The sequence below is a fragment of the Callospermophilus lateralis genome, chromosome X (assembly GCF_048772815.1).
Source record: "Callospermophilus lateralis isolate mCalLat2 chromosome X, mCalLat2.hap1, whole genome shotgun sequence".
In the NCBI taxonomy this organism is placed as follows: domain Eukaryota; kingdom Metazoa; phylum Chordata; class Mammalia; order Rodentia; family Sciuridae; genus Callospermophilus; species Callospermophilus lateralis.
Window position 1 is genome coordinate 15,033,585 of NC_135325.1, and position 144,179 is coordinate 15,177,763.

The window sequence follows — 144,179 nt, forward strand, 5'->3', positions numbered from 1 at the left end:
AAACCTCAAGAAACCCAGGAAGAAAAGCTTAAATACGACATGTATTCAAGGTAGACATAAAAGATATATCTTGTATCAAATGGTAATGGAGAAAGGCCCAGCATAAAAAAGAAGAGACCTTGAAGGTTTTTGAAGCACAATTACATGACCAGCTCATTATTTATTGTTCAATTAATGGTTACGAAAATTTAAGCAAGTGTCAACGGCAGAAGTTTACTTAGCATAAAATGAAAAGGGTGAAAGAAACCCATCAGAGCACCCCACACAAATAATACAGTTGTTTTCAGTGGTAATGAAAAATCCTAGCTAAAAGTAGAAAAATAAATTTTTAAAAAATCCAAGATTTTCACAAAACCAGTTTATCAAAGCTAAAATTAATGAATTGATTATAAAGTCTCTTAACATTCTGATCCTCTTCTTTTAGGCACATTTAGGATGGCATTACCCTGAAACTTTTAAAGTTGGGTATGGCTATATGACTTCCATAATCCATTTAAACATTGGGGAAAGAGATATACCTCTATTATAATTGGAATCTTTATAAGCCAAAGCATGATTCACTACAATTCCTCACTCTGAGAGATCAGGGAAACATTTAAATTTGAAGATTCTACCATCCTATGTCTTTGAGTGACTATGATGTCCAGAGCTCCTGTTGTATAAGTACGTATGACTCATACAGTATTTAGAAATATAACTTTAGCTATGTTGAGCCTCTGGGATTCTAGTTTTACATCCTGATTTAAAGTGAATACTGTCAGTGGGTAACATCATGTGTTGTTTACCTAATGAACTATTCTTGTCATGAAAAAAACTATTTTTACAAAAGTTTACCTTGCTTTTTTAACAATAGTACTGACATGATTTGACAAATCAGTTTACATTTTGTGGTGATTTTCACTTATGTGTTGAACATTAATTAACTACTACACAAAATTTTCAAAACTGGATAGTTTCATTACTAGTTGAATAGAAAAATTCTTATTATAGATAAGAAATATGTTTAAAGACCTGATTCCAATCTTTTTTGATTCCTTTAATATATTAATTACAAACATTAATATGAAGAAAAAATGTATCCTTCTTTATTTTGTCCTTGAATTTGTGTGAATGTAGTACATGAGGTAGTATGAGGGAAGAAAATATTCAAAATGGATGAAAAGAAAATTATGATTATATGTATATGTATATATATGTAATATATTTTAATATCTTTAGATTTTCAACATATAACCAATTCATCCTGATAACTAAATAATTCCTTTTTATCTTGCTTAGAAAGAAAAAGCTCAATTATGTATTCTTTTCAAAAAGCAATTTACAGCATTTCAAGTATGTGGGATGCTTTCTAATTTTCTTTAATTTGTAAGAAGAATTAGCATGTAAATAGGTAATTAAGAAAAGGCATAAAAGACTGAGATAAAATTAATACATTTAGAGTAAGAATAAAAGTCTATTTCCCTATTTCTTGCAGCATACAGAAATGAATAGGACTGAACATTTATATATCTGAGAAATAAATCTTGAGGCTGTGTATCTCCTAAGTTGTATTTCCTTGTAATTTATAATTTTACTTTTAAACATAGTTAAAAAATTAAATGAGCTGGATGCAGTGGTACATGCCTGTAATCCCAGCAACTTGGAGGCTGAGGCAGGTGAATTACAAATTCCAGGCCAGCCTCAGCAACTTAGCAAGAACTTTTTTCAAAATAAAAAGGGCTGAGGATGTAGCTCAGTGATAAACACCACTGGGTTCAATCCTCAGTCCAAAAAAGAAAAAGTGATCTCTTAAAAATTTTAGTGATATTGATTGTATATTTGATATGTAGCATGTCATTACATTGATAGTCATTATATTGAAAATCAGATGGATGTGCCTGGCTATGGCTATACTCATTAACTCACTCCCTGTGGGACTTGATTTGGCTTGTTCATCCAGATATTCTTATTTTGTGGCTGGGATTGTGGCTCAGTGGTAGAGCACTGGCCTAGCATGGGCGGGACCCAGGTTCCATCCTTAGCACCACATTAAAAAAAAAAATAATAAAGGCATTGTGTTGTGTCCATCTGCACCTAAAAAATAAATAAATAAATATATTTTTAAAAGAAGATTTTTATTTTGTTGTGTGTGTGTGTGTGTGTATGATGTACAACATGGTATTTATACATATATACATTATATATTTAATGAGATAATGACTATAGTCAAGCAAATTATCATATTTCATAGTTACATTTTTATGTATAGTAGAACTACCTAAATTTTCTTTATTAGCAATTTTTTAACATAAAATACAAAATAATACTTGTATTCTTCATGCTATACATTAGCTCTTGCCATTTGTGATAACATACATCAAGCTAAAGAATAATATGCCAAATGAAAGAATCTATATGAAAAAAGATAAATATTGCATGATCTCACTTATGTGTGAAATATAAAATGAGTACATCAGAATATTTCTATATTTTTCTTTAAAAACATGCATATAATTGATTTCATCAAGAAAAGTCTTTGATGCCAAATAAATTTGAAACATTTAGAGGCAGGTGTTCTTTAGGGTTAGTGACCATTTTATAAAATCACTATGAAAGCAAAATATTAAGCAGATCCTAACCACTGACTGTCATTCAGAATAAATTCATTTGGTAAGTATTAGGATTACTGCAAGGATTATTAAAAGATAATTACTAAAAAAAAGTTACATTTGTAAATTAAGTCTCAAAATGTATTAGGATTATTTAGATTGAAACACATTTTAAAGTATCAGCATCATGCTGATCTTTGGAATACAAATTAAGGATGTATCTGTTCCTAATTCTGAACATGTAATATGTGTGTTCATCATACTGTATTCACACATTTTGTGCCATATTGCTGCAGTCCTAAAAAGTATTATTATCATTCAACTTGGGTTTTCAGTTATTTCAGGTAGAATTTCAAAAAACATTAGTTTTGACCTTCTTCATTCCAGTCTCTAAAAACGGAAATGTTTCATCTGGTGATTTTAAGCTGTTGATCCTCTTTCAAAAATCCCAAAAGAAACATATGGCAAAATTACATCGTACAAGCTTTCCACTTCATCACCTCATCAGAAATTGAAACAGAACATTAGGAATTCAGCCAAGAGTTGCCATCCAAAGGCCACACTTTCTGTATGCTGACTCAACTTCGGCATTAATTATGGGAGCATATGATGGTTACTGATATATCTTTGGAACATCCAGAAATTGCTTGGGAAAATATAGTAAATTATCCTTGTCAAATTTAGTACAGGTACGCAAATCTTTTTGAAAGAGAAAATGAAAGTGAATTATGGGGAAACATCCTCTAATCATAGTTGGACTTAACTTTCAAATATGTAGGGCAGCTAAATACTTTAAAAATTAATTTTGAGGGCTGGAGTTGTGGCTCAGTGGTGGAGTGTTTGCCTTGCATGTGTGAGGCACTGGGTTCGATCCTCAGCACCACATAAATTAAATAAAGGTATTGTTAAAAATTATTTTGAATAATGATTGTTTTGTTTCATTGGAACTTTAACAAGTACATATTGTATTTTATATAAGAAATGTTTAATAGTCAAAATTAGTTGAGTTCTTTTAACTCCATCAGTTAATTTTATTAGGGGTGGCATGTGTTTGAATAGCCTCCAGTAAAGAAGAATATTAATATATAGTTTAAATAGTAGTTTATTTAAATATGATGCCCGGTAAAGGAGATATTAGTAGCTGAGAATTAGCTATAATTATTTTCTTTTGCTGACCAATCAAGAACAAATGGACTAAGGATATATAGGATGAATGCAGCCACAGCCATAATAACCAGATGTTTGATAATGTAACTTCCAAGTCTTTCCCCACTTTTTTTTCTCTCTTCAAGTTTCTATTTCTCTCTGCATTACATCCATGTCTCTTTTAATTCCTTAAGCGTGATTATAATGACTTTTAAATTATTTGTTAATTGTGCCATCTCTATCAATTCTGGATCTTTTAAACTTGTTTTTCCTGGTTAAGAGTCATAATTTTCTGCTATGTGAATGTTTGATAATTCTTGATTGAATGCTTGTCAATTGTGAATGTTAATGTCAATCTTGATTTTGGTGTTTTCCTCAAAAGAATACTGAGCTCTTTCTGGGCATCTTATGTACTTGCCTATCAACATTTCCTTCTTGAGATTTTATTCTAAGCCTTTTATAGGATGGGTCAAGTTTAGCTTTACTCTAGGGCTAGCATAGCTTCCTCTTATAATGTGGCCTTTCTAGAGTTGCTACTGAATTATCAGGGTGATTGATAAGGCCACATTCCTTAGTTATTCCCCAGCTGCAAGTGAATTTGGGGAATTTTTCAGTTTATAGCTCCCTAATAGATCTTGTCTGACCTTGTGTAGTCTCAGTTTATGCATGTGACATTTATTCAGCAAGACATTCAAGAGGACCCCAATTCAGATATATGAGCCACATTAAGTGAAGAACACCCTCAGCTTTGTTACTCTGCCCCACAAATTCCAGCCACCTCAGCTTTCCAAACTTTTATCTCTGACTCTTAAATCTTGAAAGTCCATTTTTCTCAGTTTGGGGTCACCCTCCTTCTGCCAGAGCCTGGTAAGTGCCTCTAGGCAAAAATCTGGGGCTATTGTAGGGCTCATTTGTTCTTTCCCTTCTCCTAAAAATCCAACTGCACTGCTAGTTGCCCAAGTTGGAAGAGAGTTTTTTCACATATTTTGTACGTTTTTCTAATTGTCATGGCAGGGGGTTAATTTTATTATTAGTTATTCTGCTGTAGTACATAAGTGGAGGTACTTCATCTGTGATTCTTAAACTCTCTAGAGAATTCAAATGTGCATTCTAAGTACCTATGTTATTTAACATTTTATCAACTTAATAGGAGTCATCTGAATGAATCCATCCTTATAGAATACATAATGATCTTAAAATAGATCTGCAAATTATCTATAACTTCATATAAGTAGTTCTTCATTTGAAACTCCACTATTCCTTAGTTCAATATGTCCTATATTCAATTAGTTTTTTACTAAATACATAGGTAACATAGTTTTTATTATAATGTACATCAATTTTTAGTCATAAACATTTAATTTTCATATATCACTGAGTAACTTGTAAATAAATATTATATAAAATTTTGTTCTGATTTCATGCCAGAGAAATTTTCTTTGAAAATATGGGCATGGGAATCCACTATCTAAGTCAAAGGCTGACAAATTACAACCCTCAAACAATATCAGACCCATTGCTTATTGCTGAAAGAGCAAGTTTGTGTGGAAGGGGGCCACACACTTTTGCTTATATATGATCTGACTGTTCTAATGCTAGAACATGGTCCCCAAAGTCTAAAATGTTTATTATCTAGTATTTTACAGAAAAAATAGCTAACCCCTGCTTTAAACTCATATTTGAGGATCATTCCTGTTCAATAGATTGTTAGTTAATGATCTTACCAAAATCATATTCTCGCTATATATTATTTAGGACACAATAGCACAGTAAATGTGGGAGGGATGTTTTTGGCCCAGTTTCCCTTGTCTCCATAAGTTTCATGGAAACACTCTGAAAGTGGGATACAAGTGTGAAAGGACATAAAAAATAATAATAAAACACATTGCATGTTAGGAGCAATCATTCAGCTTTTTCCAATATTCCTTCTATAAACTACTTCCTCATCTGTGGTGCACAACTAACATTTATCAAGTTAACCAGTCTTCTTTATATACATATATATTTAATAATTTTATATATTATATATATATTTATATATTTAAAAGAACACACACATCATATCACATTATATTACATCATGTTTATAAATAATTCTTGTAAAATATGTTAAAGTTAAGCAAAATACTCATACTAATAAAAAAAAATAATGATTGCTGGGTATGGTGGCACACTCCTGTAATCCCAGTGGTTTAGCAGGCTGAGGTAAGAGGATTGCAAGTTCTAGACCAGCCTCAACAATTTAGTGAGACCCTAAGCTACTTAGTGAGATCCTTTCTCAAAATAAAAGTAAAAATAAAAAGGGGCTGGGGATGTGCCTTAGTGGTTAAGCACCCCTGGGTTCCATTTTCAGTACCAAAAAAAAAAAAAGCAATGCTCAAGTTTAAAATGATAAAGTATAATCCGATTACTCATCTACTGGTTACAAGTAGTGTTTGACTTAAATATGAAAGAGCTTCTGCAATTTGCTAATACTACATAATTCTGACTAGAAATCTGATTTGAGGATTCTAAGCAATGCCACAAATATAAAAAACACTAATTACCTACATGTGTACTGTAATATCAAAGCACAATTTTAATTTTTACTGTGTTACCCTTCAAGAAAAAAATTAAAACAATATATATTTTAATTGAGTTTAAAATAAAACCCAATTCTGTAGGGAATTTAAAAATTTCCAATAAATTTTGTTTTCTCTTTCTGTTGGCATTTTAAAAAATTAGGTTTCTATGATCAGTAGTTTAAAAAGAAAACATGTCTGACAGCAAATTAAATCATATAATAACAAGCTTTCAAGTATCCTTCTGATAATAAGCTTAATGAAATAACCAGGTCACTGCTATGAATCTGAAGGCATAATTTATATAAATAAATTGCAAATATATATTAATCATATGTTTACATTTTAATGCAGTTAGTTATTATTATAGTCTTAATTTACTTGAGTGAGTAAATATACCAGGTACTGCACTATGCTCTTTCTAGGAGTGGTCTTATAATGATTCATTATCCATCATTGATATGTAGTTTTTTTTAAGGTCTCAGAGAAGTTGTTGTGAACATACCCAACTTGGTGTTTTGATAGAATCTACTGTGCACCTGGCAATGAGGTCTGTGATGGATATATAGCAGTCATCATGACATATGTGTTGCCTAATCTAATAGACCTCAGAGTCTAAAGTTTTGTTGATCTCAAGACAGTAGAGACTTCCATGCTGACTCTTTACCACAATTTCCAGAAATCCTGGTAGGAGAGCAAGTGGAGATGGTAATATTGAGTGCTCTTCTACTTTGTCATCATCATACTTTGTAAGTCTCCCCTTATTGCCACTGATGTTATAGTGTAGAAGTGAAAATTGGTTAAGTTTAACAAAAGTTTTAGATTCCTCTTATTAAGTAAAAGGAAAATTAGCTTTACACCTCTCTGCCTTAATTATAATTTCTAATCTACAAAGCAAAATGTGGGAAAATGCAATATGTTCTTTATCATGATAACATGAGCTGTTTGGAAAACTTAAGGTAACATTTATGACACACTGACCTCTGTCTTTCAGGGAAATTATATAGAAATGACAACAAGGAACCAATAATAACAATTTCTCAGTCCCAGAATATTATGTCCTAGAAAAACATATCTTAATTACAATTTCTAAAACTTTTCTACATTTAAATGAAGGGATGGTCCAGTTCTAAAAATCAGTGTCTCTCTAGCAAGCCTATCAAATATAGAAAAATGCAATGGGGGGGTGTCTCAAGAAATAATCAGTACATTTTATATTACAATTAAATATATTTTTACTATATAGGAAGACTATTTCTTGGAAAATTCCTTTTGATCCTTGAATTTCCCATTATAAAATTCCTACAAATATGCATTTTTTCTATTGACATTATTTCTCTTAAATTACAATTCACAAAATTCTGAGAAAGAAAAATATTAGATTGAAAATTAAAATTACACAACTGTTAACTTCAACTAAAGGCAAGGTACTTTAGCACAATTCGTGCTGAAAGATTCACTAGTGACCTAGAAAATATTGGTATAACCATTACTTGGATGATTTCCTCTATTTTAGAAAAATAGAATTTCAGCCTTTATTATCAGTTGTCAATTAATGACTTCTTCTGAAAGCCTTTCCACTGTATATTCTTCCAAGGTAAGGACACTTGAAAAAAAAGATTATAAATTTTAAAAATCAAGTGCAGACCCAGAGTTTTACTCTACTGCAGTGGATTCAAACGCAACTTTCTAGTTACATATGTAAGTAGTTGAAAGTTTTCCTAAAGTACAACATATTTTATTTTGAACAATCTATCATAATGGGCTGTATTTCACTGGACACAAATAGCAAATTAATTTATAGTATGTTACTTATTTTGATGAAAATTTATTAATATAATTCATGAAGGAGTTAGGATTATATTTGTTGAAATATTACAACAGGAAAAAGGAAATGAAATTATTAGGTTATTTTTTAAAAATTTAGTATAATTCTGTAAGGAATTTTTATATGACTAAATGTGATGCTACAATTATAAATATTGTTGTAAAATTATATTTCACATGAATTTTAAATTCATTAAACTGGCCTGATGTTACTACTCGTCCAAAAGTGGATAATCCAGTTTACACTCTCTTCTACCACATCCCTGGTAGAATAATTATGTAAAATGAATTTCATTCATTGAACACTGTTTATTGCTTTACTTTTCTTCACACTTAAATTCTTTCTGACTTTAGAATCTACATTGATGATGTTTTGAAATTTTAAGTTTGTTTTTTAAACAATACCTTTATTTATTTTTATGTGGTGCTGAGGATCAAACCCAGTGCCTCACATGTGCTTCACATGTGCTAGGCAAATGCTGTACCTTGATGCTTGATGAACATATTTATGATAATTATGATAATTTCAAATGTCATTAACTTTATAAATTTTTTAAATGTATTATTTATATAAATACATGAGGAATTGAGGTTTTATGTTTTAGCCCTACATCTGCTACTGACTTGTAGCAAATTTCTATATTGCATTATAATGTAGTGCTATACTTATTATTCTGTCACATTACCAAATGAAAAATTAATGTTTTATACATTACTTAAGATCATGATGTAAAATATTTATTTCCTCAATGAATGGAGAGAGTATCTAGTTGGATATAAACAAAAGACCAAAATATAGTGCTTGGTCTTCTCAAACATAGTTTAGAGGAAAAATTTTGGCTTTTTAAATCTGGTATGCTAAAATAACACTTCACCCAAAAGAAAGAGAATAAGAGAAAGGGCATTCTTTCAGTTAAATATATTCTGGACAAATAAATTCTGGAAATATCTTCTATTTATATTTACATTACTACAGGAAATGTAAGATCACTTACTTCTTGCAACTTTTATTGTGATATAAAAATTGTTGATGTTTTTTATTAGTTTAATACACTTCTTTATTTAGAAACCAAGGAAATTGTCAAGATAAAAAGATAAACATCTACTTCTTTTTACAAGTTCTGCATGCTAATTTTTATTCATTCCAGTATAGTGACTTGAGGAACAAGATAATAAAATAGATTTAAAATAGATTCCATAAAATCAAACAAAAGCTTTCTAAGAAACATGATTAGAAAAAATATCTCTTGACCCTATCCCTATTGTGTGTATAAAAATACATACATACTATCCATTCAATATCATAATTAAAATCATGCATGCTAAGCATTACAAGAATCAAAAGTAAGTCTGGTTTCAGATGTGAATAAACATATTCTAATTACATGAAAATCTGTACTCTTTAGACATCCATTCAATTCTCCTAATATTCATTTATTCAACCAACCAACCAACCAATATATCTGAGCATCTACTATGTGCTAAGAGCAGTAAAAGTTGCAAGAAAAACACCAATACATAAGAAATTATATGTCTGAATCTAATAGGTCTAAAATAATAGGTCTAATCTAATAATCTAATAGCTGAATCTAATAGGTCTCAAAATGTTTATGGTATTTACAAATGATAAAACACACAAAATGGGCAGGTAAAAGCTCAATTCTATCTTGAGTTATTAAGAAAGTCTTCATTTAAATGACATTCTGGACTTGACTTCACCCTTGAAAGTGCAAAGATATGGGCCAAGTGGGAAAATAAGAAAGCCTGCTGTATTTACGAAGTTTGTGTAATGACATGGTTGTATGAAAAACAATGCCACCAAAACTAAACAAAGGCTATACAGTTGGCTCAGTCCATAAATTGATCATGGAAGAACTGATCAAGGCAACAGAAGCCATGCTATGGTTTGATATTTGTACGCTGTAATTCATGTGTTAGAAATGTAATCCCTAAAGTCATACATTGAAGATATATGGAAGTGGGCTGGACACGGTGATGCAGGCCTGTAATCCCAGCAGCATAGCAGCCTGAGGCAGAAGGATCTCCAGTTCAAAGCCAGCCTCAATAAAAGTGAAGCACTAAGCAACTCAGTGACTCTGTCTCTAAATAAAATACAAAATAGGGTTGGGGGGTGTGGCTCAGTACCCTGAGTTCAATCCCTGGTATCCCCAACCCCCCCAAAAAAAATGGAAGTGGGAATTTTGAGCTGTGTTTGGGTCATAAGGCCCTCTTGTTGAGAGTCATGGGCTGTGTGTGGATTGTGTTGAGAGTTGTGGCCTAATGAGGGGATAGGTCTGGCATTGGGAACTTCCTGTGGCACCCTCACAGGGACAGACTACCTGATGAAGGTGAACTTCCCTCTCAGCTCTGCCAAAGATTCTGCACAGCACCTGAGATAGGTGTGACCTGCCAAGATGCCAAACAACCTGCTGACTGCAAGACATCAGAAAGCAAGACTCTGCCCTTGAAACCTTATCCCTGCCTTTTATGTATCCCCCTTAAAAAAACCACCGGAGCCATCTTTCCTTTGTATATTTAGTTCCAGTTCTTGTGTAGACTGGATGTATCAGGGGCTTCACTTTTGTAAATATATTTCTGACTATTTGCCTTTTGTTCTTTACTAATTATCTTAGACTTTGATTCTCAGGTGGCTTCCACCCTCCTCCGCAGGAAGAACAACATCCCTATGAGACTCTGGCCGTCACCATTACCCCCATTAGGTTCTACCATTGTAAGTAGATTAATCCATTTATGGATTAATGGATTCATGGGTTAATGAGGGAGTGGCTTTGATAGAATAGTGAGCTCTCTCTCATATACTTACTCTGTTTTACCATGAAATACCCTGAACTATCTTGGAACTTTATATAATAGAGTCCTCACCAGCAAAAAGGCCACCATAAAATGTACTCCCTCAACTTTGGGCCTCCCTGCCTCCCAAACCATTATCTAAATAAACCCTTATTCTTTATAAATTCCTTGATCTATGTTATTCATTTTAACAACATAGAATGAACAATGACAACTCACAAATGGATTTTAAGTTAGAAGTACCATGACAGACATTTTTTTTTCAAAAACTTGGTAGTGTGATTATAGATGATAAATCTTAAGGATTTGAGTTTGGAGGCATTGTGACAAGTCTGAAGCCACTAAAATATTCTATGTTAATGTGGATGAAACAGTCACAATCTGGTGACAGTGGTGACACTGGTGAGATGCATATACATGAAAAATGCTTAGGGAAATAAAAGGAATTATTCACTGACTCAGTGTGAAAGGGAGCAATTGAGAAATACTCTTAGTTTCAATTTTCCAAACTAGCACTTTGTATAATTACCTCTAAAAAAATCAGAATTGACTTTTTTGTTGATTTTTTAAAAAGTATTTATTTATTTACTGTGTTGGGGTTGAGTTCAGGGCCTTGCACATAATAGGCAACCACGCTACAACTGAGCTACATTCCCAGCCCCTTTTAATTTATTTTGAGAGAGGATCTCTCTAAGTTTCCCAGGCTGGCCTTGAACTCCTGCCTCAATCTCATGAGTATCTGGGACTACAGTTATATGCCACCATGTGTAGCACCTGGAACTGACTCTTTAAGTTCTGGGCCAATTCATTTTATACAAATTTCTGCCAAAATAATTACTATTATATGGTAGTACTATTTGTCAAAAATATGTGCACTGCAATTCCACAATTCCTTAGAAATATAAAATATGGCAATATGTTCTATGGTGAGTTTTATTAATCACAGATCCCATTGTTGCTCTAACTTCCTTTCATCATGCCCCTATACAGAGTATTGGAAGGATTTCAGGGATGATCAAGGAAAATAATAAGACCTTAGTAAGATAGTACACACAAGCTTGATTTGAATGATGCTTTGATAGGTTTGCATGTGGGGGACGTCTCTCACTGCATGAGACTACCCAGAGGCCTCTGTGGTATGGAGGGCATCCTCTAGAGATGAGGAGGGCAAGGGAATGCCTGGAAGGAAGAGGGATCAGAGAGTGGGCATACATATCTAGGTGATGTCTCTCAGTTATAAGGTAAAGATGTGTATGCATCAGATATCTTCAAAGGACAACATCAACTTTGAGTATCATATGCCTGGGGTCTATCTTATCTATGGCTAACAAATGCTGATAAATACCACAAGGTATGTAAAGCAGATTAACAATAATTGACTAAAAATCTTATTTAGCCTGTGTTTGGAACAATTGCATGCACATAAATTTGAGTTTGACCCTGACGGCCTTTTGAAATAATTTGGCTCAGCCTACTGTTCAAAAAGTAAAAACAAAACAAAACAAAACAGCAGCTACACAGCAAAAACCCTAGGGGCTAACACTCAGAAAAATACACAGAGACAATTTTTAGTTAATTTTTACAACATGCTGAATATCTGCTAATATGATTTTTTTTCAAAAGGTTATAGTGAGTGGATGTATGAGTATTCTAGTTGAGACCCCTTTACATTCGACTAAGCACTTTCTGTGCTCCATCTATACCCTTCAGGAATATATCTGGACATCACATTTTAATATATATGCATGCATAAAAATATTACTGAATTAGGGGCTGGGGCTGGGGCTGGGGCTCAGCAGTAGAGTGTTCGACTAGCATGTGCGAGGCCCTGGGTTTGATCCTCAGCACCACATAAAAATAAATAAATAAAATAAAGGCATTATGTCCAACTACAAATAAAAAATAAATATTAAAAATTAATTAATTAAAATATATGTTTATGCATATATTAAATATTATATATGTTGCATATGTTAAATATATATATGTATGTATGTATATATATATATATATATATGCATGCATATGTAACAGGGTCACTGGCAGGGATTAAGAGAACTACCTAAGGGGCTACTCTAGAGGTATCATCTGAGATGAACGTTGATGAGATACCACTTAGCTTGAGAAAAGAAAATGATCAAAAGTAGCAAGATACGAGAGATTTTTATGTACTGTATCAATTCATTTATAAGATATTTAGCATTGGTGCATTAAGTGAATTATAGACAGTTCAAGGGATTGAGCAGCAGCTGTTGAAGGCTATAAACACAAGGGTAGTATGTTTGGGGAGAACAATTCTAACTTTCATTGCCTTTAAGCCTGGCTCCTTATAGTGAGGACTAACTGAAAAGGTCAACAATACTTTGAGATAAAAGGATTCAGCCTTATGGCTGGGACACAATGCTAGCTTGTAAGATAAATATGAAGCATTACTTCATAGACCTGATAGGACAATCACATTTTTTCCAGGACTGGAGATAGACATGAACAAATATTGAATTACGGTGATAGTTCACCATGTGCTGTAGGAGGTGAACACAATGAAAGCAATACTTGGAATATCCAGTCAATGATTTCTTAGTAAGTAACCTTCACTGCAGTCAACTTGGGGGACTACATAGCAGGGCATTACAGGCGAGGGTATAATATGTCTGAGAAGAAAGGCATTCCTCATAGATTGAGAAAATGAGCATTCCCTCAGGCCATAAGGAAAAAATAGTGAAGCATCACTATATCAGTTATTCTTCTCAGGACAGGTGATGTACATTACCTCGATAAGGTTGTGGTCATTGTCCAGCCAATGCTGAATAATTTTATCAAATAGCAAGTGACTATGGGGAAGAAAAATTCCATTGTATTTGCATTGCATATACATTGAAGTGAAAATAACTTCACTGCCATAAAGTTGGATAGAAAAAAGAAAGGATTATATTAAAGGTTGCCACAATTTTGAGCAGAAAGATTTTGGCCTCACTATTTTGATGATGCTTTGGATTTCACAGGAATACCTATATCTAACACATCTAATTGATAGACCACCAATTCTTCCAGGTCTATCCCTGAACTTAGGGCCAAGTTAGCATTATTCAGCACATGCTGTAGGATGTGAACACAGAAAGTGATGCATGGGATGATCAATGTAATGAATTATAAATTGCCCTTTTCACTGCCATCCAACCAGGCTGTATGCAGTGAAGTATTTAACAAGACAGATGTCAAAATCTGAATAGAAGGGATTCAAATCCATGTGCATAAAACTTTATGCCTTGTGAGAAGCAATAGAAATAGCATTACAATAACGTGATTTACTGTCTATTCTTTTTTTTTAAGAGAGAGTGAGAGAGGAGAGTGAGAGAGGAGAGAGAGAGAGAGAGAGAGAGAGAGAGAGAGAGAGAGAGAGAGAATTTTTTGATATTTTTATTTTTTAGTTATCGGTGGACACAACATCCTTGTTTGTACGTGGTACTGAGAATCGAACCCGGGCCGCACACATGCCAGGCGAGCGCGCTACCACTTGAGCCACATCCCCAGTCCTACTGTCTATTCTTCCTAGTAGTATTGGTGAAGTATATCCAGTGAGTGTAACAAGTCAGATGTCAAACATCTGAACAGAAGAGTATCAGATTTGTGGACATATCAACTTTATGGGATATGAGAAAAAATACAAATAGCACTACTTTGATTGTATAGACAGTCCATTCTTTAGGAAATATCAAGCAAGTGCTAAAGGAGGTGAATGTGGGAAAATGACACTTCGGAAGAACAAACCAAAGGATTACAAACCAAATACATTCACTGTCATCAAGCTGGGACAGGACTTTACAGGGAAGACATCAAGCATTTTCAATAGAATGCATACTTATTCTTATCCATGACATTGCTTCAGATCTGTGAGGAGCACCTGGTAGATCAATCATTTTGCTGGTACTACTTTTTTGGGAGCCGTTCTGGAAATAACACACCCTTAAGTCCTGAGCAAGAGATACTGAACAATTATTGCACCCTGCAATATAACTTGTGCTTGACCGCTGCTGGGATAATTAGGCATGGCTCCAGGTGTAGGCATCACCCAGTGGGGTTGAGTTACACTCACCTGTCCCTTTGTAATCCTACCCCTTTGCCCTTTTTTGGGATAGAATGTTCCATAGAACTTCCCCTTGTGTGTCCCTATATAAGAATAAAGGATTCCAGTGGCTTTCTCTCTTTCCACAAACCTCTAAGGTCAGAGAGCCGTCCCGGATTTTGAAAAGGTACTTCTCTGTGTTTGTACACTTTCTTTGCCATTTTCTTAAGTTATTGGAATAGTCAGATTTGTGAACCCAGCATAGGTCGCCAGCTAGGACAGATGGCGATACTACTTAATATATTAACTTAAAGCTGGTGTATTTATTATCTAACAGTTGTTGAAGAATGTATAAAGAAGTTAAAGAATGCTTTATATGACCAATTAATAATCACCCCAGAGCTGATAAAATAAATGAATTCAGAGACATTTGTGATCATTTTTAAAAAGGTAAGGAAGGAGGCCCAGGACAGCCCCACCAACATGCACGGAGCTCCTTACTGGCTCTGGAGACAGCCGACAGCCACAGTGCTGCATGCCACAGAGCTGTATCTCTGAACACATCACCCAACTCAAGCTCCAAACCCACCCCCACCATCCCCACACACAACACCCCATCCAAGAAAGGTAAGGAAGCTGGTAAATGAAGGACAAATTATGCATTGAAAGAAAGATCCAATGCTTTATAAGATAGGCACTTTCACTGCCTTTAAGATTATCAGCTTGAGGTAGGATATTGGTAGGAACCCTAAGAAGCTGAATGCTGTGGGAGTTATTTAAGAGAAGCCATTTGGCACTGCATTGCCACAGCAGAACTTTCACTATAATAACACCATGAATTTCTTCTTGAGTGTGTGTGTGTATATCTCATATTACTGCTGGACAATAGCAGAAAGCAGATATAAGTGGAGTGAACTTGGGCAAGTAATTCTGGAGTAAAGCAATTCCCTGAAAATCAAGATTGAAAGCATAATGCCAACAAGCCTGAAGCATCCAAGGAGAGGTAAGTATGCAGGAATGGTATTGCCAGACAAAAACTACAAGTGATCTTGAAGGGGTGAACTTTGGGGATGCCAATAACTGACATAATAAAATGAAAATTCATTGCCTTCATTCCTTGTATGGAGGTTTCACACAGGAACATTCAGGAGAGGTCATCACATACTATTACATAAAGGGATCTAACTCTTGGACGTAGGAAATTTTCTTACCAGAATCTAATTTGTTAAAGTATATCAACCCTGACTTGATATATCAAACCAGCTTCTCAGGGCTAGTCAAATATATGAACTCAATACTGACTGTGGCCAAATGCAGCCTAAAATGAAGGAGGTAAACACATAGGAGATCTGGGGAAAATATTATTCATCCCGTATTGCATAGCACCTTCATTTTCCTGACAAAAGAAATATCTTTAATGATATGTCTTCATATCCTGCATTACACGCTGTACAATGACCACAAATGGTTATGAATGGGGGGTGAATACAGGATGAGGCATTCAGGTAGAAATGAATCCGCTGAATTGTAAGACAAGCTAACTAAGTGCTACCCAATAAAGGAGCAGATAATGAGGGTACAGAAGAGACATTATCAAGCATTTTGAGACTCTTGTACCCTGAGCATAATATTATGTTGGGAGGTCTGGGTTGTGGCTCAGTGGTAGAGCACTCACCTAGCACGTGCGAGAACCTGGATTCGATCCTCAGCACCACATAAAAATAAAATAAATAAAATAAAGGTATTGTGTCCAACTACAACTAAAAAAATAATTTAAAAAAAAGATTATGTTGGGAACCTGAAAAAACCTGAAGGAACAATACACTGATTATAGACCATAAGCTATTTTTAGCCTGGAAAGCAAGTGTATTAAGACACATATAACACAAAGTTCTCCAGAAACTAAATGTAGTGAACTCAGAGAATTAGTCTGAGAAAAACCAAAACATTGTCTTCTATAATTACTCCATATTATCCTCAGCAACGGGCATCTACTTTGTCTTCTGTTTATATTTTATATCACACATTATAGAATGACCCTGGCTATATTGAGTAGAGTAAATACAGGAACATATCATAATGGGCTTAACAAATAATCTCTATTATAAGACTGGCACCATTATTTTCTTCAAATATGTGTTATCCAGTGACAGCTTTGTTCACATGACTTGCTGGAAATTCTGTACACTGTCACTGATATTAGTGAACACAGAAAAAAATCTTGGAACATATGGCTTCCAATGCTAAACCTGACCACTTACTGACATCAAGATGTGTGGCATCAACTGAGAAAGTGTTCATTCCCTACAGCATAGACTGACAATGGAACAAACAGCTCCGAGTAGGTAAATATAAGCAGATTAATTTTCAGTAAGAATTATCCAATGAATTTGACCATACTCATTAATTTCCATCACACTACACACAAGGAATGAAAATTTAAAGCAAGTTCAAATAAAACTCTCCAGAAAGAAGGGAATCATCTCCATTTACCACTAGTAGCTGTCAGAAATAAGTAACTACTGAGAAAACATGTACTGAACTGGTAGACAAAACAATGATCTCTAGCCTGGTAAGTACTGTGAGTACTGGTGAGTATTCTTGCAGAAACTTACCCATATTTTCCTAACTGAGCTACTTTAATTACATTTCAAAGACACATGTTGCTAGGGAATATCCATGAGAATTCATCTCATAGTATTAGAAGTATACAAACAGTTTCATGGGAATAACGAAATTTTAGATTGAAAACCAGTTGCTATAGTTTGGATTGGAAATGTCCCTGAAAGGAACATGTGTTAAATGTTTCTTCTGAAGCCATTTGTGCTATAGGAAGGTGATCAAACTTTTAAGATATCCTCATAGATAGCCTCAAAGACTAGTGGGAGGTTTCAGGTCACTGGAGTACATGCTCTTGAAGGGGATCATGAGACCCTGATCTCTTCCACTCTCTTTTTGCTTCCCAGCCACCATGACTTGAGCAGATTTGTTCTACCAGAAGTGCCCCTACTAGAGAACCAAAAGCAAGGGAACCAATCAATCATGGACTGAAATTTCCCAAATTGTAAGCAAAATAAATATTTTCTATTATAATTTGACTATCTCAGGTATTTTGTCACAATAACAGAAAGCTAACATACCAACCCATCAAGTATTCAAACCTTGATCAGAAATAGTTTTTGTTTCTGTATATTTTCTGGCTAATGATGAAACTGAGGTCAATCAGTTCAGCTAAAGTAGAAAGAGGTCAAGACAGAATAAGTGGATCAGAAAAATGATTGCCCAGCATTCATAAAATGGCAAATTCATAATTCTTCTGCAGAAAATATGCTATTAGGTGCATATTCACCTAACATGCTAAAAAATATGGCAAAGGACTGAGAGTGAGGGAACACAGTTCAAATCATTATGTGTAAACAAATCAAATGGCTTTTAAGCCCAACATATTAATTGTTATACACCTATATGGCATGCAAAGGGGATTTAGATATGATCATGAGGCACCATAAAGAGAGAAGTAGGAGTTGCCTGCAGATATAACACGTAGGATATCCCTGAACTAGCAATTCACTGACTCAAATACAAACCATTATTCACAAACTAAAAACTATTGGGATCCTTGAGGTATAGTGCAATGTTCAAAAGAAACACAAGATGGTAAAAATAGAAAAGTATCTTTCAGGAAACCATCACTTATCCTTAAGACACTGACCTTTTTACTTTCCTAATATGAGGTATATTGTGCTGGCTTAACACATCCAACATGACATGCTGCATAATGACTGCAAATGACACAGAATTGGGGGAAATGAGAAAAGTAATTCAAGTGGAAAAAATTCAAAGTATGGCCCATAAAAAAATCCATGAAGAAAAGGGCCAGGCAATGAGGACCAAGAGGAGAGGTCATTAAGCAATGTGCTTAGAAGAGAAGGATTATCATTAAAATAATATACTTGTGGCAACTGAGAAACTCCCAAGGCAAAAATATGCTGAGGGTCAAAAGACAATTATGTTCAACCAGAAAAACACTATAAAAGTGATATGTGGTGAAGCATCCACCAAAAAGTTAAGGCAATGAACTCAAGAGAGTGATCTGAGTTACATGGATCTATTGTAATATACATGAGGTACAAAATTACCCTTCAAAGTGAACATCAAACTTGTTCAGTCCTCAAACTCTAAAAATAGGCTAAGAATTTACTATCAAAACTGTACATGAAGTAAATGTATGGTAATAGGACAGTGGTTCAGAAATTACCAGACAGATGAAGATATACCTAGAGATACAAAAACAATTGGAATCAACACCATGTAGGAGTAACTTCGGGAGAAACAGAAGTTAGTGAAAACAGGGAGTGGTGATGAGGTGAACACTGTTCAGCCTTCAAAGAAGGCAACTTTCTCTTCCTTGTATGGGTATATCTTGCTAAAATGAGACAATATCATGCATTGTTTGGTGCAAAGCTTATTAGTAGCCCTGTGAAAGGAGATAGAAGACCCAAACACATGTGCTGAAGAAAATCATCATTTTCAGTATGAATGGGTCATATAGAGGTATCTGAGTTAAAAACTTCAATTGCTCACTTAAAAATATTGCTACACTGACCCAACATGATATGGTGTAAATACAAGGCAAAATATTGTGTAAAATACAATATCACTGTTAATGAGCCTGTTTCTTCCCTAGTGTGCCCTGAACATTAAATATATAACTACTACATACGCTTTGCTTTACCCTAGAGAGTAAACTAAATAACTCTGTGAAGCCCATGACTGACATGGTAAACCAGGAGCTTCTTTGACCAAGCAATGTGGTGATTCCTGGGCCTAAATTCATATAAAGAAATAAAAAACAGCATGGAGACTACCAGCTCTGTGATGGAAACATACTCTGAGTCATTCTCATGTCTTTAAGAGCATATGGTGCATTGGATTCAGACACCTTCATTTCCTTGAAGTTGGGGACAAATAAAGGAGACCTAACAGGAGTACAAAGAAGGCATGTTGACAGGAAAAAAAAATCCCCTGCCTGATTGCAGGCTTTTTTTTAGTGAAGCAAGAAACTCCTGAAATACCAATATGTTTAAGTGAACAACAAGAGTCTTACAAAGCCTATGTTCTTGGGGAACCCATGATGAAAACATATAGCAGGAATGTGTATCTGTAATTCAAACCACAGCAAACTCAGTACCTGTCAGTAAGATGTCACACCATGGGAACATATAGGAGAGCTTGTGAACATTACAAAATGAGAACAATTAGACACACAAGTACAACATTATTTTTAACAACAGTACAAGGAATGTGCTCATAGCTGATACTTGACCAAAACTTCCATAACTTGGAACACAGAGTTAAAGAAATAAAAAATCCATGTGATTATGGGCAAGTCCAGAGAAAACAAAAGTATTCAAAGCAGGGCAAGTGACTCTCATGGAAACAATGTTGTGTGTTCATAAAATGGCATGCTTCTCTTGTTAACATAAGTATACCTTGGCAAAAGTTTTCCACATCAGGAAAACTTGGAAGAAATGATTGTTAATGGCCCTAGCAGGCCGACAAAAGACCCAACATTCAGTACTGGATAAAACCAAATAGATTAGGCAATTACTGTAAGTTAATTTTTTCAGCAAAGGGGAGGCCTTGAGGGTACTGTAAGAGGACATCAAGCGTTCAAAGGAAAGGACCAGGAAGGAGTCAATTGTGGATACTACTTCATCATGCTCTGGAGCAACACCATTCCCTCTTTCATGTGACTGGCACCACATTTATAAGCCTACCTGTATCTTTCAAAGAGACTTGTGTTCAAAATCCCCAACACTTAACTAAACAATTGTTATGCTGACAGTTAGGGGGTCCACAGTAGTCTTGAAAACCAAAAAAAGCTTTGCTGAGATAAGCCCCTCTATTGTGAATCAGTCTTACTGCAGTGATGGGCACTGCATCCTTTATGATCACATTGAAGGACAAGGGCCACAAGAAGTTCCTTTGTAGAAGAAGCCTAAGTAATATTCAGGGACAACCATGACAGTGCAGTTGAAAGAAACTCCATAATTTCCTTTGAGTTGCAGAGGAGGAAAACATTTTAAATGAGTAAACACAAAGGACTTAGAAAAGGAATCACCTCTAAGACAATCACCCATTCATAAGAAATCGAGGACCTCCTATACAGATGGCAAAAGTGTGATAGGCAGCAGTACCTATCTCCTCACAACACAAAAAGGATGCAGCTTTAAGGCTGATATTACATCATCTGAGACCTGGAGAGACTGGAAGATAGGCCACCAGAGTAAAAAACAAAGGCAGGGTTCCCTAATCCTCCCCCAACTCAAAACTGCGATGAGAAGGGAGGACAAGCATCAGAGAGTGTCGGGGAGTGAAAATTCTCTCAAGCTCACCCATTTAAAAACAGTTGGAAAGACAAAACTTAATGTGTAATGGTAACAGAAAGCTCTGTAAAACAACAAAAACAGCTTAAAATAAAATTGTGTAAAGAAAGCTGAGCCGGGGTTCCACAGCTACCTTTTGGGGCTCTCAGCCCACAGGTCACCTTCTTAAATTGGCACAGCATCTTTGTACACACAGAAATCTGCAAACTAAACCAGAGGGAAGTCCCTCTGGTTTAGTTAAAAATTGTTAAAATTGGAACAATTGTGACAATTGTTAAAAATCCAGCCAGAAAGAACTTCTATAAGGACCACTACTAGCACTAAATCACTGAAACTGTTTTCATTCTCACCTCTCACAATGCAAAAGAGGAATGGAGCAGCCTGGAGGGGACCAGTGCCTGAGAAGTGCAGCAAGCCCCTCTGAGCCTCTGTGAACCCAGAAAAGGCAAGGGCAAGGGCAAAAGTTCTGTGCAACATCTGCTTTCTCCCTGGACACAGACAGAGGAAACAAAGAAACAGATTTGGCCCTGAACAAAGGAAGGCAGATTCACCAGGCCCTCAATCACTGACAGAGGAGAAACCAGAAGACTAGGGGCAGTAATCAGGATCAAGATAGGAGGGCCTGGATCACAGGACCGACCATAGAAAAGATGCCTAAATATCCAGTGGCAAAGAGACAAAACAGCATATAGAGTCTGACAGCAACCTTAATAGGTACACAGCCAGAATTATGATTATAACTGGTAACTGGCAGAGCCCTGTATGGATAAATGTATAACATTGCATTGGGAATCAAAAGGCAAAACTCACAATCTGGACCAATAGAATCTAAATACTCCTTTCCAGAGTGATATACTAGATTATGTTATGCCATGGAGATATACAGGAGAGCTCATGAAGAGTGATACAGGAGAACAATCTACTTCATGGACAGAAAAGACCACACCCTATGTAAACTGTCCTGTACTAGCCCTGGGACTTCACAAATGAAATCCACACCAATTATGGAAAACTCCCACAGAAACCAAAAAACTTCAAAGCAGAGTGAGTGGGTCTCAGAGAAACACTATAATGCCTTCACAGAAATGGAGCTTTCTCACACAGGTATATGATGGTACCTGTGTGTTCCCGTAACAGAGGATGTGAGCAAAAATGCCTCTTAATGGCCCTGCTTGGGCTTAAAGGCCCATCTGTTGTGGGGAAGAAAAGCAATTGTATTTCAAGGTCATTCTCAGTTTCACTCAGTGACAGGGAGGCCTTTGGGACACATGCAAGTATTCATCAACCATTCCAACAAGATGAGAAGGATGGCCTTTTGTCAAACATCCATTCACATTTGGCCAAAACGCCTGAAACAGGAAAACTATACATGTAAGAGTGACTACCAATTCTTTCCAACTTGGGAAGAATTCTAACAGTGGGGAGAGTGAGGGTGGGTCTACTGGCTTCCAGAATCTGCAAATTTATAACACACTTAGTAACCTTTGGGATATTCAACCCACTGGTTTCCATGAACACTACACCTCTCGTTAATACTCAGGAAACAAGCAACAGTTCCTCCCTTCATATCCTACAGACCATGTCAGGAAGGGACTCCTAAGAGTACTGAGCCCTGTAAGAAATGAGGAAGTCATTGTTGTTTAAAACCATTTCCAATTTGTGCGACTGGCCCCCCACTTTGCGAGCCTGTCTGCATCATTCAGGAGGATTTGTGTTCCACTCACCAAACACCTGGGGGACAACCTGTCACTGCTCTTAGAAACCAGAAACTGCTTTGTTGAGGCCAGTCCCTTGACTACCAACCAGTCTTAGGGCAGTGAAATAGCCAGTGCACCCTCAAAGAGCACATGGCAGAAAAAAGACCACAAGTGGTTCCAAGATGAAAAGAGCCACTAGTTAGTGTGGTTGAAACCAATTCCCTGAATTCCTCTGAGCCACAGAAGGCATCAAATGTGAAATGAGTGGATAGAAATAACATTGAGAGGGATGGACGCTCTCTCTGCCTCCAAGGCAAAGACTTCCATCTACTCATGAGAGGAAAAGAGGAAGCAAGGAACCAGGAGCCAACAATGCTCTGCTGATTCACCGCACAGTCATGTCTGGCATGGGAAATAGGCAGACACTTATTGAAACCTTCCAGTAACAATCAAGAACTATGTAATGTTTTGAACAACCAACAATAAAAATTTTAAAAAAATAAAATAAAAAAAATAATAAAATGATGAATTTCATTTAAAAAAAACATTCTATGAATGCTGCCCTCAGCAAGGTGTCGCCTGTTGCGCAAAGGCTACACCCTTGAGACAGCATGAAGCCATAAAAAAATATTGTTGATGAGCCTTTGGGGCTTATCTTCTTCATCTGGCCATCACAGAATGGCACCTTCACTCCCCACAAGTTAAACCCAGGGACAGTGTGGTGGTACGTGTTCCCACCTTATGTTTCAAATGGTGATGGTTATGAAATCCCTCCAGATCCTAATCGTGTTAGGTATAATGTGCCTCATGGGCATAATAATATTTTACATTATCTCCTGGTTCAATTCCACATTTGAATGTCATCTGAGAAATATGTGTTTTCTACTGAGTCAGAATAATATGTTGTTCAGATCCTGGGCATTTTCAATAGCATGCATATGTTGAATCTAGTGTTATTGATTTGGGGAAATATATTTCCTGGATTCCATAGAACTGTCATTGTTCCTTCCTTATATGAGTAATATATATTTTTAAGTGAATGTTCAAGTTTTTCACATTATGGATCAAAATCACTCACACCTATGGGAATGTTTACAGAAGACAAGTCGTTCCAAGAGAAACCTATTAGATTTTGTCTGAATATGGACAATTAATTTCCCTTCATGTAAGAGGGGGGAACATGAAGCCACAGAGGAGTCAACATCCCCTACCTGAAGTAGAATTGAAGTCTCCCATGAATAATATTTTATGCATCAGGAAAAACTGTGAAGTATCAACATGCTGAATGTATAACAACAATTACTTGGAAATTATAATTAAACTGAATAAGTATTCTGTGATTCAATGGACTGCATTAAATGAAGCTATTGAACCAAGGGAATCATTATTAGTAAACCCAATACACAGCATTTTATAGTCTATACTATATAATCCTCATCTAGTGAGCAGCTATCTGGTCCTTTCTTCCTTTACTACAGGAAATGCTGTAATATGACTACAAATGATCTTGAGTTGAGTAAATTCTGAGTTAGAAATTATTTTGTGAAATAATATCATATAATCTAATACTTGCACTAATAAACTTTGTTTTCAGGAGGAGCTGTGCTCATAGCTTTTAAAACACATGCTAGAGAATTGCCCCAGTGGCCCTCTTTAAGGTCAAAAAGGAAAACATTAGTTGGGAAGTCAATGACTCAGTAATCCTGGCATCTTTACTGTTATCTTGTCATTTGTCAATCTCTTGGCACATGTTCACCTACTACAGTAATACTGGGCAACGACAAAAATAATTTCTGAGTGGGTATATGCCAATTAAATTCTTTTCAAAATCAATCAATAAACTTGAGCCAGATCCTTAACTTGCATCATCTTAGCAGTAGGTGATGAAATTTTAATTTCTGTAAATTAAAGATATGAAAAGAGAAAATCACCTCTTTTTTATGACATACATTCAAAGAGTAAAAAAAATCACTGAGTCACTAATATCTTGAACTCATATACAAGGCAGTCTTGTCTATGTGGTAGTGTTTAGGATTCATTGTGAAAGCTCCTAAAAGGATCCTGTGCATAATATTCTAAGGAAGTCCAATTTATTACCATGAAGCATGTGCCATGAAATAGAACTTTCACAAGAGTTCACAAATAGATTTAAAAGAAGACGATCTATCTCATGATAATATCTTTTTTTATATCAGAAACCAATTTGTGTAGCATATATAACTTGACCTGATACACCAAGTTGTTTTTCCCCACAGGAAGTGAAGAAAATGAATTTAATGGTAATTATAGTCAAGTTCTACAAAAACTGAAAATGGTCATCAGAGTCAGCAGTTCAGGGAACCATGCTGCCTAGTCTTTCAGACTTAATACTATTATGTTTTAGATATGAGGTATCCCCCAAACCCTCCTATGTGAAACAAAACTAGTATGTTTAGAGATGAAATGAATGGGTTATCAGTTTGTCCAGTGACAGGGATTAATTGGGTGATAACTGTAGACAGGTAGGATGTAGTTGAAGGAGGTGTGTCATTGATGGCCTGTCTTTGAGGTATATATTTTGTCTCTGGTAAGTGGAACTCTCTCTATATATACTTTCTGGTGGCCATGTTCGGACCTGTTTTTCTCCTCCATGTCCTTCTACCTTGCCATGATTTCCTGCCTCACCTTGAACTCAGAGCAATGGAGTTGGCTGTGTATGGATTGAGACCTCTGAAACTGTGAGCCTCCAAATAAACTTTTTGATCTTGACCATTGTTCTTGTCAGGTCTCTTTTGGTCAGAGCAATGAAAAAGCTGACTACAATAGGCACCTTTATCTTACTTATACAGAAGAAAGAACACTGGTTGTGTGTTCTCATATAAAGGCTGTAAATAACAGTTAAAGGTGTATACATAGGAAAAGTCAATTAGCCAGAAAACAATTGTATGGATTCCAAACCAGGTTTTCTAAATTTCATTCACTAAGTAAGCAAACAATAGAGACAGAAAGTAGAGATTAACAAGTATCTTGGAAAGAAGGTTAGGAATCTCATGGACATTATGTTTTTGGGGTCCCTGAGAATTCTTTGAAGAAGAAATACATTGAATAGAAACAAGAAGCTATTTCTGATCAGTAAAACAATTGTTAAAAATAAATATGTGATATAATGTCTATCATATTAAAAGTGGTGAACACAGGCATTCATTTTGAGAAAAAAAAATCCACTGTATACTACACCTTGCTCCATACTGTAACACTCAACACAGGTGAATGTTACTTGGTTCTCTGTTCATTTCCTACATCACATGGTAAACAATGATGCAAATGGTCCTGAATTGGGTAAAAACAGAAAGATATATTCTGAAGTTAACAATTCCTTGCAATCTAAGACACATCATCGTTGTCTTCAAGCCTATGTCATCAAAAGGGAGCTGTGCTCTCAGCCAATAATTCTTGACAAGACAACTACTACACTGGCCCTGTTAAGACTCAAAGAGAATAAAAACGAATCTTGGAAACCAATGACTGACATGCTAAGCCTGGCACCTACACTGCCATCAAGTCTTGTGACATCTACTAGAGATTCAAACACCACTGTACAACTTGACATAAGCAACAAAAAACAAGTGTGGAAATGAGTTGTGAATAATTCTCAGTAAGATTCAGGTAGGATTTTCTACCAGAGTGTGCAACTTTTATCATATGGGTGGCATGACAACAAAATTAAAACATGTAGAAATGAAGCATCAGAAGAAGGAGTAAATTACCTCCTTGATTAAAACAACTTTTAGTTATGTGAAGAACCACTGAATGATCAATACCTTGAAATGTAAAAGAAGAAGAAAGTCTTGTGCGGCCCTGGAGTGGTTTGAAAATATGCTGCAAACTTCAACAGGTAGTTAGTTAAGCATTTTTCAGCAAGACACCTATAGTATCCTTTATAGGACTCATTATGTATGGGGGTATAGATAAACATTCCTAAACAAGGAGTAAATGAGCTCAATCTTTTTCATGAGCTCAGTCTTTGCTTATGCATTTGGGCCTCAGGTTCCTCTGCATCCTATATTTCTACCTTGTTTACATATCAGGGACTTTGTGAAGACCAAATAAAATAATAATTTTTAAGTTATTTTAAAAGTGATAAAGCATACTATTTGGGCCAGAATCCAATCCATGTTATATAACTCAACCTTCTAGACCAATGTTTTTTTCTTAAAGAGGTGGAAAATAAAAGAAATACAATGCCGGGCTTGGGCTATGGCTCAGTGGCAGAGTGCTTGCCTCACACATATGAGGCACTGGGTTTGATCCTCGGTACCACATAAAAATAAATAAATAAAATAAAGGTATTGTGTCCATCTATGAATACACACACACACACACACACACACACACACACACACAATGCCAATTATGGCTAAGTTCAGCAGAGACTGAAAGTGGTCAACATACAGCAAGTATTTCTGGTGAAATCATTGCCTGGCTTTCATAAAACATTTTTATTTTTCTTTTATGGAAGTTATTGCACTGAATATGTGTCCATATTCTGCATCACATGCTACATAGTAACTGTAAATGGCCCTGGGGAGAGTGAACACAGAGTGAACCATTCAGGTAGAAACCAATCCAGTAGGTTGTCATTTTAAGTGACATACAGCAATGAACAGGTAATAAGGACATAGAGGAGAGCTCGTCATGGCCTTTGAGAAGAAGAGTTAGAGTCTCATGAGCATAATATTCTCTCAGGCATAGGGGTAACCCATGATGCAGTATTTCATTGATCAATAATTACTTCTAGTCTAGGAAGTGACTGTAGTGAGTGATGTGTGATATAATATCCATAAGAAACTGAAGGTCATGAATATATGGAATGTTTATGTGAAAAACAAATCTACCTCATGATATAACTTACTGAATGCTGTCCTCACCTGGTGGACATCCCTCTGGTCCTCCGTTCATGTCATGGTAATTTTTTTTTTTTTGGTAACATGGATTGAAGCCATGAATGTTTAACCACTGAGCCACAGCCCTACCACTCCCTTTTTTATAATTTTGAGATACAGTCTCCTTAAATTGCTTAGGGCCTCACTAAGTTGCTGAAGCTAGCTTTGAACTTGCAATTCTCAACTGCCTCAGCCTTCCAAGCTGCTGGGATTATAGACATGTACCACCACACCTAGCCTGACATGTTAATCTTGATATGTTCATCACATCACACTCATCACATCATGTGGCCTCCACGAGTTCATATTTCACATTCTACATCACTATCAGACAACAATTGGTTGAGTGAGGTAAAGCCAGAAATGGATTCCCTAAGAATCATGCAATATATTTGAACAAGGTAGTATCATTTCTATCATGCTGTGGCCATACAATGAACATTTGAGTTGAAATGAAGCACTTAGAAAGGAAATCACCTTTGTTACTATGACATCCTTTCAGTAAAGAGAAGAATCACTGAAGTACCAATACATCAAATGATAGGTTATTTTATCTCACTTATTATTTTTTGTTTGTTTGTTTTTAGAAGCATGAACATCCTACAAAACACATCGCTAATTGTGCATCTGCTTTGCTTATATGTTTGGGCTTCAGGTTCCCCTGCATCCTATATTTCTCCCTTGTTTACATGTCAGGGACATTATGAAGACCAAATAAAATAATCATTTTTAAGTTATTTTAAAAGTGATAAAGCAGGTTCCAGAACCTTATTACTGCCAGAGAATTACCAAAGAAACAATACCATGAAATGATAGATCAGCCATTCTTCACAGGTATGGTGAAGTGTATGAATCCACGGCGAGTTGTAGCCATTGTAGAAGTGTTGAAGGATTGAATACAAGTGAGTGGATCTTGTGAAGAAAAATTCAGTGCTATACCCAGCACCAGCATGCCATAAAGCTAAGAGGCTTGGGGTAGATCTACAGGAGATGACATCAAGTGCTTTAAGTAGAAGGGATTCAGACTCATGCCCCAGTTGCTACTTCTGATCTGTGAGGAAAACTTTTATCAGAATTACACTTACTTTATAGACTCTTTATTGTTCCCAGGGCTGGTGGAATACATGTACACAGGTGAGTAAAAACATTCCAGAATGGAGGAAAAAAAAAACCATAAAGAACAGGGTAAGGATAAGGGGGCTTGTCTCATTCAAATAATATATAGTACTGAGATCATTCAAGAGGGCATGACAGGCGATGAATGCCTGAATAAGAGAAGTTTCTAAAGTAAAAACCTGATGTCTCAATAGTGAGAATGGAAAAGAAGGAATAAACTTGTAAGACAGCAAAGAACAGAATCTCAATAAATCATAATGAAATAGATTAGAGAGAAAGTACAAGTTACAGAAAGGAGTCTATGACTAGTCATGTTTTTTTTTCCACATGATGATGAGTAATTATTGGCTATTGACAGAGAAAACAGGAGGAAAAACTAGTCTTTGAATATATGTTTGTGTGATAGGGTGAGTCTGGGTGAGAGACTAATTTGAATAGTTTTAAAAATGTGTACTCTCAATGGTGAAAAGGTTTGTAGCCATCATCTCAAAGAAGTAACTCTAAAAAGCTTTGAAGTATCAAAGACATACAAAACACATTGAAAAATTCTCAGGGTTAAATTTGTAAGTTGGGAAATCCCAAAGAAACAAGGCCATTACATTGGTATATTTGTGTCTTTTCATCATTTATTTTCCCTGAAGTGACAATGTAAGAAAACATTGCACTTTTAATGACAAGAGGGGAATAATGAAATGGTAAGAGTCTGTTATATGTAGAAGATTCTACTAAATGGTTAATTCTTTTTTGTGTGATTGTTTATATTGTGGCTGACTGTATGTTTTTAGAGAAGAAAAGGAAAAAGCCAATGGAGGAAAATGGGGAAAGGCAGAGGAGATGGCTCTAGGCTTAATTTGAGTCCCCACTAATTTCCCCAAACAATTGCAATTTCTCATTCATGTGTTTGTCTTTGAGATATCTGAAACAGTTGTTACATTCCTAGATATAATACTTGCTGACTCCAATTCTCCCTCCCTTTTCATTCTCAGTGGAACTTTCTTAGATTGTCACATTCTTGCCAAAAATGACATCTTATTCATTTTTTCAACACTTGATAAATTTCATTCTGAAGGGTCCATAAGGGTTTGCGTTGGGACTCCAGGGATCAGCAGAATGTAGATGTCTATGGAGTAAAATAAATGGATATTTGTGAGCTAAAAAAAATGGAGGCAACTGGGCTTACATGTGCATGCCTGTAATCCCAGCTACTTGGGAGGCTGAGGCAGGACGATCACAAGTTTGAGGCTACCATGGGCAAATAAAAAAGGCTGGGGATATAGCTCAGTGGTAAAGCACCACTGGGTTTGATCCCATTCCCAGTAGCGCACACACACACACACACACACACACACACACAAAGGAAATGGAAGAAAGAGTGCCTGTGAAGAACCTGTTTCAATTTTTGATGTTTCATATAAATACATAATATAATTTCATAATATCAACCTATCTGTCTAAAAATCCCTTTTGTTTAGGTGTGAAAAATAAGCTATATAATATGGCTTCAATGAGTTTCCCATTGACAAAGCCTTCCTCAGTGAGGTGTCTGTCACTTTGTCTTTCAGAGGTATGTTAGATTCAGATTAAAATAATGATCATTAGTATCAACATTTAGGTGATTAAAAAAATCATTGAATTAAATTGTGATTGTATCCTAAAATATGTATAGATAATAATTGTATTAACATTGAAGACTGAACTTAAAGTACTTTAATATGAACAATTTTTGAATATTTTATAATGAAAGGAAATATCAGAACATACTATTATGTAGAATATTAGAAAAGTATAACTTTTTCAAAAACTTAACTTGGGTAGAAGTGAGTTTTTTCTCTTATGTAACTTTTAACTTCAAATTGTTCAATTATTGTGTTTTTATAGTCTCAATTTAGTGCATTTTATACATACTATTGGGGTTCAATTTAACATAATCATATAAGGAATATAATTTGACCCACTTCAGTCTCCAGTACTTTCCTTTCCCTCCCTCCCTCCTTTCCTTCTTCCACTTCCTTTTTCTTTTTGGTGGTTCCAGGGATTGAACCCAGAGGCACTTAACAAGGCACATCCCCAGCCCTATTTATTTATTTATTTATTTATTTACTTACTTACTTACTTACTTACTTATTTTAGTTTTGAGACAGTGTCTTGCTAAGTTGCATAGAGCCATGTTAAGTTGATGAGGTGGACTTTGGACTTGTGATCCTCCTGCCTCAGCTGCTGAGCTCCAGAGATTACAGGCATGTGCTACCAGGCCCAGTTAATTTATAATATATATATTAATTTATATATAATTATATATTATATATAATTTATATATTATATATTAATTTATATATAATTATATACATTTTTAAACTAGTGCTTTACAGGTATACATTAACAGTGAAATTCACTGTGGTATATTCATGTATGTACAAAGCATATTTTAGTTAATTTCATCCCACCTTTTCTCTTTTTTCCCATCCCTACTCTCTTCCTCTCAATGAGATTCTACACCTCCTGTCCCTGCTTCTCCCCTTACTTTGCCTTTCACATATAAAACAAAACATCTCACCCTTGATTTTCTTTTTTGGGTGGGTACCAGGGATTGAACTCAGGGGTACTTGACTACAGAGCTACATCCCAAGCCCTTTTTTGTAGTTTTATTTAGAAATAGGGTCTCACTGAGTTGCTTAGCACCTCACTTTTTCTGAGGCTGGCTTTGAACTCATGATCCTTCTGCTTCAGCCTCCTGACCCTCTGAGATTACAGGCAAGCACCAATGCACCCAGCTCACCCTTGATTTTCTGAGTCTGGCTTATTTTACTTAGCACAATGTTCCCCAGTTCCATCCATTTACCAGCAAATACCATGATTTCATTCTTCTTTATGATTATGAATGAGTAAAACTCCATTACATATTATATATATATATATATATATATATATATATATATATATATATACACACACACACAAATACACACACAATATACCACATTTTCTTTATCCATTCATCAGTTAATAGGCATCTAGTTTGGTTCTATAACCTTAGCTATTGTGAGTTGTACTCCTATAAACATTGATCTGGCTGTATCACCATAGTATACTGATTTTAGTTCTTTTGGATAAATACTGAGGGGTGGGATAGCTGAGTCATCTCATCATTTTTAAGGTGTGTTTTCTACTGGTTTTCTTCTTGGAACCCTATTGTATCATGTCAAATATCAGGTACACTCACTTGACTTTATGCTACTGTTATATCTTAATAACATACCATAGACTTTGAAGCACCTTTCCATTGTACTTATTCTGTGTGCTTCCAAAACCCATTTGTCCCCTTTCTCACTACCTGGCATCATTTCATAATACTTGGACAGTTTTTTTTTACTTCTATCCTTCCCATTAAATTGTGAAACAAAGAGAAAAAGTTATACTTTACTTGTCCTTATTAAAACAATACCTGGAAAAGAGCAGATGTCTTAAAAATGATATTTGAGGTACACAGTAATTAAGAATCTAGGAAATTGGATAAACTTATTAAAATTTTTCACCTATGATGAAGTGATATTTTAAATACAAAGAAATTGTAATATTTTTCCTGATGTGAGTTTTATCTGCAATAATATATTCAATATATAATGACAACATTTTTACCTAATACACATTTTAAATTATTTCTTTTTTTAAATTTTTATTGTTGGTTGTTCAAAACATTACATAGTTCTTGACATATCATATTTCACACATTTGATTAAAGTTGGTTATGAACTCCCATTTTTACCCCGTATACAGATTGCAGAATCACATCGGTTACACATCCACGTTTTTACATATTACCATACTAGTGTCTGTTGTATTCTGCTACCTTTCCTATCCTCTACTATCCCCCCCTCCCCTCCCCTCCCTTCCCATCTTCTCTTTCTACCCCATCTACTGTAATTCATTTCTCCCCCTTGTTTTTTTCCCTTTCCCCTCACTTCCTCTTGTATGTAATTTTGTATAACAATGAGGGTCTCCTTCCATTTCCATGCAACTACCCTTCTCTCTCCCTTTCCCTCCCACCTCTCGACCCTGTTTAATGTTAATCTTCTTCTCATGCTCTTCCTCCCTACTCTGTTCTTAGTTGCTCTCCTTATATCAAAGAAGACATTTGGCATTTGTTTTTTAGGGATTGGCTAGCTTCACTTAGCAAAATCTGCTCTAATGCCATCCATTTCCCTGCAAATTCCATGATTTTGTCATTTTTTAATGCAGAGTAATACTCCATTGTGTATAAATGCCACATTTTTTTTTTATCCACTCATCTATTGAAGGGCATCTAGGTTGGTTCCATAGTCTAGCTATTGTGAATTGTGCTGCTATGAACATCGATGTAGCAGTGTCCCTGTAGTACGCTCTTTTTAGGTCTTTAGGGAATAGACGGAGAAGGGGAATAGCTGGGTCAAATGGTGATTCCATTCCCAGCTTTCCAAGAAATCTCCATACTGCTTTCCAAATTGGCTGCACCAATTTGCAGTCCCACCAGCAATGTACAAGTGTACCCTTTTCCCCACATCCTCGCCAGCACTTGTCATTGTTTGACTTCATAATGGCTGTCAATCTTACTAGAGTGAGATGGTATCTTAGGGTGGTTTTAATTTGCATTTCTCTGACTGCTAGAGATGGTGAGCATTTTTTCATGTACTCCTCTGAGAAGTGTCTGTTCAGGTCCTTGGTCCATTTGTTGATTGGGTTATTTGTTATCTTATTGTTTAATTTTTTGAGTTCTTTGTATACTCTGGATATTAGGGCTCTATCTGAAGTGTGAGGAGTAAAAATTTGTTCCCAGGATGTAGGCTCCCTATTTACCTCTCTTATTGTTTCTCTTGCTGAGAAAAAACTTTTTAGTTTGAGTAAGTCCCATTTGTTGATTCTAGTTATTAGCTCTTGTGCTATGGGTGTCCTATTGAGGAATTTGGAGCCCGACCCCACAATATCTAGATCGGAGCCAACTTTTTCTTCTATCAGATGCAGTGTCTCTGATTTGATATCAAGCTCCTTGATCCACTTTGGGTTAACTTTTGTGCATGGCGAGAGAAAGGGATTCAGTTTCATTTTGTTGCATATGGATTTCCAGTTTTCCTAGCACCATTTGTTAAAGATGCTATCCTTCCTCCATTGCATGCTTTTAGCCCCTTTATCAAATATAAGAAAGTTGTAATGTTGTGGATTGGTTTCTGTGTCCTCTATTCTGTACCATTGGTCCACCCGCCTGTTTTGGTACCAGTACCATGCTGTTTTTGTTACTATTGCTCTGTAGTATAGTTTGAAGTCTGGTGTCGCTATACCACCTGATTCACACTTCCTGCTTAGCATTGTTTTTGCTATTCTGGGTCTTTTATTTTTCCATATGAGTTTCATGATTGCTTTATCTATTTCTACAAGAAATGCCATTGGGATTTTGATTGGCATTGCATTAAACCTATAGAGAACTTTTGGTAATATCGCCATTTTGATGATGTTAGTTCTTCCTATCCATGAACAGGGTATATTTTTCCATCTTCTAAGACCTTCTTCTATTTCTCTCTTTAGGGTTCTGTAGTTTTCATTGTATAAGTCTTTCACTTCTTTTGTTAAGTTGATTCCCAAGTATTTTATTTTTTTTGAGGATATTGTGAATGGAGTGGTTGTCCTCATTTCCATTTCAGAAGATTCGCCCCTGATATACAGGAATGTCTTTGATTTATGCGTGTTGATTTTGTATCCTGCCACTTTGCTGAATTCATTTATTAGCTCTAGTAGTTTCTTTGTAGACCCTTTTGGGTCTGCTAGGTATAGAATCATGTCATCTGCAAATAGTGATAATTTAAGTTCTTCTTTTCCTATTTTTATGCCTTTAATTTCTTTCGTCTGTCCAATTGCTCTGGTCAGTGTTTCGAGAACTATGTTGAACAGAAGTGGTGATAGAGGGCATCCCTGTCTTGTTCCAGATTTTAGAGGGAATGCCTTCAATTTTTCTCCATTCAGAATGATGCTAGCCTGAGGCTTAGCATAGATAGCTTTTACAGTATTGAGGTATGCTCCTGTTATCCCTAGTTTTTCTAGAGTTTTGAACATAAAGGGATGCTGTACTTTGTTGAATGCTTTTTCTGCATGTATCGAAATGATCATATGGTTCTTATCTTTAAGTCTATTGATGTGGTGAATAGCATTTATTGATTTCCGTATATTGAACCAGCCTTGCATCCCAGGGATGAATCCTACTTGATCATGATGCACAATCTTTTTGATATGTTTCTGTATCTGATTTGCCAGAATTTTATTGAGGATTTTTGCATCTAGGTTCATTAGAGATATTGGTCTGTAGTTTTCTTTCTTTCAAGTGTCTTTGTCTGGTTTAGGAATCAAGGTGATGTTAGCCTCGTAGAATGAATTTGGAAGTTCTCCCTCTTTTTCTATTTCCTGAAATAGTTTAAAAAGTATTGGTATTAATTCTTCTTTAAAGGTTTTGTAAAACTCTGCTGTATACCCATCCGGTCCTGGGCTTTTCTTATTTGGTAGTCTTTTGATGGCTTCTTCTATTTCCACAATTGATATTGGTCTGTTTAGGTTGTGTATATCCTCCTGACTCAATCTGGGCAGATCATATGACTTAAGAAATTTATCGATGCCTTTACTATCTTCTATTTTATTGGAGTATAAGGTATTCAAAATAATTTCTAAGTATCTTCTATATTTCTGAAGTGTCTGTTGTGATATTGCCTTTTTCATCCAGTATGCTAGTAATTTGAGTTCTCTCTCTTCTTCTCTTCATTAGTATGGCTAAGGGTCTGTTGATTTTATTTAATTTTTCAAAGAACCAGCTTCTAGTTTTGTCGATTTTTTCAATTGTTTCTTTTGTTTCGATTTCATTGACTGCAGCTCTGATTTTAATTATTTCTTGCCTTCTACTTCTTTTGCTGTTGTTTTGCTCTTCTTTTTCTAGGATTTTGAGATGAAGTGTGAGATCATTTATTTGTTGGTTTTTTTCTTTTTTAAGGAATGAACTTGAAGCAATGAATTTTCCTCTTAGAACTGCTTTCATTGTGTCCTACAGATTCCGATATGTTGTGTCTGTGTTTTCATTTATCTCTAAGAATTTTTTAATTTCCTCCTTGATGTCTTCTATAACCCATTGATCATTCTCCCAGTGATGCATGATTTTTCCTTCCTTCTTTTATCATTGATTTCCAGTTTCATTCCATTATGAACAGATAAGATGCATGGTATTATCTCTACTCCTTTATAATATCTAAGAGTTGCCCTGTTACATAATATATGAACTATTTTTGAGAAGGATCCATGTGCTGCTGAGATAAAAGTGTAACTGCTTGATGTTGGGTATATATTCTATATATGTCAATTAAGTCTAGGTTATTAATTGTATTATTGAGTTCTATAGTTTCTTTATTCAACTATTGTTTGGAAGATCTGTCCAGTGGTGAGAGAGGTGTGTTGAATTCTCCCATAATTATTGTATGGTGGTCTATTAGACTCTTGAAGGTAATCAGTCTACTGCGCCGGCGGGCCGCTGGGCCTGTTCCAAGTATTTCTTTTTCATTATCATTTTTTCAGTATTTCCAAAATGACTACCAGATAACTACTTACACACATGCATACAATTACATATATACATGTTACATTATATACATAGTATTATAGTAAAATATCATATAGATGCACTTAATACATAATGTATTTACAACTTGCACATAAAATGTAGACTAGTTATCCCAAATTCTAATATTTCTTCATTTTTAAAAAAGCATAGTCTTAAAGGGAAACTTTTTCTGCTCTTTTCATACAATTTCTCATGATTTTCTTTCTTAAAACTTAAAGGATATTTTTACAAATGTACTTCTATAGTGCTTTTAGGTTATAATCTCTCTCAGCCTATTTTATTCTCAGCCCAATGCAGTAAGAGAGAATCATATAGCTGACATAACACTGATGAACACAGAAATTTTATTTGAGTGTTTAACTATTGTCATTTTTTAAATGACTGTGTAGTCAACCTTCATTTTGTAGAGAATAATCTTAAAATTTCACCATGCACATATAATGACTATGATGAAGACAATCAAAGAAAAGAAGGAAGAGACAAGCAAAAGGAAGGATAGAAAAGGGAGAATGAAGAAGGAAAGGGAGAATAAAATCATTCACAATAATAGAATTCTTATGCTATAACAACCTTACCAAAATTTCCATTAACAAGGAAAAAATCCATATGTAAATTGCCTCTACAAAGAAGGTGTAAAGAAAGCAACTCTAGGTGTTTAAACTGCCAAGACCTAATTCTCAGCTCCATCAATTTCCATAGTCAAATTATGTAGTTCTTAAATCCTTTGTAGCTTCTTTGAAATGTATAATACACACCTGTCAGTGTTTGTGAAAATTAAATTCTCCCTTAAAGTTGTTTGCTGGGCACCTGGCACACAGTACACACTCAGAAATTAGTAACTCTTATCATCATTGGTTTCAATGCCATTTAAGTAATACCCATCTCTTTATGGTGGCACTTTCAATATTGCTATTGCTTAGGTATTTTGATCTCACCACTTCATTTGGATGTCCATTTATGCAAAGCTAAAACATTTCTTTAAGCCTTTAGTTATGTGGACTTTGATCACAAAATGGTTTCTTGATTATTTGATCACATCATGGTTTCTCCAGTTTCACCTTAATGCTGAGATTAAGTCATGTTTATTTCCTAATAGAACAAAATATGATATATTTTGATACACAAGCTTTCTGCCAGACTTCCAGTAGAGTAAGGGAGGTATTTTCCTTTTATCACCTTCCATTCCTATGCCTTCTCTTTCCTCATTAGTTAATCATTACTCTAACTCAGTTAACCACTATCTTAATAGTTTAGATTGATTCTACTTATTATAAAAGAAAGGAATAACATCAAGTCTACTTTAACTGTAATGCAAGGTAGGAATAAATAGCACCTAATTGTAAAACTGTTAACTGCATTGATAATAACTCCTTGTAAATATGCTAGTATCTATCACTGTTTTATCACAGCATAACATGACTATCTAGGTTATTACTCTAAATAAACTGAGTAAGACAGATTTTAGGAGTGGATGTGTGAAGAGCTGGGTGGATTTGAATAGTTGTGGAACAATCAGTTAACTGGTGAGTATGATAATGGGAACATTTAGTTTTTGGAACTTAAGGGTATACAGTTAATGAGATAAATATTCAGTGAAATCTGCTAAATTTGGTATAATAAAAAGCAGGAGTCTATGACATTTGAACTGTTATCAGCTGTCATGCACTCTTTACCTAGATATTTTACAGAATTTCCAGTGTAGGAAGATATGGCTAAGAAGAAGCTCTCTTTCCTTCCAGCATCTAATACAGAGCTCTAGTTTCACTTGGGAAGACAGGCTGCCTATCTCATTAACCAACTCCCCTCTGAGCTCCCTGAAAAAGAAGCTCTTCCAGGTAACCATATTCAACGTGACTGGGGTACATTTATTTCACCCAGTCCCCACTTGCAAACCCAGTATGGAATTTCCTCAGAAATCCTGGAATGGCACCACAATTTGACCCAGTTATCCCACTCCCAGTATATATCCAAAGGATTTAAAATCAACATACTATAGTGACACAACCATAGCAATGTTTATAGCAGCTCAATTCACAACAGCTAAGCTATGGCTCTAACCTAGGTGCCCTTCAACAGATGAATGGATAAAGAAAGTGTAGTATATATGTACAATGGAGATTCAGCCACAAGAAAGAACAATTTTATGACATTTGCTAGCAAATGGATGGATCTGGAGACTATCATGCTAAGTGAAATAAACCACTCCCCTCAAAAACCAAAGTTCAAATGTTTTCTATGATATGTAGAAGGTAACCCAGAATAAGGGGGTGAGGATTGAGGGGAAGAATAGAAGTTCAGAAGAATAGACAATGGGAAATAGAGGGAAGAGAGGGGGGATAGAAAAGGAAAGACAGTGGAATGAATCTAACATAATTTTCCCATGTACATATATGAAAAAACATATATATAAATCCCACCATCATGTACATCCATAAGAATGGGATCCTAACTACAATAAAATATATTCCATGCTTGTATAATCGTATCAAACTGGATTCTGATGTCATATATAACTAAAAAGAACTAATAAAAAATAAGTTGCTGCAGGGCTAGGGATGTGGCTCAAGCGGTAGCGCGCTCGCCTGGCATGCGTGCGGCCTGGGTTCAATCCTCAGTACCACATACAAACAAAGATGTTGTGTCTGCCAAATACTAAAAAAAATAAAATAAATATTAAAATTCTCTCTCTCTTTCTCTCTCTCTCTCTCTTAAAAAATAATAAGTTGCTGGTAACTCCATGGATGCAGTGACAATAAGAGATTTCAGAGAAGCCAGAAATTTAACAGAGAGAATCTGATTAAAATATAGCCAACAAAGGACCTTATAGGGATCACACTTAAACCTGGGGGTCCAGAAGATAGTTTGTATTTTAGAATATTTAATCCACTCAAGATCTATCAGAATAGGATGTGAAGGAAGACTTAAATGTCTTCCCAAATCACAAGCAGATCCATCAGCAAAGGAAAAAATACTCATGTCTCACGGCCCTGAAGCTTCAACTCTGACCAATACTGGCTGAGAAATAAGCTACTCTGACACTGTGTGACTTCTATGAAAACAGACTTGCTGGGTGTGGTAACACACACCTGTAATCCCAAAGGCTCCGGATGCTGAGGCAGAAAGATTACAAATTCAAAGCTGGCCTTGATAACTTAGTGAGGCCCTAAGGAACTTAGTAAGACCATGTCTCAAAATAAAAAAATAAAAATGGCTGGGGAAGCTGCTCAGTGGTTATGCACCCCTGGGTTTAATCCCCAGTACCAAAATAAAGGGGAAAAAAATGAAGAAACAGGCTTAAGAATAAAATCACAGTCTATTTTGTTCCAATGCTGAAGATAAACTTTTGAACTAGAACCATGAAAATAGTCTCCAAGACACAAACAGATCCAAAGGTAATGTGTGAACATATTTTAGCTGTAGAAGCTTAAGTACAACCTTTGAGCAATGTGTCTTATAATCACAAAGGGAGAAATTCTAGGAAGGTAGGTAAAAGGATAAAAATTTTGGAAAAAAACTGAATAGATATATAAAATCTGCACACTGCAGTAGAAACAGAATTCATAGAATAAGTCCACTCAAGTCACTAAATAAACAAGACAATTTAACAATTGGTATACAGATTTGTAAAGCTATATTATCTAATAGTTACTGCTTATAATAGCAACAAAAAAACTTGAGACATGCAAAGAAGTAGGAAAATGTGGCACACATACAGGAAAAAAGGCAAAAGGAAAAACCACATGTTGGACTAGCAGAAAAAGACTATAAAATAGCTATAAATATGTTCAAAGAACAAACATGTTTATATCTCAAAAAGATAGAATCTTTTGAATGTTTCACCATGAAGAAATGATTAAGCACATATATTTACACTGACTTACATATTACACAATGTGTGCACATATTGAAACATAACATTTCATTGATATGTAAAGTTTTCATGTTTTGGTGTCAGTTATAATTTTGAAAATAAAAAATGTAATAAACTTTTAAAAATAAAAGAAAAATATGTTCACAATAACATCAAATCGCATATATACATAAAAACAAATCTGGACTTATGTAGAGACTTTAATTAGAAAGACTATTGTAACAGGGAACCCTATGATCTCATAAATCTGTGACTATCTCAAAATCAACAAGAAAATGGATTTCATTTTGTAGGGTAAAGGAGAAAGCAATCAGAGATGGGAACTTTTAGAAGGGAAGATGGACAGTTTAGGGGAACTGATTAACGATGTGACTAGTCATGATTTGCTATCACACACGCACAAGTGTGTGTATGTGTTTGCGTGCGTGCGTGCATGCGTGTGTGTGTGTGTGTTTGCTTAGTCTTGCAAGCAAGCAGTGTTCAGGGCCAGTGGAAAACAGCAATCTGACTAAAGTTTGGTCAAGACAAAGCCAGAGTTTTAAGAAACAGGGAACTGTGAATCCTGTGTTCAAGGACATCAATAAAGATGTAGAAGTAATTTTTTTTGTAAAAAAGAACTGAGAGATTTAAGTTTTCATCACTATATTCAGATTCCACAAACAAAAAAGCTATGGGACTAATGTGCTCAGTAATTACATCTCCTCTCTGTTTTTAATCCTGTACCAGAGTTGAGTCTTACTTTTAATTTAGTAGAATGAACTATTTATCTAAAGGTACCTACCAGTAGACAAAAGGGAATGAAGGGAAGGGAGGAAGTATAGACTAGGGAAAGACAGTGGAATGAATCAGACCTAACTCTCCTATACATGTGTATGAGTATACCACAGTGAATCTCACCATCATGAACATCCTCAAGACACTAATTAAACAAAAACAAAAAACAACAATAAAAATTATCTTTGAAAACCAAGTGAACTTAATTTTATCCATGTAGCAGTTGTTTCCATTTAACATATTCAATTAACATAGTACAATCTTAATGAGTTAATGAGCTGAAATTCATGTATGTATGTGTGTAGGTTTCATGTATGTTTGAGATTATCAAATAATTATACTTTTACATTCTTAAGAAATAATTTTTATTCTTATTCAGAGAAAATTTAATTCATTATAACACTAAGTGATAAATACAAGGATAAAATTGGGTGAATTGTTTTCACAAAGAATACTAAAAAGAAGAACTGAATTACAATTGAGGAGAGGAAAACATGATAAAAGAAAATTTGACTAGTGGAAATCAAAAGTAGATATGAGATGGCAGAAAAAAATATTTTCATATGTAAATATGAAAGTAAATGAGATTATATAAGATAAAGAAAAGAAAAATAAAGAATGAAGAAACATGAGCAGAGCTTCAGAGAAATGCAGGACACTATCAAGAACACCAACATACACATAATGAAAATACAAGCAGAAGAGGTAAAAGAGAACAGGACAGATAATATATTCAAAGGAATAATAGCTGAAAACTTCCAAGATGTGATTAAACACACACACACACACACACACACACACACACACACACACACATCCAAGAAACCCAGTGATCTCAAGAATATATGCAGGGAGATCTACATCAATAACTATCATAATCAAAAAATTAAAAGACAAAGAGAAAATATTGAAAGATGAAAGAGAGAAGTGAATCTTCATTTCCCAATAGACATTAATAACTCACTTTTCCATGAGAAACACTACTAGAATGAAGTGGGATAACATGTTCAAAGGCATGAATAAAAAGTAAACTGTCAACCAAGATTCCTATGTCCAGCAATGTTACCTGCACAATGAAGGTAAAATTAAAAATCTCCAAGATAAATGAAAACTGAAAGAATCTGTTGTTAAAAATCCCACATTATAAGAAATTTATCTGAAATCTCTTCAGCAGGAAATGAGTGACACTACACAATAATTAGAATCTATATATAAAATAAAAAGATCTCCAATAAAAGTAATTATTAAACAAAGGTAATGATTAAACAAAGTATACTGATATATTAAAGCTCCTTTCTTAAAATTGATTTAAAAGACAATTGTTCACAAGAATATGTATAAAATTATATTCTTATCATATGACATACAATAAATGTAATACATTTGGCAATAAGAACAAGAAGTAAGGGGTCATGAATGAAGTTATATTAGAATAAGGGGTTAAAATCCTATGGTAACACAAATGCATGGTAAGAAATAAAATAAAAATAAGAAATAGAAGTTTAGTACAAATAAAACAAATTATAATTCTATTTTCTTCAATAGAGATAAAATTATACATAGCAGTATGCATTACAATGTATTCAGGGTGTATAATATATATATAAACATGATATGTGTAAAGTAATTTTAAAAAATGAGGGAATTTCATGGGACTAAATGTTCTATATCTTACTGGATAAAAACTGATGTAGAGATTAGATGTTTAGATTAACACAGTGTGAATCTGAAGCAGATTATATTAAATTAAGGTATCCATTGTAAAACACAAAAACTACTAGCATAATAACCCCAAAGCAGGCTGAGTTATTAGAGACAATAAAATGGTAACAAAAATGTTTTTAGCAAAAAGAAGTTAATAAATGAAGAGCACAAGGAAAACAGTCATGCACAATATAGAAAATAACAATAAAAAATGCCAAGTAGCAGGGCATGATGGTGTATGCCTATAATCCCAGAGGCTCAGGAGGCTGAGGCAGGAGGATGAGTTCAAAGCCAGCCTCACCGAAAGTGAGGTGCTAAGCAACTCAGTGAGACCCTGTCTCTAAATAAAATACAAAGTAGGGCTAGGGATGTCGTTCAGTAGCCAAAAACCCCTGAGTTCAATCCCTGGTACCAAAAAAAGGGGAGGGGGCAGACATAAGTTCAAACATGTCAAGAATAACATTAAAGTGAATGGATTAGGGCTGGGGACATAGCTCAGTTGGTAGAATGCTTGCTTCACATGCACAAGGCCTGGGTTCAATCCCCAGCACTGCCCCCCACCCCCAAAAAAGTCAATGGATTAAATAATCCGAGAAATGACGAAGATTATTAGATGGAATAAAAAAAGAAGTAGAACTATATGCTGGGTATATGAGACAAACATTAGATTCAAGAAGCAAATCTACTGAGAGGAAATAATGGAAAAAAAAATAAAAGACAACCATAAGAAAGCTAGAGCAGCTATATTAATACCAGACAAAATGTTTCTAGAAAATTACACACAGATATGCCTTAACAACAGAGCTCCCAAATACTTCAATCAAAAACTAACAGAATTGAAAGGAAAATTAAACTAATTGAAAATAATATTTGGGGGCTGGGTTATGGTTACTGGTAGAGTACTTGCCTACCACATGTGAGGCACTGGGTTCAATCCTCAGTACCACAAAAAAATAAAAATAAACAAAATAAAAGTATTGTGTCCATCTGCAACTAAAAAGATTTTTAAAAATTAAAAAAAGGGCTGGAATTGTGGCTCAGAGGTAGAGTGCTTGCCTAGCACGGGCGAGACCCAGGTTCAATTCTCAGCACCACATAAAAAATAAAAGGCATTGTGTTGTGTCCATCTAAAAAAAAAAGATTCTCTCTCTCTCTCTCTCTCTCTCTCTCTCTCCCTCCCTCCCTCCTTTCTTCTCTTTAAAATAAATTTTAAAAAGCAAATGATATTTGGAGAATTCCTTCACTCACTGCAAAAAAATCTTTCCAGTTTTATTTATTGAAATATAATTAGCAAATACAAATTGAACATATTTAAGGTATATAACATATACAACACTTGATACGTGCATACATCATTAAATGAATGATTACCACAATCATTAACACACCCATCACGGCACATAATTACTACTTTGAAAAATAGCCAAATGTTTTCTATAAAATGTGGATGCTAATTCACAATAAGGCAGGGGGCACTAGGGAAGAATAGCATTACCTTAGATTAGGTAGAGGGAAGTGATAGGAGGGGATGGGATGTGGGGATAGAAAAGATAGTAGAATGAAACAGATATTATTACTGTATGTATATATGTGACTACATGACCAATATGATTCTGCATCATGTACACTCAGAAAAATGAGAAATTATATCCCATCTATGTATGATATATCAAAGTGCATAAATGCATTCTACTGTCATGTGTAACTAATTAAAACAAATAAAAAGTTAAAAAATAGAACTAGACACAAAATTAACAAAAAGTATAAGTGGGATATGAACACCACTATAAAACAACTAGACCTAGTAAACATCTACTGAATACTCTATCCAACAACTGCAGAATACAGATTCTTTTCATGTATACCCGGGAACATTTCCAGCGTAAATCACTTACTAGCCCATAGAAGAAAACTCAATACTAAAAGGATTTGAAATAAAAGAAAGTATGTTTCCTAACACAATAAATTAAAATTATAAATCAATAACAAAGAAAATTTAAGAAATTAAATCACATTGTACTACATAAACCATATTTCAAAGAAAAATTGAAATGGAAAACTCAAAAACTAAAAAGACAATTGCTTTTCCTAATAAGAATGTTAAATAATACTTTCTATGTAAAATATGACTTCTACAATGCATTGAAATGTTATCTTAATATGTGCACATTTAACCAAATATGTTTGCTTCATTTAAGAACATTAAAGGAAAAAAATGAATTATCAACATCAAATTTTCACTAAAATAGCTTAACAATTTATATGACAAAAAGATCATAAAGAAAAGAAAGAAAAGGGGGAAATAATAAAATTTTCTTCTTCTGAGGTTACATTTACATAAACTGACACTTTCTTAACTCCAGGTAGACCAAGATCAGTAAGGCATTCATATGCCAATTCCTAAAGCAATCAGTAAACATTACACAAAGAAGTAAAGGTAACATTTTAGTTACTAAGTGCCTTTAAAAATTACCACAAAATTTAATATATGCCATATTTGTTTATTTGCTTTCCACGAGGCTATACCTCAATAATGTACCTCCACCACATAATCCATACCTGGCATATGTTGGGAACAGGGTAAATATTTAGGCAATCAATGAAAAAATATGACAGAAGCACATTAAGTAAATAAAGTTAGAAAATAATCACTCTTCAGATTACTTGCTTCTAAAGAAATTTTTTATCTTAAAAATTTAAGTATACATGGGAAAAGCTAAATACTTAAAGAGAATATATGGAGCTACCTCTATTTTTTTTTTCCTTTTGGTATTGAGGAGTGACCCAATTGAGTTACATCTGCAGCCCTTTTAAAAATTTTTTAAATTTTGAGACAGGTCTCTCTAAGTTGCTTAGGGCTTCACTAAATTGCTGAAGCTAACCTTGAACTTGCAATCCATTTGACTCAGCCTCACTGAAATGCTGGGATTACAGGTATGTGCCACCTCTCTTAGCTGGAGATACTTCTTTTTAGTAGTGACTTAGCTCTATCAGGCCAACCATTCTACTGAGAAAAACTAGGAAAGCTGGAAGGCATTAAATGTATTACTTGAAAGTACTACAAACCCAACGAAGTAATTATTTCAAGGACACAAAATCTCAGAAGAGAAACACTAGAGATAAGATCCCAACTTGGTACCTCCTTTTCCCCTTAAAATACACACTAATGCAAAGAAGGCAAGTAAGAAACTCCAATTGTAATTTAGAAACTAAATAGATAAGCAGGGCTTCCAGCAATCTCAAAATCTCAGGGAGGAAAATTTCAGAGTTAAAGGAGCACCAACGAGAAAGGCTCTGGAAATACAACCTTAGGAGTTCATTTAATTTCCCTGAGGGACTATGTCCTTCATATAGAACATCCAGCATATAATTAAAAATAACCATATATGCAAAGGCATAAATTGGAAAAAAAGATTAGCATAAGAGCTGTGATTCATTTTCTGCATTATTGGGGACCAGTAGAAAAGAACAATGACTTGTATACACCCATAAATTTAGAGGCTGGCAGGACAGAAAATGGTATAATGATGTTGCAAAACATATTGACACATTCTGAAACACCTTTTAAATACACCTCTTATATGACCTAGCCATTGCACTCTGTGAAGTTTGGTAAAGAAAAATAAAATTGTACATTCATAAAAAGTCTCATATAAGAATGTCCACAACAGGAGAAATAGAGAAGACCTCAGGATTAGAAGGGGAAATCTAAAGGAGCATATGGAAATCTAGGGAGAGGGATAAATGTATTCACGGTATGGTTCCTTCCTCCATCCGCCTCCACAGCATACACACACACACACACACACTCACACACACACAGCTAAACATGTACTGTCGATTTTAAATCAAACAACATCTCTGTAATGTTCAAAATTGCGTGAGATGTAACTAAATATATGTCTAAAGAAAAATTTAGAGCATTAATACAAAAGGTAAAATCCTACAAATTTGTTTGAAGCAAACTTTATAAAGTTAGAAAATAAAGCAGGATTTCAGCCAGATTTTTAAACACAAAAAATAAAATTAGCATTAGTTAATTAAATCAAAACATGACAAATCTAAGCTTTGTTTTTAAAGATAGAAGCATGATAAAGCCCTTGCAAGGCTGGTCAATGAATAAAAAAGAACACACATATTATCAATAGAAGGGATCATCACTAGGATGCTGGAGAGGCAGGCATTATGGCATTTTTAAGCAAATTTATTCAATAAATCTGACATTCCTAAAGTAAAGAAATTAAAAAATAGCAAAATAATTAAACTAAGAAATCTCAATGATTCTATATCTAATCAATAAACTACATCTCAATAGGAAAACCTAACTACAAGCAATTCCAAGTCTCCACAACTGAATTTCTTATCTTTCCCACATAATTGAGAATTAAAATACATCTTGAACAACCTGTTACATAGGAGAAAAACAGTAAAAATTCTCCCCAAAAAGGTTAATAAAATCCTAAACACTTAATAACAAACTGATAAGGATATTATACAAAAGGAAAATCAAAGGTTTGTATGCCTCTTCACAACTAAATCAAATTAAAACCTAATTTTTGACAAACAGAATTCAAATATACTTCAACACGACGAAATTTAGTACACCATGACTGAATTTAGTTGAAAACAAAAATGGATTCTTATTGGTTTAACATTTTCAAATGAAACAACCTTGATAGAGGAACAAAACCATGTCACTCTGATAGCAGGCACAGAAAAACCATTTGATATAATTTACTACCTATGTATGAGTTTTTTATATAAACTTAGAAACCATACCATATAGTACATACATAATTAGTTGTACAACATTGAAAAACAGCTTCTTCAGATTAAAATTTAAAAAAATCCACCATCACCAGTTCTACTTGACATTTTAGGGGCCATTTAGTTGGGACCATAATGCAAGAAAAAGAAAAAAAAAGATAAATACTGGAAATCATGAAATGGTGCCCATCTTCATAGCATAATTATGCTTCCAGAGTATCTAAAAACAATCTGCATTAGAATTAATAGAAGAATTTATAGAGATTGATGGATACCATACACAATCACATTGTTTTTGAGAACAGCAAGTCTTAATCTCATACACATCATAAGAAATGACACAAAATCCCACAGGATGTTTATATTTTAAGGCTTTTTTTACTTATCAGATAATTAATTTATTAATATTATAATAGTATTAAGTACATTATAATATTAACCTTGCTGTCATATATTAATATTATAATACTATTAAGTACATTATAATATTAATCTTGCTGTCATATTTTCTTGCTGTCATGATGGCATGGTAATAGAGACCTTGACATATAAAGTTCATAATATACTTGATATTTAGTCCAATGAAACAATAAGAAAGCACTCTGCACAATTTTAGCTATGATCCTTTGATAAATGATTTAATTTACTACTTATAGATTAATTATTTTAAAGTGTATTATAAAGTACTTTTTTCAACAAAACTTGTTTATGTTTCCTTATTTCTTTCCTTTTTGTTTTCTAGTTCTCTCTCAGCCTGTTTCTGTACTACCTTGGAAGGAAAACAAAGGCAAACATGAGTTGTTTAAAAAAAATCAGTAGTGTTATCCTATCATGTGACTATTCAATTTTCTTTTACTAATTATAAATTTAGCTTATGCTCATTGCACAATTTCCAATAACGAAATATGTGCCAGAGGCACAGATGCATGCCTACAATCCCAGTGGCTTGGGAGGCTGGGGAAGGAGGACCTCAAGTTTGAGGCCAGCCTCAACAACTTAGAGAGGCCCTAAGCAACTTAGCAAAATAAAAATAAAAAGGGCTGGGGATGTGGCTCAGTGGTTAAGAGCGCCTAGGTTCAATTCATGGTACCAAGAAAACTAAATTTGCATCTTTTCTCTCAGAAATAACTATGATTATCACGGAAGTGTGCCTGAGAACAAACGTTCACATAAATTCATATTCACATAAATTTATATTCATAAGCATGTACATATGTGAAATTATAATTTGCTTTCTTTATATTAACAATATATCATGGAAACATCATCTGGATGTATATAAGATCTACTGATTGGGTAGATAATATCCATGGAAAAAAAACAATATAATTTATTAAAAATTAATTTCATTGACAATTTAGTAGCTATATGTTTATGTTCATTTGTAACTGGATACAGCCCTCAAAGTCAAATTATTTTTTTAAAGTATGTGAAAAATTACTTTGCTAATGTTAAATTAGTTTTCAAACACCCAGTACCATTTTATTCTCCCTTGTAAATTTTTTATGAAGATAAAAAGTATCTTATATAATTTGAAGTATTCTTAACAAATATTTAATTAATATTTGACAGATATGCTTGATATTTAATGAACTTTATACGTATTCTGTGTAAATTTGTGTATTTTACTACTGTCTTTGTTATTTTATAATTTGTAATTATTTGAAACAGATAATTTTGTTAATAATTTTAATAATTGTATTAATTTATTTTAAATCTATGCATATATTCTTGTTAATTCTACTTCTACTTTATGTATTGCCTTTTACTACATCAAGTCCTACCTGGACTAAAGTCACATGAATCACATATGGAATATGATTTGCAAAGCAAAAGGTTTGCAATAGGTAATACAAGTGTCACTTCATTATTATTTATAAGAAGCTTTAATTTCTCCTCACATATTTTCTCTTTCATGTTAACATTATAAATAAATGAGAAATTACTAAAAATACCATGTTTTTCTTAGAAATTTCTAAAATTATTTTATCGTGTATATAATTTAAACTTTAATATTTCAATAAAAATGGATATTTTCCCCATGGGACCTTTTGTTAAAATTTTGCTGTGGTTTTTAATTGTTGTCAATAAAATGAGTTACATTTTTATTTACGTAAGAAATATTTGAGATGATAATATAGGTATTAAAATGTTTTAAATAATTGATTATTGAATTATACTATGTATCTATAAAAAGTATCAGTGAACTGAACAAATGTATACCAAATGAAACCTTCTGAGAAATAAAGATATATTACTTATCCCAGAAGTATGATTTAAAAGATGGCTTTCTTCTACATAGAATCCCTGAAGAATCAGAAAAAAATGGTGTGAAATCTTTTCAATGCTGAAAGAAAAAACAACTTTCAATACAGAATTTTGTATCCAGCAAAATTATCCTTCTAAACTTATAATGAAATAAGACAAGCCACATAAACAAACCTGAGGCAATTTATTGTTTGACAAAGCATAATTCAAGTTAGTACTGGCACTTCTTGCACATGGTGAACTACAGAAGAGCCTGCCATGTGTATGTCAAGATGGTGCCGTCTCTTTATGGTGGTTAATAATGGCAGTTGGCCTTAATTTTAGCATAGGAATTTAAATCTAGGAATTTCTATAATTTCACAACAGCTGCATTATTTTAGTGGAAACAAGACTCACTAAGCCTGGTCAAGAATCTAGGCAAGGGCTGTAAATCCCCATTTCTTGCAAGAAGGGAGTGTAAAAAATATACTAGCATATTTATTTGGCTATAGTGGCTGAAAGTAGTGGTGCATGCCTGTAATCCCAGCTACTTCTGAGGCTGAAATGGAGGATCATTTGAGCCCAGGAGTTAGAGATCAGCTTGGGCTACACAGCAAGACACTGTCACAAAAAACTAACTAACTACCTAACCAACTAACTAACTAACTAACTATCTAAATAGATTGCTACAATTAAAATCCTGAGGAAAGAATTTAAATAGAATAATGACAAATATATAGTACACACAGAAGTAGGCCAGAAAGGAGGAATAGAAAAATAAAGAGAGTAAGAGAAAATAGAAAATTGTGGCAAGATGATCAACTTTAAATCATACTTTATTAATAAAATTATTAATTTTTATGTCTAAAAATTCCAATTAAAATGCCGAGATTTTTTCAGACTAGAAAAAAAGCAAGTCTGAAATATGTGCTATTTATATGAAGGGAATAATCAATTGAAAGTCACATTAGGTTAAAAGCAATAGTAGAGAAAAGTATATACCACACAGAATTACACCTTAAGAAACTTGGAATAGGTTCATTATTGCCAAACAAACTATACTCTCAGGAAAAGAAGAAAATTAGGGATAAATAAGGACAATTAGGATGAAAGGATTCATTCATCAGGAATACAAAAAACTTAATGTGGAAAGACAAAATAGAAGTGATTATATGCCAATAAATTTGAAATTATATGAAATGTAAAACACCAAATAAACTCAACTTAAAAAATAAGGCAGGAGGGGCTGGGGTTATGGCTCAGCGGTAGAGCGCTCGCCTAGCATGTGCATGGCACATGTTCAACTACAACTAAAAAAATTTTAAAAAGCAAGAAATTTTCATAGTCTATGTTTATTAAAATTGCAACTATAATGAAAAACATTCCTATGAGTCCCATGCTCTTGTAATTACTTTGGTGAATTTCTCCCCACAATTGAAAATTAAATAAAACCAATCTTACATAAGACATTGTAGAGAAAAAAAAAAAAACACAATATGCAACTCCTTCAAATGTTTTAAGTGTTCTGTATAAATTTTATACCAAACTGAGAAAAATATCTTATGAAAAGGAAAATGAGAAAGTATGTCTCTCATGGTAAAATGAAAAATAAATATGTCTAACAAACTGAATCCAAAATTATATCAAGTCTGAAATACTATGAGCAAATTGGGTTTTCTCCCAGAATGAATTCACATAGATTGACATTTTGAAATCAAACAACTTCAGTAAAACAAAGAACATAATAATGGTGTTATTATAAAAGATCTAAAAATTTCATAACATTAACCACTTAAGAACAGAAAAAAATCATAAAACTGGAGCTTATATATTCAGTGTTGAAATATTCAAATATTCCCCTGTGATCACAAATGAGAAAAGGATTCCTAATATCACCAGTTCCATTTGACAAGTATGTATGGCAATAATATAAAAAAAAAGAAAAGAAATACATATAATATTTGGAAAAGAATAAATAAAGCTACTGAATGTGTATATTTATAGATTACCATCACATACTGAATTTGTATATTTATAGATTACCATCATTCTATATACTATGTATAAGTGAATTTAGCAGTATTACTGGATTAATAAAAAATAAACTAACTGTAATTCCAAATACTATCAATAATTAAGAGATTAAATTAATTCAAATATGGCTTACAATAACATCAACAATTATCAAATTCTTAGGTAAAATTTTAATGAAAGTAGGGCAAGATATTTACATGGTAAAATATAGGAAAACATTGAGAAGAATTAATGAAGGTGTGAACAATTGAAATGATCATCAATATTTACTAAGTAGAAGATTTAGTTTTCTAAAGCGTTCAACTCTTGCCACATTGAAACATATGCAATCATATTCAGTTTAAATTTATGTCAAAGCACATCAGTAATTTAGTATATTCTGTAAATCTATATATTTAAAAATTAGGCTAATGGAAAAAATTAATAGGAAGTTAGACTTTAGTTAAACAGAATAAAGAAAGACCTAAGTGAACCTAAGTACTGTTCTGAAAATTGTGTTTTTTCTGCCCCTTTAGTTCAAACACAAACAGTACTTCACCTGGGTGAAGATAATTTACTGGGAAATTAAAAATAGGTAGATAAAATAATAGCTTCACTTTATATTTAAGTATATGAGCTCATATCATTGATTAAGAGTATTTGGGTACTAATAACCTATCTAGTAATTTTTCTTATGTTATTAAAGAATAAATCTTTTCAACCTTAGGAAGACCTTTTGTTCTTATAATGACTTTAAAATGGCATGCTTAAATAGAAGGTGGGCATATAATTCAATGCATATTTAAATGTTGGCATTTCTGTGGAATCCTATGGATTATGTCCAGGTTCCTGCCATATACATGAAATGGAGTCTCTTAAGTTTTGCTTTGCATAATTGACAAAATGATACTAAGGTCAGAAAAGCAAAAAGATTTCCCTAAGTTTATGGAGAGAATAGGAGAATCAAACCTAACAATCATCCTTCTGAATCCCAGTCCTAGGCGTTCCACTATATTATTTCCATATTTTATATATGAATTTCCACAAATATGGCCATTTATCCACAAGTGCATTTGTTTAAATGGAAGGCAGACACATTATAAATAATCAGAATCATTCCTTCAAATTTGAATTACATTCATCTCTCAGTATCTCTGGGAATTGGTTCCAGAACCCCCATGCCAAAATCTGTGGATGCTCAAGCCTCTTTTATAAAATGATGTGTTTGCATTCAACCTACACACATCTTCCTGTTTACTTTAAATCATCTCTAGATTACTTACATTATCTAAGACAATTTAAATGCAATATAAATTCTTATACTGCAATTGGCTAGGAAATTATAAGAAAAAAGTCTGTATATGCTTAATAGGTATAAAATTTTTCAAATAGTTTTGATCTGCAGTTGGTTGAATCCATGATGTGCACCCTGAAGATATGGAAGGACAATTATATATGTTATAACTTGACTCTAGTCCAGTCCAAATCACAACTAACATTTTTTTTTTCAATTTCATTGATACGTAATCACAAACAAATTAAGTACTGTGCTTTTAATAAATTACTTCTGGAAGCTATAAATATATATATATATTACATTACAGTCTTCACTTTCAAAATCTGCCCAAACTTCCAAAGATTCTGATGGTATTAAAGTAGTTCTCTGCATTAATCATGGTCCTATTCTACAGTTAAACATAAATAAATTTTCATTTTTTATTATTAAATCTTTTAGTTGACATATACAATTGGATGCATGTATCATGTACAACACATTTAAAAAAAAATTTTGTGTGTATATGTGTGTGTGTGTGCCTGTGTGCTTGTGCTGGAGTGTCTAAATCTAGTTAATTACCATGATTTTCTGAGAAGAGCAATCCTTCATAAGGCTTTTACACATATCAAAAGAAATGGCACAGAGCCCCAGGGGCTGGCTGCCAGCACCTGGGTCCCCCACAGTGCACCACAGACTTTCTTCCCCCAACAGAGGTCTAAAGTAAAAAACAGACCTATTTGAAGAGATGAATTTAGAAGACACCACCTGATTCTATCCGAAGGAAGAAAAAGAAAGTGAACAACTTTCAGAGATCAAAATCCCAGGCAAGACCAAAAGGGGGCTTTCACAACATCTTCTGCAAGCCTTTTAAAAAGAATCAAGAAAAAAAAAAAAGTCCAGTGGATCAGAATACAGGGAAAGAACAAATGAGAATCCCTCAATGGATCCTTCACCCCACCAAACAAGATTTTTTCAGAAATCTACTTCCTTTTGCAAATGACTTAATGACCTTGACTAAGGAAGAGCTGTATAAAGCATATTTGAAGTTGTATTGTCAAGGGGTAAGATTAGAATAAAAAGTTTGTGTATTTGTATATATCTGTGTGGAGGGGGGAGAGAGAGATAGAGAGAGAAAGAGAGAGAGAGAGAGAGAGAGAGAGAGAGAGAGAGTGTGTGTGTGTGTGTGTGTGTGTGTGTGTGTTTGTATCAATGTATAAGTCCCTGAGGAAAACTAATATAAATATTTACGTATGAAACTAAATCAACACACAAGACATTAAAGAGATGAGGATTAGTGTATGGTTAAGACCTAGCTTTTGAACTTCAACATTTGGGGAAAGGGAAATGAAGACTTTCCATATTATTACAGAAAAGCAATCAATTTGGAGAAAAATAAATATTTGTAAGAAAAACAACAACAAAAAAATGGCACAAAAATTCTACAGGGTACAATAATACTTTTAATGCTTTCTCTGTACATTGATCAGATAAAAATTGAGTAATTAAAACCATGATCATTATTTTCATTTTTCTGCTATCATGGGAACAGAGTACTAAATATAAGATAGACTTTTAAAAACATGTTACATTTAATTCTAGTTAAAGAAGAAAAAATACTTTCCTTGTGACAATTTTACTTATGAACCCTTCTGTAATATTTTTTTTCTGACTAAATAGAGGTCAGATTCCTTTAAGTTCATATAACTTATTTATGAATTTCATATCTTTTATTTTATAACCCCTTCTAATTTTCCATTCTCTAAGTACACTTTTTTTTATCCTGTTCTGCACTACTTCAAAAATGAAGAAAAAAGTGGATATTTCTAAGTAATCATTAGTTCTAGACCATCCTGTGGCTACTTCTGCAAATTTTCTTTTAGTACATGCAAATACACTGTTTTCAGTGTAAATATTTGAAAGAATGAAAATACATTTTCTTTCCAGAAGTAACTATGATTAGCAATAAGGTCTGTATATGGGTATACATAAATATATACCAAAGTACATAACATATATATTTGTGCAAGTAACTGAAATTAAATTACAATATGCTTTTTTCCCTTAGTAATATGTCTTGGAGGTATTTTCTATAAATAACTATAGACATCCTGATTGACTGTAAAAACTGAATAGTAACCATATTATGGATATACCATCATTTATTTAATAATTATCTGTTTACAGTTTTGTAGTCATACTTCTGTGTGCTTGTCTAAGTGACTACACAATCCTAGAAGATTTACTATGTAAAGTATACATAACTTAAAACTTTGCTAAGAACTTTAAATAAATTTTCAAAGATCCAGCAACATTTCCTACTCCTTACAAAACCTAAAAACTTTATTTAATGCTCATTAAATAATAAGGCTATATACAATATTGTAGATATAAAATTCTTTCTGAAAAATGAATGTTATGTATTGTATAACCACTGTAGAAATTAAATATCTTGCAGTATGTGACACAGGTGTCAACTTACTATTTCAATAGATCTTGCCAATTTTCATGTAATTTCTTATCTAGGTTCACATTAGATTCAGTTCATCAATCATCAGAACAAAGTATTTTGAAATTTTCCTTCTAATTACACTTATATCATTTTAATTTCTGTTTATTTTAATATACTTTAAACTTGGATCTTTATTTTACTTTTGTGGCATTTTACTGTACATTTTATTCCTTCAACTTGGTTTTGCTTCCTGTCATTTAAATTAGGTATCCTTGGCCTTACATAAAATAAATAATTGTCGCGAGCCAGCCTTGGGCTGAGTGTGTGAGCTATGCGCATTTGAGTGTGTGAGGGAACTGCACTGACATTGCTGCCTGATTGGGCTGTGCAACGTATATGTGCCTTTTTGCTTGCTCTGCCTTTCACCCCACACAGCACCTAAGATGGGTGTGGCTTTCTAAAATGTCAGTCCATCTGCTGACCAAAACATCACCCTCCTAAATCCAATCCCTTGCCTTATTTGGGTGGAACTTTCTTGAATGTCTTTCCTCTCGATAAATACCAGGGTTCAGGACATGCTCTCTCTCTTGCTCCTTCCAGTGCTGAAGATGATCCTTGGGGTCACCAAGCCCAGCCAAGCCATCCTGCCCTAGAAACTTATGTTTTTGTGCTGCATGGTTTCTTCACCGTTTTATTCGTTATTGATACAGCCAGCCCCTTTGAACCCAATTCATATCGCCAACACGGCTGTTTGGTGGTAAATAATTTTTAATTAAATAACTTTTGAAACTTTTGAAATATTGGAGAAAAACACTGTCAGACTTCTAGAAGAATAGAGGACATCAATACATTTTGCTACCTCCCATCATATGCCTTCCATATTTCCCATAGTTAGCCACTTCCCTGACTCCTAATATCTTAAATTGATTACACCTGATGCTAAGAAAAGGAATGAGAGATGGCCTGTAAGTATTCCCTACCTGAAACATCTGATAAGAGCAAATGATTTCCTAGTAAATATGGTGTCATTGATAATAACTCCTTGTAAACATGTTAATAGATATTTTTTACCAAGGCATACCTTGCCTGTTTAGGTTATTTACTAACAACCCTGAAAGTTATGGATCTATTCAGAATCATTGGCCAGAGAATGGAAGACAGTGCTATTAAGAGAGACTATGGGATCAGAGGAGAGAAGATAGAGGGCCAGAGGGAGGCAGAATTCTGTGTCGCTCCATGATCCAGATCTCACCTAGTCAGAATACTGCATTTCTGAGAGTGTTAGAGGACCCCTATACAGCTGATTTCCGCAGAAATCACCAGTGATGTGACTCCCATGTTGGGCTCCAAGCCTCAGTGTTCCAGTAGGACTCTGGACTCCTGGCTCCCAAAACCGAAAGCCAGAAGTTCTAGTCCACGCAGGGCTCGTGAGCACCTTAGCAGAATCACCTATTAGCACCTCTGCAGAACTCTGATTTCGCTCCAATCCCACTCAGGTCACTTGGTTGCTACCTACCTACAGCATAATGCCATCACCCAGCTCCCCCCACCTCACTAGACACCCCGGAGCTTGAAGCAGACTGCCTCCATCTTGGATCACCTTTCTCGCCATTATTTGGTGGGGGCAGCTCCCAGATCAGGTTTCCAACTCCCCTTCTCCCCAGTAGCAAAAAATCAACACAGTGACTACCCAACACAAAACAGCTCTCAGTTGAACAGGTGTGCAGTGCAACCAGGGCACCGCCCACCTGGTGTGAGCCTTGGTGTGAGAGGTCCCGCAGGTGGGAACTGCTAAGGAAGAGGGAGACAGGACTAAAGTTTGGAGCCTAACAGAGAGACCAGGAGCTGGGAAATCTCCAGGCAAGATAGGGAGATAGTACTGGGCACTCAAGTCATACGAGCAGTCCCAAAAAGAGATCAGTGAAGTGCAGTCTCCCTTCATGGACTGGCGGGTGGCACTCCCTGCTTCCATGTGCCCTATACTTGGACCAGTCTTCCCATCCTGGTTACCTCCACCATCTAGAGGGCAGAGACACCAGCTTACAACAGACATCCCCACCTATTGGATGGGAAGAGAAGCAGGAAAGATACAGATTTCTAAAACTAGCAATAACCCTGGTTTCTTCCTTTGAGTATTTTTTTTCTTTCTTTTCTACCCCTCTATCCTCCAGCCCTCACATCCCTAACATATGTGAAACCAAGAACTTTGAATGAAATAGGATTTTGAGGACTGAGTCATCTGAATAATATAATATAGAGGTGTTGTATATGCCTTTTTTGTTTTTTTGTTTTATTTTTCTTTCCCCTACCAAATTTTACTATTTTAACATTTGTATTTTTCTAAATACATATGTGTGTTTGTTTTATGTACTCTACTGTCTTCCCAAGTACTTGTCTACCCTAAATCACTTCCTGTCTATTCTCTTTCTACTAACCCTCTTCACTAGATTTTCCTTCACACTTCCTAAGATATATTAACTCTATATCCTCACATCCTACCTCCTCAGTATATCGTCCTACACCCCACCCCCAATTTATTGTCCACCATCAGAAACTGTAAACGATTTTATGAAACTACTAATTATATTTCAGATAATAATTGAATCCAACATCTCTGTACATTGAGACTAAACTGTAAACATCTTAATAACAACAAATTGTTCATAGGTGGTATATTGTTGATATTGGGATCTGCTAACATTGTCCTTCCCCACAAAGGAGGGATCTTGGAACCCTACAAGAGCACTACAAACCTATAGGGTAAAAACAATAACACCCCAGACCCACAGAGCTGGAAAGGAAGACACATGACACACGAGCAACATGAAAAGACAAGGGAAGAAAGTACCACAAACAAATGAAGACACCACATTGTTAGAATCATTGGCAGCCACACCAGAAAAAATGACAGAAAAAGAGTTCAGGATGTACATGGTTAAAATGTTCTGAGAATTCAAGGAAGATATAAGAGAGCAAATACAGGCAGGGAAAGATCACTTTGACAGGGAGCTACATAAACAAATACAGGAAGCAAAAGATCACGTCAACAGGGAGATAGAGGTGCTAAAAAACAAACAAAAACACAAAATAACAACAACAACAACAAAAAAAACCCAGAAATCCTTGAAATGAAAGGAACAATAAACCAAATTAAAAGCTCAAATGAAAATGAAATCATCACCAACAGAATAGACCACTTGGAAGATAGGACATCAGACAATGAAGATAAAATATATAATCTTGAAAAGAACATACACCACACAATGATAATGGTAAGAAACTATGAGCAGAACATCCAAGAAATATGGGATAGCATAAAGAGACCAAATTTAAGAGTTATTGGGATAGAGGAAGGCATAGAGGTCCAAACCAAAGGAATGAGCCATCTATTCAATGAAATAATATCTGAAAACTTTCCAAACATGGAGAGACTATGGGATTAACAGTGTAAAATGGAATGAACCAAAAAATTAAATAAGTGACTCCACTATGTAAAAAATTTGCACAACTATTACTTAACACAAAAACTAATTTTTTATCAAATTCATCCTAATATAGAAGAAAAAAGGCATGATTTGTTTCATTTGTGACTGGATATTTGCATCTATCCTTTATTAATAAAATTTGTTGTAAGATCTACCATTCATGTGAGTCTGATTTCAAAATAAATTCTTTGTGACAACACTGCTATTTTGGAAACTTATAATTTCAGTCAATGTGATAGCTTTTTTGGTCAGGATTCCTTTCCTCAACATATTCATGAGACTTTATTCAGGTTTTTTGTTTTGTCTTTTTTTTTTTTTTTTGTACCAGGGTTTGAACCCAGGGGCATTTAACCACTGAGCTACATCCCCAGTCCTTTATTTTATTTTTTTTATTTTGAGACAGGGTCTCACTAAATTACTTAGGGCCTCACTAAATTGCTGAGGCTGTCTTTGAACATGTGATCCTCTTGCCAAAGGCTCCCAAATCACTGGGATTACAGGCATGTAACACCTATTACGTTTTATGTAGAAGTGTGTTCATATTAATTGGTATAATATACTACATATTACTGATTTTTCCAGATGGTAGTCTTTTAGATTGTTACCATTTAGAAGTATACAATTTTTGGAACATGTGAATTGTTTGAATAATTATATAAGTGAAAGTAAAATTACTAAGTCACATTGTTTGTGTATTCAATGTATTTGATCCTTTTAGAATCTTGTGAGAGGACTGATTTCAATTTCTCCTCCCAAAAGCTATATATGGAAGCTTTTCATAGACAAAAGGCATTTTTAGGGTTAAGAATCTCATGTTTTACAAAAGGGAGTCATTTATTTAATTTAATTTTTTGGTTCATTCCATTTTACACTGTTAATTCCAGTCTCTGTAATAGCACTGTCTTCCAGGCCCTGTGGTTGAGATGAATTCCCCTGTGAATGGAAGACCAGACAGAACATGGCAGTGTTACTTAGCTGATGAGACAGGTTGGAATTTGAGGACAATAATGCAGCTGGAATTTACATGTCATGGCACTGTAAATGAGGGAACTATGCTTGGACCAGGACAGAAGTCAATGTGGGAGTTAAAATTAGGTCCATCATCAAGAGCTGGGCTGCATATGTATACAAATCTCATTAAGGGCTAGCAGAGAGTGGATGCAAGGCAGAGAGGAATGGAAATACCACAGGTCTGGCAGTGACCAAAGTCTGTGGGGTTCTGGCTAGTCAGAGTATACAAAATGCCCAGTGATTGAACATATTTATGTAAAGTACAAAATGGAAACAGGAACTGAGTAATATATAAAGATATAAAGTTTATCTTTAATAATATGCTTTTTTATTGCACTATATCTCAATAAAATGCCATATCACATGGTCAATACCTGGATCATTTTGTGAAGTGAAGAAATATTATGGAATTAATAAATATTTAAATAAAATAAATTAAGTAAAAGGAAAAGATGCTCTTTTTGGTATGAATATTTACCTTAAAATGAATTGATATCCAGATTGAATTATTTTAAAAAATAGAGTTTGTGGTGTAATAAGCTTTCAATATGGCAAACAGATATTATAGGACAATTATACTACCAAGAAAAATTGGGAAATCTAAAACTTAAAACATGTGCTTAAAGGCACCAAAAATCCAACAAATAAAGTACTTACAAAGACAGGGTCTCAGAAGAGAGGCCCAGTGGATGAGACGCAAATTTGGTACCTCTTATCCTCAAGGCTTTTGCTAATTCAAATGGAGGTGACTGAGAACCCAAGATATTAAGCAGTAAGTGAGAAGAGAATATAAGCAACTGAGCAGGGCCTTTAGTCCACTATTGAGTAAAGGGTCTAGAAAACACTGCAGAAGTTCATTTGACATTCTTAAGGTTCTAGTACCTAAATGAACATACATACTGGAAAGAAAATTCTTGTCCAAACCCAAGACCCAGTTTCTTAATCCTTGATTGCTATGACATAAATTGCTTCCATATTAACTGCCTTTCAGAAGCATAAGTGAACTCTCAGTGGCACCCAATGATCTCTATAGTATTTTCTACAAACAAACGGCTTGCAATTATAAAGAATCAGACATGCAAAATATGAATGAGAATGAAAGAAGTAGTATCAGGCCTGTGATATGTTTTTCTCCATTTATTGGGATGTCTGGTAAAGAAAGGATAAAGACTTGGTTATACTCATACTATTTAGAGTGACAGATATTATTGCAAAGCTGCTAGATGAGCTCCAATTAAATATACATAATGCTGTACATCTTGAATTTATACAATAAAAATAATACAAACCTTTACAAATTCTGACAATGATGTAGGTGAACTGCAGGAATCATCCATTGCTGGTTAATTTTAAGAACAACTTATGCTAAGAACTTTGACATTATACAAGCAGAAAATAACTCCAAAGAAAACATAGCTTAACAAATAACAAAACTTAGGGAATCTCAAGCATCCTATATCTTACAAATAAATTGTGTCTGTAATGAAATATCTCCCTACAAATGAACCCTAAAGTTTAAAAGATTTTTCATGTCATTGGTACAGATGCACACACGCGCACGCACACACACATACTCTCACACAGACTAAATTTATATAAGCCTTTCTGCATAATAGAAACAGTAAAATGCTCCCTCAGTATGCTTTATATCCAAATAAGGAAAATAAAGGAAAGGAAACTCAGTGGTTTGTATCCTTATCAAATTCAGAGCTCTCTCTGTGCTGCCACCCTTCTGTCCTTCCACATCCTCAATCCCCAACCCAAAATAACTTATGTTTGACAAACAGAACCCACAGATACATCAACTATAATATACAATGATCATTATGAATTATAAACAAATATGAGATAATGATTTTGATTTCAAATAACTGAAAGAAGACAAAGGGCCAAATCATGTTACTCTCAAAAAAGAGAGAAATGATATGACCAATTTTGCCACCCAATTATTATTAAACACACACACACACACACACACACACACACAACTCTCAAAAACTGCAGCAAATATTAAAAACATTCCTCTGAAATCATCAATTGAAATTAAATAGTAAATTATGCAAGATTGCTGGATTCCATACAGTTAAATATTAACATGTTTCTAAGAATAGTAACTGTTACTAAGCATTTTATACACATAAAACTTGGCATGGAAACTACACTATAGAGTCATATTTTTACATCTTTTTCCATATACTGATCAGATAAAACTTCAGAGGATTTTAGTCCTGATTATTGTTGTCATATTTTCTGCCATCGTGGTAACAGAGATCTTGAAATACAAGAGAAACACAACTATACACTTGACATTTAATTTTAGTAGGACAATTTTCAGATGATTTTTTGTGACCATTTTACAAATGGACACTTATTTAATAAGAGTAGGGGGTCAACTTCACAATTCAACAAAATTACTTTTGCCTCATAACTTGCTTATATTTTTTTAACTATTTTTCCTTTCTAATTCTTTTCTAAATCTGTGAATATCTACCTAACTTCTTATCTCCTCCTATATTATCTAATAAAAATACAAAGTGCAGATCTTTAAAAATGAGAAATATGTCATCACCATGTGTTTTTAAAACTTACATATTTTATTTTGTATATGGAAAATTGAGAGTTAAAGTTTCAAAATGATGAAATGTAACTTTTCACATAAGAAATTGTGATTATTTGTGACCTACATATAACAAGATAAACATACACCTATATTTAGATGCAGAACATATTTACATAATTGTACACATATCTGTAAGTAAATTACAACTTCATTCTTTTTTATTCTAGCAATATTGTTTAAAATGTAATTTGTAAATATTTAACATACAACTAATTGGTTTTAAAACCTCCTTAGTACTCACAGAACTATGGTCAGTTAAACAAAAAAAATAGCTATTTTGACTCTTTTGTTCCTATATTTTAATGCACATGTATGGGTAGTCATGTAAAATATAGCTCCGTAAAGTGAATTATGATGCAAAATTATAGGTAAATTTATAAATTTGCTAAAACATACCAAATAGATTTTGAAAAAGCCATAAACATTTTATAATTTAATAAGCTGGTATTAAGATTAAAGAAAAACTTATGTACTTAAATACTGCAATTTATACTAAGTATGAAGCCTATTTAATAGGTAATTGCCCATTTAACTATATCTTGGTATATCTTTAGATTGATAGTATTAATTCCATTTTTAAGTACTCTATAATTTCATAATTACATAATTACTAAAATTAAAACATGTTAAGCTTATATACACACATATATACATATTACAGAAATAGACTCAGATTAATACATGCATAAATCCTCACTGCTTTCCCATATATTCTATATGTATTATGATAACTAATTGTTACATGTATTGTCATATAACTTTTTTGCCAGAGAAGATTATTGTTTTTTACAGAAAACAGTACTATATAATTTTAAGTAGAAGATTAAAAGTTAAGAATTCATATACCAATCCTTTGAGAAATCACTAAAAGCACCATAAAAATATATAGTAATATTCTAGTTACTATTACTGTACAACAATTATCACAAAATTGACCTATTATATATTTCATATGTAATTATATGTTTTCCCACTAGTCTCTCTGCCAACAATATAAATGCTGCAAATAATCCACACCTGGCACACGTAGGGAACATAACAATAATTTATGGTATAAATGAAATGATTAGATTGAAGGAAATTAGGCAAATGGTATCAAAACATCTGATACTTATAATGTTCATTTTATTAAGAAAATACTGGATGTTTATTTCTGAGAAGACAGTATAGTTACAACTTTCCTCTTTCTCTAAGTACAACTAAAAATCTTGATGTCATATATAAAACAAACCTAATTTAAGCCTCTGAAAGGTATAGCTGAGAGACTGGTTTGGGACCTGAGGACCCCCAAAATACAATGCAATAGTGTTTTATGTTTTGTTGTTGTTGTTTGTTTTGATTTGTTTTCCATTTTGCTTTGTTTTGACTTCATTTTACATTATACATCTTACATCTGTAGCTAAAGAAACTGGAAACCCAGAAACATCAAAGGGTGCTACCAAAAAATAAATAAATAAATAAAAGCCCCAACAAATGCTATTTTTTTTTTTTTTTTAGTCAAAGAGCTGAAAAGGGGGCTGGGTTGTGGCTAAGTGGTACAGTGCTTCCCTAGCACACAGGAGGCACTGGGTTCAATCCTCAGCACCACATAAAAATAAAACAAGGTATTGTGTTCATCTACAACTAAATATATTTTTTTTTAAAAAAGGAGGGGGACAGTCTGATGGTACAGAAGATATTTATAGACAACAGCCATGCAACTACAGCCAGACACTATTCTCTCCTATGCCAGCAAAGGCCTAATAGAAGTCTAATATTCCAACCTTTCTATGCTGAAAGGAGTCACATCAAGTTGCCCAGATGTTGTCAGGCATGCCTTAGACACTGGGACTTTGATCCTAGATGAAAGGCAAACAGCACTTCCTGCAACACTGGATTAACAGATCTGTATCAGGATAGGATGTGGGAAGCCTTGATTTCTGCACCCCTGAAAAGTGATGAAATGCCTCTTTTCTCCTTGTTGGGAGTGTCAGAAGAAGCTTAGTAGAGATTAAGGACTGCTATGGATTGAATTGTGCCCTCACTAAAATTAATACCTGGAAGCTCTTATACCTGTGATGGCATTTGGAGATAGAGCCTTTGAGAAATAATTAGGTTTATTATAATTCATGAAGGTGGGAGTCTCGTGATGAGATTAGTGCCTTTGTTAAAAAGAGAAATTAGAGAGTTTGAAGCCTGAGATCTTTCTATTTTCTCTGAAACATGGAGAAGGCAGCCAGGAAATGAGACCTTACCAGAACCTGACCTTATTGCCACACAGATCTTGGCTTCTAGTTTCTAGAACTATAAGAAATGAATTTCTTAGGACACCCAATCTAAGTAATTTTGTTATGGAAGCCTGAGATAAAAAACTTAAGATAGTGACTTCACAATAGCCCACTTCCCAAAGGAAAACAGAAAAACCAAAATAGAGAGAAAAAAAAGAAAACAAATAAATGGTATATTTAAGTCCTAACATATCAATAACAAAAAATGGAAATGGTGTACATACAGCAATTAGAAGATAGACATTGACAGAGAGTATTTAAAAAATAAGACTCAATCATTTGATGTCTACAAAATAAACTTTAGATATATTGATAATGGTAGATTAGAAGTAAAAGGATGAGGAAATACACATCATAGAAATAGTAATCAAAAGAAAGCAAACTGGCTATATTATCATCAAATAAAGAATTCAGAGTAAAGAAAATTCTCAGTGACAGAGGGATATTATATATCCAATAACAAAACATAACAATTCTAAATGTGAATGTTCTAAACAAACTATCTGTAAAATATATAAAACTAAACTGATGGAGCCAAAAGGGAAAAACAGAATAATCTATATTTACAACTAGAAACTACAACTCCCCTTTCATAACAATTCACAGATCTACTAGGGAGATTTGGCAATGAAATAGAAGATCTCAATAATACCTCCAACCAAAAGGTTCTAATTGACATTAAAAGAACAGTTCTCTCAACAGCAGCAGAATACATATATATTTCAAATTCCCACAAAACATACACTAAGCTATGCCACATCCTGAGAGAGAAAACAAAGCTAAAAAATTTTAAGAGAATTTTGATATATACAGTTTCTTCTCTCATCACTGTTAGGTCACTGTTTGCCTAAGGGAACAAAGCACCAGGCTACAAACGCACATGTGAAAGAATAACCAATCAGGTGCGGACATACAAGCAGTGCCGGTGCCTCAACCACCTGTCAATCAGCGGGGTCTCCTGACCAATCCTGGAAGGACATGAATCTCAGCAAGATCCCCCCACCAACCCCAGGAGGACAAGGGACTCTTTAAACTTCCCTTTTCTGTCCCAAACCCTCCCTTCCTACCCTAATCCCAATAAAATTCCAATCCAGCTAAGCCTCTATGTGATTCCCCCAGACCACTCTGTTGGATTGGAGGGTCTCACCCTGGAGTGAATCTCAATAAAGCCTTGTTCAGCTGCTTTTAATCTGACTCCTTTTGATCACTGATGCTTGACTTTATAAGCACAATGTAATCAAGGTGGAAATCCATAACAAAATATAATAGATAATTATAAATTTGCAAACAAAATATCCTCTAAATAACCTATGGGTCAAACAGGAATGAACTATCAAGGAAAAATAAAATATATAATGAAATATGAAAATGCAAATGTAGCATTTCAAAATATAAAATAGAAAATGAGCAGATACAAAAAGAAAGAGACAGTGTTTCAAGATGGCAGGATACAAGTTGCATTCTTGGCTGAAACCAAGAAAGCAGACAGGCAGCTTCTTCAAAAGGTGGATGAACAAAAAAAAAAATAAAAAAGGGGGAGGGGGGACTTTACTGGAATTTAAAATCTTACATTCAAAGCAGATGAGGACAAAGGGGTTTGGATATAATAAAATAAGGAAAAAATCTTCAGTGGCACAGCCTCTGCTGTGGCCAGGCCGGAAGAACCAGCCAGAGCAGTACTTCTGTGAGCATAGTAGAGGGATAAGGGGATTAAAGAAACTCGAATTTTGGGGAAGCCCGAGGAGTTCCTAGGTACAGAGAATTTAGAGATCAAGGACAGTGCCCAACAAACCTGGAAGATTAGTTGCATGATATCCATGTGTGGGGGAAGAAGCTGCCATTTCTCCAGGCGGCCTGCAAAGGACAAGGAAGGAACCATTTTGCAGCCAAGGCATAGTGCTGGAAGCTGAGAAAGACGATTCCTAGCAAACCTGAGTTTGGCCTGAAATACAGGCCCAGTAAACACAAACTGCACGACATTAGTATATAATTAGTTAAGACTGTGCTTACGTGATCAGGAGAAAAATCAAACATGGAGAGAGGTTTACATAGGGGACAACTGATCTCAGAAACCCACCCAGCTGTACCCCTTCCCCTCCAATCCGACTGCTTGCAGGACCTGATGGAAGAGATGCACCTGGCCAGGAACTTGGAAGGGCAGGGATGGAATAGATTGAGACTGAACCTGAGATGAGGAAATGTGGGGTCTGCAGGTGAGGTAGGAGACTAAAAATTGGCTGCTCCACCACACAAGTAGAACCCAGGGGAGATCCCAGGGGTAAAGTCTTCCTGCATGGACCAGCAAGTACAGTGCACTGGAGGAACTCTAATTTAAAATCTCCAGAAAAATTGGCATTCATCAAAAAGCCTTGAGCCCACCTAAGCCTAAACCCTGCCTCCAGGAATTCTGTCTATTGCCTCACTCCAGCAATCCAGAGGGTGGAATATCACTCTGCAGACAACCCCACCTAAAACTGCTGAGAAGATAAGCTGAAAACATTTTGAACTCCAATGGAAGAATTCTTTAAGTTTTTAGTGTTTTATCTTAGTTGAATTAATGTTAATATTCTGATTGACACATTGTGCTGCATAGTATAGCAAGATGATAAAAATAGGCGGAACTGAATAAAAGGTTCATGAGATGTCTCTATACCATTTCTTACATGTGCAACTTAATGTAGAATAATCAGAAAGTTTGATTTAAAATGGTTTAACTTCTTAATAAATGATTTAGATTAACCATGGATATGAGAAATAACACCTGTAAACTTAAATGTACTTTTTCTTAATAGTATTTGTTAAGATATCTTCTTCTAAAAATGGCAGACTAGACATTTCAGCCCACACATTATGCTGGAAAAAAAACTAAGAAATACAGAAAAATTCAACAGACATATTTGAAGCCATGAAAGACCTATAGAAGCTTACATTGTAGAAATAGGATTTCTGGGAAAAGTACTGGCAATGAAAACCAAATTTGATACCCTTCTCCCTACATAATATCCAACATTAAAGAGGAGATTGAGAACCCAAGTTACTAAGCAACTGACCCAGGTTTCCAAAAGCTTTAACATCTAGGGAATGCAAATTAGAGCCCAGGATCCACCATAGAAAAGAAACTATAAAATGTGCTTAGGGTTCATTTGATGTCATCACCACATGGCTATACCCTATGTATCAAAATGAACCAGAAACACAGCAATCATCATGAAATATAAGATCCAGCTTCAAAACAACTCAATATGATGTCTGATGTAATGAACTGTACCACAGCGCCTCACCTTATCCCTGTCACCAACTAATTGCATTTTAGAAGTAAAAGAAAATGAAGCAAGGGGGAAGTAAAATCATGCAGACCCTCCAATTACTTCTATAGTACTTCATGAACAAATTATTGCCTTCAATCAAAAACTGTCATAGTTGCAAAGTATAAATAGAAAGGAAAGATTAGCTTCAGGCCTGTGATCTATTTTCTCCATTGACTGGGGTTCCCTGAGATTGAAAGAATTGTTACTTAGTTACATCCATGCAATTTAGAGTGATACTGAGATACAACTGCACATCTATCACAAGGGCTACAATTTAAAATAATGACCATAACAAGTGCTAGTAAAGACACAGAACTAATGTGATTCTAATACACTGATATGAATGCATAATCCAGTCAATAAAGAACAAAATAGTTTGACATTTTCTAAAATAACTGAAAAAATGCACCTATCAGGTGATACAATTATTTGAAATTTTTACAAGAAAAATAAAAAACATATCCATACAAAGACTTGTAGGTAACATATACAATATGGGAAGAGGGGAGTTGTGGCATAAATAGAAGAGGGAAATACAAAGTTGCAAAGCAAACTTGATTGGAGGGATGGAATCGGCTTCCTTTTGGTGATAGTTTCACAAATATGCATATATACACATGACATATATACACATACATCTAAAACCTACATTGTTTAAAATAGAAAAATATATTTATATTCAATCACATTCCAGTGAATCTGTTAAAAAGTACAAGATACATCAATATATGACCCAAATGAAAAATTGTAGCAATAAATGCAAAATGAAAATCCCAGAAATTTATAACTTGAAAATATATCTCAAGATATTGGACATAAATCAATAATTTAATACCAAAAATTTATAGAAATGAAACAATAAAGACTTCTGTTTCTAATTTATATGTAGGAGCTTTGGTATTGTCATTCTCATCCTCACAATAACGAACAGACTGAAAATCAACTCTACTTAATCCATCAGAGAATTAATGTCAAAGGGAGAAATGTTGCTCCAAATATTGGAGAGACAAGATATAGAGAATAACAGCTTACCAGACAAAAACCCAGGGGCAGAAATTCACCTGTGGATATTATAAAGCAAAGAACTACCTATCTCAATCTTATTTAAGAAGCCTCCAGAGAAACTCAAAGAAAAAACGAGAGATAAAAACAAGGATATTGGGAGAAATTTTGGCTCATGACACCTATAGCTACAGCAAACACTAAACAAGATTCTAAGGCTTACCCAGGTAAATCATAAATCTTTAAACTAAAATTCTATTTACCTCAGTTCCTTTACCCAATATATGATGTCAGGCTTTAACTAAAAATTGAAAAGGCTAAATGCCAAGGACTGGGACCTGGATCTTATGGTGGGTGGTTCCTTTCCTAGTTTTATGAGGAATCTCCATACTGCTTTCCAGATTGCTTATACTAACTTGCAGTTCCACCAAAAAAAATGTATGAGGGTATCTTTCCCCCAGATCCTCATCAGCATTTATTATTGTTTATATTCTTGATAATTATCAAATTGACTAGAGGGAGATGAATTCTTAGTTTAGTTTTGACTTTTCACTGGCCTTATTGCTAGAGAAGTTCAACACTTTTTCAAATATTTGTTGGCCATTTATGGTTTTTTTTCTTTTGAGAAATTTCTGTTTAAGTGCAGTGGCATGGGCCTTATCCCAGTGACTCTGGAGACTGAAGCAGGAGGACCATGAGTTCAAAGCCAGCCTCAGCAATTTAGTGAGGCCCTACGGAACTTCGCTCAAAAGAATTTTAAAAAGGGCTAGGGATGTGGCTCAGTGGTTAAGCACCCCTGGGTTCAATCACCAGTACCAAAAAAAAAAAAAAGAAGAGAAAAGGAAAAAAATGTACGCTTAGTTCTTTTGCCCATTTATTGATCAGGCTATTTGGTTTTTAGCTTTTTGAGTTCTTTATATATTCTGGATATTAATCTCTTGTCAGAAGAGTAACTGGAAAATCACCACCTCAGTATTTGTTATAGTTTAAATGTGAGGTGTCCTTCAAAAACTCATGTGTAAGACAATGTAAGAAAGTTTAGAGGTGAAATGATTGAATTATGGGAGCCTTAACATAATTGGTACATTAATCCTCTGATAGGGATTAATGAATGGTAACTATAGGTAGATAGGGTGTGGCTGGAGGACATGGGTCCCTAAACTAGTGCTCTTGGTGTTTCTATTTTGTCGGTGGTAAGGGAAGTACTCTCTCTCTTTGTTTCCTACTGTGATGTCCTGAGTCATTTTCCTCCACTATACTCTTCCACCATGAGGTTCTGCCTTACCTCAGACCCAGAGCAATGGAGTTAGATATCTATGGACTGAGACCTCTGAAACCTGAGCTCCCAAATAAACTTTCCCTCCTTTAAAATTATGTGTGTAAGGTCTTTTGGTGATAGAAGAAAAAAAAAGCTGACTAAAACAGTATTTGTCAAAAAGAACACAATTCAGCAAGTTATAATTACACACATCAAAGTTTATAAAAGCACAATTCACAATAGCCCAGTTCTTGAACCAACCAGGAAGCCTGTCAATATGTGAATGAATTTAGAAAATGTGGTTTATAAAAACAATAGAGTTTTACTAAGCTATAAAGAAGAATGAAATTATGGAATTTGCTGTTAAATAGATGGAACTAGAGAACATCATGCTGAATGAAATATGCCAGACTCAGAAAATAAAGGGTCAAATGTTTTCTTACATATGTCGGAGCTAGAGAAAAATAAGGAAAAAAGCAAAGGGGGTTAGGATATTATAAATGTATAGGGAAGATCAGTGGAGTAGAAGAAGAAGATTGAGAAGGGACAGAAAAGGGGAGGAAATGAGAAATGAATTTAACAAGATTACACTGTGTGCTTGTATAAATACACAGTGAATTCGAGCTTTATGTATAGCTATAAAGCATCAATAAAAAATAAATATATGAATGAGGGAATGAAAGTCCAATACAGTAGAGGAAGGAGAATAAAGGGAGAAAGGAGAGGAGGAAAAAGGGGTCCATGATAGATATCATAAAGCTAAAGCTAAACACATGTTTCTTAGAGTAAGAATCCTTAGTTAACTTTTTATGCACATATTAAGAAATGGCACAAAAATGCTACAAAGCAAAGTAAATATTTTGTAAGGCTTTTTTCAATTTACTGATCAGGTAATCTTTGGGAGTCATTGCAACCCTAAATACTATGGTCACTTTTCTGATACCATGCTAATAGATATCCTAGAATACAGGGAAAGTAAAAGGAGAATTCTTTGTGACAAGTTAATATATGACTCTCAGTTTATTGACCTCATTTACTAATTAGAGATTATTTTCTTTAAGTGAATCACAATTAAGTTTTCTTTTCATAAAACTCATTTGTATTTTTCTTATTGAATCTTTCCTATCTCATTTTTAGTTCTGTCAATAAGCATAACAACTCATCTGTTCTGCACTTAACAAAAAAAATATTTAAAACTCCCATTAATTATATCCCTTCATGTGGCTATTTCTTTAATTTTATTTTACCAATTATAAATTTGGCATGTACTCAGTGTAAATTTTCCAAAACTTCAGATAATATGCTTTCATAGAACTAACCATAATTAAAAGTGAAATATTTACAATATATATATATATATATATATATATATATATATATATATACACACACACACACACACATATAGATATATATGTATGTATATATGTATGTATGTATGTTATGTGTGTGTATATATATTCATTTATACACTTAACATATTTATATACACAGTACCTGCCTGTGAAATAAATTGCAATTTCCTTTCCTTTTTCTTTCAGTAATACAACTTGAACAAATTACTAGTTATAAAAGAGCAAGACTAGCTCAACCCCTCTATCTGCCTTCCTGTCTCACCATGTGATCTCTTCCTCTCATGCAAGTTCTGTCATACCATTCACCATTACCTCATCAGAGATCAAACTGATGAGAATTTCTTATCTTGGATGTTTAAACTCTAAAAATGTGAACAAAAACCTTTCTCCTTCATAAAGTATCTAGCCTGAGGTATCTTGTTGTAGTAATAAAATATAAATAAAAGGCTGTATCTCAGAAGTGATCCTGTGTGTATATGCAACAGATGTAGGAAATTTAAATTCATTTAGGCAATATATTAATTTATTAGATGTAGTAAATGCAAGCAAATGATGACAGAAAAAAATCCACTTCTTAGGACAATTATTTGCCTTAAAAGATGCTTAATTATATGACATAAATTTTGGATTAACTGACTATAGGAGGAAAACCAATGGAAACTAAAACATATTTCAAAACAGTATGTGCAAAAAAAAAAAAAAAAAAAAAAAAAACAGTATGTGCTAAACTGTCTGCTTCCAGTAATGGCATAGTAGTCATTTTAGCTCAACCATCATGCTGAGAAAACTGGAAAGGAAAGCTGGAAGATATTAATAACATTTTTTAAGGGACCACGATGCAAAGAATCAATCATTTGAAGAGACTATATCTCTCACAATAAATACAGAGAACCATTTGGCCAATTTAGCATCCAGGTATGCTTTTTTTTTTTAAAAAAAAGAAAGCTACAACTATTCATAATTACTGAAGCAATATCAAAAAACTTACCCTAAGACCAGGATTGAGACAAGGATGCCTACTTACTATTACCATTTCTATTCAATAGTTTATAAAGGTTATAGCCAGGAAAATAATGCAAGGAAATGAAAAAAAAATGCATAATAATTGGAAAAGAAGAAATATTTCAACATTTATTCACAGATTTTATGTTTAATTTTCCAGAACATATAAAATATCTATAAATTAGATTTAATAATTGCATTTAGCAAGATTTTCTAGATTTTATACAGTTAAATTTCTAAACACATTTTTCTGAGAAGAGAAATTTTCACTAAACATGTTATATATGTTACAAGAAATAGAAAGAAAATACTACATAATAAGCCATAACTTTAAGGTTTGTGCCAAATACTGATCAGAAAAATAGATGATACTTAACTCTAATTATTGTTATCATTTTTCTGATATTATGAAAATACATGATCATTAATCATGGACAAACTCTACCTTACAAATGAAATTTAATCCGACTGAAAACAATAAAAACAAAATTTTCTGTGACAGTTTATCTTGTAGCCTCCAATTTAATGATTTCACTGACTAATTAAAGCTCAACTTCGTATAAATGGTTCACAACTAAAATATTTTCCTACATATATTTTCTTTTTCTTATTATTTCTTTCCTTTCTGACTCTTTCATATTTAAGGCAATAAGCATAACTTCTTACTTGCATTGTATGACATTAGAAAACAAAATATCATCAAAAAAATCATTAATAATAGGTTGTCAGGTGACTTATATTTTCCTTTATTAATTACAATAAGATGTTCAATTGCACATTTTAAAGTTGCACAGTATATTGTGTGTTCATTTGCTGAGAGCCATTAGCCAAGTAGGTATGACAATTTCCTTGCCAGCGTACCCCATGTTGCTTAGAGGAAGGACTCATGGAAATGGACTTGCCTTGGACATTTTGCAGTGACATTGCATGTAAGGCGACCTTGCTCAAGGATCAGGGCGGATCTGGGTTTAGGGCGGATCAGGGTTTAGGGCTCTCCTTGGGTTTAGGGCGGTTCCAGGTTTAGGGTGTACCCTGTTGGGAATAGGGCGTATCCTGCTGCCTCAGGCGTGCCCGCTCCTGTAGTTCCCGTTGAGTTCTCCCGGGATTCAGAGATAGTATTTGGGATTTTCCCCGAGAACGTGGATTTCCCCAGAACGAGTTTGTAGAGTGCCGGTGTGAGTTTGGGAATAAAGAATTGCTGTTTGACTCTACAAAGCTGTGAGTGGCTCGTGATTTTGTGCCCAGCCAGACTGAGGCATTCATTACTCTTCAATAAACCTGATTTCAAATGTGGGATGAATCTCTTAACAGGCACATAAATAAAAGTATAAAAGTTTACATGATAAATGAAAAAATTTAAAAATGCTGGATAATTTAGGATCTGATCACTCATTGCAAGAATTTTATATGGTAATATAAAATGAAGTAAAGGGGGGAAGGGGAAAATTAAAAATAGAAAATGATTTCCATCAATCAAAAAAATTTAACATTTTTTTAAGAATACAAAGACAATATCAACAAAGCCAAACATTTTTTTTTTTTTAATTTTGAAAACATAGATAAACTTGATAAAAATCTAGGTAGGGTGATATGTAAAATATATAAAGCACATATTATTCATACCAGAAATATAAAGTGTCATCACTGTACATTATACAGATATAGACATAAAATTATAAGCAATTTTAGCCACTAAATTTGAAATAAGCCAGGTGTCTTAGCATGTGAGATTAATCACAGCAGCTCAGGAGACTGAGGCAGGAAAATTGAAAGTTTGAGGCCAGCCTCAGCAATTTAGTGAGACCCTAAGCAGTTTGACAAGATGCTGACTCAAAATAAAAAAATAAAAAGGGCTATAGATATTAAAGGACTTAAAGTCAGCATACTATAGTGTTGTGACCACATCAATATTTATAGCAGCTCAATTCACAATTACTAAACAATGGAACCAACATAGGTGTCCTTCAACATATGAATGGATAAAGAAAATGTGGTATATATACATAATGGAATATTACTTAAGACTTAAAGAAAAATGAAATTGGGCTGGTACTGTAGCTCAGTGGCAGAGCACTTGCCTAGCATGCATGAAGCAGTGGGTTCAATCCTTAGCACCACATAAAAATAAACAAATAAAACAAAGGCAACTACCAAAAAAAATTTAAAAAGAAGAAGAAGAAAATTATGGCATTTGCAGGTAAATGGATGGAGCTGGAGAATATCATGCTAAGCAAAATAAGCCAGTCGAAAGAACCAAAGTCCAAAAGTTTTCTCTGATATGCAGATGCTAATTCACAATAAGGGGATGGGGGATAAGGAAGAATAGAAGGCACTTTGGATTAGAATAGTAGAATGAATCAGACATTACTACTCTATGTGTATATACAATTACATGGCCTGTATTCTATATCATATACAACTGGAAGAATGAGAAGTTATACTCCATTTATGTATGATGTGTCAAAATGCATTCTACTGTCATATGTAACTAATTAGAACAAATAAAAAGGGTTAGGGATATGACTCTCCCTGGATTCAATCCCCAGTACCTTCCCTCCAAAAAAAGAGGTGAAATGACTAAATTCAAATAAAATCATAGCTTTAACAAAATTTGGGCACATATATATGTGTTAAATATTTTAAAAATATTTTATCTGTAATAAGATATTTTCATGTGAAAGAATTTCCTATCTTGGCACTTGATGTCATGAGCTTTTCTACATAGTTTAGAAAGAAATATCACCATTCTTGCACAAAATTTCCAGAAAATAGAAATAGAAAAGTATTCTCCAAAAATGTTAAATGAGACCCATATGAACTTTACACCGAACTGACAAAGATTTTTTAGGAAAGGAAAATAAAAACAAAGAATAAAAAAGATTTTATAGAAAAAAATTTTAAAAATAAAAATGTAAACAAAGTGAAAATAAATATGGTGAACAAATTGAAACCAAGATATATTAATTATTTTACACACAAATTATGTCCAATCCAAAAATAAATTAACATTTTGTATCACTGGGAAATCAAAATTAATGGAACAAAGAAAAAATCATATATTGCCCCAAAATGTGAAGAAATACCATGAAACAAAAGTTACCACACACTTTTGATTGAAAACAACAACAACAACCGAAAATCTACTCATGGGCCAGAGTTGTGGCTCAGTGGTAGAGCACTTGCCTAGCATGTGCAAGGCCCTGGGTTTAATCCTCAGCACCACATAAAAATTAATAAATAAAATAAAGATATTATGTCCAAATAAAAAAAATATTTAAAAAAAACTACTCATATATTGTAGTTGACATGATCCTATACCTAGCAGATCCAAAAAGGGTCTACAAAGAAACTTCTAGAGCTAGTAAATGAATTCAGCAAAGTGGTAGGATATAAAATCAACACGCATAAATCAAAGGCCTTCCTGTATATCAGCAACAAATCTTCTGAAATGGAAATAAGGACAACCACCCCATTCACAATATCCTCAAAAAAAATAAAATAAAATAAAATAAAATACTTGGGAACCAACCTAACAAAAGAGGTGAAAGATTTATACAATGAAAACTATAGAACCCTAAAGAGAGAAATAGAAGATCTTAGAAGATGGAAAAATGTACCCTGTTCATGGATAGGTAGAACTAACATCATCAAAATGGCAATATTACCAAAAGTTCTCTATAGGTTTAATGCAATGCCAATCAAAATCCCAACGGCATTTCTTGTAGAAATAGAGAAAGCAATCATGAAATTCATATGGAAAAATAAAAGACCCAGAATAGCAAAAACAATGCTAAGCAGGAAGAGTGAAACAGGTGGTATAGCGATACCAGACTTCAAACTATACTACAGAGCAATAGTAACAAAAACAGCACGGTACTGGTACCAAAACAGGTGGTTGGAACAATGGTACAGAATAGAGAACACAGAGACCAATCCACAAAATTACAACTATCTTATATTTGACAAAGGTGCTAAAAGCATGCAATGGAGAAAGGATAGCATCTTCAACAAATGGTTCTGGGAAAACTGGAAATTCATATGCAACAAAATGAAACTAAATCCCTTTCTCTCAAATGCACAAAAGTTAACTCAAAATGGATCAAGGAGCTTGATATCAAACCAGAAACTCTGCGTCAGATAGAAGAAAAAGTTGGCTGCAATCTACATATTGTGGGGTTGGGCTCCAAATTCCTTAATAGGACACCCATAGCACAAGAGTTAAAAACAAGAATCAACAAATGGGACTTACTCAAACTAAAAAGATTTTTCTCAGCAAGAGAAACAATAAGAGAGGTAAATAGGGAGCCTACATCCTGGGAACAAATCTTTACTCCTCACACTTCAGATAGAGCCCTAATATCCAGAGTATAGAAAGAACTCAAAAAATTAAACAATAAGATAACAAATAACCCAATCAACAAATGGGCCAAGGACCTGAACAGACACTTCTCAGAGAAGGACATACAATCAGTCAACAAGTACACGAAAAAAGGCTCACCATCTCTAGCAGTCAGAGAAATGCAAATCAAAACCACCCTAAGATACCATCTCACTCTAGTAAGAATGGCAGATGTTATGAAGTCAAACAATAACAAGTGCTGACGAGGATGTGGGGAAAAGGGTACACTTATACATTGCTGGTGGGACTGCAAATTGGTGCAGCCAATCTGAAAAGCAGTATGGAGATTCCTTGGAAAGCTGGGAATGGAACCACCATTCGACCCAGCTATTCCCCTTCTCAAACTATTCCCTAAAGACCTAAAAAGAGCATACTATAGAGATACAGCTACATCAATGTTCACAGCAGCACAATTCACAATATCTAGACTGTGGAACCAACCTAGATGCCCTTCAATAGATGAATGGATAAAAAAAATGTGGCATTTATACACAATGGAATATTACTCAGCACTAAAAAATAACAAAATCATGGCATTTGCAGGGAAATGGATGGCATTAGAGCAGATTATGCTAAGTGAAGCTAGCCAATCCCTTAAAAACAAATGCTGAATGTCTTCTTTGATATAAGGAGGGCAGCTCAAAACAGAGCAGGGAGGAAGAGCATGAGAAGAAGATTACCATTAAATAGGGACGAGAGGTGGGAGGGAAAGGGAGAGATAAGGGGAATTGCATGGAAATGGAAGGAGATCTGCATTGGTATACAAAATTACATATAAGAGGAGGTGAGGGGAAAGGGGGAAAAAACAAGAGAGAGAAATGAATTATAGTAGATGGGGTAGAGAGAGAAGAAGGGAGGGGAAGGGAGGGGAGGAGGGATAGTAGAGGATAGAAAAGGCAGCAGAATACAACAGACACTAGTATGGCTGTATGTATAAACGTGGATGTTTAACCGATGTGATTCTGCAATCTGTACTTGTGGTACAAATGGGAGTTAATAGCCCTCTTGAATCAAATGTATGAAATATGATATGTCAAGAGCATTGTAATGTTTTGAACAATAATAAAAAAACTACTCATATAAAAAATATGATAAGAAACTTAAGCAAATATCATAACTAGTAGAGGTAAAATATTTAAAACTTATCTCCCTGAGAGTATTAACAAGAAAAAAAAAGTACATTACTACTAGTTTTACTCAACATTATATGGTGTCTCTAATAAGAATGATATTGCAAATAAAGAATCAAACAAAGATATAAGATTGGAAAGGGAAACATGGAATGTCATTATTCACAGTTTGCAAGATTATGTATTTATACTATCTTAAATTGACAACTAATGTAATATAATTAGTCCATTTAGCAAGATTATTGAGTATAAACTTAGGAAAAACATCAAGTATAATTGTAGATACCACAGATAAGTAGTTAAAAATATCAGTAAAATAATACCTTTTACAAAAAGCATCAAAGAACAACAAATTCCAAAGATAAGTGTAATAAACTATGTGGAAGATCTGTATACAGAACTGTATATAAAATGTAGAGCAGTATTAATAATTGGAATGATGTAAAAGACCTTTTTAGATTCAAAGATTCAATATATTTAAAGTGATACGTTCTCTCTACATTGAGTCATAGATACAGTATGATCCAATTAAAATCCCACCATTTCTTAATGAAAATGTGGTATATATACACAATAGAGTTTTACAAAGCCAAATGAAATCATGTCATTTGCTGGTAAAGTTTTTTTTCTTTATTTTTAATTGTAGACAGACACAATACTTTTATTTTGTTCACTTGGTTTTTAATATGGTGCTGAGGATCAAACCCAGTGCCTCACATGTGCTAGGCAAGTGCTCTACCACTGAGCTACAGCCCCAGTCCATTTGCTGGTAAATTGATGGAACTGAAGAACATCATGTTAAGTAAAAATGCCAGTCTAAAAAATCACGAGTTAAATGTGTTCTCAGTATGTGGAAGCTAGAGAGAGAGAAAGGGATTAAAAAAAAAAAAAAGAAAAGGATCTCACAAAAGTACAAGGGAAACCAATAAAGAAAGGGGCTCAAGAGGGAGGGAAGTAGGAGGCCATGGGGAAGTACTGGGGAATGAAATCCACCCATTATGCTATGTCTATGTGTGGATATACCACAATGAATTTTGCTTTTATATATAATGATAATATACTAACTAAAATAATAATAATGGTAGAAGAGGGATCAGTAGATTAGAGCAAACAGATTAGGGGAAGGGAGGAGGGAAAGAAAAGGGAGGATAAAGGGAAATGAGATTTATAAAATTATGTTGTTTATATGTACAAATATGGCAAAATGAGTACAACGATTATGAATAACTTTAAATGTACCAATAATAAATCTAATTGCCTTTGTATTAAGTTGAAAACCAGTCAAAATACAATATGCTCTCTAATAAGAAAATAAATCTCATGATTTCTAAGATTATTAAATTTATTGTACATACCAGTTACATAGATTTGTTTCTGTTTTGTGAAAGTTCTATATCTTAGGTGCTTTTTTGTGTTCTTTCTGTTGTCTGAGGAAAGCTTCTAAGTAAAATATTGCAGTTGCCATTTTTCTTTTTAAACAATAACAGTATTTTCTCTTAACCAAATAAAAATGAAAAAGCCAGATTTATAAGATAACAAATTTATAAGATAAACACAGTTTATGTTTCAGATAGCCAAAATCAACTAGATTTCAGTAAATAAGAATATTTTGAATGTAGTAGAAGAAGAAGAGAGGAAGAAAGAAAGAGAAGGACAGTAGGAGAAGGAGATGAAGATAAAGGAAGGAAATTGGAAAAGAAAGATAAAAGGAAGATTTAACAATATTGAATCAGAATATATATATATATATATATATATATATATATATATATATATAGTGTAAAAGTTCACACAAAACTGATGTATATTAAGAAATAAGAGGCTGAGGGAAAAAAAATCAAGCTTCCAAATAGTTTGTTTTAACATATAGACTCAAAGAAAGAAAGGCCAAGAATTCTATTTCATTTAGGTATGTATTACTCAACTAAAATGGTAGAGATGCAGAATTAATTAACATAGGTGTTCCTTCCAGCACTTCAAACAGTTATGACAGAAAGAGAAGTGTATTTATGGGTTATAAATTTGATTTTCATTTTCCATATTATCTGCTCTGTAGCTTTAGGCAAGTTACTCAAACTTCCAGAACCTTACTCATTTCATGTTTAAATGTTGATAAAATTTTCTTAGCTACCAAGTAACATTGTTGTGAGACTCAGATTTGAAAATGGGAAGAAAGATGATCTATAAATGAGACTTCAAATCCATAAGCCATTACTAAAAATGAATTTATGTTGTATCACAGACCATGCAGAGGTTTTGTTACAGTAGCTGTGCCTTAAGTCATTTCTATAAAATAATATTTATTGTACAAATATTAGTCACAGAGTTCAATTCAGAAGAAGGCACAGGTATTAGATATTTGAATTTTAACTGGAGACTGCAGTAATGGAATATGAAACACTCAGTAGGTTTGAATTTATTTGATGCAAATTTTATAATTAGAAAAGTTTCCATCATATAAAAGTTTAAATTATTTGGGTGAGAATTTTTAATGAATGGTGTTTAACAATAAAAATCTATAATTATCTTAGAAAGCTCTCATGCATTCTGCATACTCTTAAGGAATACCACATAATATTAATTTCAATGATTCAAAGAAAATAATCACTAATAAATAGTTATTTAGATTATTATTATGGTATTATAGAAAGACCTATTATTAGTAAGTAAATGGCCTTTGTTTTATAGACCTCAAGAACTGCATATCCTTCTCCTAATACATGGAATGGTAACAATCTAATCACTTTACAGAACTATGTAAAATCCAATAATACTGTAAAATGTGACCTATTCATATTACCATTAACAGAAAAATCTTAGAATCAGAGAGTATTAACATAATTTTTCTTTGTGTGATTTTAAAGTTAAACTTGTGGATACACACACACACACACACACACACACACATACACACACAAATTATTTATGAGATGCTTTGGGAAAGGTAGGTATCTGTTATTGCTTCTGATAGCAGAATAGACATTTTAGGGTCCAAGGTGGATTTTAGTAAACTTAAATAAATTGTGAAGGAATGTTAAATACAAGATTGCTTTGGGAAACCAGAATGGGCTGGCAGAAATCAGAGACCTAGAGGGTAGAACTGGAATATATGGAAGAGAAATCAGAAATAAATAAGGGAAGTAACAATTTGTGCAGAAAAATAAAAACTATTGGGAGATATGTGGTATTTTAAGGTAATCATAGAAAAATAAATAACAATGTTTCATTAAAAAGAACTATTAAATCCAGTAATCAGTCACTACAGCATCTAATCAAGGAGATGAAAATGAGGGCCTTTAGCAGCTGATTGAGAAAAATGAAAATTAGGAGACAAATTTTGTCAAAATTTGATAAGAGATGCATTTGCTTTCTTGCTTCTCAGTTTTCTTCGAATCATAGCTAGGAACTTTGGCTGCCTTCCAAATGCCTGTTGACTTCAAATTATGAACATTCCATATAAGTTAACAGCTTAGCTTTTTTGCGAACTTTTTAAAATGCATACTTGTACAGTAGCTATTTTGGAAGACAAGCAAATAAATCTGTGCTGCTATTCCTTGAATTTTATAAAAATTAGTCATCTGCTAAAACAATTCAAATAATATAAATACATTTAAAAAGTAAATATATTATTTGCTTTATTTCCTTTGAATAATTCTATTAGTAGATTTATTAATATTGGGCTTTTACAAATGATGACCTGTGATACAAATTATTCTGTCCAGTTTTTTCAACTTAAGTTGAATGTAATCATGGTGATGATACCTTATACTCAGTAACAAGCTCTCCTTTTTCATGCTTAAGTTTATTATTAATATACATTAGCAGTCATATTAATAGTTCCCACATTTTAACAATCAAGAATTATTTAGGAGTTCTTTTTTTTTTTTTTTTTTTTTGGTAGTGGTGGTGGTGCTGGGGACAGAAGCTAGGGCCTTGTGCATGCTAAGCAAGCATTCTACAAACTGAGCTATATCCCCAGATCCCCTATTTAGGAATTTTTTAAAATGAATTTTCCTTTTAGAATTTCTGATTATGTTATGTGATATTTGTTGAATATTTAAGGAAATTCAATTTGCTTAAAAATTAGGGAAACATAATTTTCCTATATCTAATTTCAACAATATCTAAGGTGACAAGATGGATTTTTCATTAATATCACGAAATAAAGTTAGAAATATTGTGACTTTGTACACCATTTTATATATATATATACATATATAATATGTATATTATATATCTTATATAGCTCTAATATATTATATATGCTATATATTATATGTGTTATATATTATATACTATAAAATATATTACATATATTATATATAACATATATAATTATATATACAATGGTGTACAAAGGCACAAGATTTCTAATTTTATTTCATGATATTTATGAAAATATATATTACTCATTTACATAGAAATTTATTCAGTGATGACATCAGGCTCTGTCCTATGCAATAGGGATTAAATGGTAAATTAAAAAATTCGTAGTTTTGCCCTCATGGAGCTTACCTCCTAGTAAGTGAAGAAAAAAAAATGTATACTATTTATAGTGTAGTTTGAAGATTTCAAATTCTCCTTTGATTTTGGTAATGTGTAAATCACTGAGTAACCTTAATAACATTTATTTCAGTAGCAAAGTGGGCATCCAAATCTGATTAGGACTGTGTTGTAGAGTGAATGGAAGTAAGAAAATTAAGAGAGAAAGCACAGATAATACTCTAGAGAAGGTTGCTATAAAGAGAAAAGGAAGAAAGAAACACTTAAAGAGTATACAATTTCTTCCCCTAATGAGAATTATTTCTAATGTTTCAATATGAATGATAATACATAGAGAATTACAAAGAATGATATAGAAAGGGTGAAATATAATTGCAAGAACAAAGACTTCAAGTAAATTATAAAGACAGTTTAACTAGTTAAATGGATAGATGTTGTTAGAAAGAAAAATTCCAGTTGGGTGCTATGGCACACACCTGTATTCCAAGTTACTTAAGAGGTTGAGGCAAGAGGATCACAAGTTCATGGCCAGATGTATTAATAAATAAATAGATAGGTAGATAGATAGATAGATAAGTAAATAAATAAATACTAGGAATGTAGTTTAGCATTGGGTGGCCCTGAGTTTAATCCCCTACACTGCAAAAGAAAATGGAAAGGATTAAAAAGGGAGAATTCATCCCTTTTAACAGAAAAAAGAGTACATGGTTCCAAATATAGGTAGTTTTCTGTATACATATAGTACCAGTGGTATTATTCTGATAACTACTCTATTTGTGGAATTGAAATGACATGATCAGTTAGTTCTTGATGAGAGAGGATGTTAGAGAAATGAAGGATGACAATTGAGTTCCTTCAGCTTCCTCAAAAGCAGGTTGTGAAACAAGAACTTTGTTTAGGTAGTTTATTTGAAAGTTGGTTCCAAGAAGCACAAGCAAGAAAGTGGGAAAAGAACAATAAATGTATGTAATTGCTATGCCTTCAAACTTACAGAATTCCAACAGTGTCTAATATAATTTAGCTAGTAAATCAGAAAAAAAGTTTTAAAATATATACTTTATTTATTTTGCATAAATCATACTAGTAGGCCTATTTTGATAGGGATTTTACACATATAGACCTATAATTCATGTTATCTTTCCAGCTCCTTCAAATTAACATATTACTAATAAAGGGTACCTTAATGGGAAGTTTCCACTGTAGATTACTGAGGCTCAATACCACTGCAGATATTCTGAGAAACTACTGGAACACACTGCAGAATCATCCTGCCACAGGATTAAAATGCTGAGGAACTCATCTATCATTCCACAGTGATTCAGGATTCCCTGCTCTATGTCAAATTACTAATTTTCTCTTATGTCCAGTTTCTATGTCCCATGATGTCAGAGAAAGCCTTGAGGCAGAGAAAAAGTGAGATGTAAATATTAGATGTGGTATGTTTTAGAATGCTGAAACCTGTTTCCACCTTCTGCTGGTGAACTCTAGTCAGCCAGGGTATCAGTAGGGCCTGCGTAAATAGAACCAGGAATCTCACAGATTTGGACAATAGACTAGTGACTTGATTTTTTTTTAAATATTTATTTTTTAGTTTTAGGTGAACACAATATCTTTATTTTCTGTTTCTATGTGGTGCTGAGATTCAAACCCAGTGCCTCACACATGCTAGGCGAGCATGCTACCACTTGAGCCACATCCCCCACCCTAGTGACTTGATTTTAAAATATAGTAAAAGATTTCTTAGCATAAACCAAGTGCAGTGATGCACACCTGTAATTCTAGCCTTAGCAACTTAGCAAGGCTATAAGCAACCTAGTAAGACTCTGTCTTTAAACAAAAAATAAAAAAGAGCTGAGGATGTGTCTTAGCACAGAGAGTTTATATGAGTTTTTTTGCGAATATTTAAATCTGACTAGTCTTTCCTGGATGTGACCATTCTCCAGACATGTTCAATTAATGGGTGCAGGCATAGAGAAAGTGTGATGTTGCATGCAAACGAAGTTGGGGTCTGCTATATGAGGGGAATATACATACATGCAATGGATATAAATGGATAATCATAGGATTGTTTGGGGGAATAAAGGCTGAATAGGGAAATTGAGGGATACAGCTACAAAATCCTGTCACAGAATTACCTCAACCACATTTCCAGCTGTATTATTAGTACATGTCCTGTAAAATGTAACAAAAAATTTCTGTGACACCTTTCCTGAAATTCCTGATTCAACACCAAATAATGGGTTCCTAAGCTACCATTATATATGTTTATCATTATATACTAAGTACATATATGCATGCATATGTGTATTATGTGTATAAATCTTGTATATGCACATATTTCTGAATGTCTATATTTTCTGAAGTTTAGTGACAAGTTTTTGTTTTCCGTATCCACATAGTACAGAGAATATAACAGGACCTTGATAACTTTTAGTTATTTAATGACTGAATAATAAACTCAAATCAATGATCTAAATATTGATCACAGAAAACATATAAGACTAAACTTTTTAGATCACTATGTAAAAACAAGTCTTGCTGTGGGTAAAATAAAGATTTTGTTAAGAATTGGGTGGAGCCAGGCACAGTGGTGCACACCTGTAATCCCAGCAGCTTGGGAGGCTGAAGTAGGAGGATTGTGAGAGCCTCAGCAATTTAGAGAGGGCCTAAGCAACTCAGTGAGACCCTGTCTGTAAATAAAATACATAAAAGACTCGATATGTGACTTAGTGGTTCAGTGCCCCTGAGTTCAATCCTTGGTATCAAGAAAAAAAAATCGCATCACAATGATACTATACCAAGAGCTCATAGAGGAAAGAGCTTTTATTTCCAAACTTTAAAAAACTGAGTTTTGTAAATGAAAGTATGCATTGAATAAATGAATGAATTAATGAATTCTCATTGCCATCACATTTAATAATTTTTCTGCCCTAATTATTAAAGAAAATCTTTAAGAATGTATTATATTATTTGACACAGCCTGAGAATAGGGAAATGGAACGGGGCCTTCATTTTCCACTGGCTCTGTGGATATAAATTTCCTGTGAACATAAAATGTTGCTGACCTATTAGAAAGTAAGCTTAAACTTTGCCAGTGATCAAGATAATTTATAAAAATTAGGTCAATGAAATTCATCACTGTATGGATGTTTCTTTGTGTTTCATGTAGGTTCAATATGAAGAAGAAAAAATTGATAAAGTTGTATGTCATCATTGTCAAATATTTTGGTGGCAAAACATATGCAGGCCACATAAAGGAGAGAAGAGCTCACTTGTTCATTTTCATACTGCTTAACCATGAGCAAACCTATGAAGAATTGCCTTGAGAGGAGAAAGAGGGGAGGCATAGGGTGGTATATGTCATGGGTCTTTGTTTGGATTATTGAAATAGTGCAATTGATAAGAAGTGCTGGAAATAAGAGCTGGTAATAACTGATTGCCACAAAATTAATTAGAAAATAAGACAACTTTTTTGACTTATAATGAGATCTGAAAGAAAAAAGAAATATTGCTTGATTATTGATCAAGATTTCCTTTGGAATTATAAATAACATTTTCAAATCACTTATACGATTATTAAAATGTATTATGCTCAAATCAAGTTATTAAAACATGATGATCTTTGTTTGATCCTATTTGTCACAAGAATTACAACTTGAAGTTATAGAATACAATGAAAATTTGTTCTATACATATATATCATCACAATCATATAAAAAATTATATCACATCAATTTTCACATGCTGAGATAATGGACCCACATTCGGCTCTACCTTACAAGAAAACAATCATCATTGCCTCATGTTGAAAGAAGATGGTGTGAAAAGTCAAACTGAAGTCAAGAGAATCATCTCTATCTATACCAAGTAAGCAAGTCAACAAGAGCTGGGGATGTGGCTCAAGTGGTAGCGCGCTCACCTGCCATGCCTGTGACCCAGGTTCGATCCTCAGCACCACATACAAACAAAGATGTTGTGTTCGCCGAAAACTAAAAAATAAATATTAAAATTCTCTCTCTCTCTCTCTCTCTCTCTCCCTCTTTAAAAAAGAGTTTAGAAGAATATCCATTTATTACAATAATAATTTTCTGAACAGGTTTCAACTGATATCTATACTCTTTGTTTTAAAATATATTTTAAGTCACAAAAAATGCTAATACAACCTAATGCATTAATGTCTATAGAAATTCTGCATGTATTATTAACTAGAAAAAGACATTATTTATTATGTTACTACACTATTATATGTTAATTAATATTTATATAATAATATATTATATTAACATATTAATTAATATATTAATATTATATTATATTATTTTTTATTAGTTGCTCATGACAATACAATGATCTTGACATATCATACATTTGAATCAAATGGGGTATAATTTCTCATTTTTCCAAGTGTACAGGTTGCAGGATCACATTGGTTATACGGCCACATATATACATACAGCAATACTAGAGTTTATTTTATTCTGCTGCCCTTCCTATACCCCCTTCCCTCCCCTCTCCTCCCATCACCTCTCTCTACCCAATCTAATGTGACACATTTCTCTCTCTTTTTTTTCCCCTCACATCATCATACATGCATTTTGTATAATGATGAGGGTCTCCTTTCATCTTCCATGCAATTCCTCTTCTCCCTGCCATTTCTTCACACCTCTCTTCCCTATTTAGTGGTAATCTTCTTCTCATGCTCTTCCTCCCTACACTATTTTGAGTCATCCCCCCTTTTGATTTATGGGTGTTGATTTTATATCCTGCCACTTTGCTGAATTCATTTACTAGTTCTAGAAGTTTCCTGGTAGAGTTTTTTGGGTCACCTAGGTATAGAATCATATCATCAGCAAATAGTGCTAGTTTAAGTTCTTCTTTTCCTATAGTTATTCCTTTAATTTCTTTCGTCTATCTAATTGCTTTGGCCAGTGTTTCAAAAACTATGTTGAATAGAAATGGTGAGAGAGGGCATCCCTGTCTTGTTCCAGATTTTAGAAGGAATGCCTTCAATTTTTCTCCATTTAGAATGATGTTGGCCTGAAGCTTAGTGTAGATAGCTTTTACAATGTTGAGGTAAGTTCCTGTTATCCTTAAGTTTTCTAGTGTTTTGAACATAAAGCGGTGCTATATTTTGTCAAATGCTTTTTGTGCATCTATTGAGATGATCATATTGTTCTTATCTTTAAGTCTATTGATGTGATGAATTACATTTATTGATTTCCGTATGTTGAACCAACCTTGCATCCCGAGAATGAATCCCACTTTATCATGATGCATAATCTTTTTGATACATTTTTGTATCCAATTTGACAGAATTTTATTGAGGATTTTTGCATCTATATTCATTAGAGATATTGGTCTGAAGTTTTCCTTCTTTGAGGTATCTTTGTCTGTTTTTGGAATCAGGGTGATATTGGCCTTGGAAAACGAATTTGGAAGTACTCCCTCTTTTTCTATTTCCTGAAATAGATCTAAGAGTATTGGTATTAGTACTTCTTTAAAGGTCTTGTAAAACTCAGCTGTATATCCGTCTGGTCCTGGGTTTTTCTTGGTTGGTAATCTTTTGATGGAGGTGGAGGGAGCTGGGCTGTTCCTATGCTATGTCCAGAACTTGGTCTTTGGTCCTGTGTCCTGTGCTGACGCGGGTTGCAGTCTGGTGTGCTTCAGCCCTGAAGAGGCAATAAGCCTGCATCTCCGAGCTGCCAGAAAGCCATCCACTCAAACTCCGCCTGTCTGCTGCGGGTTCCAGCGCTGCGCTGCTGGCCCTCCTCCATGGCAAAGAGCAGCTCTGCTTTCCCCGCCATCTGCACTGTGCTTGCAACAATCCGCTGTTTAGGATTCTGTCACACGCTCCAAGAAGCTTAAATTCGTCAATGAGAGCCTCCCTGGGGGAAAACATCTAACCGCTCCCTTGGAATCATGCACAGAGCTGACAGTAAGGGGTTCTCCTCTACTCCGCCATCTTGGAATCTCAAGTTTAATGTTTATATTACTTTATTCTGAATAGCTTTTCCTATTCCCTCCAGATCAAGTTGAAAATCCTTTTTAGGTGCTTCTGGAACTTCAGTACTTCTCTGATACAACATTCAACAAATGTTGATTTTTTTAAAGTGTTTCTCTTCTGCCACTTAACCTTTTATCTGATAAATATTTGAACTTATCATACACCTCATTGTGATCTCTGCCCCTAATAAGAATGCCCAGCACATAATGGATTTCAATTTTTTCATTAAAACAGTAAAATCAACATCTCACCTCCTATAACCATAATTTCATTTCTCAAAATGAAAATTAGAAGGCTAGTTTCCAGAAATTTCCTTTCATAAGTGATTAGTATTGACAAAATAGAAGAGATTATATGAAATAATATTTTATACAAAAGACTCATCATAGGTCAAAGAATGATACTAATCAAGGTCTTTTACTTGAGACCAGAAATATATAAGCTTCTTGAAAAATGGAACTTAAATTCTCATACAGTAGTATGGGATCAGACATTTTTATTTGGGTTCATAAAAAGATTTCAGGGTTTGATTTCTAAGCAGGTTGTAAGATCAGGCCCAGTGACATAAGTTATTTTTAACTGAAATTAAAATTTTAGTTTATGAATGGTGCTCTGGGATATATCCCAGAGTTGAGATCCATAAGTGACCATCTACTTGGGTTGAAGTCTCACTTGAATTACTAGAATTTGTCCTATTGCTGACTCCCTATTCAGTATACAATGAGTGCTTAGTCAAACAGAATTTCACCTTTACTACATCGTACCTTCTGCAAATTATATTTTAAGTGATATATTTTATTCACCAAAATCCTTATGAACCTTTCAATCTGAGTTTACGGTGTGTGTCATTATATGGTCTTGCATGCCAAGCAGTCAGAATTTACATTTTAAAACCCTTTGATAGCCAATATAAGTATAAAAAAGTATAAAAGAATTAGTAAAATTTCAAAGAAGAAAACTTTGATATGAAAATAGGACACATTTTTAACTGGTTATAAAATTTTGATTTTAATTATTAACTAAGTTATACATATTTATCAATGATATTTAACAACTATAAATTATTTTAATTATTATATCAAATACATATGATTTTATCAATTACACCTGGCATAATTAATGACTTAATTACAGTGTTTTACCTTGATTGTACAATTTGTTCACATGATAGGTATTTATAAAGTAACTACTATGTTACAGGAAATTCCTAATAGCTGCCTTTATGCTTCAAAATAAATTACAGTTTAATCTTAGTCATGAAGAATAGGTATCCATAACCAGTACACCAAAAAAGCCGATTGATTAAATCATAAAATGATTGAATTTGTGACTGATTCAATATCATTTATCCAAGAACTACTTTTTTTTTACTGTAAATTTTCAAAATCCACTGAAATATCATGTTGCCTAATTTTATGCATCACATACTAAAATAAAACAGTATGAAGGCTTCTTTAAAAGATTCAATTCTTCTGATTGTGACATGTTTCCAAAATCAAACCATTTTCCCAAACTACTTGGTAATGTATATTAAAGTCTATGTTTATATGTTATTTTTTTCATTTTTCATTTTAATTTGTTATATATGACAACAGAATGCATTACAATTCATATTACATATATAGAGCACAATTTTTCATATCTCTGGTTGTACACAAAGTAGAGTCACACCATTCATGTCATCACACATGTACTTAGGGTGATGATGCTCATCTCATTCCACTGTCTTTCCTATCCATATGTCCCCTTTCTTCCCCTCCCTCCACATTGCCATATCTAAAGTTCTCCTATTCCTCCCACATTGCACCCCCATCTCCATTATAAATCAGCCTCCTTATATCAGAGAAAACATTTGGCATCCGGTTTTGGGGATTGGCTAACTTCACTTAGCATTATATTCTCCAACTCCATCCATTTACCTGCAAATGCCATGTTTTATTCTCTTTTAATGCTGAATAATATTCTGTGGGGTGTGTGTGTGTGTGTGTGTGTGTGTGTGTATACACACATATATATAATATTTTCTCTATCCATTCATCTACTGAAGTGCATCTACATTAGTTCCATGGTTTATAGTATGCAGTATGCTGTTTTTAAGTCTTTTGGGTATAGACCAAGGAGTGAGATATCTGGGTCAAATAGTGGTTCCATTCCCAGTTTTCCAAGGATTATCCATATTGCTTTCCATATTGGCTGCACCAAATTGCAATATCACAAGCAATGTATGAGTGTGCCTTTTCCCCCACAACCTCACCAACACTTATTGTTGTTTGTATTCTTAATAGCTGCCATTCTGACTAGAGTGAGGTGAAATCTTAGAGTAGTTTTGAGTTGCATTTCCCTAATTTCTAAGAGATTTTGTACATTTTTTCATGTTTTTTTTTATCTATTGTATATCTTCTTCTGAAAAGTATCTGTTCATTTCCTTGGCCCATTTATTGATTGGGTTATTTGTTTTATTGATGTTAAGATTTTTGAGTTCTTTATATATCCTAGAGATTAATTCTCTTTCTGATGTGCATGTGGCAAAAATTTGTTCCCAAATTGTTGGCTCTCTTCACCTCACTGATTGTTTCTTTTGCTGAGAAGAAGCTCTTTAGTTTGAATCCATCCAATTTATTGATTCTTGATTTTAAATCTTGCATTATAGGTGTTTCATTAAGGAAGTTGGGGCCTAATAACGATATGATGGAGATTTGGGCCTACTATTTCTTCTAATAGGTGCAGTGTCTCTCATTTTATTCCTAGGTCCTTGATCCACTTTGAGTTCAATTTTGTGCATGTTGAGAGATGGGGGTTTAATTTCATTTTGTTGCATATGGATTTCCAGTTTTCCCAGAACCATTTGTTGAAGAGGCTATCTTTTCTCCAATGTATGTTCTTGGCACCATTGTCTAATATAAGATGACTGTAATTATGTAGGTTAGTCTCTGTGTCCTCTATTTTATACCATTGATCTACAAGTCTATTTTGGTGGCAATAGCATGCTCCTTTTGTTACTATTGCTTTATAGTATAGTTTAAGGTCTGACATAGAGATGCCACCTGCTTTACTCTTCTTGCTGAGGATTACTTTAGCTATCCCAGGTCTCTTATTTTTCCAGATGAATTTCCTGACAGCTTTTTCTATTTCTATGAGGAATGTCATTAAGATTTTGATTGGAATTGCATTAAATCTGTATAGTGCTTTTGGTAGTATGGTCATTTTGATAACTTTAATTCTGCCTATACAAGAATAAGATAGATCTCTCCAACTTCTAAGGTATTCTTTAATTTCTTTCTTTAGAGTTCTGTAGTTTGGGGTGTAGAGGTCTTTCACATCTTTTGCTAAGTTGATTCCCAAATATTTCATTTTTTTTGAGTCTATCATAAATAGAGTAGTTTTCCTCATTTCCCTTTCAGAGGATATGTCACTGATATAAAGAAACCCCTTTGATTTATGGGTTTTGATTTTGTATCCTGCTATTTTGCTGAATTTATTTACTAGTTCTAGAAGTTTTCTGGTGGAATTTTTTGGGTCTTCTAGGTACAGAATCATATCATTGGCAAATAGTGCTAATTTGAGTTCTTCTTTTCCTATCTGTATCCCTTTAATTTTTTCATCTAATTGCTCTGGCCAGTGTTTCAAGAACTACGTTAAATAGAAGTGGTGAAAGAGGGCATCCCTGTCTTGTTCCATTTTTTATAGGGAATGCTTTCAATTTTTCTCCATTTAGAAGGATGTTGGCCTGGGGCTTAGCATAAATAGCTTTTCAATGTTGAGGTAAGTTCCTGTCATCCCTAGTTTTTCTAGTGTTTTAAACATGAAGCAATGCTGTATTTTGTCAAATGTTTTTTCTTCATCTATTGAGATGATCAAATGGTTCTTTAAGTCTATTGATGTGATGAACTACATTTATTGATTACCCTATGTTGAACCAATCATGCATCCCTGGGATAAATCCCACTTGATCGTGGTATACTATCTTTTTGATTTGTTTTTGTATTTGATTTTCCAGAATTTTATTGAGATTTTTTGCATTTATGTTCATTAGAGATATTGTTCTGAAGTTTTCTTTCTTCGAGGTGTCTTTGTCTGGTTTTGGAATCAGGGTGATATTGGCCTCATAGAATGAGTTTCAAAGGGCTCTCTCTTTTTCTATTTCCTGAAATAAATTGAAGAGTATTGGTCTTAATTTTTCTTTAAAGGTTCTGTAAAACTTAGCACTGTATCCATCCATTCCTGGGCTTTTCTTGGTTTGTAGGGTTCTGATGGTGTCTTCTATTTCATCACTTGAAATTGACCTGTTTAAATTGTGTGTAACATCCTGATTCAATTTGGGCAAATCATATGATTCTAGAAATTTGGTGATGCCTTCAATATTTTTTATTTTATGGGAGTACAAGTTTTCAAAATAGTTTCTAATTATTCTCTGTATTTCTGTAGTGTCTGTTGTGATATTTATTTTTTCATCATGGCTGTCTATAATTTGAGTTTTCTCTTTCTCTTCATTAGCATGGCTAATTGTCTGTTAATTTTATTTATTTTTTCAAAGAACCTACTTTTTGTTCTGTCAATTTTTTAATTGTTTATTTTGTTTAAATTTCTTTGACTTCATCTATGATTTTAATTATTTCCTGTCTTCTGCTTTTGGTGTTTATTTGTTCTTCTTTTTCTAGGGCTTTCAGATATAATGTGAGGTCATTTATTTGTTGACTTTTTCTTCTTTTAAGGAATGAACTCCATGCAATGAACTTTCCTCTTAGTACTGGTTTTATAGTGTCCCAGAGTTTTTGATATGCTGTATCTCATTCATCTCTGTAAATTTTTAATCTCCTCCTTGATGTCTTTTTCAAATCATTGTTCATTTGATAGCATATTATTTAGCCTTCAGGTGTTGGAGTAACTTTTAGTTTTTATTTCATCATTGATTTCTAATTTCATTGCATTATGATCTGATAAAATGCAGGGTAGTATCTCTACTTTTTTGTATTTGGGAGTTGCTTTGTGTCATAATACATGGTCTATTTTAGAGAAGGATCCATATGCTGCTGAGAAGAAAGTGTATTTGCTCTTGATGGATGAAACATTCTTTATATGTTTGTTAAGTCTAAGTTATTGATTGTATTATTGAGTTCTATAGTTTCTTTGTTTAGCTTTTCTTTGGAAGATCTATCCAGTGGTGAAAGAGGTGTGTTAAATTATCATATTGAAGAATTATTGTGTTGTGGTCTATTTGACTCTTGAACTTGAGAAGACTTTGTTTAATGAACATAGATGCTCCATTATTTGGGGCATATATATTTATAATTGTTATGTTTTGTTGATGTATGCTTCCCTTAAGCAGTATGTAATGTCCTTCTTTATCCCTTTTGATTAACTTTGCCTTGAAGTCTATTTTTTTTTTTGATACAAGAATGGAAAATCCTGTGTGTTTCCGCAGTCTATATGAGTGGTATGTTTTTTCTCAACCTTTCACCTTCAGTCTGTGGATGTCTTTTCCTATGAAAAGAGTCTCTTCAAGTGAGCATATTATTGGATCTTTTTTTTAAAATCCAATCTGCCAGTCTATGTCTTTTGATTGGTGATTTTTAGGCCATTAACATTCAGGGTTATTATTGAGACATGATTTGTATTTCCTGCCATTTGTATTTATTTTGGGTATTTAACTTGAATTTGTTTCTCCTTTGATTAGTTTTTCCTTAGGTGTAATATCTCCCTTTTCTGATTTTCATTGTTGTTTTTCAATTCCTCTTCATTGACTATTTTGTCGAGGATATTCTGTAGTGCAGGCTTCTAGATCTAAATCTTTTTTTTGTTTGTTTTGTTTTGTAAAAAATAATTTTTTTTGAAAAACTTTTGTTTATCATGGAAAGTTTTTATTTCATTATCAAATCTAATTCTTAGTTTTGCTGGATATAAGTTTCTTGGTTGTCATTCATTTTCTTTCAGAGCTTGGTATATGCTGTTCCAGGATCTCCTGGCTTTGAGGGTCTGGGTTGAAAAATCTGCTGAGATATGAATTGGTCTTCCCTATATGCAATCTGATTCCTGGGTCTTGTGGATTTTAAGATTCTATCCTTATTCTGTATGCTAAGCATTTTCATTATAATGTGACTTGGTGTAGATCTGTTGTAATTTTGTACATGGTGTCCTGTAAGCCTCTTATATTTGAATTTCCAATTCATTATTCATGTTTGGGAAATTTTCTGATATTATCATATTGAAGAGTTTGTGTATTCCTTTGGTTTGAAACTCTGTGACTTCCTCTATCCAAATAAGTCTTAGATTTCGTCTTTTGATGCTATCCCATAATTCTTGGATGTTCTGTTCATGGTTCATGGTTCCTTACTTAATTTTACTTACTTAATTTTCCAGATTCTATACTTTGTCTTCATTATCTGACATTTTGTCTTCCAAGTGATCTAGTCTGTGGGTGATGCTTTCTATTGAGTTTTTTTATTTGGTTTATTGTTTTCTTCATTTCAAGGATTTCTGATTTTTTTCCAGAATCTCTATATCTTTCTTGAAGTAATCTTTTGCAACTTGTATTTTATCCCTTATCTCTTTGTTGGTGTGATCAATTTTTGCCTGTATTTGCTCATTTAGGTCATTCTTTAATTCACAGATCATTTTAAGTATAAACATTCTGAACTCCTTCTCTGACATTTCATCATCTGCGCTGTCTGTGGGTACTGTTATTGTAGTATCCTGGTTTTTGTTTGGGGCACTTTCCTCCCTTGTTTTTTTCATGTTGTCTGTGTGATTTCCTTACTTGCAATGTGGATCTGAAGTATTATAGTTTCTATCCTATAATCTTGTAGTGTCTGTGCAGATTATCTGAACCTCACCTTGGTGTTGGGCTCCCATGCCCTGTCAGTGTCCCAGGATGGATGCTACTACAACTGTAGGTGATGACAGCAATAGCAGCAGGTAACTTGAGATAGCATTGTAGGTACCCACATTGGATGCAACTTCTTTCAGAGATGGGGCTTAAAGGGTGTGCCTTACACTGGCTTTGGGATGCCTGCCTCAAGATGCAGCTGCTTCTAGGCTCTGTCTGTTGTCCCAAGGTAGAGGCTACTGCATGGGAAAGGCTATGGGGATGGCTGCAGTGTCTCAGGATGGAAGTGGGTTAGATCTGGGCTCCCAGGTGGTGGTGGTGGGTGTGGACCCAAGCTTACCCTGGGTCCTGGCTCCCACACAGATCTGTAAGGCAGGTCTGGGATGGGAGTAAGCTCTGGAGGGTGTCTGCTGGTGCGGGATGAACTAGGGCCTAACCTGGGCCTGAGCTTCCATGCAGGTCAGTGAGGCAGGTCTGGCTACATATGTTATTGTGATAGAAATATAGTTTCCTAATCCTTCTTAGTTTAGTTTTATTTTCATCCTTGGAGGGCTACCATAACTAAACTGTTAGAACACCATCTGGGACCTAAGAAGTCAAACAGCTCACTGGTGCAAGCTAGCCGGTATCCTCTTCAACCACTCCTACTCCTGGTGTTCATTGATTAGATTAAAGGCAGTCTTTTTATTGTATGAATAGTTCCCTTGTTGAAGTTTCTGCTTAATCCTCATTTTCATTAACAATGATTGTTCATCATTACAATGATTACATTGCCGGAACCTGTGGGATTAATAATAGCAGGTACTTGAACAGCTCACTATTTTTATCATTGGTTATACTGACAAATAGCAACCTGTGCTTTTCATATTAGATTCTTGTTAGCTCTATTTCCTCCAATAACTGTGAAAAACAATTTTATGATGATTATTGAATTTTACTCCTTAAACTGTAATGACTTGAAAATAGCATACACACACAAAAAATCCACTAGATCTTATGATAATAATCCTGCTGATACATTTCTTAATTATTGCATTATTTCATTTTTTTCTAATTCTCACATAAAGTACCAAAAGCAAAACTGACTCAGGCTGAGGTTGAAATGCTAGTGGTTTCTGTTGCTAAATTTGAATAAGAAGTGGGAAATAAATTAAAGTTTATATTTCAATGTATTTGTATTATTATGATATTACAAGAATACTAATGCAGTCTTTAGGACTATGGCAAAAATGCCCTCAATAGCAAATTCAGTTAAAAAAAAAAGTCACACTGAGATAAATAGGAAATAATGAAAGGCCTAAACAGTTTCAATTCTATTTTCATATTATGTCCCATGTTTACCTCTCCTTGGGCTCTAAAAGAGAATATTTTCAAAGTTATGCTATCATATAGGTTGATAGTGAAACAATACTCTAAAAAAAGGAGATAAACACATCCATGTTCTATGAGTTAGGAAAATGGTATTTCTTGAGTTTTTTGTAAATTAGTTTTATATCTTTTCAAATGTTTGTTATAATTCTCCAATAAAACCAACAGAGTTGAAGTTTTTAAGAGAAATAATTTTAATAACTGGTTCAATTTAATAGTAATAGAACTATTCAGCCACTTTTGATGCCTTTTATGTAACTTGCCAATTTCATCTAAATTTTCCAGTTTAATATCATAGAGTTATTCATAATATCATATCATTATCCATTTTTGATGTTTCCATGATATGAACAGATATCACCATGTGTATTGCTTATTATTTCTTTTAATTAGATCTTCAAGTTTCTTTCTCTCTCGCTTTTGTTTGTTTGTTTGGTTGGTTGGTTTTAGAATTTTTTTTTGGTTCCTTTTCTGTTCCCCACTTTTACGTGATTTACAGTTCTTTGCTAGAGAACAGAACCCACTCCAGCTATTTTAAGAGAAAACAGATTAATTACATAATATTAAATGTGTTAATGGATAATTGGCAGGGGAAAAACACACAAAATGGTGGATTCTCACAGCCAAAAGTATAAATGGGCCACCAAGAAAGCTTCAATTTTTGCCAAGATCTGGCATTCTGAATTATAAAGATGTCTGTCAAATTGGAAAGCTACAACTCCCATTGTCTATCTCAAAGCAAGTTGCCTCTTATGTAATCTCTGAAAACTACTGGTCCCAGAACTCTGCTGTCTCTGCCATGACCCAAATAAGAAATTCTTAACTCCTTTTTAAAATAAAAAATAAGAAAAGGGAGGTATTACAATAAAGACAAAGACAATCAAAGGAGAAACCAAGTCATGTTAAATACCAAAATAGAAAAAAATGATTGGGAACATTGACTCATTGGAAAATTGCAAATACCATGATTTGCATGGATAAAATTATATGCATGTGCAGTATACATATATATGCATGCATTAGATATGCATGGACATACATTACTTTCATTATATTTGTACATCATAGATGAATTCTATATGCTCTATATTTCCATTTCTGAAGTGACATACCAAATTACTAATAATTAAAAGTAGACTACCTAAAAAGCAGTACTAAGCAATAAGAAGGTTGCTAGTGGTACCACAAAACCCAATCTCAAAGTATACTATGGGTATATAGAAATAAAAATATCATGCTATCAGCATCAAAACAGACATGAAGACAAATGAAACAGCTGATGTAAAGATAAACCCTCACAGGTACACTTATCTGATACTCAACAACGGTACCAAAAATATGTGTTAGAGAAAAGATAGTCTTTTAATAAATGATGCTAGGAAAACTGGATATTAATATATAGAACAATGCAACTAGATGCCTATCTCAACCCTGCACAAAAGTCAACTCAAAATGAATCAAAGACCTAGGAAGTAGACCAGAAAATTTGCAATTGCTAGAAGAAAACATAAGGTCTACACTCCAACATATTTGTGCAGACACTGACTTCCTTAACAAGACCCCTAAAACTCAAGAAATAAAATCAAGAATCAATAAGTGGGATGGCATCAAATTGAAAAGCTTCTGCACAGCAAAGGAAGCAATTAAGAGAGTAAAGGAAAAGCCTACAGAATGGGAGAAAATCTTTACCATCTAATCTTCCAACAGGAGATTAATATCCAGGAAATATAGAGCTCAAAAACTTAACATCAAAGACCACCTAACTCAGTCAATAAATGGACAAATGAGATAACAGATATTTCTCGAAAGAAGAAATGCATATGGTCAAAAATACATGAAAAAATATTCAACATGCTTAGCATTCAGGTAAATGCAAATCAATAGTATACTGGGATTTCATCTCACTCCAGTTAGAATGGAAATTATCTAAAAAAACAAATAACAATAAATGCTGCTGAGGGTATGGGGAAAAATGTACCCTTATACATTGTTGGTTTGAGGGAAAGTTAATAGAACCACCTTGGAAAATGCTATAGAGATTCTTCAAAAGACTAGGAATGGAACCACTATATGACCCAGCTAACCTATTCCTTCATTTTTTATCCCAAAGAAATAAAATCAACATAATGTGGTTATATATGCATATCAATGTTTATAGTGACACAATTCACAAAAGCCAAGTTATGGAACCAGTCTAGGTGTCCTTCAATGGATGGTTGGATAAAGAAAATGTTTTATATACATACATAATGGAGTATTATTAAGCCATAAAGAATAGTGATTATGACACTGGTGAATGAATGGAACTGGTGAACATCATGCTGATTGGATTAAACCAGACCCTGAAAGTCAGGAGTTGAATGCTTTCTCTTATATGTGAAAGCTAGAGAGATATAAGAGGTCAAATAGAGGAGGGGTGATTTAATAAAATAGAAGGAAGAACTTAGAGGAAGAGAAACAAGGTGGAGAGAGGAGTGAAGGAAAGTGGAGAAACTGAAAAATGAAATTAACCAAACTATGTAATGTTTATGAATGAACATATCACAAGTAGTTCTTTTTTTGAGAGAGAGAGGGAGAGAGAGAACACATCTTTATTTTATTTTATTTTATTTTATGTGGTGCTGAGGATCAAACCCAGCGCCCTGCACATGCCAAGCAGGGCATGAGCCACATCCCCAGCCCTATCACAAGTAGTTCTACTATCATGTATAACTATAATGCACCAATTAGCATAAGATATATTCCATGCTTTTATAATTATGTCAAAATGGATTCTACTATCTTGTATAACTAAAGAGAATCAATAAATAAAAAAAATGAATTAAGCCATGTGTGGTGGCACATGCCTGTAATCCCAACAGTTTGGGAGGCTGAAGCAGGAGGATTGCAAGATCAAAGCAGCCTCAGCAATTTAGTGAGGTGCTAAGCAACTGAATGAAACCCTGTCACAAAATAAAAAATAAAAAAGGGTTGGGGATGTTGTTCAGTTGGTTCAATCCCTGGGATCAAAAAAAAAGAAACCTTAAAAAAGTCATTTTTCATATTTACTTATGTTTTTTCTATATACCTTTTCTTTTTCCATTTCCACATATTTTAAATAAAATATAAAATAAAAATCCTTGTAGGATTCTCATTTTGTTAATAATCTATACTGTAAAAATATATGTATTGTCAAACATAGCACATGCATCTCTCCAATACCTGGGTAAAACTCCATGGAATAAGAGGAAATATATGCATTTTAATATAATATATTTATACATTTCACAAACAAAAAACTGCCATTAGTAGATATGAACAAAAGGAGACCATGGGGTTATTCAGCACACATTTAAAGTTGTCCTACTGGCAAATATAGAGATATTAGTAAAATCTAGATCTGGTCTATAAGAAGCTTGCTGTCTATAAGAGAGACTTGCATATATAAAACTTATTTTTAAAAATGAAGGACATTCGGGGCTGGGGCTGGGGCTCAACAGTAGTGTACTTGCCTGGCATGTGTGAGGCACTGGATTCGATTCTCAGCACCACATATAAATAAATAAAATAAAGATCTATCAACAATGAAAACATATTTAAAACAAAATAAAGGACATTAATCTCAAAGTGAAAACAAACTGGATTTAGTGGAAGGCACGAATAATTCTACCTAGAGTATGAAGTGGGATGCTAAAATAAGGCTTTTCAGAAGTGATGTTTATGCACGTATACATTGATTTGCTTCATTTTAACCATGTTAGAAGTCTCTGTCATAACTATATATTGTGTATGTTTTGTCAGGATCAAGGGGCAACAAAAAGGGTGGGCAGTAAATAATCAAACTGGATGAGAAGAAAGATTAATAAACAAGAATTATCATGCATGTTGGATTGTTGGATTTAAATATAGTGAGGAATAAACAGGAATAAATTATCTAAATGACTACAAATTGTTGCCTCAGAAAAAAAGAAAACTGGAAGATTTCTCAAATAAAATATAATATACTATCAGTAAAGTTTCAGCAGTCAAACTGCTTAATGTTAAATTTTAAAAATCAATTACTTAAATTCTAAAATCAAGGTGTTCTTAAAGAGGGAAAGCTAAATTTTATATATGTAAGACTTATTAAATATGACAGATATATGATAATACTTGACAAATATAACTACAAATTCCATTGAAATTTCATTTTTGCATTTTTAAGTTGTTTTGACATTTTATTTTAGTTTTGATGCATGAGGAATAAAGGCTACATTGTCTTGCCAAATAAAAAGTTGTTAGGAAAAGTATAAGACTGAGTCAATATAACTTCTTTCACATAACTACAGTATTTTATAAATTGCTAGATATTTTAGAGATCAGAAAACGATCATTTTCACATAAAATATTAAGCTGTAATGTAAGTTACGATTAAGGCATTTTTTTTAACTTTTAAAACATGTTATTAAGTAAACAGTATTCACTAGATGTGTTCAAAAATTACACAGTATATTCACAATTCTTCTCTTCATACTTACCATTTACAGATTTCATCTGTAATAAATGCCCTGTATGAACATAAACTTCAAAAATTGAAATGAGAATAAAAAGTATATCTGGATCATAGAAAAGAGGACAATGATAGATATTTTATAAAGCTGTCAATTAAAATATTTCAGGCCATCTTGCCATATATTTTTTAAAAGAATACAAAAAATTTTCTGGTCTTTCATTTTCTTGTCACTTTACCAGATTAAGGGCAAAATAATAATAAGGAGAGAGACTAGGGAGAAAATAAAGGACAAAGAGTTCAAGGAGAAAGATTTAGAGGAGTTTTTTTTTCTCTTTTCTATTCTTGAGGGAAATATCAAGAGCAAACTCACTGGCAAATATACTCCATGGTAGAACTATAAGGTTGAACAATTTCTGGGTTGGTGATATAAATGGATTCCTTTCCTGCCACTAGGATTAAACAGTTTTTATCATAGATGGCCTTGTACCTGCAGACTATTATATCAATACCATGATGGAATAGACATACACAAATTGAAGAGTGCAAAAATAATTAATTTATAGACTAGGACCACTATTAATATTCACACAATAAAATCTGTTCCATCATTTTAGATATAAAATCAATTAAAGTGTCTGGCATTCATCTGAATTTAAGGATAGTAGAGTTGATTTAAAACTTTCCTTGGGACATATGTTAGGGGTACCTTAGGTCCAGGCTTTTAAATAGAAATCATCACAATATTATTAACAACCATTATATAGTACTTAGAGTAATTGATAATATAATACACACTTTACATTAGCTAGCATGTTAGTCTATCTGGAGTGAAACATAACATGATATCTTCATGCCTTTTTTTAAAGCTTACATAAAACTTAAAACATTGAAGTTCATAATACTTCATACACTTTTAGAAACATGAAAAATTGCACTTATTTATAACCCTAAAATTTAGGTACAATTGACATTTAATGAACTGCACATATTTAGTGAATACAATTTAATAATTTTGGCATATGTACATACACATGAAACCATTAAGATAATGAACATATTCATTTCCCAAAGTTTCCTCATGACCCTTTATAATCTCTCATCTTTTAAAGACCATTCCCTATCCCTAAGAAAATACTAGTAATTGGAATTTTCTGTAAATAGGACATATAGTATACATTCTTTCTTATTAGGCTTCTTTCACTTATTAAATTTTTGAGAAACACTCATGTTATAGTATTATTATGGGTCAAATTTTATACTCCTCAAAAAGATGTATGGTAATCCTTACCCCCCTACCTCAGAATGTGACTTTTTTGGAATCAGGTCATTGCAAGATGTAAATATTTATGTTAAGAAGAGATCATACTAGAATTGGGTAGACAATTAGTGTTCTTATAAGAAAAGAAAGATAGACTTGGGAGAGAAAGATGCCCTGTGATGACATAGGAAGAGAATGAAGGGTTATAGCCACTAGGTGGGGCTTAATTCAGTATGACTAGTGGAAATTTGGATACACACAGACATGTACAGAAAGAAGGTAATGCAAAGACTCACACAGGGAAAACCTCATCAGATGGAATCAGAGTGGTACATTTACAAGGAAAGAGCAGATTTCTCTGAGATAAGAACCTGATGTTTATTAAGCCTTCCAGTTTGTAGCAATTTGTTAGGTCAGCCTAGGAAACTAACATAGTATGTATCAGAATATCATTGTATTTATTGGATATATCACAAATTCTTTATCCATTTCCCTGTTTTTGAATAATTGGATTGTTCTGTGGATGTGCTCAGTGCTACTGCTAAATCAGAGTACATTCAAACTAAATTTGACTAAATATTGACATATTTATATCCACATTTGTAACAGTCAATATACCCAACAGCAGGACACAAAGGCTTCTATTTCCTATATCCACAACTATACTTGCAGTATGCTACTTTTTCTTTTTTTATTTTTATTGGTTATTCAAAACATTACAAAGATTGCAGAGTCACATCGGTTACACATCCACATTTTTACATAATACCATAATAGTAACTGTTGTATTCTGCTACCTTTATTTGCCAATATAAAGTGTTATCTCATTATTTTAACTACATTTTTATTACTAACAAGTTTGTTTCTTCCTGTATTAATTTACCCCTTGAGTATCCTCTTTGATGAACTGTTTAAAACCTGTTTATTTTTATTGGTTTTAAACGTACAAATATATTTTCCTCATCTTCTGTCAGACTTATTCTGTGTTCTTCTTTGGTTAGAAAACACACTTGCAGTTTAATGTAATCAGTTCTTTTCTGGTCCTTTTTTTTGGGTGTGGGGGGCTATTGGGATTGGACTCAGGGGCACTTGACCACTGAGCAAAATCTCCAGTCCTATTTTGTATTTTATTTAGAGACAGGGTCTCACTGAATTGCTTACTGCCTTGCTTTTCCTGAGGCTGGCTTTGAATTCGTGATCCTCCTGCTACAGCCTTCCAAGCTGCTGGGATTACAGGGATGCACGACCAGCCTTTTTTGGGCATTTTGATCAATATTTTCAATTCTTATTTAAGAAGAAATATCCCCAATTTAGGTGAGAAATATATTGTTCTTAATTATAAAGTACTTTAATAACTATAACGGTATCTTTCATACACAGCATTCTAAATCACATGGTATGGACAGTTTTCTATTTGACAAACAAAGAATCAAATTTTATTTTTCTATATTTACTGAAAAGTTTTTCCAAAGATCATTTATTAAAAAGTCTGAAAGTGATCATATTTTAGTCAAATCCTGACTTCAGAGCCCTTGTTTATCTTTCCTTATGAAGTCACATATCACCTAAGAAACCTAAAGTTGTGGCTTTTAGGTTTTAATATAGTAGTGTCTCCAACTCTGGAAATCAGTGAATGTTTTTCATCAGAATTGAAACAATGAAAGAAATTATTTTCCTCAACCTGATATAAAAACCTAGACTTTCACATATAGATATATTCTGTTAATTTATCTGCTCTTGAGCCAATATCACATTAAATTATAAATATTATAAGTAATTTAATATATAGACAGAAATTCCCAGTTTATTTATATTTTCAAATTTTTTCCTTAAATATTCTTGTCTTAATTTTCTATTACTCTTCAGTTGTTTATAATTGATAAAAGCAAATCTGTCTTGAATTGTATTATTTATAGATTTATACAGAATAAATTGATAATTAATATTGAGTTCCTATGTGAAAAACTAGTTTCTGTTAATGCAAGGTCTTTTATTGTGTGCTTCAGCAGAGATTATAGATTATTCATATATGCTGCATATTTTGTACAAAATTTACATTACTATTTGAATGTTGGCTATATATTAAGTCTATAACTTAGTATTTGACCAATTTCCTCTCCTTTAGACACTAGAAATCTATTCATCTACTCATTACCATTAAGAAACTTGCAAACCCAACCATGTATCTCATAACATATATATGGGCATTTCAGAGACCTGGAGTTACCTCAAATATTGTTGTTTTTCCCTCTGAATCTACTTGTAACTCTCTCACTATGATCCCCCAGGAAAATCACACACTTCCTGAAGAAGCACAATATTGAGGGATAAATTGAAACTATCAGTCATGCACCTCTGAGTTGGGAAACAGCCCTTAACTCCTCCCAGATATTTCTACAATAATTCATTAAAATCTAATTATTTCTGTAAGTCTTAGGCAATGGTAAGCAAGCATTCTCTATAAAGGGTCACATACATAGTAAATATTTCCAAGTTTTGCAGACCACATAGTCTCTGTCACAGTTACTCAATTTTGCCCATTGTAGCAGAAAAGCAACCATAAACAATATAAAAATAAATTGGTGTATCTGGGTTCCAATAAAACTTTCCTTATAAAACCAGGCAGTAGGTCATACTTGCCATATGAAACAGTTTCACATTTTACTGTGTGAAACAGTTTACTGTCCTTCATCACTCCATATGTTGCACTAAAACATTTGAGGAATTTTACCTTTTGCATTTCACCATCAAAGTAAGACATTAATTGTGGTGTCTAACATGGCTGTCACATTTAGTTTTTCTTTAAAAAAGCTGATGAATATTAAATTAAATAGCATGATTCATATCCATTGTATCAAAATATCATCTCCACTATTACATATTATTTCATCTAACTTGTATCTATTCTTAAGTTTTCTCCTTGTTCCCTTGATCTGTTTATTGGTTCTGACAGAAATTTTAGATAGGCTTAGCTATCCAGTTGAGCAATGGTAGTTGAAACCTTATCCTAAACCCCCAAGCATAGGGTGGGAAGAGCAGTAGAGGGAGGCTGGGCCCTTCATCTGTGAGAAACAGAATGAAGTCTGTACTCTACTTCCTAGAAACTCTGATTTAATGCAAGTAGGCCCAGAATCTGCATTTTTTTCTAGCATCCTAAATTAGTCATTGAGAAATCAGATTTGAAAAAACACACCCCTGAGGGATTTTCTAAGGGTATATCTTGTTTTAAATGTTTCAAATGTCACCTGAGAAACTGTTAAAACTATAGTGTGGCCCACTCTGGATCTGCTGAATCAGGATCTCCAGGGGAGGGCAGTGGATTTGAAAAAAATCTAGCAAACATCCCAGGTGATTCTTACCGTCCTAAAATTTAAGAAATATTGCTTGGAGGAAATTTTACTTCTTTCTGTATTTCTTCACCCTGAAGCTCACATGGAATGCCTTGGGAAAATACCCTTCTGGAAATCATTCACCCTTGGAGGTTAGCCAAATATTATGAGGGGGTAGGGAAATATAGCCAGAAAAATTTAAAGAATGTATATTTCCAAGAAGTCTCTTTCTATATTTACCCTTTTCAGAAATTGATTGGACTGAGATAGGTGTGAGTTCAGAGGTGAATTACTCTCTCTTTATGTAAGAATTATGTACTGAGTTTTGTTTGCAATTGGCATCCATTCTTAGTCCTAGTATGGGGTATTATTTCCAGGTCTAAAGGACTCTGCCACACCAGTGTGGTTTAAACTTGAATCAAGGAACCATAAAGTGTAAAATTTCTTGAGTTTTCTTGCTTTCTACTTACCTCAGGTATGAGCCATCTGTTAGAAATTTGATATTTTGCCCCATAATGAGATACTCTGATTTCACATATGTGATATATAGAGTAGGATGGAGGGAGTAATGATGATTTTTATCTAATGACTTTCTCTCTTGCATCAGACTATTGGTAATGAACACATCTCCATTGAAGCAGAGTCCTAAGAGAGAAAAGTCTTTAAAAAAGAATTAATAAGAAATAGTAAAAACTTAAAATGGTGTTTTTCCATACATATAAACAGGGGTGACTCTAGATTTTTCAAGACTCATTCCCACAGGCAAGTCATTATACAGAAAGAAAATCATCTTTTAAGAGCAGTATTGTTTCATGATTCTAATACTGTCATATAGAACTGGAAGGTTTCATACAGAAAAATTTCAAAACACACTGGATAAAATTCAAGGATAAAAGTTTTATGATATTTCTTTCAGATATGGTATGTGCTTTTTTGGGAGGCACTGGGGATTGAACTCAGGGACACTTGACCACTGAGCCACACCCCCAGCCCTATTTTGTATTTTATTTAGAGCCAGGGTCTCACTGAATTGCTAAGCACTTCATTTTTGCTGAGGCTGGCTCTGAACTCACGATCCTCCTCCCTCAGCCTTCTGATGGTATATGCTTTTGATAAGTTAAAACCTATTTTATCAAATCATATTTTGAATTTTTTATCCTCTTTTCACCTTATGAAGTGCTTAATATTTTCTGCTACCAATTAATGAAAAATAATGTGTTAGTAGTCAGATGTTACACAATAATGCTAATTTCTATCACGTTTTATTTCATTAGGGAGAGTAATTTCCATTAGACTTTACCTTTGAATATTATAAAAATTTATAATGCACAATATTGTTTTGATCAATTAACTACCATTTTGACAAAAGTAAAACTACAGAACAAATTTTTACCCCTTACATCCTTGTTCCCATAGGTATAAAACACATGTTAAAATTTCAGTCCAACTACATACAATATTTGCATTTCATCCATAGGATAAGGTGTAAAATAAGAATAATTTTCAAAAGTTATAGTTATAAAATGAACATGCATCAGATATTTATTTAACTTCAAAATAAGGCAAATGAGGGAAACAACAGGTAGGAAAACCGGTTCAAAGAAAAATTCAAATAATTGTTATGTTGTCAGTTTAAGAAAGTCATGGTGAATATATTTGCTGAGTTTGAGACAAAGCATTCAACATCTTATCAGAACAAGTAACTTTTGGGGTTATTTTCTGAACTTGAAAGGAATCGAGTATCTCCACATATACCATCCATAAGTTAACATGTATCTTCATAGAGCCTAGACCTACTAAACAATAGTAAGCCAAAAAAGGGTACATTTCTCTAAAAATCAAATAACTTAACATGAACCTTTTCCATTGGTAGCAATCAACATCATATGTTCATATATAAAACAGATGAGGACAATGTCCAAGTAGTAAAAAGCCAAATATACGATATTTAAAAGTAAAGATCTTCTTTGTGCATTTATTCAACAAATGATGAGTAAAAACTCATTGTGATATTTAAGTTCCATTTGTTAATATTTAAAAAGTGATTTTATGGTTTTATCTTAAATTATAATTTTATATGGTCTCAGAAATTGTGTCCTTCATAATGATTTGAAATCATGCTGAGAAATTCTTATAGGGAAGGTATTAGCAAATTATGTTTCATGGCTTATCTTTAGGCACTATTTCACCCCAATCAAATTTCTCTATCAGTCTGACATTATTTTCCACATTTTCAAAATATCTAGGAGGCACAGTTCCTTGTTTTCTATCAATATATCACATAGGCAATGGGGAGACAGTAGTGAGCAAAAGGATCCTAAATATGTACATATCCTCATAGTGCTTTCAGTTTAGGAAGAAAATTTTGACATTAATCAAATTATCATTTACATAAAAATAAAATTGTACATGAGGCATATACTATAAAGTGTGAGTATACAGATCCTTGAAAGTAAGGAGGTGAAAGCAAAGTCTTTTTTGTGTTTATTTTATTGGTTCTTTTTAGTTATACATAACATTAGGATACATTTTTTTAATGTATTGTTTTAGTTGTAGATGGACATAATATCTTTATTTTATTTATTTATGTGGTGCTGAGGATCGAACCCAGTGCCTCACACATGCTAGGCAAGTGGTTTACCAGAGAGCTACAGCCACAGCCCTAGAATACATTTTTGACATAATAATTAAAGCAAGGAATATGATGCTCTAACTCAGTCCCCAGCATTTCCTCCTCCCCTTCCTTCTTAGTAATTTGTTTTCTCTCATTTCAAAAGCCTCTTGGAGGAGAGGCAATATATATAGGACTGATTTGATTCCCTTTCGCACTTTGTTTGAAATTGTATTGTATTTCTGCCTGACAGTTTTACTTTAAATACTTCAGGGTTACACTTCCAACTAAAATGAAATAACAGGACTGCATTCATCCTCTCCCATGAAACAATCAAAAACAATAACAGTTGCAAGACACTCACTGAACATCAGCAAACAAAGGACAATGAATCCCAACAAACAGTTAAGGTTTATGGGAGCTTCCTTGTTGTAGAGAGTTTCCTGGTCACAGCAGAAGGAGGAGAAATCCAAGTTTGGCATGATCCAGAGACTCTCTGGGATGAAACTGACAAGCCAGGAAGATCAACATGGCTATTGTTCTCAGAAAAGATTACTGGAGGAAAGAGAGTGGCATAAAGAAAGAACCCTGGAAACTTGAACAAGGTGTCCCTGAAGTATTCAGGCAATTACTGATGAGCAGATTCACATGGTAAAATATCAACCAATGCTTGGGAAAGAACTACTGAAAAAAGATTATAGGGAATGGTAGTCCCCTGATAGTCAATTCATAGAGGACTTGAACAAATTGCTCATTTTATTGGCTAGACTCCAAAAGCAAAAGGAGGAAACTCCAAGTGGAAACACACAATGTGAGGGGAAAAACTGTAGGAGCCAAGGGTAGAATATGTTGCCCCTTTTTCATCTTTGTAATTTTCTTCATCAAGCCTTCTTTAACCACTATCTTCTTCACTGGAATCTTCCATCAGAGAAGAAAGGCCTTTTTAGAAAAAGTCAGATATGGCATATTACTACTCACATTCTTCTGCATCTACATTACATTTTTGTTACTTAAAAGTGTATTTTTGAGATATTTTACTGGGTCTATATATTTAGTGAACTTTATTCTGTAATCTAATCATTTTATTGAATAGGTTCAAGTTGATAGGTTACAAGTATTGCCAGGGTAGTTACCTTCAAACATGTTTTATGGATTCAGTTCTCACTTGCATAATATTTGTAACTTTTTCCAGTTACTTTCAAATAGCAATAGTAATAATCATCTTGTATCTTTTAGATAATATACTCATGTCGTTTGAATAATAAATTGTGTAGTGCAATGAACCTCCAGAGATGAACGTCCAAAGTGTTCTCTCAGACTAGTTTGATTCAGTTTCAAGTACGAAACCTGAGCTGATCCAACATGGCGGCCGGCAGAGAGGCTGCACTTTCACTGTACTCCCAGTGATGGGGGCATAAAGTTGCAAGGATAACTCTTGGATCCTTCCAACGGAGATTCTCCTAGCAAAATTCCATTGAAGAGAGACCGCCCGGGAGCTACTAGGATTTTTTAAAAAAACGTCTATGTGACCCGGACGAGCGGGACCCTGCCGCTAGACGCGGAGTACCAGATTCACCTTCCACAGTCCGCGCACCGCGGCACAGCTGCAGATCTGTCCACCCGCCCGCAGCAAAAGTGACTGGGTCCCGCTAGATGCCGAGACACAGCTTGGCAGGAAGAAGTCTTTAGCCAAGCCCCCACAACGCAGGAGCTGAGGCGAACCGGGCCGGACCAGTTCCACCCCTCCCCTCGGACACTCCGGCAAGGAGCCTGGGGCCCGCCATAGCAGAGAGGTGACGTCATCGGAGTTCGGCTGGCGGAATTCCTTCCCAGCAGAATCCACTTTAGCAGGTGCGTGACTCCCCATTCTGATACAAGCAGCCAGGAAACATCATTGATCTCTCAGGGGTCGTGTCCGTAGGGAAGCAGAGGGGATCCCAGACCCCAAGGCCCCCATATCACCAGCGGTGACCGCCAGGGTCTTAGCCGCCAGTTTACCACAGCACTGGGGCTTAAAAGGGACACACGGTGGGGCTGCAAGTGTAACTAGACCTCTGGAGAATCACTTCTGGGGAACAGGACCTGGCTGGCAGGCTGACAGGAGGAAGGGGGTTAAGAGCTGGAGAATTGAAATGGCTCGGGACTGACAAGTCTGAGAGACTCCCAGGAGACGCCCTACAGAGATAGCTCTCGGCAGGTACAGAGCAGACGCTCCGCTTGGAGGGCACAGCTCCACCTACTGGAAGAGAAGAAGGAGGATCTCCAAGACTTTAATTTATTTTTTATTTTTTATTTTTTATTTTTATTTTTATTTTTTTAATTTTTTTTTTTTGTTGTTGTTGTTGTGGTTGATGCTGCCGATATATTTTTTTTTCTCTCACCTTATTCTCTCCCTGATCCTTTCCCCCCTACTCTTTCTCTCTTTCTATCCCATTTCAAGTTTTATTGTTCTTTTCATTCCCCTCTAATCTCTCTCTCCCTCCATCCTTTTATCTTTTTAACAGCACCTTCATCCCCTTACCCCCCAACTCTCATCCCAAGCATTACATCTTCCATTGCGTGTAATTGTCTAAATGCAAATAGGTGAATATCTCGAGGCTGTCTATAAGACTCCCAAATACCTAGCTACTAACAACACCCTGATCCAATTGCCTGGTAGTATCCACCTTCAGTGGAGCAATCTTCTAAAGTAGCCAAGACATACTAACCATCGTACCACCAGAGCACCTAACCTAAACGTATAGACCTAAGAACAAACAGCAAAACATTATATGCATACAGAACCTAGAAGCCTTATATGAATTGAATGAATCTGCTTTAAAGCACAACAAAGCCCAACATTTCTAGGCATAATCTCCCAACACAAAAGAGAGACAACAGAGAAATACAAAGCCAAAACAAATGTATAGGAGAAAGCAGTTACAAAGCAGTCAAACAGAGCTGGATAGCAACGTGAACAATATGAAAAAACAAGGGAAAAAAGGGTTACAAACAATGCAGGACAATCTAAATGTACAAGAGGACATAGCAGAAACAGAAACTTGGACAGGGAAAGAAATCAGGGCATACCTAATTCAGATGGAACGGAATATTAGAGAAGACATGAGACAGCAAATCCAAGCATTGAAAGTATATTTTGAAGAGGAACTAACCACACAAATTCAATCAGTAAAGAATGAGCTTTATCAGGAGATAGAGGTGTTAAAAAAAAATCAAGTTGTAATCATAGAAATGCAAGAATCTGTAAATCAGATTAAAAGCGCTAATGAGAATATTACAAACAGACTAGATCAAGTAGAAGTCAGAACATCAGATAATGAAGACAAAGTTTATCAACTTGAAAAGAATATAGTTAACACAGAAAAGATGCTGAAATCTCACGAGCAATCTATCCAAGAGATATGGGATCTTATCAAAAAACCAAATTTGAGAGTCATTGGGATAGAAGAAGGCACAGAGAATCAGTCCAAAGGAATGGATGGCTTACTAAAGGAGATAATACTAGAAAACTTCCCAGAGATGAAAGATGGAATGGATTGCCAAATCCTGGAAGCTTACAGGACCCCAAACATCCAAAACCATAATAGACCAACCCCAAGACACATAATCATGAAGATAGCTAACATACAGGACAAGGAGAGAATACTAAAAGCTACGAGAGAAAAGAAGCAGATTACATTTAGGGGTAAACTAATTAGGTTAACGACTGATTTTTCATCACAGACTTTGAAAGCGAGAAGATCCTGGAACAACGTATTTCAAACACTGAAAAATAATGGATTCCAACCAAGAATACTGTATCCAGCAAAACTAAGCTTCAGATTTGACAATGAAATTAAAATATTTCACGATAAACAAAAGCTAAAAGAATTTGCAGCCAGAAAACCAGCACTGCAAAACATTTTGACCAAAATATTACAAGAAGAGGAACTGAAAAATAGCACCCAAAACTAACAGTGGGAGGTATCTCAGTAAAGGGGAAGAAAAATAACCAAAGAGGGAAAACTAACCAATCTAAAATAAATAAATAAATAAACATGACTGGAAGTACAAACCATATTTCAATTGTAACCTTAAATGTTAATGGCTTAAATTCACCAATCAAGAGACATAGGCTAGTAACCTGGATTAAACAAACAAATCCAACAATATGCTGCCTTCAGGAGACGCATATGATAGAAAAAGACATTCACAGACTGAAGGTGAAAGGTTGGGAAAAATCATACCACTCATATGGCCATCGGAAACAAGCAGGAGTGGCCATTCTCATATCGAATAAAGTCAACTTCAAACCTAAGGTAATCAAAAGGGATAAAGAAGGACACTATATACTGTTAAAAGGAACCATCCACCAACAAGACATAACAATTATCAATTTATATGCACCAAACAATGGTGCTGCAACATTCATAAAACAAACTCTCCTCAAGTTCAAGAGTCAAATAGACCACAACACAGTAATTATGGGGGACTTCAACACACCACTCTCGCCATTGGACAGATCCTCTAGACAAAAGCTGAACAAAGAAACTATAAAACTTAATAACGTAATCAATAACCTAGACTTAACAGACATATATAGAATATATCAACCATCATCAAGTGGATACACATTCTTCTCAGCAGCACATGGATCCTACTCAAAGATAGACCATATATTATGCCATAGGGCGACTCTCAGTAAATATAAAGGTGTGGAGATAATACCATGCACCATATCTGACCATAATGGAATGAAGCTGGAAATTAATGATAAAAGAAGGAAGGAAAAATCCTGCATCACCTGGAAAATGAACAATATGGTACTGAATGATCAATGGGTTACAGAAGATATAAAGGAGGAAATCAAAAAATTCCTAGAGATAAACGACAATACAGACACAACATACCGGAATCTATGGGACACAATGAAAGCAGTTTTAAGAGGGAAATTCATTTCCTGGAGTTCATTCCTCAAAAAAAGAAACAACCAACAAATAAATGAACTCACACTACATCTTAAAACCTTAGAAAAGGAAGAGCAAAACAACAGCAAATATAGCAGAAGACAAGAAATAATTAAAATCAGAGCGGAAATCAACGAAATTGAAACAAAAAAAACCATTGAAAAAATTGATAAAACTAAGAGTTGGTTCTTTGAAAAAATAAATAAGATCGACAGACCCTTAGCCACGCTAACGAAGAGAAGAAGAGAGAGAACGCAAATTACTAACATACGGGATGAAAAAGGCAATATCACAACAGACACTACAGAAATACAGAAGATAATTAAAAAGTATTTTGAAACTCTATATTCCAATAAAATAGAAGATAGTGAAGATATCGATAAATTTCTTAAGTCATATGATCTGCCCAGATTGAGTCAGGAAGACACACACGATTTAAACAGACCAATAACAAAAGAAGAAATTGAAGAGGCCATCAAAAGACTACCAACTAAGAAAAGCCCAGGACCGGATGGGTATACAGCAGAATTTTACAAAACCTTCAAAGAAGAATTAATACCAATACTTTTCAAGCTATTTCAGGAAATAGAAAAAGAAGGAGCTCTTCCAAATTCATTCTACGAGGCCAACATAACCCTGATCCCAAAACCAGACAAAGACACTTCAAAGAAAGAAAACTATAGACCAATATCTCTAATGAACTTAGATGCAAAAATTCTCAATAAAATCCTGGCGAATTGAATGCAAAAGCATATCAAAAAAATTGTGCACCATGATCAAGTAGGATTCATCCCTGGGATGCAAGGCTGGTTCAATATACGGAAATCAATAAATGTTATTCACCACATCAATAGACTTAAAGATAAGAACCATATGATCATCTCGATAGATGCAGAAAAAGCATTTGACAAAGTACAGCATCCCTTTATGTTCAAAACACTAGAAAAACTAGGGATAACAGGAACTTACCTCAACATTGTAAAAGCTATCTATGCTAAGCCTCAGGCTAACATCATTCTAAATGGAGAAAAACTGAAGGCATTCCCTCTAAAATCTGGAACTAGACAGGGTTGCCCTCTCTCACCACTTCTATTCAACTTAGTTCTTGAAATACTAGCCAGAGCAATTAGACAGACAAAAGAAATTAAAGGCATAAAAATAGGAAAAGAAGAACTTAAATTATCGCTATTTGTGGATGACATGATAATATACTTAACAGACCCAAAAGGGTCTACAAAGAAACTGCTAGAGTTAATAAATGAATTCAGCAAAGTGGCAGGATATAAAATCAATACGCATAAATCAAAGGCATTCCTGTATATCAGCAACAAAACTTCTGAAATGGAAATGAGGAAAACCACCCCATTCACAATATCCCCAAAGAAAATAAGATACTTGGGAATAAACCTAACAAAAGAGGTGAAAGATTTATACAATGAAAACTATAGAACCCTAAAGAGAGAGATAGAAGAAGATCTTAGAAGATGGAAAAATGTACCCTGTTCATGGATAGGCAGAACTAACATTATCAAAATGGCGATATTACCCAAACTTCTCTACAGGTTTAATGCGATGCCAATCAAAATCCCAATGGCATTTCTTGTAGAAATAGATAAAGCAATCATGAAATTCATATGGAATAACAAAAGACCCAGAATAGCAAAAACAATACTAAGCAGGAAGTGCGAATCTGGAGGTATAGCGATACCAGAGTTCAAAGTGTACTACAAAGCAATAGTAACAAAAACAGCATGGTACTGGTACCAAAACAGGCAGGTGGATCAATGGTACAGAATAGAGGACACAGAAACCAATCCACAAAATTACAACTTTCTTATATTTGATAAAGGGGCTAAAAACATGCAATGGAGGAAGGATAGCATCTTCAACAAATGGTGCTGGGAAAATTGGAAATCCATATGCAACAAAATGAAACTGAATCCCTTTCTCTCGCCATGCACAAAAGTTAACTCAAAATGGATCAAGGAGCTTGATATCAAAGCAGAGACCCTGCACCTGATAGAAGAAAAAGTTGGCTCCGATCTACATATTGTGGGATCAGGATCCAAATTCCTTAATAGGACGCCCATAGCCCAAGAGTTAATAACAAGAATAAACAAATGGGACTTACTTAAACTAAAAAGTTTTTTCTCAGCAAGAGAAACAATAAAAGAAGTAAATAGGGAGCCTACATCCTGGGAACAAATCTTTACTCCTCACACTTCAGATAGAGCCCTAATTTCCAGAATATACAAAGAACTCAAAAAATTAAACAATAAGATAACAAATAACCCAATCAACAAATGGGCCAAGGACCTGAACAGACACTTCTCAGAAGAAGACATACAGTCAATTAATAAGTACATGAAAAAATGCTCACCTTCTCTAGCAGTCAGAGAAATGCAAATCAAAACCACCCTAAGATACCATCTCACTCCAGTAAGATTGGCAGCCATTAGGAAGTCAAACAACAATAAGTGCTGGCGAGGATGTGGGGAAAAGGGTACACTTGTACATTGCTGGTGGGACTGCAAAAGGGTGCAGCCAATATGGAAAGCAGTATGGAGATTCCTGGGAAAGCTGGGAATGGAACCACCATTTGACCCAGCTATCGCCCTCCTCGGACTATTCCCTGAGGACCTTAAAAGAGCATGCTATAGGGATACTGCCACATCCATGTTCATAGCAGCACAATTCACAATAGCCAGACTGTGGAACCAACCCAGATGCCCTTCAATAGATGAATGGATAAAAAAAATGTGGCATCTATACACAATGGAGTATTATGCAGCAATAAAAAATGACAAAATCATTGAATTTTCAGGGAAGTGGATGGCATTAGAGCAGATTATACTAAGTGAAGCTAGCCAATCCTTAAAAAACAAATGCCAAATGTCTTCTTTGATTTAAGGAGAGCAACTAAGAACTGAACAGAGGAAAAGAGCATGAGGAAAATATTAACATTAAACTGAGACGAGTGATAGGAGGGAAAGGGAGAGAGAAGGGAAAGTGCATGGAAACGGAAGGACACCCTCATTTTTATACGAAATCACATATACAAGATTGTGAGGGGAAAGGGGGGGAAGGGAGAGAATGGAACAACAACAGATGAGATAGAGAGGGAAGATGAGAGGGGAGGGGAGGGGGGATAGTAGGGGATAGGAAAGTTAGCAGAATACAACAGTCACTAATATGGTATTATGTAAACATTGTGAATGTGTAACTGATGTGATTCTGCAATCTGTATTTGGGGTAAAAATGGAAATGCATAACTCATTTAAATCAAATGTATGGAAGATGAAAAAAAAAAATAAATAAATAAATATAAATTTTTATAATAAAGAAAAATAAAAAAAAAATAAAAAAAAAAAACAAGTACGAAACCTGCAGAAGTCATAGTACTCCCCTCTCTCTCACCTCTTTTTTTCCTAGTAAAGATAGTTTTTGACAACTCCAGGAAGACAGGTTTACAGTGCAGACTTGTATAGCTGGGTTTGGCAGTTGTTCAAAGAGCTTGTTCTCTCCCAGCATGATTTTAAGCATTTCTGAGAAATGCATCCACATGATGTGTGTAATGGCTCTTATATTCCTTGGTGTCTTGTAGGTCACCTAACAGACTCTCATCTCACCTGTGTCTCATCTCTCTTTTCCACAGCAAATTTGGGCCAAGTCCCTGTTAAGATGGCTTCAAGCTATTTCCTATCAACATATCAGTTTGTGGAAAATACAATCACAACCTTGCTCATTCTGTAGGTGGAAGTGTTTTTTGTTCCTAATATAACACTGTTTCCCTTTGGATGATTCCAAAGCATCGTTAGAAGTCTCAGGTGAGTCAAATGTTAGAACACCGTGTCTCCACAAACTTCAGGCGACACATTTCAAAATCTCCAGCAGGTTTCCTTAGATAAAAACTCTTATTACTAAAACTAGGAATGAAAATCTCTCCTTTCAAGAGATACATACAATTGTGAGGTAAGAGTACATGCTAGAGTACTACTAGAAACATTTCCAAAGAAATTATCTTTACCTAACCTCAATTTTAATCCCACTTATAGTCTCAGGTTTAGGCTTAAATCACACAAATATAATTTCTTCATATGAGCTTCATAAATAGATTACTGCCACACTTGAGCAACACTTATTTTGTTTTTCAACTTTGGGTCCTCATGTGAAACTGTGAGAAAAAAACTCTAATTTTAAAGTGATTTTATAAATGTATATTCTATATTATACTGTAATGTATAAACAGTTACCAGATGATGGATACTTAGGTTACTTCCAGACTTTGCTACTCTAAGCAACACTGCACTTAATATCAAGTTACATTTATCTCTTCATAGTTTTTGACTGTATTAGCCAGAAAAATTCCAAGAAGATAATATATTAACCCAGAGTTAAGTGTTTATTTCTATGTATACTTAGAAATTGACATGGAATAGAATAAAAGAACCCCATTTTCTTCATAACCATATTTCATCAAGGATTTAAGTGTTTACCCATGATTTAAGTGCAGAATAATATCTCCTTGTTATTTTAATTTATAATTTTAATTTTTACAGTGTATTAGTTTCCTGTGGATGTTATAAAACATCACCCCAAACTTATCATACCAATAATTTTTCTCTCACAATGCTACAGACCAAAAATCCAGAAGTGAGTATAAAACTGGATATAACTCAAGATTATCAACAGAGCTATGTACCCTTACACCCTCCATAAACTCTTTTTTTTTTAATTTTTTTTTCATCTTTCATACATTTGATTCATGTGAGTTATGCTTTTCCATTTTTACCCCAAATACAAATTGCAGAATCACATCAGTTATACATTCACAATGTTTACATAATGCCATATTAGTGACTGTTGTATTCTGCTGTCTTTCCTATCCCCTACTATCCCCCCTCCTCTCCCCTCCCATCTTCCCTCTCTACCTCATCTGTTGTTGTTCCATTCTCTCCCTCCCCCCCCTTTCCCCTCACAACCTCATATATGTGATTTCGTATAACGATGTGGTTTTCCTTCCATTTCCATGCAATTTCCCTTCCCTCTCCCTTTCCCTCCCTTCATTTGTCTCAGTTTAATGTTAATCTTATTCTCATGCTCTTTCCCCCTGTTCAGTTCTTAGTTGCTCTCCTTAAATCAAAGAAGACATTTGGCATTTGTTTTTTAGGGATTGGCTAGCTTCACTTAGCATAATCTGCTCTAATGCCATCCATTTCCCTGCAAATTCCATGATTTTGTCATTTTTTAGTGCTGCATAATACTCCATTGTGTATAGATGCCACATTTTTTTTATCCATTCATCTATTGAAGGGCATCTAGGTTGGTTCCACAATCTAGCTATTGTGAATTGTGCTGCTATGATCATTGATGTGGCAGTATCCCTATAGTATGCTCTTTTAAGGTCGTCAGGGAATAGTCCGAGGAGGGCGATAGCTGGGTCGAATGGCGGTTCCATTCCCAGCTTTCCCAGGAGTCTCCATACTGCTTTCCATACTGGCCGCACCAATTTGCAGTCCCACCAGCAATGTATAAGAGTACCCTTTTCCCCACATCCTCGCCAGCACTTATTGTTATTTGACTTCCTAATGGCTGCCAGTCTTACTGGAGTGAGATGGTATCTTAGGGTTGTTTTGATTTGCATTTCTCTGACTGCTAGAGATGGAGAGCATTTTTTTCATGTACTTATTGATTGATTGTATGTCCTCTTCTGAGAAGTGTCTGTTCAGGTCCTTGGCCCATTTGTTGATTGGGTTATTTGTTATCTTATTGTTTAATTTTTTGAGTTCTTTGTATATTCTGGAAATTAGGGCTCTATCTGAAGTGTGGGGAGTAAAGATTTGTTCCCAGGATGTAGGTTCCCTATTTACTTCTCTTATTGTTTCTCTTGCTGAGAAAAAACTTTTTAGTTTCAGTAAGTCCCATTTGTTTATTCTTGTTATTAACTCTTGGGCTATGGGCGTCCTATTAAGGAATTTGGAGCCTGACCCCACAATATGTAGATCGGAGACAACTTTTTCTTCTATCAGGTGCAGGGTCTCTGATTTGATATCAAGCTCCTTTATCCATTTTGAGTTAACTTTTGTGCATGGCGAGAGAAAGGGATTCAGTTTCATTTTGTTGCATATGGATTTCCAATTTTCCCAGCACCATTTGTTGAAGATGCTATCCTTCCTCCATTGCATGTTTTTAGCCCCTTTATCAAATATAAGAAAGTTGTAATTTTGTGGATTGGTTTCTGTGTCCTCTATTCTGTACCATTGATCCACCTGCCTGTTTTGGTACCAGTACCACGCTGTTTTTGTTACTATTGCTCTGTAGTACAGTTTGAACTCTGGTATCGCTATACCTCCAGATTCACACTTCCTGCTTAGAATTGTTTTTGCTATTCTGGGTCTTTTGTTATTCCATATGAATTTCATGATTGCTTTATCTATTTCTACAAGAAATGCCGTTGGGATTTTGATTGGCATCGCATTAAACCTGTAGAGAACTTTTGGTAATATCGCCATTTTGATGATGTTAGTTCTGCCTATCCATGAACAGGGTACATTTTTCCATCTTCTAAGATCTTCTTCTATCTCTCTCTTTAGGGTTCTATAGTTTTCATTGTATAAATCTTTCACCTCTTTTGTTAGGTTGATTCCCAAGTATTTTATTTTTTTTGAGGCTATTGTGAATGGAATGGTTTTCCTCAATTCCATTTCAGAAGTTTTGTTGTTGATATATAGGAATGCCTTTGATTTATGCGCGTTGATTTTATATCCTGCCACTTTGCTGAATTCATTTATTAACTCTAGCAGTTTCTTTGTAGACCCTTTTGGGTCTGTTAAGTATATTATCATGTCATCCGCAAATAGCGATAGTTTAAGTTCTTCTTTTCCTATTTTTATGCCTTTAATTTCTTTTGTCTGTCTAATTGCTCTGGCTAGCATTTCAAGAACTAAATTGAATAGAAGTGGTGAGAGAGGGCAACCCTGTCTAGTTCCAGATTTTAGAGGGAATGCCTTCAGTTTTTCTCCATTTAGAATGATGTTAGCCTGAGGCTTAGCATATATAGCTTTTACAATGTTGAGGTAAGTTCCTGTTATCCCTATTTTTTCTAGTGTTTTGAACATAAAGTGATGCTGTACTTTGTCAAATGCTTTTTCAGCATCTATTGAGATGATCATATGGTTCTTATCCTTAAGTCTATTGATGTGGTGAATAACATTTATTGATTTCCGTATATTGAACCAGCCTTGCATCCCAGGGATGAATCCTACTTGATCATGGTGTACAATTTTTTTGATGTGCTTTTGCATTCGATTCGCCAGGATTTTATTGAGAATTTTTGCATCTAAGTTCATTAGAGATATTGGTCTATAGTTTTCTTTCTTTGAAGTGTCTTTGTCTGGTTTTGGTATCAGGGTTATGTTGGCCTCATAGAATGAATTTGGAAGAGCTCCTTCTTTTTCTATTTCTTGAAATAGCTTGAAAAGTATTGGAATTAATTCTTCTTTGAAGGTTTTGTAGAACTCTGCTGTATAGCCATCCGGTCCCGGGCTTTTCTTAGTTGGTAGTCTTTTGATGGCCTCTTCAATTTCTTCTTTTGTTATTGGTCTGTTTAAATTGTGAGTGTCTTTCTGACTCAATCTGGGCAGATCATATGACTTAAGAAATTTATCGATATCTTCACTATCTTCTATTTTATTGGAATATAGAGTTTCAAAATACTTTTTAATTATCTTCTGTATTTCTGTAGTGTCTGTTGTGATATTGCCTTTTTCATCCCGTATGTTAGTAATTTGCGTTCTCTCTCTTCTTCTCTTTGTTAGCGTGGCTAAGGGTCTGTCGATCTTATTTATTTTTTCAAAGAACCAACTCTTAGTTTTATCAATTTTTTCAATGGTTTTTTTTGTTTCAATTTCGTTGATTTCTGCTCTGATTTTAATTATTTCTTGTCTTCTGCTATATTTGCTGTTGTTTTGTTCTTCCTTTTCTAAGGTTTTAAGATGTAGTGTGAGTTCATTTATTTGTTGGTTTTTTCTTTTTTTGAGGTATGACCTCCAGGAAATGAATTTCCCTCTTAAAACTGCTTTCATTGTGTCCCATAGATTCCGGTATGTTGTGTCTGTATTGCCGTTTATCTCTAGGAATTTTTTGATTTCCTCCTTTATGTCTTCTGTAACCCATTGATCATTCAGTAACATATTGTTCATTTTCCAGGTGATGCAGGATTTTTCCTTCCTTCTTTTATCATTGATTTCCAGTTTCATTCCATTATGGTCAGATATGGTGCATGGTATTATCTCCACACCTTTATATTTACTGAGAGTCACCCTATGGCATAATATATGGTCTATCTTTGAGTAGGATCCATGTGCTGCTGAGAAGAATGTGTATCCACTTGATGATGGTTGATAAATTCTATATATGTCGGTTAAGTCTAGGTTATTGATTGTGTTATTGAGTTTTATAGCTTCTTTGTTCAGCTTTTGTCTAGAGGATCTATCCAATGGTGAGAGTGGTGTGTTGAAGTCCCCCATAATAATTGTGTTGTGGTCTATTTGACTCTTGAACTTGAGGAGAGTTTGTTTTATGAACGTTGCAGCACCATTGTTTGGTGCATACAAATTGATAATTGTTATGTCTTGATGGTGGATGGTTCCTTTTAACAGTATATAGTGTCCTTCTTTATCCCTTTTGATTACCTTAGGTTTGAAGTTGACTTTATTTGATATGAGAATGGCCACTCCTGCTTGCTTCCGAGGGCCATGTGAGTGGTATGATTTTTCCCACCCTTTCACCTTCAGTCTGTGTATGTCTTTTCCTATCATGTGAGTCTCCTGAAGGCAGCATATTGTTGGATCTGTTTTTTTAATCCAGGTTACTAGCCTATGTCTCTTGATTGGTGAATTTAAGCCATTAACATTTAAGGTTACAATTGAAATATGGTTTGTACTTCCAGTCATGTTTATTTATTTATTTATTTTAGATTGGTTAGTTTTCCCTCTTTGGTTATTTTTCTCCCCCTTTACTGCGATTCCTCCCACTGTTAATTTTGGGCACTATTTTTCAATTCCTCTTCTTGTAATATTTTGCTCAACATACTTTGCAGTGCTGGTTTTCTATCTGCGAATTCTTTTAGCTTTTGTTTATCGTGAAATATTTTAATTTCATTGTCAAATCTGAAGCTTATTTTTGCTGGATACAGGATTCTTGGTTGGAATCCATTATTTTTCAGTGTTTGAAATACGTTGTTCCAGGATCTTCTCACTTTCAAAGTCTGTGATGAAAAATCAGTCGTTAACCTAATTGGTTTACCCCTAAATGTAATCTGCCTCCTTTCTCTCGTAGCTTTTAGTATTCTCTCCTTGTCCTGTATGTTAGCTATCTTCATAATTATGTGTCTTGAAGTTGGTCTATTATGGTTTTGGATGTTTGGGGTCCTGTAAGCTTCCAGGATTTGGCAATCCATTCCATCTTTCATCTCTGGGAAGTTTTCTAGTATTATCTCTCTTAGTATGCTATCCATTCCTTTGTATTGATTCTTGGTGCCTTCTTCTATCCCAATGACTCTCAGATGAGGTCTTTTGATGAGGTCCCATATCTCTTGGATAGATTGCTCGTGAGATTTCAGCATCTTTTCTGTCTTGACTATATTCTTTTCAAGTTGATAAACTTTGTCTTCATTATCTGATGTTCTGACTTCTACTTGATCCAGTCTGTTTGTAATATTCTCATTAGCGCTTTTAATCTGATTTACCATTTCTTGCATTTCTATGATTGCAGCTTGATTTTTTTTAACACCTCTATCTCCTGATAAAGCTCATTCTTTGCGGATTGAATTTGTGTGGTTAGTTCCTCTTCAAAATATATTTTCAATGCTTGGATTTGCTGTCTCATGTCTTCTCTAATATTCCGTTCCATCTGAATTAGGTATGCCTTGATTTCTTTCCCTGTCCATGTTTCTGATTCTTCTGGGCCCTCCTGTAAATTTAGGTTGTCCTCTATTGTTTGTAACACTTTTTTTTCCTTGTTTTTTCATATTGTTCACGTTGCTTTCCAGCTCTGTTTGACTGCTTAGTAACTGCTTTCTCCTATACATTTGTTTTGGCTTTGTATATCTCTGTTGTCTCTCTTTTGTGGTGGGAGATTGTGCCTAGAAATGTTGGGCTTTGTTGTACTTTACAGCTGATTCATTCAATTCATATAAGGCTTCCAGGTTCTGTATGCATATAATGTTTTGCTGTTTGTTCTTAGGACTATATGTTTAGGTTGGGTGCTCTGGTGGTACGATGATTAGTATGTCTTGGCTACTTTAGAAGATTGCTCCACTGAAGGTGGATACTACCAGGCAATTGGATCGGGGTGCTGATAGTAGCTAGGTATTTATGAGTCTTATAGACAGCCTCGAGACATTCACCTATTTGCATTTAGACAATTACACGTAATGGAAGATGTAATGCTTGGTATGAGAGTTGGGGGTTAGGGGAGTGAGGGTGCTGTTAAAAAAAGAAAAAAGGTTATAGGTAGAGATAGATTAGAGGGGAATGAAAAGAACAATAAGACTTGAAATGGGATAGAAAGAGAGAAGGAAAAGGGGAGAAAGGAACAGGGAGAGAAGAAGGAGAGAATAAAATATCGACAACAGCAACAAAAAAAGAAAAAAAAAAAACCACCAAAAAACACAAAAATTAAAGTCTTAGAGATCCACCTTCCTCTCTTCCAGTAGGCGGTGCTGTGCCCTCCAAGAGTAGCGTCTGCTCTCTACCAGCCAAGAGCTGTCTCTGTAGGGCGTCTCCTGGGGGTCTCTCAGACTTGTCAGTCCAGAGCCATTTCACTTCTCCAGCTCTTAACCCCCTTCCTCCTGTCAGTCTACCAGCCAGGTCCTGTTCCCCAGAAGTGACTCCCCCAAGGTCTAGTTACACTTGCAGCCCCACCCCGTGTCCCTTTTAAGCCCCAGTGCTGTGGTAAACTGGCGGCTAAGACCCTGGCGGTCACCGCTGGTGATATGGGGGCCTTGGGGTCTGGGATCCCCTCTGCTTCCCTACGGACACGACCCCTGAGAGATCAATGAAGTTTCCTGGCTGCCTGTATCAGTATGGGAAGTCACGCACCTGCTAAAGTGGATTCTGCTGGGAAGGAATTCCGGCGGCCGAATTCCGATGACGTCACCTCTCTGCTATGGCGGGCCCCAGGCTCCTTCCCGGAGTGTCTGAGGGGAGGGGTGGGACTGGTCCGGCCCGGTTCGCCTCAGCTTCTGGGTTGTGGAGGTTTGGCTAAAGACTTCTTCCTGCCAAGCTGTGTCTCAGCGTCTAGCAGGACCCAGTCACTTTGGTTGCGGGCGGGTGGACGGATCTGCAGCTGTGCCCGCAGTGCGCGGATTGTGGCTGTTAGTTTTGGAATTTCCGCGTCTCTGGCAGGGTCCCGCTCGTCCGGGTCACACAGACGCTTCAAAAAAATTCTAGTAGCTCCCGGGCGGTCTCTCTTCAGAGGAATTTTGCTAGGAGAATCTCCATTGGACGAATCCAAGAGTTATCCTTGTGATTTTATGTTCCCATCACTGGGTGTGCCTTAAGAGCGCAGCCTCTCTGCCCGCCGCCATGTTGGATCTCCCTCCATAAACTCTAAAAGGAAAACTGTTTCTTATCTTTTCCAGCTTCTGGTGGCTTCAGGCATTCCTTGACTTGTGACTAAAGCACTCCAGGATTCAAGGCTAGGATTTCAAATCTCCCTCTGATTTATCTTCATGTTGTGTTCTCCTTTGTGTGTGTATCAGATTTCCTCTTGTCTTCATTTTTTGAGGACACATTTAATTTCATTTAGAGTCTACCCATATAATCTGGGATAATATTCCCATTTAAAAATTCTTAATTTAGTCACATCTATAAAGACTTTGATATTTCATATAACATTCACAGGGATTAAGAAATGTATATCTTTTGAAATAGCAAATTTTTTCCTGGTCTTCCACAGAACCAAATTGCTTTCCTAAGAATTGGGCATTGAATTTCTCATGAGCAATTTAGAATACTTCTCAAGGAATTTGATAGAGAATATGAAAGATAAAGAGTAAATATCTACTAATGTTATATAGCAAAGTATACATTTTTTAAAAATATACAAACAGCTATAGTACAAATTTGCAATGGGTATATTTGTATGAATCTATGGAACATCAAATTCATGTACTTCAATTATTAAAAATGGGATCCTAAGAAAAATGTGGGGATGATAGAGCATAGATTTCAGGCGATAGTGAAAGTAGAGTTTAATCATATTAGTAGTTATTTTTACAGGAATACTATATTCACATATAAAGTATCATTTTATAAATATCAAAGAGAAACAGGAAAAAAGCAAAGAAATGATTCTAATTACCTTACATCTGAGTTAAACACCTTGTAAAAACATAAAGAAGTTATTGTGGGCTGGGGATGCCGTTCAGTGGTAGAACACTTGCCTAGCATGTATGAGGCCCTGGGTTTGATTCCCCAGCAACACAAAGAAAAAAGTTATCACAAATCATTGCTTAAAGTCTAATTTCAATATGGGGTTATAGGTATGTATATCCTGGTATACTTTATTTGAGAAATAATGAAACTTCACTAGTTGCTAGATTTAAAAGAGATGTTGTTACAGTGTCAGTTAAACTAAGTAGATAATGTTCATCAATGTCCCATGGTATTTTAAAAGTTTATCTACATTATTATTTATAATATCAACATCATTTTAGAGATAAGTAACCTGAGATTCAGAGGCTACATGAATGATCTCAAGCCCAATAGGTAGAAACTACTTCAATAATGACACAAACCTGACTATTATAAATCCGTATTCCACACTTTTTCCCTGTCTGCAATAGTAGTAAAGATATATAAAACCATCATGCATAATCCAATTATTAAGATGCATTTATAAAAAGAAAAACTGTGTGCTTTCTAGACTCTAGCATAGTATGATTTTCCTATAATGTTATGTGTTAATACTTTTAAAACATTACTTAGCATCAACAGAAATCATACAAAATTTAATTACATTTAAAATATAGTGCTCAAATCTGAGAAAAAAATATGAATAGCTCTTCACAGAATATTTTATTTTTGGTCTGAAATGAACTATCATTCTTTAATATTTTGCAATCTTTGAACACACACCAAAACAGTGTATGTTTCCTACTGTCAAATGTGATACATTAAAGTACTCTTTGGATTTTATAGGATATGTTTGAAAATTTGTGCAAAAGAAACATTCCAATATTACTGGGTAGCTTATCAGGCTCCTGAGCCCATTCATATGCCTTTTCCCCCCCAAAGGGTTGCCTTAGTAACTATTCAATAGAAGTACTTTTCTGCAGTTTTCTCTAAATAATACTCATATAATTGCTCAATTTAGTCATTGCAGTATCCAGGAAATAATGTAACTCAAATTTGGTTTGTTTCTGATTCCAACAATTTAGAGACTAAAAATGTTCCAGTACAAACAGGTAAGTATGTCAGATATATTAAAATAGCAATCACATGTAGTACAGTGGAGAAGTGGTAGATATAAAATAATTTATTTTATTATCCAAGGGAAAGATAGACTGATTAACTCACGTAAAATGAAGTATGCTTGTTACAATTTAGAAGTAATTAACTAGCACATAAAAATAGAAAGAATAACTTTTAATGCAATAAAGGGAAAAAGCAAACAAACATTGAGGCAATCCAACAGAAACCTAGAAAGGATTCGTCTACTGCCATGTATATCTAAAAAGAACAAATAATAATGATAACAAAAGAAACTTAGGGACATAAGTCAATGCATGTCTAATGTTTGAAACACTCAGTACACACACTCAAAAGTATAATATATTTAATTTCACTGTTTATAAGATCAGATATAATTTCTTTTTTAAGTCACAATTCTGTATTGGAGCTGAAACTTAATCTTGGTAAATTGAGTAGACCTTTATTCCTAACATTTTCCTTAAATAGGAAACTATATGCTAGCATGGGGGACACATAAGAAGTTGTGACATGGACCTCTGTTATTATTATTAAAGTACCCTAATATCTATATACACACATTTACCACAATGTTGGCCCATAGTGAAGCTAGCTATTTTATACTCTTGATTTCAGAGATAAGACTGAAAATTTCACTGGCTACCACTTTAGCAACTTTCTGATATATGTGATGACAGTGTTTGGCAAAGTGCTGTGTTTTTGTAAAGAATTCAAACAGTGTTAGCTTAACATAAACTTTGGAAACATGGGTAAAGCAGAAAAATGGACTCTGTTACTATCTATGTGCTTAGAGTATCCATAGATCTTATATATTGATTTTATACTTCTATTTTATTATTAATAAATATAAAATGAGGTTTTTAAAATAGTTTTAATATTTAAAGTACTTTCAGTAGAGATTTTTAGACAAATGTTGGGAAAGAAAACCCAGTGTATGGAGTCAGACAAAATTATATGTAGTAATAGCTATGTAATTCTGAATATAAAGCTCTCTGTTTATTCTGGAAAATAGAGTCAGAATACACATCATGTTAATATAGCAATTGTCATGTGAGCACTTAGTATACAATTATATTTTTAGGTAAAAGGCCAGGGAGAAGCAACAGGGAGTAAGCTGGAGGAGACTGGGAAAGTCATCACGTCATGATACACTCTGATTCCAAGTGAAAAAAGTGACAGGGAACTAAGCTATGATAGAAACATCCTAGATCACCCTGAAGTCCAAAGAAAGTTCAGGAAGACCTGCAGAAATCCCTGAAGCCAAAGTCTCTAGTCAGAGGAGTTGCTTACCTTTCAGGAATGATCCTGCTTCAGTTTCCCTGACATTCTAACTGCTGACTGGGAGCAGGTCTAGGAAGCATGAACTAGAAGAAGATACAAAAATGATTTCAGAGCACAGCAGTTGGGGACCTTAGTCAATTATATTCCCTCTCTGTGGGGTACATTCTCATAGCCACCACACCTACCTTGTAGGTACATTGTGAAATTAGAAATAATGTAGATAAATTGCCTAGGATTTAGTGCCTGACATATACACCATGCTCAATAAAGAACAGCTATTTCTATATCTCATTTGTGAACTCTTTATAATAACTATTTAATATTTACAGGACATATATTATTTAATTATCATAAAATTTCTTCCCATTAGAAGAAATCAATATCTTGACAGAGTGGTATTTTTTTTAACGTCTCTCTTTGGCTTGTAGATAACTGCCTTCTCCCTTTCTCTTTACATAGCCTTTCTTCTGTATGTTTCTGTGTCCTGATCTCCTCTTATAAAAAATTCCAGCTATATCAGATGAAAGCCTACCCCTAATGACTTCATTTTACCTTTTTAAAGAATATCTCAAAATACAGTCATATTCTGAGATAGTGGGAGTTAGGACTTCAACATAAATTGAGGGGTAGGACATTATTTAGTGATAACAATGTTACTGAACATACTTTCCAAAGAAAACTGAGAATCATGGGTGTCAAAGGAGATGCCATGGTTATATTCATAATAAAAGGCAGAACCCAGATTCTAAACAAAGGTATTTATAATTCTAAACAAAGATCTTTATAATTTTAAGTAAGGCCCATTCTCTTGAGGATGAGAGTGCATAATACATATACCTTATATGTTCCTGGGCCTTGTACATAGGGGGGAAAGACAGAAAATGACTTGGGCTGGAGGAATTAGACTCAATATCCACAAAGCAAAAACAAACACATGAATCAAATTTCACACATCTTTAAGTGAGTGGGTCACTTTTGAGGGTAATTTGCTCCCTAAAGAGATATTTAACATGTTCTATATACATTTCTGATGGACACAAGTGAGCTTGTGCTGCTGTCATCTACTGGGTAGAAGTCATTGATATTGCTAAATATGCTACAATGCATAGCCCCCACAACAGTAAATTGTTTGAGCCAGAATGTTCAGAGTGGAAGTTGAAAAAGGCTGTATCAGAATAAGACAATCTGGATACTGAATATGGCTGTCCCTAGGAGAGGATCACTCCTTCTTAGTCATCTCCCAACTAGTGATCAAAACTAAAGGAATGAGAAATTATATAGACTTATTTTGAAGATTTAGAATTTTTCCTGATCATTTCCAGGCCTTCCCTAGGCTATCCTGATTGGTATAGCCTGTCTGTAGCAGCGTGGCAAGAATGGGACCTACAAGATTCAAACTTAATTTTTGTTACTTTCAATAAATATGTCCTTATCCCTATTTCATCTACTCCTTCTAGATAAAAGGTTTGGATGAGTGTACAATATGATTGAAAAAAGTAAACATCAAAGTTATAGTTACTGATATGGGATACTCAGGTATTATGTAGATAGAAGAAGAGCAATAACTCACTTAGGCTTGTACAGGGGATAGAGGGGCCTTAATGAATTTCCTTATCAGAACTTCTTCTGAAGCTTCCCTATCCACCAAGGAATCCATTCTGGTGCAGCTATCCTAAACTGTTAAAAGAACCTTCAATTTAATTGACTGCTAGTTCTGCCAGCACTGACCAGATAGTTCTGACAAACATTCCTTTTACCTTATTGAGAGGTCTATGGGGATAATCCTAGCTCCTCCTCATGTGTGTGCACTAACATCTATACCTCCCCACACACATACCTATTGCTGTCATCCACAGCCCCAATCCCAGTTATCCCATGAAGTAGACTAATGCCATGCTCCCTAGTGCCAAAGATAAACAAGCAGACTGTATTGACTAGTCACTTTTCAAAATAAGGACTACATTTAATTATCTGAGCTAAACTATGAACCTTAAAGTTTACCTCAAATATTCTCAACCTGTGTCACTGACTTCAGGTAGGTACCACTTGCAGAGTGGGGAATTAGGACTCAATACATTGAAAAGACTTTTTATTTTTTAAAATATTTTAAAATTATAGATGGATGGGAGCCAGGGATTAAGATGTGTCTTTCCCTATAACACTGTGACTTGTACCTTGAGGGTTGTTAACTCTTAGCATCTTAAATTCTCCAACATTCTTGTGTTAGCTTCATATGGCTATAAAAAATATGAGACAATCAACTTATTAAGATAAAAAGTTTATTTTGACTCACAGTTTCAAAGGTTCTAGTCCATGATCAGTTGACCCCATTGCTTTTAGGCCTCTGTTGAGCCAGCACATCATAGGGGTCAGGGCATAACTTCTCAGCTTATGGGTAGAAAATGAAAGAGATGGAGAGGGTCTGGGATCCCATATCCCTTTCAAGGGCATGTCCCCAAAGACCTCTAAATAGACCCCACCTCTTAAAGTTTCCACTACCTCCCAATAGCAACAAACTTGAAGCCAAGCCTTTAACATATTGGATTTTGGTGTGTATTTTAGACCCAAACTATAGCAACCCTAAAGAGAAAGGCTTAACTCTGAAGCAACAACATGCATACCAGGGCCCTCAGCTTTCCCTGTTATTTCAGTTGCTTCAAGGAAAGGCCATATGATCCATTATCTAGGGATATTTTTTTGTGAGTACAAAGAATTGAGCCCAGTAGTACTCAATCACTGAACTATATCTCCAGCCCTTTTTTGTATTTTTATTTAGTTGGCTTTGAACTCAAGATCCTCTTGCTTCATCCTCCCCAGCTTCTAGGATTATAGGCATGTGCCACCAAGCCCAGTGGGATACATTCTTGTTGACAACTTTGCCTTCTGTGGTTACACATGGATGGAATAAGAGTTAGTGACTTTTGTCACTTTTATAAGTGTTCATTTCCCTTCCCACCTGGCCTCCTATTTCATTAATTTCAATTTTACTTTTTACTCCTATCATCTCTCATTTCTTGGTTAACATGCCAATGGTGAAGATACCACTCTACATGTGTCTTTATTTGTTTTCTGAGGTTTTATGTTTCCCACTTTCATGTTTTTATTTCAGTTGTGTCTCAGCAGGGCACCATGCATACACAAAGACTTCACCAACTAGAACTGAATTCATTAACTTTTAATTTATTTATTGCTGTCAATTTGATCTAGAATATAAGATTTTTAATTTATGAGCATAACTAGTGATATAAGTGGGTATAGCTGGCTTTATACCTCATCTTCTTAGGAATGATTATAATGCTGCTGCTGCTACTGCTGATAATGAGTTTCAAAAGTTATTTCTTGAGTGCTAAATATGTTCTGGGTAATTTACATATAGCTTCTAATTTTTAAGACAAGCTGGGAAAATTGTGGCTAGCAGAAAAAATAAGTAAATTGTCATGGAAAATGTCATGGAAATAGAACTAGTAAGAGTCAGAGCTTGCATTATTATCAAGAACTATATGAATATGAAGTTTTTGCTTTGTCTGTTATATCACCCTCCCCTTTTTGGTATGTTTAAAAGATCGATAAAACATAAAAATTGGTAGAAATCATGTGTTTAAAGCCAAGAACATCATGAGTCCAGAGTATTTATCCAAAAATTCTGGCTTGGATTTTATGGTATATATAGGACCATTTCAAAGTGTTTCTTCTTTCCATATCATAAATAACCTACTTCAGGGTCCTTTGTAAATTACTTCTAAAAATATTAAAGATGGGATCAAACATTCTTGACTATATATTTTCCCACACAACATCAAAAAATCTAAACACTTTGGTCACTTTTTCACTCATTTTATACAGTAAGGATTGCTCTTTTGTGTTTTGTTGCCCTCTTAAATGTTCCCTTAATAGTAGGTTAGGCCACATGATAGACAATTTTCCTTTATACCATTTTCTTTGTCTTGCTTGTTCTCCTGATGTTAACTAGCTGAAATTAGAAAAGGGCTCACAGAGGTCATACAGCTCAATAGAATTCCTATAATTTTTCTTCTTCCTCCCCCTCCTCCCCCACTTTCTGCTCTTCCTCCCTGCCCTCCTCCTCCTCCTCCTCCTCCTCTTCCTTCTTCTTCACTTTTAATTCCCATTGTATTTATATACTTTTCTCATCTTTCAAACTCACTGAGGAAAATACATCAAGATATAAAAATATTATATTTTTCTCTTCTAATTAGAGGGTCCATTTTTTATAACAGATTGAAACTAGCTGGGAGGAAAAGAATAAACAGAAATAACACCAAAATAGAATGTTTCTTCTCTGTCCAGTTGCAAATAGCTTCTCTTTTAAAGAAGTGGGTCTGCTTTCATTATACTAAACACACACACACACACACACACACACACACACACACACACTAAACAAAACAATAAGTGTATTATGTGTATTATGGGTAACTGCCCCCATGACACTCTACCCAGAAGGAAAACGTGAAATGCTTTTCTAAGAAACCACCTTTTTTGACATACAATCACAACATGAATACATGAAAAATCCCATTATAGCATTTAATTTAACTAGCATAGCTTGAAAAGTGTGAAAATGCAATTTTTCTGCTGTGTTGTATCCTATCCAATGTATAATTTTACCTCCTGAGTTCACGTCCACAGTCTAAACTGATGAAATCAGTTTTTAATCTGATGAAATTATTGTTTGTTATTTTAGGTATAGACCCTTTCTAGCTTTTACACTGCAGTTTCTAGTTTTGCATAAACTGTGTCTCCTATTGGTAGAACAGTAAATTTAAAATGGTCTCTTTTGTTTTTAGAATTACAGCATTATATTTTAATTTCTGAATTTTATAGTTCAATATAAATATAAATAGGTACAAAACAAGTACAGTGGTATTTTAATCTACAAAATAAATACTTTTATATAAAATTATACTTCCTATCTGCACAGCCTACCTTTGTCCAAATAATGGCCCAAATTAATATTAACACTAAAATCTACAAAACGGTAAGAACTCCTTTTCACTTTAAATGATTCCAGGGAAAATAGACTCAGTTAACCTGCTCCTCTAAAAAATAGGTCCTCAAAAAAATTAATTAAAAATTCTGGGGAAGTGGCTCAGTGGTAAAGCACTCCTAGGTTCAATCCCTGGTACCAAAAATAAATAAATAAATAAATAAATAAATTTAAAAATAAAAATGAGTCCTCTTAACTCTTTTTTGGGAATTATTTTTAGGAATTCACTTATACACACTTTAATAAAGTATTTTTCATATTATACTTTTGTTTATGGAAAAACTTCAGGTCCTGTATGCTGACTTTGACACTTAACTTTTTCTTGGTCCAAAGTGGCATCTGGATAATAAATGTCAATTCACTTATCACTACCTTTTATATTAGTCTTTATAACTTATACTCTAAAACATCTGCTGCTCTGAAAAGACAAACCTAATTAATTGGAAAACAACTTTCCCAACCTTCTACTCACTCCAAAGGTCACACAGAGAACACTTTGGGCATACTACTGGGGTGTTTCTTTGTACTTCTTATCTTTAAAAAGGTTACACTAATAACTGCATATTATGAATCCAGATTTATTTTATATTCATGGAAATACATACTGCAAACTGCTTCCCCCCCCAATTATTGATAAGGCTGAATTATTTTTAAATCTTCACAGCAGGAGCCTATGAATTTTTACAGTTGACTTTGTTTACTATATAAACAAACTTCTTTCAAAAAATGCAGCCAGAGTAAAGAAAAACATGGCCAGAACCTTTCTGCAAATAATATTGTAGGTTTTGCAATGGAACTATTACAGTTGTTTCTAATATATGTTCCTGGGTGATAACTGTGTTGACAATATTTCATCAACCTATTTCCTCCTCCCAAACTATCCCCTAAACCAAAGAAAAATAAACAAGTTGTAGTAAGTCATCACTCAGGTGCTGATTACTATTTCATTGTATGTATATATTATGGGAAGTTTTCTTTTTATGGAATTAATTCCTTTCTTCATAATTTTTGTTACTTGTATATTTAAAAGTTCATATGAGAAAGTCTTTGGGATCGACTTTTTAGTTTATTGACATTGATAGAATTTTAGTTGAAGCATATGTTGAGGGTCTCCCATAATTGTTTTATAAGTCAAGATGAGGTCTCTTTCTGGGGGATGCTTTGTCTTCTTCCTTATCTTCTTCTTCATTATCATCATCTGGATAATCCACTAAACCAACCAAACTGCTACTGGATGGGGTACTCATTTCATCCTCAGAATCAGGAGAGCTAGATGAAGAAATTCTGAATTCACCGGAAGATGTTCTTTTGAGAAGGTCTACCTTTTCTCCATTTTCTTTTGGTATTTTAGTATCTATAGATGTATCATAATGATCTGGAAAGTCATTTTCCATTGGTGGCATAAGTACATCTGTGGTATTTTCCTTAAAATACATATCAGCCTTCACCTCCTCCATGCCATTGGCATCTCTGCAAAAAATTTTAATATATAGTATAGAATGTAAATTCTTACTTATTTGATTTTGTCTGTCTTTCTCTTGTTCATATTTAATCTTCAGTCCTTTGAATGTCTGAACATATTCAATCAATTCAAAAGCCTTGTAAAACTTTTCAACTATATGTGCAACAAGAGACTTGATATTTTCCACTCGTATATATTCAAATAGCTCAATAATAGCCGAATTTAGCATATTGTACCGAGTTCCATTAATCAGAAATGCATTTACAACTGGATCAAAAAGATTTCCCTTGATGATGTAACGATTATAAAGTTCATCTTTAAGATCAATCATCCTTCTCATAAAACGAACAGCAGATAAGATCAGGAATGTGTGCTTTGAATTCATCAACATCAAGACTCTTCTTAGCAAGTCTTTGCTCAATATGTAGTTTTTAATGTGATATGTGTGATGTTGTACACAAAATGTGAGTAGTTCTATAATTAAACTAAGCAGCTGTGCTGTTTGATAATTATTGAGACAATTTTTGTTTTCGTCAGGTCCAAATAAATAATCCTCTTCATCTCTGTCTTCTGAAGTGGTAGACAAAATTGGTGCTATCAAGTTATGCATGCAATGTCTATAGAAGAAATTTAGAAATTCACTTCTTTCACATTCATTGGATACTAGCAGCATGTTGTCCACATCAAGTAGAGAACGAAGAAGTCCCATCAAATTAATGGCACCTCCAAGTTCAGGATCAGTATCACTGATCATTTGTTCAATTACTACATTAATAAAAAGTTCATCATCTTCACCATCCTGAGCTTCCTCCATTACAAATATTCGGATCATAGATGGACTGTACTCTACCAAATAAGCAAATATATCTGTAGCTGTTATCTTTACTTGGAAATCATCCATGCTCATTAAAATTTTAAGAGCAGAAAGAATTCCCAGTTGTAACAATGTTGTGAATAAAGCATCCTTGCTTTGAGGCTGCAGTGTCTGGGAAAACCCACAGAATTCCTTGAAAAAAAATAATAATTCACGTCGTTTATTTTCATCTGTAGTCTTATCCCTTAACTGTGCAAGAACTTCAAACAAAAACACATCATCTTCCAGCAGCATGCTGACTATCTCAACCTTGTTGAAGAAAATAAAAGTTGTAAGAGTAGAGAGAAGATTCTCTTCAAATATGGATGGTATAGGAAAAAGAATATCATGAATGTACTGCACTCTGTAGGTCTGATGTATTTTTTGCCTAAGTTTAGAGTCTGTTATTGGCATAACTTCCTTGAACTTTACATTTTGGGTCAAGAATTCCCTATATTTTTTTGGCTGAGTCAAGGCAGGGTCATATTCAAGGCATCCCACCACATCCATGATACACTCATCAGAAAACATGATCTCAAACAGATGAGTTTTGTTGAGGAATAAGATGCCTTTAATAATTTTGTGCAAATTATGTAAGCCTTCAATGTTCTTTAGGTTCTCACAAATGTGAAATATTTGCAGTAGTTTTTTAATATAATCTTCATTTTCCAAGATCAGTGCCAACCTTTCTTTACGTATAGGTGAAGCAAGGACAGAAGTAAACAGATCAGCTATTTCTTCAAGTGTATGGAGTTCACAGTTCGGCAGCTCAACCAGAGTACTGGTTGATGGCATTTCATCAAATTGGTCTGGTCCATCCAAAAGATCTTGTGTGATTTCAACAGTTGGGTCTTTACCTTGGACTTGGCATATGTCTTCCCAGATCTCTAGACAGCCTGCTGGATCCTGGAAACTTAGTGCCACACCATGGTTCTCATCTTCAGACCAAACAATTAACATACCCTGTTGTTTCTGATAGGGCACGTTTGGGTGTATCTTGGACTGTAAAATCAGTGAACCATCAGACTCTGACCGAACAAGCAGACACACGCTTTGGAGGCGCTCTATGTAACTTGAGGAGATTTGTCCCATGCCCAGCTGGCCCCATTGTTGATCTTCTTTCAGCACATAGACCTTTACACGATTCCGCTTGCTCTCCATGAGGACCTCTGGCCTAAACACAGCAGGCCGGATCTCGGTGACCAACTCCTGCTCTGTGCTTGCGTATCCTGACCAATGGCAGCTACGGCTACCTTGGCAGCAACAGTGGTTAAGGTGGCAGGTTACAGTACAGTACAGGCTACACTAGTAGTTACAGTAGTGGAGGAGGCTGAGAAAGATGCAGGGTCCGCAGGATTCCTCTGAGGCCCTGCCAGCTCTCACTTACTCCTACATCCAGAATCCCCGGGCCTCCTTTCTTTCATTTTGTCCACTCTCCTACTCACTCTAATAAAGTGAGTCCTTGCGCCCATCTGCTCGAGGCTAAAAATGCCTCAGTTCTTTTAAGAATCTTGTGATGCCCCCAAGATTCTGTCCAAGAAGAACCTGCTTATGTAATAAACACCCTACTTGCTAAAGGGAACCCCGCCAAGCTGGGAAGCTAGGGAATTAGCATATGCATTTCCAGAAAGGATTTTGACCCTCAGAAATATTTTTACTTCTCAGACTTTTTTTGTGGGGAAGTAGGCTTAGGCCTTCAACTTAATTACCTGTGTCCTGATCAAGTTCACACCGGGATTTTCCAAATATGAAGCACCAACAAATGACCTATAGACCATGAGCAAGAATCAGAGAAATGAAATTGGGTTTCCGCCATAAGACTTGGTCATTCACTTACTCATCTGTGAGGGAAGATATTGATCAACCCTGTTGCTTTCCTCAGTTCCACTTCAAGTTTTATGTCGAGCACAACAGGTAAAATGTTTCCTCAAGTGTTTTCCTATCTATAAGCATACTGCTGACTCTAGAGAAGGAATGGAGCAAAGGGAAATTGCACTGAAATTTCTTAAGAGCGAGCATTGACCATCACAAATTATAATTGTAATAAATTATAATTATAATTATATTTTATTTATTTGTTTATTTATTTATTGTATGACTGGGGCTCAAGTCCAGGACCCTAAACATGCTAGGCCAATGATTTACCACTGGGCTATATCTGCTGCCAGTTTTGAAATTTTATTTTGAGACAGGTTCTCTGTAGATTACCCAGCCTTGCCTCAAACTTGCCATTCCCCTGCCTCAGCCTCCTGAGTAGTTGGGATTACAGTTGGGGACCAGCATACCTGGGTCTGTTTTATTTATTGTCTTAATAACAACTTAATAACAACTCTACAGCTACTAATAATTGAGTGATTGCTTATTATTATTATGAATAAAGGTAATATAATTGATGAAATATGATGTTTACTATATTTAAAACACTAAGTTTTTATATTTTCTTAAATTTTATAATAATCTAGCAATATAGAAGTATTATTCCTTTTAGGATCAGGAAACAGAGTTGAAGAGGTTAAATAAATTGAGAAAGATCACACAATAAGTTAAGAAATTTGATTTGAACACGTTTTACTAATCCTAGAATTGGTTTTCTCAGCTATTAAACTGCTATTCCCTTCTTTTCTTGGCCTTCATTACACTTTATTTCACATTCCTTCCATCTATATAATTTGTAATCAACATAAAATAATCAAGACAAGATGAAAGTCACACACTTCCTCCTTTAGATTCACATCTGTGTATAGCCAACTGAAAAATAGAAGCTGGGATATGGCAACTCTGTTAAATATAATTTTAATAGTAACGAAGCTGATTTTTGATGTAGCAGCAACTTCTGCAGTTTTATTTTTAAAAAATATTTTTCCACAACATTAACCCTGTTATTGCAAGGGAAAAACTAAGAACTGGGCCACATCAAGGACATTTGAACTTGAAGAGTCCTATTTGTAATAATCAGTTCATTTTACATACCAGGGAGATATGTGACAATTGTCAACTAGGGAACAGAAAAACTTCCACATTAGAGTCTGGAATATTGCCTGGGATAGTGCAGGTAGGGCAGCTAGGGTGTCAATTGCATAAGACAATAATTTTAGGAGAAAATTTAAATCATTGCCGAGATACTGCTGGTATGGAAACATTTACAAGTTATCAAAAATATTTAAATATAACCATTAATGACAGATACAAAAATTGATACTAGCATTAATTAAAACATACCTTATTTCAACCACAGATAATGTGAAAAAATACAATAATGACATGTATGTTAATGTCAATTTTTTGGCTTTGCTATATTTAAAATTTCTCTCAGAATCAATTATTATACTGCCAGTTCTCTCAATATGCCCTCAGGTTCCATTCTCTGAGAAGCCCTCATCACAAATCTATGTGTTCTCACAATTTTATCACTGGGAACTTCACTTAGGCCAATTAAGGTCCCTTTGTCTTAATTAGGTTAACAAGAGTGTCTTTACAATCTAAAAGAACCTCAATTCCACATTTCTTATTGCTATTTCTGCAGATTTTTAAGTTCCTGTCTTACTTGTTTTGAGAACTAATGTCCTTTTTTGCTTCATTAGTTATACCTACCTAAGATTGTTATTTTGTTTTTGTTGTTGTTTACAGGGAGAAAAATAATATATAAGCAACTGCCATATTCTAACCAATCCTTTATATATGCATCATTTACTTCTTCAATTAATCCCCATACAATATTAGCATGGGGAAGATATTATCAGCAATGTATTAGAGGGGAAAACACTAAAAACTCCAAAAGTGAATTAAGCATTTGATTCAAATTCCTGCAGTAAGTGATGATGTTAGGATTTGAAACCAAGCCTTTTGTAGTTCCAATTCTTCTCTTTGCTCTTCTCCAAATGCAATACTTTTTTCCAGGCAAAATCAATGTGTTTTTACCTTACTTAGAATAAACGCCAGAGTTCTTTTTAAGGTCTATACAGCCCAACAAGAAGTAGCTCCTTGACCTTTTTGAAATCTTCACCTAATAGCATCCTTTATTCTGCCCTAACCACACTAGCCACAAAGCTGTGTCTGAAGTACCCCAGTACACTTCTGTCCCTGGCCTTTGCACCTACCCTTATTTTGACTATAACACACTCATTTTTCAGTATCTACATGGCTCATACATGTAGATACTGTTCTTTGTTTTTCTACTGAGACCTTTTATAGCCATCTCTTTAAAATTGCAGGAACACATCCACATTTTTACATAATGCCCTATTGGTAACTGATTCTGCAATCTGCATTTGGGGTAAAAATGGGAGTTCATAACCCACTTGAATCTAATGTATGAAATATGATATGTCAAGAGCTTTGTAATGTTTTGAACAACCAATTAAAAAAATAAATAAAATAAAATTGCAGGAACTTCCCATCCCAACATATCCAACCTGTTTCATTGATGTACATTTCTCCACAGCACTTAGCATCATCTGATCTTCTGTATCTCATATATACTGATTTCTGAAATAGACTATAAGCTGTAGAAGAGTTCTGCTTTTATTTTGCTCACTGTTTTGCCCTTCATACATGTCATAGACATCGCACATAACAATTTCTCAACAATTATTTATGGTACAAACACACAAACGAATAAACATTCCTTCAAGGATGATTTCCAAAAATTTAATTTGTCCCTCATATACTCATTGAGTAGCCCTATGTACAGACCTTATAACAGACACTGGGAATAAAACAGTAAATTTGAACTTCATATCCAATCCTCTAATGGAATAGACAGTTTATCAGGATATATTTCTAATTTACAAGATATATTTGGCACTTCCCCTGTTGCCCCAGTATTACCTTTTTTAATAGTTTTCTGGTTATTGAAGGTAACCAAAGAAAAAAATATTTTCCTGTTGTAGGCATTTAGTGTATTGGATTAGCTTGATGTTTTCCTCCATGTTCTGCCAAATATTCTTTCTCAGGCCTTGAGTTAAATCTCAGGTAGAAACTGAAGCTTTTCCATCCAATCTCAAGTATTGAATGAACCCTAATTTTTCAGTATTAAAATGTTCAATCCATTTCTACCTTCCATTGAGTCTTGACTTTTTCAGCGTAAATTTATGGACAAGTCCAGAATCAAGGATCAGAAAGGTATGCTTCACATAGTGTGGATACTGAAGGTATATAGCAAAGGACATGGGTAGAGGTTAAGAGTGAAGAATTGGAGTCATGGATGCAATCTTTCACAAGCTTGGGTAACAAGTATAAACTGGAACTTTCCTTGGCAAAGAGGGATGTATGGTCATTCTCTATAGAGTGTTAAAATGTGTACATAATTAACCCCCTTTATTTTAAGCTGAACATTTTGCCCTAGTATATGTTCATTGTGGCAGTACTGGCTATTATCTTTCCAGAGTCTCAGAGTCTGAGAGCTAGGAATCACTTTTAAGTATTTTCTTAGATCTGCAGGCCATTTTTATTAACAATAATATATATTCTCAGTTGTATTTGTCTTCCTTGGAAGCTCTGAAATATTTTTTTCACACTTCATGGATTTATGGGAGGAAAGTAAAAGGGGGGAAATATTTGCCTTGATCTCATGTAAATTTTTAAGGTCTTTTAGTGCCAAGTTCTCCTCATTTTCTTCTTCTCAAATAGTTACTTCTACACCCATTTTGAGTTTTATTTTAAATTATACAATTCATAGGTCTCTTCTCTATCTAAATGGGCCATATTTTTTCTTTTGCCTACCTTAATGGCTTGGATAAACATTAGCTAAAATATTAATTACTCCACAACCATGTTGTGAAGGTAATAGCAATGAGCAGAATTTAGAATTTAAAAGTCATTCAAATTTTGCTCAGATATAGCAATCATCTTCATTTCTTCAGTATATAATTCTAGACATATTTAAATCATTGAAAATTCTTTTTTTGGTAAGCTGATTTCAACTTATTATTTTTACCTTAATTTTATTAACATTTAAATGAATGTATCGCATATAATTGATATTTGATGAAAGAATTGTACTGAATCAGAAATTTTTTAAAAATTTTATTATGAATAAGAGAAAATTTAAACACAATAGCTAGTATTGACTTTGGATACATTAAAAATTGTTTGAAAGTCTTCATTCCTCCTGAAAATAACCTTTTGTGTTTTGTTTCTACTAGGTGATATGATCTGCTATCAAATTTTTAGGCAGGAGAGCTGACATGCAGGTATTGGAATATATTTTTGAATTTCACACTAAAATTATTCAGAAGAATATCCAGCTTTTGTTTAAAGTTGTTTAAAAGCATTATTTAAAAACTTTAAGAGGCTTATCAGATATCAGCTAGAATATCATGTAAAGCAAAGAAAGGATTTTTGGCACATCTAATTTTTTTAAGTACAATGACCATAGTTTCCTTATGTCTTAGGTAGGTCTTAGGCATTATACCTCCCATAAAAGTGATCTTATAAAGTTAATTTTCATTTTTTTTAAATGATGCCTTAAAAATTCCTAGCTGGGCGTAATGGTGCACACTTGCAATTCCTGAAACATGCTTGTAATCTCTGAAGCTGAGGCAGGAGGATCACAAGTTCAAAGCCAGCCTCAGCAACAGCAAGGTGCTAAGCAACTCAGTGAGACCCTTTCTCTAAATAAAATACAAATAGTGCTGGGGATGTGGCTCAGTGGTAAAGTTCCCTTGAGTTCAATCCCTGCCAAAAAAAAAAGTCCTAGATATGCAGGTTTTGTTTGATAAGTTGGTTGGTTGATTACTAGAAATAGTGAAATAGGGTAGTTACATTTACCCACTAGTTGCTATTATCCTCAGTTGTGACAACCAAAAAAATCTCCAGATAGGGATAAATGTGAAGGCAATAGCAATGAGCAGAATTTAGGATTTAAAAGTCATTCAAATTTTGCTTAGATATAGCAATCACCTTCATTTCTTCAGTATATAATTCTAGACATATTTAAAGCATTAAAAATTCTTTTTTTTGGTAAGCTGATTTCAACTTATTATTTTTACCTTAACTTTATTAACATTTAAATGAATGTATCATATATTACTATTTATAGTAAGACAATAAATGGCATTTATTATTAGGCCTTTCTCCATGAAGATAATGAAGAAATGGATTTGTTGTTTTGGGAACCTCTTTTCTATTCTCTTGCAGTTCTTTCTCTACAGCACCCAGAGTTATTACACTCCATTTATTTTTTTTTTAATTTTTATTTGCTCTTTTAATTTATACATGATAGTAGAGTCTATTGTGACATATTTATATTAGGATATTCTAATTAGGATCCTAGACTTGTGGTTGTACATGACTCACTGTGGTGTATTCATATATGTACACAGGAAAGTTAAGTCAGATTCATTCCACTGTCTTTCCTGTTCCTATCTCCCCTCCCTTCCCTTCATCTCCCTTTGTCTAATCCACTGAACTTTTATTCTTCACCTCCCCACCCTTGTGTGTTAGCATCAGCATAGCAGAGAGAACATTCAATCTTTGATTTTGGGGGATTGGCATTTTTCATTTAGCATAATTGTCTCCAGATCCATCCATTTTCTGGCAAATGGCATAATTTCATTCTTCTTTATGGCTGACTAATACTCCATTGTGTGTGTGTGTGTATGTGTGTGTGTGTGTGAGAGAGAGTGAGTGAATGTGTATGTGTGTATCACATTTTCTTTATCCATCCATCTACGAAGGGTATTTATGTTGGTTCTGTGTCTTCGCTATGGCAAACTGTGCTGCTATAAACATTGTCACACTACATTTCCACATTCATTTGTGTATTCCTAGGCCTTACCTCTTTATCCAGCTCATTGGCTTTGTATATATCTTTCCCATCAAATGCCTATATTCTTTCTAATTCCATTGATAAGAATGTCATGTCACTGTATATATCACATATGAAATATATCATCATTGTTCACTTTTTGTCTAAAAAGTTAGGCCTTCCAAAACAGATTTCTGACTATATAATCTGAGACAGCAACCTGTTTTCTCATTCTTATTAACATTGCCATACTTTTTGTTCGCAATAGAACTTTTTAAATCCAGAATCACTCTATCATTAACATACCATTTGTTTATTTGTATTGTCCTATTCTGTCACCAAA

At 34.3% G+C, this 144,179-nt stretch overlaps 1 pseudogene; it reads right to left on the reverse strand.

Moving 5' to 3' along the window:
• Window positions 1–134,898: 134,898 nt before the first annotated feature.
• Window positions 134,899–137,277, reverse strand: LOC143639352 (serine/threonine-protein phosphatase 4 regulatory subunit 3B pseudogene; annotated as a pseudogene).
• Window positions 137,278–144,179: the final 6,902 nt, after the last annotated feature.